At 41.0% G+C, this 144,179-nt stretch overlaps 3 protein-coding genes across 9 annotated transcripts in view; 1 reads left to right on the top strand and 2 right to left on the bottom strand.

Moving 5' to 3' along the window:
• The window catches only part of rassf9 (Ras association domain family member 9), a 12,373-nt gene extending 12,098 nt beyond the window's left edge, over nucleotides 1-275 (bottom strand). The window contains exon 1 of the mRNA XM_039807536.1: nucleotides 115-275. Within this exon, the coding sequence (XP_039663470.1) occupies nucleotides 115-161 (47 nt within the window). The 5' untranslated portion in view covers nucleotides 162-275. The remainder of the gene's footprint in view (nucleotides 1-114) is intronic.
• Nucleotides 276-2,610: 2,335 nt separating this feature from the next.
• nts (neurotensin) lies at nucleotides 2,611-9,872 on the top strand. Its single transcript, XM_039807535.1, has 4 exons — nucleotides 2,611-2,972; nucleotides 4,043-4,110; nucleotides 7,345-7,545; nucleotides 9,398-9,872. Exons 1-4 carry the CDS (start codon nucleotides 2,912-2,914, stop codon nucleotides 9,539-9,541), a joined length of 474 nt encoding a protein of 157 aa, XP_039663469.1. The 5' UTR covers nucleotides 2,611-2,911; the 3' UTR covers nucleotides 9,542-9,872.
• A 15,280-nt stretch (nucleotides 9,873-25,152) lies between these two features.
• Nucleotides 25,153-140,978, bottom strand: mgat4c (mgat4 family member C). Of its 7 annotated transcripts, XM_039807533.1 has the most exons (8): nucleotides 140,486-140,977; nucleotides 122,002-122,092; nucleotides 104,453-104,540; nucleotides 88,261-88,331; nucleotides 77,179-77,262; nucleotides 32,230-32,381; nucleotides 31,442-31,589; nucleotides 25,153-30,702 (listed from the first exon to the last, which is right to left on the bottom strand). In XM_039807533.1, exons 6-8 carry the CDS (start codon nucleotides 32,356-32,358, stop codon nucleotides 29,546-29,548), a joined length of 1,434 nt encoding a protein of 477 aa, XP_039663467.1. In that variant the 5' UTR covers nucleotides 32,359-32,381; nucleotides 77,179-77,262; nucleotides 88,261-88,331; nucleotides 104,453-104,540; nucleotides 122,002-122,092; nucleotides 140,486-140,977; the 3' UTR covers nucleotides 25,153-29,545. The 7 variants fall into 7 exon arrangements, with proteins under 7 accessions (XP_039663467.1, XP_039663462.1, XP_039663468.1 ...); XM_039807528.1 differs by lacking the exon at nucleotides 77,179-77,262 and having other exon boundaries at nucleotides 140,486-140,978; XM_039807534.1 differs by lacking the exon at nucleotides 104,453-104,540.
• Between the last annotated feature and the right edge of the window lie 3,201 nt (nucleotides 140,979-144,179).

The following is a 144,179-nucleotide window of genomic DNA, read 5'->3' as shown; positions in this document are numbered from 1 at the left end:
CACTGCGTTGTGCGTAAATCTCCCTCCTCAACAGTGCTTTCCAATAACCGAACTCGGATAAAAACCCACACTCATCACTTTTCCCGGTAAGAAACCTTACACTCATCAAATTACCTGTTTTTCTGTCGAGCTTTCAGGAAGTTTTTTCCAAACGGAGCCATGACTCAGGAGCGCGAGGAAAATCGACCAGCAATCCGAAATGCGTTACAGTCCCAACATGGCAGGACGTCGGACACTTTGTGGAGTGTTTCAGAAAAGTTGAAGGGTGTTCCGACTGCAACTCTGTCCGCCCCATCCGAGAAGCGGAGGGAGGTGTTTCCCAGACTATATAGGCCTACCGGCATTTATTGGTGTATCTCTGTCGCCTTCCACCTGCAGCAACAACCTGAGAAACGACCACCGAGGAAGAATAAAAAGAGAGAACTAAACATACAAAGTCACACTGTTCTGTGAAAACAATAAACTTTAGGAATTAAAACAAAATACGAAATAGGATGAAGTCAAATTAAACTCATTAGCTTACGTGGAAAGTAAGATAAGATATTATGATACCAGAAAGTGCAGAACTCCCATTATGATTATGGTGCTCATTTTGGGCATAGCCTATTTAAAACTAAACATGTTCATTAAAGTGCCATATGCACATATATTATAAAAACATATAGATTACATAATATACAGGAAAGTAAACACAGATTCTGCACATTGGTTTCATGTATTTGGATACTCTACAAATATTTCTAAAAGTGCAATAGAGAGGCAAAACTAAGTAATGTTAAAGCATGATTAGAGCCTTAGTGAGTACAGGACATGCAGAGCAACATGCAACCTCTTGGGGTTTAGTCTAGCTCTCCCTGCTGGATTCAAATGACAAAGATGAAATTCAGACATTGAAGAATCCAGCCTACTTTAACTACAGTCTGTTTTTCATGCTTTAAATCTCTTTTCTGGAAGCTTTTCCAACTGGGATATTTGCTTTACACTTTATACTAAAAAGAAAACAAGTCTCTGTGGGGACCAATTAGTGTGAATATAGACAAGTGAAACTTTTTGGTTTTAATTCAAAGTGGAATTTATTTGATAGTGTACTACTTCAGTCACCTTTTTATATACTTACAATTAAAGGCATCCATGTTTAGAATGCCATATTCCTTTAGTATTGTGTTTCGTAATGAAATACAAGTAGAGATCATTGTAATTTCTGAAATGCAATGGCCAAATAATCATGTATAGCCCTATAAAGGCCAAAAAGCAGCAGCCTAATTGTACAGTAAAGTGAGTAAATCATTTAATTATGTCCTGAAGAAAAGTTTACTGTTGACAGGAATGCTGCTAATATTTAATTTATAACGTGATTCATTTTTGTTCATATGAAGTCCACACTAAAGCAATAGCACATGAAACAGACAGCAGATAGAGCGGACTATGTGGTAAACTTTAAAGTCTCTGATGGGATATTAGGCCTACTGTATGTTAACATTGCATAATCTTTATCACTTGTTTATTTTAGGATTAACTATCAGATATATCCCTGTTCCAGGTTAGAAACATATCAGAGTAAAAGAATGAAAAAGCAAAAATAAAAACATCTAATAAGATAAGAGGATCTAAAATTGATCCTTGAGGAACTCCTAAACATATTAAAATATTTGTTTGACCAAACCATAACCTTCAGCAAATGATTAAGGCTTAAAGACAGCGTTGAATGAATGACCTTTTTACTTTTATTTATTTGTGTTTGGTTAAGGATCTGTTCACATTTTTTGTCTTTACTTTCTTAAGAGAGAAAACCTTATCTGTGGTGCACAGAGTAGATATGTTTATTTAAATATGCATATTCTATAATATCTAGTGGTTTTGACTTAAAAAAAAAAAAAACTAAAATGGAACAACGGCGAGGTTTTTAACTGCTGTTTCCAAATTAAAGAATTACCTTTTATCCTGAGCTGAAGCCAACATGGAAGAGTCCTCAAAACATTCAGAATTTTTGTGACAACTGGGCAAACTCCGTCTGTAGATGAAGATCACACAATATGATAAAGAAGTTTTAGAATCAGTTCTAAATGGACCTTGTAGTGAGATTTCTCAATTGAAGGCGTATTTCAAAAGAAACATTTATGAATAATAAGTTCAGTCTGTTTCAAAGATAATTTTTTAACAAGCATAGATGTTGCATTATTTCTACTGAGAAGATTTAACATTGATACAATTCTACTTTTAAATAGGAATACATTTTCAGATATTAATAACTGGCTATTTATCACAATGATTCATGTCTTATGCAGGCGCTAATTTGGTTTGTAAGTCGAGACAATCACGTGTTGCTTTGAAAAGACACATAATAAGGTATAGTGTGTCTTTGTTGTGCATCCTCCCACGTCATACCTGCATCCCGTCCCTGGGAGACAAGTGCAAAACAAACCTCAGACTGTGTGCATTCAGGAGGTGAAATAACCAAATCTCCCAAAGCTTGACGCAAAAAACCTTTCGCCCGGTGATGCCAAAGTGACGTATGATGAAACGATGACACACGAGGGAAGAGATGATATGATGAGACTGATGGATGGATGGATGGATGAAGGGGGCTGTTTCAGTGGGTGTGAAGGTGGGGGTGGAGATGAGGAGAGAGACTGATTCTCTGACATCACATTGGCTCTTATAAACTGAGGGAATGGAGCCCTCTGCACTTCACAACCAACCAGTAAACTGCAAGGAAGGGGAAGCGTGTTTGGAGCTGGAAGAGAAGAAGAAGAGGAAGCAGCAGCAGCAGCAGCAGCAGCACTAGACATCCCCTCTCCAGCCTCTATAGCCGTCTGTGTCTGACCTTTAACCTTATGGACTAGATTCCTCCTCAGGTGAATTCTTCAGTGCGGGATTCTCTTTTTTTGCTTTTGTTTGTTTTCTCATCAAGATGCAGGCACAGTTGGCGTGTATGCTTCTCCTCTGCTTCACATATGGTGGACTTTGTACAGGTAAGCACCAAGACTCTTTCAACAGGTTTTGCATTTATGCATCATTTTATGATGTCATGATTAATCATTGACTTTATTCAGAGTAACAAAATAGGGATAAAGCCATAACACGCAAGCAAAGTATGGAACAAGTCAAACTTACTGTATGCAACAGGTTCATAATTGTGGTTATGATAGTGCAAATATGGAAAAACTGCATATTTTAAATCATGGAAATATTTCGGTTTAAAAAAAAGAATTTGCACATTAAAGTTTCTTGATAACATTATGGTTTTCTGAGTTTGGGTTTGTAGATGAAATACTGAAATACCCTGACTGCTGATGATGATTGATTCTTAAGGTAGTTACTCCAGTTTTCTGGTCCCACAATTTATGAAAATGACTTCAGGAGGCAAAAAACTTTAAAACCTGACTTAAATTCTTCATTTATTCAAGTTTTTTTAAATATTTTTTCTCAATGATCCAACTGAGAGCCCATTTGACCCTACATTTATACAAAATAAACTACAGCAGAGTAAACCACATTTGTTATTAAAATGGGTTCCAAATTAGAGTAAATTCACGGTCATTAATTCATTCCACATTTAATACAGGCTACACTGAATAGCGTAAAGAGTCTAAATCGAAATTAGACTCCAAATTACTTTTGGTCCAGTGAGCCAATGAGAGTCATTGTCAGTCCGTACGATAAAAAAAATCCTCAAAATCAATAATGGATGTTGCTGTATTGCTGTATTGGGTAATGTGTGTTTTGATTCACTCTCAGGGCACTCTGGGAGTTCCCTAAATGAATAGATTGTCACCTGTTGAACACTTAAAGGTGTCTACCAACAAATAGGAATGTGTGCTGAGTTTTGGCTCGGCTTAATTTGTCTACACATATCGCTTTAGATGTAAATGTTGCAAACGTTTATTAACTACAGATCACAAAGAAGATGAAACAGTCACATTGATAAAGAGCATGCTATACTTCCATATCTCAATGACATTTCTTATGCAGCAATCACTCAGGATTCACTTAACACTTGGTTAGATTCGGATGATGGTTATATTCCTGTTATCTTTCTAAGTGACAGACGTCGACCAGGATCAGCGAGCGCTGGAAGAGGAGCTACTCAGCGGTCTCTTCACTTCTAAGGTACAGGGTCCCTCTCTTTTTGCACCTGTGACATCAGAGACTGAGTGTCCAAAAAAAAGCTACAACCCACCCGTTCAGCTAGTGACCCCTCCCATCACTCCATCTGACCCAACACACAGGCTGCCGCCCAGGTGTTCTTTCATGAAATCTGGATCCACGCTTCAGTCACAGCCTCACCTTTTGGTTGTGTTCATGCTGACACTGGAGATACATATTTGACCATATAGGGCTTTTTTTTGTGTCACTCAGGTTGTTTTTAATTGGGAATTGAATAAGACTATTTTACACAGTTCAGTTAGGCAGAGCACAATAAATATAATCATCACTACAACTGCTGCACTTGCGTACATGTCCTTTGAGATGAAAATAAGAGCTGAGGGATGTTATTCAGTTGTAACTTCGTGATTTTAAACACACTCGTCAGGCCAGGCAAAGCTGAGGATGCAATCAGAATCAGAAAAAGGATTTATTGCCAAGGAAGTAACACTTAAGCCGCCCACACATGATAAGCGATTTTGCTGTCTGCGCGCCGCAAGGTAGGGCGCAGATCAAAGGGCAGAGAGCAAGGCGCAGCGCAGGTATTCGTCATGAAGGGTGGCAAGAAAGCCAATTTCCCGTTGCTAGGTACCGACATGCTGTTATCTAATTGGTAGCGCTTTCGAAAGGTCAGCGGCAACTAGGTCAAAGTTAAAATAATTTGAACTTTGAGCGCAGTTGGGCGCCACCGCCCTCCCCATAAGAAATCAATGGTACGGCCGGCACAAAGCGGTTTTGCCGCCTATCATGTGTAGGCGGCTTAGCGAGGAATTTGCATTGGTTGTTGGCGCGTACAGTACATCAACAAATTAAATATTAATATGAAATAAACAAAAACTGAATACAGAAACAAATATGTAAGAAGAATGTTTAAGAAAAAAAGAGGCTGTATGGATTAGTGCAGGACGTGCAACAGTTCAGAATATATAGAATGTGCAGAGGACAGGTCTATAGTCCTGGATGAAGTTTGTGAGAGTGGAACTAGAGGCACGAGGAGACAAATGGCCGAGCCTAATAGGATTCAGATGGACCTGACAGCATCATAACGACACATCTTCCACCCCTCTCTCTCTCTCTGTCTCTGTGATAAATAACCGCGGTGCTCGTACGGAGACGTGACGGTGACAAATCAGCCATGTGATTCATTGCTACTGATGCTCGGAGGTTGCTCAGGGGTGATGATTGTAATAATAACTTGCAGAATGACTGATAGAGTGCTCACAGGCTGGAAAGTGCAGTGTGGTAGAAAATACTTGTGGATCTTTATCCTAACTATATACTTGATCTTTTTTTTTAAGGTGACAGCTAAATTGATTGAGCTGTTTGTCCACTCTTCTTTTTATCTGATTAGATGCAGGAGGTAGATTTCCTCTCTGGTTCCTTTTTCTCCATTAAAGATGATAGCATCATTTTTATATTTGGCATTGGCCCTTGCCCGCCCTCTGTTAAAGAAACAGCAACAGGCGTTTTTGGCTGTTGACTCTTAATGTTGGCTGAGTAACACAAACAGAACATTGAATTGTCACACAGAGACGAGGCAGATTTTTTTTTAACACTGTGGATTGTAAGAATATTGGACCCCTGCAATAACTCTTAATCCCACCCCTCAAAGTTTTTTTTTTATTTTTATAGATAATAATTTTTCTAAGATTTTTATACCTAAGGAAAAAATCCTTCCAGCGACCTATCAGCACCATTAAAACCACACACCACTCACGTTAATTTAAAACTAAATGAAAACCCTTAAAATCTTGAGTGAATCATTTGTAAATGTCAGTAGCTGCAAATGCTTGGTCCCTCGTGTGTTGTTCTTTTGATGTCTCGGCATGTCTCTGGTCTTTGTTTGCCCCCCCCCCCCTCCCTGGCAAACAAAAGGAACCTGTATTGGACGTGGCTCCACTCTTTAGGACATCAGAGGAGACTGTATTCTTCTGATGCTCATAAACGATGTGAGCAAAGCGAGTCTTTGAGGGGTTGTGGCCATTTACAATAACTTAGAAGCCACAATTTCCCCTCGCCCCCTGAATCTCTCCATCATCCTCAGTGACACCCAGAGGTCTTTGCGGCAATGTGTGGGAGGTCGCCAGCCATCGTGAGGGGGCGTGTGTGTGTGTGTGTGTGTGTGTGTGTGTGTGTGTGGGGGGGTACCTTTTAAAGCACTCAAACTAGATTATAACACAACAGGCTGCAGCTAGATGAGGTTAGATGTCACTGAAATATCACTGTGGATGGAATGTTTAAGGAACAGTGCACATATCACATATATCTTAACTGCTGTCTAAACATGTGTGCATCAGTGCTGCAATGTAAAGTGAAAGCCTTAAATGCACCCTCAGTGCTCCTTAAAAGGGAATGTAAAAACGCTGCAGATAAAATTGTTCTGTGTGGAAAACCTCCAAAGTACCATCGCTGCACTTCAGTGAGACAAATGAAATGCATTGTCATGGGTTAGCAGCTGATCCATTAAATATGTTCATAAAAAAAAATGACAAAAATTCAAAAAATTAAAGCTTCACACACAAAACATTAGATTCAACACACAATACTAAACAAAAATCTACAATATGAACATATAGGGTATAGACCGAATAACAGTAAAAACTTATAAAATGTAGTACCATGACACTACTAACAACAAAATACTTCTGTAGTAGTTCCTTCAGTGGTATAATTTCTATCAAGTCATAACCAAACATGAGCACAGCAATAGGATACACATGTGTACAGGTTATAACAGGGCTGTTGATTGCAATCAATTGTATAGGTGTTGTAGTTATTGTGTCCGCCTTATTTTCTTATGGATCTAATGGTCAAAGCAGCACATTCATGGCCAAAGAAGAAAAGCCTGTATTACGTTTTATCCCGAAAAGTTGAATGTTGAATAGAAACATGGAATATATAGACTATAGAATTAAAACAAAAAAAATTCTTAATGGTCTACATATCAGGGTGTTTAGCAACTGTGTTTTTATCCTCTGTGGTCCATCCCCCTCTGGGCTCAACTCAATATTCACTTCATCTCAGTTCACAACGTTAATTAAATATTCAGTTATATCCATCTTTTCGAGGATCTAATTTGTTTCCAAGCTTTGAATCTGGAAAACCAGCCCTTCCTGTACTCAGTCAACCTGATCTCACAGAATTCAGTTTTGAAACTCAAACACCTCACCCGCCTCCTCCCTTGTTCCCTCTTTGCAGATGAAACAGAACAAGCAGAGTGTCCCCTACTGGCGCGTGTCGCTGGTTAACCTGTGCAGGATGGTGAGCGGCCTGCGGCAGGAGGCCTGGAGCGGCGAGGAGGAGGAGGGCGGGGAGCTGAGGGAGGGGAGCCTCCAGCTGCTGGAGGAGCTTTACAACCTGCAACTCATCTGCCGAGCGCTGCAGAACAGGGAGGAGAGGGTGAGACGCACACACACACACACACACACACACACACACACACACACACACACACACACACACACACACACACACAACACACACACACACACACACACTCACACAGACCAAAAAGAAGCAGTCATCCTTTAATTGAAAGATGTGTATTGTTATGTGTTTATGCTGTTGGAGCTATAGAAATTTAAATGCATGTCAGTCAATCTTTCTTTCCCCTGGCTGCAACCACAACTCGACCAACTTTATTTTATCTTATCCTTGACGTTTGTGTGACCTTTTTTAATTTTTAACTTACTACTTAAAGGTCCCATGGCATGAAAATGTCACTTTATGAGGTATTTTAACATTAATATGAGTTCCCCCAGCCTGCCTATGGTCCCCCAGTGGCTAGAAATGGTGATAGGTGTAAACCGAGCCCTGGGTATCCTGCTCTGCCTTTGAGAAAATGAAAGCTCAGATGGGCCGATCTGGAATCTTCTCCTTATGAGGTCATAAGGAGCAAGGTTACCTCCCCTTTCTCTGCTTTGCCCACCCAGAGAATTTGGCCCACCCATGAGAGAGAGAGAGAGAGACATCATGGCTTTCAAACGAGCAAAGTGGCAGTTGGTCAAGGCCACACACACCCCCCCCCTCCACCTTGCCCCCCCTCTCTCCTCCTCAATAGCTACAGACACAGAAATGGCACATCCTAAGGAAAGCTCATTGTGGGACTGGCTCTAGTGGCTGTAATTCTGCACCAAGGCTGAATTTCGGGAAAGAGACTTCAGATATAGTATTAGGGGACCACTAAGGTCTATATAAAAGAGACTTCAGATACAGTATTAGGGGACCACTAAGGTCTATATAAAAGAGACTTCAGATACAGTATTAGGGGACCACTAAGGTCTATATAAAAGAGACTTCAGATACAGTATTAGGGGACCACTAAGGCCTATATAAAAGAGACTTCAGATACAGTATTAGGGGACCACTAAGGTCTATATAAAAGCAATTTAGCAGCAAAAGGTACTTCAGTATCATAAGTTAAAGTTCTAATTAGTGGTTTCTTTTAGAGGTTTAAGCGGTTCATGCGTTAAATTGGAGACAACACACGTCTTGGATCAAACACACATCCACAATTTTGTGGATTTCCATGCTTTCAGATTGGTTGAATGATTACATGTTGCTGTATAAGACAATTCTTCAAAACTCTTTAGATGTATAATCATCCAGTTAAAATTATATTTCATATTGTCTGTTTTTAGCTGTATTTTTTATCCAAAAGCAGCAACATTTTATGAGCTAGCAACAGATATGAAGGTACAATATTTGAAGTAAGTGAGTTTTCTGTTTCATATGTAGTGGAGAAATTAAATATAAAGTACCTAAATATAGAGTTCCAGTATTATATTGTGCTACTACTTAAATTGAAAAAAAAAAGCAAATGTCTTGGCTGATATGAAATCCTAAAAAACAGGTGTACACACTCACATAAACACAGGAACATGCATTCAGTACAGGCACACTGTAAATCTGGCTCACATTTCACAAACACACGACACACCCCATCCATCTTCTCTCTCACGGTAAACACACCTCGTTATGCGCCTATTTCCTTGTCTCCCTGTCCTCCATCATTTTTCTTTCACTTCTCACACAAATGCCCTTTTCCTTTTTCATTTTCTTTTAAATCTTAACACAGCGACTGCAGATTAGCACCTGTTTTACCATGCATGGAAGCACAGAGGAGAAGCACTCGTTTAATCACAGCGACACCGGCGTAGCCTCCCGTTACCCTGCCACTCAGCAACAAAGCACGCGTTTGCCTGCCATTTCCATCCTCGTCGTGTGACACTCTTTCTCTGCCCCCTAACAGCTACTCCATGACTCTCAAGAATATTTAGAGGAGAACAGTGACACTCCGCTGAAACGAAAATCACCCTACATCCTGAAGAGGCAAGCAGCGCACACCACCAAGTCCCGGAGGCCGTACATCTTGAAGCGAAGTACAATTTACTGAAAGCCATCCCCGAGGCCGAAGTGATGTTTTAGGGGGGGGGGGGACCAGACCAGATACTTTCTGTGAAGATGTGATTGTGTTTTTGTCTCTCTTCTAGTAGCTGCAATGTTTCTTTTTCCATTTCCCATTGTTGTTTTTATCCAGTCCGACCCTTCGATTGTATGTCCAGCATTGAGGCCTGCCTGTATTCTGCTCCTTTCCAAGTATAGGTCCTGAAAATAAAATCCTGAGCATCAAGCAAATTGTGTACCTCCTGAGAAACTATATTTATTTACTCTATTTCTTCACTGCACACTAAGTCTATTTTGTTTCAGGATATGATTAAATGATTCATGATACAAAACCAGTGTGATGTTTTCTTTGATATAACAGCTTAATGAAATTATATATTTAAGACTCAGTTTAATTATTAATAGGTCTTGAGTTAAAACAATTGGGCTGTCACAGACATGGTACAAAAGTGAGAAAGTATTGAGAGATGGATTAACACATGGTTATCTTTTAATGGTATTTGTGGACAATTAAGAGAAATGTAAAATTTCACCAACCTTATTGTTTTTTTTTAAGATTATTTTTGGGGCATTTCTGCCTTTAGCTAGGTGAGAAAGGGGAGAGAGAGGGGGAAGACATGCAGGAAATCGTCCCAGGTCGGACTCCACCCTCTATGTATATGTGCACCTGCTCTACCAACTGAGCCAACCTGGCCACACACCAACCTTATTCTTTAAAAAAAAATTTAGTACCTGCTTAAATTAATATAAATGTAAATATCCATTTGAAATCATTTTGAAAGGCCCTTAGCCTATGCCCTTTTTGTAATGTGATATAATTACAATTGGTGTTGGTCATCATCTTCATTTCTCTATGAAAGAGATTATTGAAGAGACAGATTCATCTGTAAAATAGGGCGAGAAGAGGCCAGTAGATGCTGCCAGCCTGTTAGTGATTTCCAATACCAAAGGCACATCTGGAAATTAATACAAAAATTATTTCTGGAATTTGAAATTCAGCACATGCCACCTTCGATACATTTGGTCAGTGTGTGCTCCGATTAGTATGTGCTGTGTTGAACATGTTTCAAAGGGGCCACGGGGCACTTTGACTTCAGCAGATAAAACAGACACTGACTGTGGCGATTGGGAGTCTTGGCCTTAATAAAAGTCAGTTTCATCTCCAAATCAAAGCGCTTCGGTGTCCTTTTTTGAAATTCGGCTTTTAACCCTGACAGCCAAAGAGCCCGGATGACGCTCTCAGCACACAGAGAAACACCCTTTGAACAGCCTCGTTCTGTTTCTCCAGAGAACGTTAGCTGCAGGAAATACATGAAACTGGGTTTCCAGCAGCTTTTTGCTGTTTAGTTTTACTCTTACAATTCACACAGGCACGTGCCCAGTTTATGCAGTGAGCCACTGAGCCAGTGAGATAGTATGGCTGGATTTGAAAGGAAAAGCATTTCCCTCAGCAGACACTTTACTGTTTAATGAAAACAATACATCCTTTTTGATTGTGTATGTGTGTGTTCATCTTTTCCTGAAGCCTACTCATCCAACAAGCTGATTGGTAGCAGAGGGTTAGCCTCAAATAACTTGTTTTGTTCTACCTTTAAAGGTACAGTTACACTTGCCAGGATGTGTTAAGTGAAAAAAATCAGCAGGCACAAAGACTGGATTTCGGTTATATGGCATGCACTGTTACCACTCGCCTACCAAGGCACTTCCATATTTATCTTTTAATGTATGCACACAGACCCCAAAAAATTAAATTGGGGTCCCTTGAATCAAAGGTTAATGCATTAGGTTTGTCTAACTGTATAACATTCGGGTGTACTTTAAATTAGGCGGTGAAACACCTTAATCATACCACAAGAGAAGCTGCAGTAAAGGGACATTTAGCGCTTTGCTTTGTTTTTTAAAGGATCAAAGTCAGTTGTATTACCGACTAAAGTTACCATTACACATTCATCTCAAAGGGTCAATAGTACACCCAAATCCCAAAAGACATTTTCACAGTGGTGTCAAGTCATGCCAACAGTTTGTGGTACTGAGGTTTTATATGTCTCCAGAAACAATGTCCCAGTTACCGTGAATAATCCACAGACCTCACTTTGAAATGATGTCAGTGGGACTATTTCTTCGGTATAAAGAGGCTACGATGAAAACTAGAAATGTAATTTTTCAATTCACCAGAAAAGAAAATTACATTCACTGCCATTGTGAGGGTGTGGGGTGAAATCTCAGAGACAGATATCTTAAAGCATCAGCAGGTAAAACTTCACCTAACAATGCTACTGGATTTAAGGTGAATCAAGGTTTATTTCGGCTTTCTACTGTATCGTATTAATCAATTCTATATTCCTGGGAATATAAATAAATAAATGACCTTAAGAGATAGAGCGGAGTTGAGTGGAGAATAGAGTGGAGTTGAGTGGAGAAAGTATGTAGTTGCACACATAAATGGTATCTCATTTAGTCCAGTCTTGACAGCCTATCACCAAACTCAAACTACATTGACAGGATAGAATTATTTGCAGCCATCACGGTGGTTTTTATCCACTTCAGCTAGATATTTATCCACTCAGGTTGAAAAAAGTTGAATTGCAAAGCGGCTCTTTAAAGTTTCCCTCAACAATTACTGCTAAGGTGCCTTTCAGACACTTATAACTAAATGCTCCGGCTTCTGTCGGCTCCACTTGAATGTGTCAAATTGTTTGTGTGTAGCAGGAAAAAGGGCAAACTTTGCATAAGTAAAGGTTGAAAAAATACCATAGGCAACCTCCATCATTATTCCTTTCATGTCAGTGACCACCAGTGTATGTGCCCATCACAGGCAGCGGATGGCAGTGTTGTTTAACAAGTCTGATGGCCTGATTTACAGTGTGAATGACTGTGTCACAGAAATACAAGTATCCCTTCAGGCAGAAAGTGTGAGCTCTGGTTTTCTTTGGTCCATTGTCAGCTGTTAACAGTGAGATAGATGTTTAAATAACCTTGTAATGGCAGGGTTCACAAGTAGTCAGAGTCCTGCAACATGGATTTCAAATGCAAGAACAGATCTAAGTAATCTGGAGCTGTACTGTATGATGTCTATATTTGGCCTTTGGTTGAGAATATGTAGGTGATACTGAGTGAGACACACATCAAATTAGAGACAAAGCAGCTCTGTTCATTTGCAGATTTTCAGTTACTTTCATTCATAAGGGGAGACCATTAGAGATGTTTAAATGCGTAAAGTATTTTCTTCCAACAAATTCTGGCTGCACTACACGTCCACCTAACATCATGCAGCTAAAAGGTAATTTCAGTGAGATTACAATGTCTAGAGAAATAGTAATTATAATTTGCTCAAAGATTTTTCACCGTTAACCAGCCAGGGGCACCACAAGTCATTTAGTTCTATTTGGAAAAACTTAAAAGCATTCAAGTCTTTGAATACTTCAAGGTGAACACTAAAACTCTCCCCTTAACACAATGAAACAAAACCAGACAGGGTTCGTGCTATTTCATTCTCCATCCAGGGAGTTCATTTTCATGAAGTAATTTTGCCTTTCCTCACCTTCAAATGAAAAGCAATACTACACCTACAAAATAAAAACGACTGAATCACAGTTGGAACAGCATATGTCCATGGCAGCAGATATTGGAGGTCTCTTGAGTACTTATGAAGGTGTTAGTGTGTGTGGTTTAAAGAGAAAATATCCTGCCATGTGGTGAAATAGTATTTTAATAAGAGTTAGAACATTAGAGAAGGGAACCTTTTCTCCCCAACCCCACTACTTCTCTTTTCTCTAACCCTTAGTCTAACCCTTCATTTGTTAAGTGTACACATTTTAGGCTATATGTACCAGCAGGTGGCAGTGCAGTACAACACTAATCCAGACTTTGGTAACTCTATGTGTTTCTTAATTAAATAACCTTTTGGTTTTGCTCCACCAAATGAATCGGAAACTTCACTCTATATTCTGCCTAAAGAATGTCCATTCACAATACAGAAAATTGGCCCTGACTTTAATTTAAATAGACAATGCAGTATTCCTATTTCACTGTTTTCTACAATTGGTTCATTTGAATCACATTCTGCCTCTTAGTATACTCAGATGTCCTACTAAAAAGTGACAGTTTGGGGGCCTCAGGCTATTTCAGATTAGAAACAATGCCAAGGAGAACTGGAGTAACTTTGCGTTGGATCGGGCCCAGAGCTCCCGGCTGTTTGAACGGAGCTCCAGACAATGAAATGTGATGGTAGCATGGCGGAAATACTGATCATCCTGTAACAGAAAGGTCATAGGCCTGATTGGACCGTAGCGGCTCTTCATGACTCTAAAACAAATCTACCAGGTGAAGGTGTATTAGGCTAGCCTGGTTGACACCAGACCCTTCTCAGTTGTAACTGAGAGTGGGTCTGGGAAAGGTTCATTCACAGCTCATTTCCAAAGGGGCGTCACCAACGGACGCCGCTCAAATGCCTCTGGGTGCAATTGGATAGTCCTTCAACCAATCAGACAAACGATGTGGGTGACGTAGCAGCGACAGCGGCATCAACGGGTTGCTGCGCTTTGGTGGCCGTCATGTTGAATGTAAACAAAAAGCTGCTTGCTGTCGCTGCGCTATCGTCATCGTGTAAAGCCCGCCTCAACGGTTGTGATTGGTGCCTCGATTTGGAAAAATTGGAAATGGGCTTGAATGGGCTCTTGGCCAGACTGACTTGCAGAGCAAATCTCAAATTTGCCAGAAGTTCATCAGGGTTTTCCCAGGCTAGTATTAGGCAGAAATTCTGCAAAACCACCTGATGGGGGAATTTTAGCTTTAGTGATTATGTGCATTGCCATCTATAGCCTAGGCACAATCCTTGAGGCAGATCTAAACAACAAAAACAACAACGGGTAGGGTTGCCTTCACTATCAACATCCAAAAAAAAAAACGGATTGGAACCTGCTTTCCCTGTCAAATTGATTGAGAGATCTAAAAACATGCAGACCAACTCTTTCCACATTTGAGGAATGCAATTTATCATTATCTCAGCATTGGAGCAGATCTGTCAGTTTTTGCAAATTTGCAGGCCGCCTCAGCAGATGTCTATCAATATAACGACTCTTGTGACCCTGAACAAGTTCAGGCTTAGTACGCCTCCCACATCCACAGGACAAATTACACCCTGCGTGAATTAATTCAACTCCATTAAAAACCTTCATCGACATCTGCCGCTGCAGCGATGCTCGGGCCTGCTTGTCTTGGCCTTTTTCCAGCCGGACGCCTCTTCAATTTAACTCCAATTTCGAGTTGGTGGATGTTGGCTGACAGTTTGAAACTTCTCAGTGGGATGCTGATGAGTGTCTTCACTCATGCTTGAGGAAAGTCATTCTCTCATCTGGACAACGTAGCAAATTGCGTAAAAAGCCAGTCCGATCAAGATAATGGTTTGTGAAGGAATGAGATTGGCTCCCTTTGTGAGAAATCTGATTGTGTGGATGGGACAGTGGCATAACAAGTGCGACCTTGTGGCAGGGGCCAGCTGAGAAAGTAATTAGGCCTCACATATGGGCGGCATCACTGAAGCCTTCAGCAATGGCAGTGAAAGGACAAGCCATGTCGGAGCTGTTTATTGTCACAGGTACGGCTGTCAGTTGTAAAAAATAGCCCTCTGGTTACTAAGACTTAGACAGCAGGTCGAGACAAACTACAACAAAAAGAGGAACTTGAGTGTATAGGTGTTTAATTCCAAAATAAGTCAGCATCAGTGTTCGCCATCTGAATTAACAACTGACTTTTTGGTCACTTAAAATTTGTTCTGATATCCAGGTTTCTCACATCTCCAGTTTTGTCATCAAAGAGGTTGAGTTTTGCTATGGTAACTGACTTCCTAGTAAGAGAAACAACCAAGCCAATCAGAGCCTTCGAGGGCGGGCCTTCAATTGGTGACATTATACATGGTGTTAAAATGTAATTACATTTTAACATCTCAACAACATCTAGTACAGCTCTGTGCATCAAACAAGCGAATAGGTAGATTCAACTTTGTCAGATTTGAAGTGGGGATACATTCATGTTTTACCCTAAACCTGTCAAAGAAAACAGCCATGTGAAAATCTGTGCAAGTTTGCTCGTATACACACTGAGAAGAAATCCTCAGAGTTAGATAGGAACATTTAAACAATTCATCTTAGTTACTGTTCTTAATTACTGATCATGATATATTAAACAAACTATATGTAGTAGAATAAATATTAAAGGTCCCATGGCATGAAAATTTCAATTTATGAGGTTTTTTAACACTAATATGCGTTCCCCCAGCCTGCCTATAGTCCCCAATTGGCTAGAAATGGTGATAGGTGTAAACCGAGCCCTGGGTATCCTGCTCTGCCTTTGAGAAAATGAAAGCTCAGATGGGCCGATCTGGAATCTTCTCCTTATGAGGTCATAAGGAGCAAGGTTACCTCCCCTTTCTCTACTTTGCCCGCCCAGAGAATTTGGACAACCCATGGGAGAGAGACATTATGGCTTTCAAACGAGCAAAGTGGCAGTTGGTCAAGGCCACACCCCCACCCTCCACCTTGCCCCTCCCTCTCTCCTCCTCAATAGCTACAGGCACAGAAATGGCACATCCTAAGGAAAGCTCATTGTGGGACTGGCTCTAGTGGCTGTAATTCTGCACCAAGGCTGAATTTCGGCAAAAAGAGACTTCAGACACAGTATTAGGGGACCACTAAGGTCTATAGAAAAGCATCCAAAGAGCACCATGTCATGGGACCTTTAAATCAAAACCCTCCATCATGTAATTAGGATGGGTTTTTCCTGTTTCCTGTCCCTAACCCTAACCCTGATCCTATTACTATTTTTTAATGGTATGTGTACTTTTTAACCTCAAGGGCAAGTAATACAGATAGTATTTTAGTCCTTTTAATGTGGAGATAGATTGGGATAGAATTATTTTGTGTTGCGACGCCGGGCATTTATTTTCATAACTATATATATATATATATTATTATTTTTTTAATTTATTTTGTAATGTCTCCAGGAGAGAGGCCAGGACAGGTGTGGAGGTGACCTTTTATTTAAAGTTTTAGTCTCCCGCTGTCCGTCCTGTCCAGTGGTTCTTTTAACCTGCCTTTAATATCTGGCCTTCTTTTAAACAGATTTTTTATATAACCGAACTTGGCTTTTTAAGGAGGTTTTAAAGTGTTTTAATCACACCAGTTGTCCCCTTGTGCCCGTGTCCCTCACTGGTCCCTCCTTTTAACCCTAACCTAACCTAAACCTAACCCTAACCAACCTATATTTCTCTGTCACAGCAAATCTTTGGTTTTAAGCCTGTTCCTCATATAAAAACATTAGAAACATGGAAAAATAGCCAATGCAAGTCTTTTGACACTGGAAAGCAAAATTTTTTTGCACAAAGCTAAAATAATGAAGATCTTGAAACTTGACCCTCTTCAAAACTGGGCCTTCATCATTTTTCATGATATTGTCCTTAGTTGACAATATTCTAAAAAAAAATTATTAATCAAATAAATACAAACCAGTTGACACACAATAGGCCGGGAGCTTTCAGGTCTCCTGGAGTTCTGGTTGCTTTGGCTGGTTGGTAATCCAGATTTTGGTCATCGGCAGTCGGACAGTAACACATTACCGGTGTCAAGCAGGTACTTCTAGGTATCTTCAATAAATGTGTCTTGAGTTAATTAAACACAGTGTCTCCTTTGTTTCTTTAGTAATTGTCAATATTGAAACTGTGATCAAGCCCTCTGAGGCATCCTGATACAGGAAAACAATGGACCTGGTGGGGGAAACTCATTTTGCATTGTGTAAATCATAAACTCCACCTTGGATCCTATTTTCCTACATCATGACACCTTGCCGTGTGTTATTGCTCATTAAACATGCAAATTGTCTTTGTATATACTTTGATTGCCATTCTCTGTACGCTGGCATGAGTTATGCTAAATGTGCACTAGAGACTGTCCTCCCCCGAAAAAAGGCCACACAAGTCGTTTGTTCATACAGCAATCATGACTTATATTATATTTATGTATATAATGGAGCAGCAGAAAGTAAGGTGACAAAGTATAAGAACGCCAAATTTCCATATAATGAAGTAGGTGGTTGATGGGTCAAACAAACCAGGAGACCGAGGTTTGTGTCCTGTTTGAAAATCTAAGTAAATGGTGAGCTTTTTTTAACTTTACAAACGGAACAGACAGAGCTACGTCATGTTTTGCGTCACGTGCGTAACTGGAAGTGAAGTAACGTGTAATGTTACCCATACCACGATCTTTTTCTAAACTTAAAGTGATGGTTCGGAGTAATTCACCCTAGGGTCCTTTGCACCATGACCTCGAGCCAAACACCCCCCCAGAAGCTTTTTTCACCTGGGTCTAACATTGAGAGCGTTAGCGTAGAGTAGCGTTATCAGCTGAATAGCTTGGGGGGGGGCTAATGGACCAACGTTTGTATCTCAATTACCATCTAATCATGCCCAAGATACCAAACGTCTACAAGTAGTACAAATAGGTTATGCTCTCATAAAAGCGATGGATTGGAAAGTTTGTAAGTACACCAGAAGTTTATGTAAATAAACTTGCCTGCTGGCTTCTGCTCTCTGCGTTGTTGTTGCTGCTGTAAGACGAGTGCTTAGGGCCGTCTACAAATTACAACACCGAAAAGAGATGCAACAAAACTATTTATTAATTAAACTTTTTTTTTTAAAGTAAGTGCTGTAGTATAACTAGCAGGAGACAAGTAATAATTGAGGTAAGTTTGGAGACATTACCTTATTTAATCATTGAATTAATAAATATTTTTGTTGTATCTCTTTTCGGTGTAGTAATTTGTAGACGACCCTAAGCTCTAGCAGCAGCAGCAGCAGCAGCAGCAGCAGCAGCAACAGAGAGCTGAAGAGAGCAGGCAAGTGTTCATAAACTTCTGGTGTACTTACAAACTTTCCAATCCATCGTTTTATGAGAGCATAACCTATTTGTACTACTTGTAGACGTTTGGTATCATTTCGGGCATTATTAGTGGGGTAACTTACAAGATACAAACGTGGGTCCGTTAGCCCCTGCGCTAAGCTATTCAGCTGATAACGCTACTCTACGCTAACTCTCCCAATGTTCGACCCAGGTGAAAAAAGCTTCTGGGGGGGTGTTTGGCGCGAGGTCATGGTGCAAAGGACCCTAGGGTGAATTACTCCGAACCATCACTTTAACAAAGTAGTTTTGGCACCTAAACTAACCAAGTGAGTTTTTGTGCCTAAACCTAACCAAACTGTGACCGTTTAAACGAATATAACCAAATAAATGACCTACTGTATATTGTCGTATGGTTTGGAGGACTTGCAGGTGCAATGACAAACACAGCTTTATTGTTGACTGGAGATGACGTCTGACATGTCACCCCCGTTAAAGACGACAAAATCATTCCAGCACCCACAGGAAACTGCAAACAAGAAGGGAAAAACCAGACTGAATCGATGACTGAAACTGCCCGAATATCAGGCTAGAGATTTGCTCACACAGTAGCAGCACTTGCAATGATACAGTCATTTTGGCATGTGAGATGTTAAGCAAATAAAGCAAGGATTAGACACCATTCCCTCCAGAGAAGATAAACTGTTTGAAACCTTGCATCTGTTATCTACCGACCTGGACAGCCTGTTGGATATTGCAATGTGTACTTGTTTTCCATCTATGTGAGGTTCCTACAGATTTGTTAGTTAGAGTCTCACAGTGGAGGTGTCCAGAAAGAGCTAACTAACAGGCCTTTCAGACCATGAAAGCCCCTCATAGCCCCTCTGCAATGCTCTGTCACTACCAGAGGTATCATATTGATTGTAAACATGGAAGCTAATTAGTCTAAAGTGTGGGGCAAGTCACTTCCAAAATGTAATACATTATAGATTACTAGTTACTGTCATTTGAAAGTAATTAGTTATAATACAATATTACTGTCTCTGAATTGTAACTACTTTTGCGTTACTTTTGTGTTACTTACACCAAAATAGCCGTGGAAGTTTGACTTGGCAGGTAGCTTGTGAATTTCACCACCGGATCAATAAAGTCTCCTCTTTATTGACTTTAATACATCATAATTCATTCATAATATTTTCTATAATCAATTTGAATATGCAAAGTAACTAAATCTATAAAATAAATAGAGAAGCAAAACGTATAATAGGCAAGTAGGATAAAACATTGTATTGAAATACGGTATAGTTACTTTCCAGCGCTGATCAAATGTATGATATTATGTGTCACAAGGCTAAACATTAATTCACGACATGTTTATATCTGTCAGCATCTCGGACACACTGCTGTGTGCGCTGACGTACCGTTACCCGTTGGGACACAGATGTTAGTCCGTACCGTCTCTGGTTCTGGCTCTCAGGAACAGTGACGGGACAGCACCTTGGTTCAACACAGCGTAATAAGTCCTGAAAATAACGTCCAACTCGCAAATGTATCTGTATCTGTATGCAGTCATCTCAACCATCGAATTCCAGCAACAGGAAATTACACTCAGACTTTTTTTACTGTGCCAAAATGTTTCACGGTGTTGGTGTATTCTTAAAAAAAAAAAAAACATGATTAAATGTCAGATTAAAATGCGTTGTAACTCACGTTACTGAGATTATATAATATGTGGTATAATATTACCGAAATGTAATTAGTAATGCCTTATATTACTGCGTTGCAGCAAAAAGGAATACATTACTTTAATTGCGTTACTTTTGTAACTACTACTTACTTTCCCAACCCTGTTAGTCTGTGGTTACTGTGTCACTGACTGTGGATCTCATCTTGTTCATTGGAGAATGTAGAAACAGCCTTGAGGGGCTGGAAGAAGGATCGTGTATGATATGGCCCTACTGCACTGCTGGCACCCCACTGGAGTTGGTCAGATCTCATCTACATCTATTTGAAATTGCTGACAAAACACGAACACACGTGCATACACATGATTGAATGGCTCTGCCTGTACAAACGCGCCACGCATCTCCAACTCCTCCACCTTGTGTGGAGAGAGCGAGGCTGATTCCCACCGACAGATCCCCCACTCTGTGGCACGCCCTGACATTATAAACAGGCCTTGCGAAAGACGAGAGCGAGCATCAGTAATTGTTGCGGGGCAAGCAGTCGGTGCAGCAGGCCTTTTACTGGCTAATTGTGTCTCTTTGCTTGCCTGTGTGATAATTAAAATGACTCTACCTCCCCCTGTTCCAGTCACAGTGGTGGCATCGCAAAGGCAGCAGCAGAGCTGTTACTGCTTGTCCTTCAGCTGAAAGGATCATGTTGGCCAGAGAGCTGAAAGCTTTTGTTCTGAAAGCTGAAAAATCTGGTGTCCAGCTTGGGCATTTTTTCACAATGCACCCTGGGAAATGGGTTATCTAAGCAGCGCATGCAAGAAGCCCTGACATTAATCTTTAATTAAGGCCTTTACAATTTTGGACAACATGCCCGCGAGTATGAGAGTTACTGTAGGGGATAGATATGAACAGTGGGCAGTGGGTAGGGCCAGGCAACACATTATGTCTTGTGGCGAGCTCGTTTTGTCTCATCAAAGTCAATGGTCCGTTGATCTGCAAAGACGTTGCCTCGCTTTTCTTTTCAGCTGTTTGGATCAGCGAGACACGATGTTAGGTAAGCTTAGCATTGAGACGGTCCTATTTTTTTCCTTTTTGGAAAATAGATAACAATCCCTTGAGTTAACAGCAGTGAAACATGCGCAGTGAGGCTGCTTTCTTTTCTGCACGATAATCCAGATTGCTATATATCCCACCGTTCCTGATGAGAGGATGTCTTCTGATAACTGTTAGTGTGAACATATCAAGGTGACTGCTTTTGCTTCACACATTGTTTGTTCCCCTCTTTTTTTCTGGGTAATTGGTTGTGGATCTCTTGTTGAAAGAGCCAAGTGATAAAACTGCTGGTAGAACCAACATGAAACTGAAGCTTTTCTCGTGTTGTGACAGCTGCTGCCTTTGTGATGTTCCACAAACCCCCCCAAGACACAACCTGTTTTATTCTGGCTGAAGATTCACATGAAAAAAGACAAGTCTCCTATGAAAGAAAATGGGACTTTAGTAATTGTTATGATTACTCCTTTCCCTGTTGCCAGTGGGATGAAGGCATTCCAAAACTGAAAGTGGAGGTTTAGGGAAGAAGGGACTAAGGAAAAGTGGCGCCACATCTCCCTGTGGCAAGATTAGTTCGCTGGCAAGAATGAGAGACAGATGGGAGGCTGGTGGTGGTGGTAGCAGGGGGGAGTTGAGGGGGGGTCACACCTTTTTGAGGCAAAGCAATTGGGAGCGATTAAAAAGCTCATTCGCCGTAGGGACTATCCACTCTGAAGAAGGAGCTGGCTCCAACAGCGCCTGCAGCACTGTTCCTTTTATCTCCACTCCTCATGAAGACCCTGTAAATGCCATGGGAGTAGTTAGAGTGAAGCACACAGTGTTCTGCTGGGATGGTTCACTGTTAATGTTCAACATCATGACAGCAAATGAAAGGAATTTCTTAGCGTGTCTGCACCACTGCAATGGATCAATTTTACCATAAGAGTGCGGCTTAACCCGTGTAATTAAACTCGTGGCCAGTTATATCTCGTCCCTTTCTACCATGTGGAGCAGCTAAATCCTCCATTCTGCACATGTGCAGACTCCACTTTACGCTTTGATCACCACCACCACCTGGAAACAAATGATGATTGAATGCTTGACGTGCTTTCATTCTCACCCTCGGCCATTTCCATCCCAGATTTGGCAGATAAGAATGCATCCTTTTTTCCTTTTCCCATCATGAAACTGGTTCAATACCCAGCGGCTCAGGCTGGCTCAGGCTGGCTCAGACTAGCTCAGGCTGGCTCAGGCCTCTTGGTATCCACCGTAACCGAATGCTCATCAGCCCGAGTGCACCTGAACGCTGAGAGGCCCCTCCATCACCGGTAGACACACAATCACAAATTCCATGCCAGATTATTACGATTCATTCATCAACTGCGCTTGCTTCATGTTTTCCTGCCTTCAGCTTCGCTTCAACTTCAATACTTTTAAATCCCTGTACTTAGCCATTGGTCTGTTCTTTACAGCCCTTTTTACGCTTTTCCAACATGTCTTTTATCTCCCCAGCTTCATTTCCCCAGATTAGTCCTCGATCCTCAGCCGGTGCACCTGTGGGCCTGTGCTGGAAATGCTCCATGAACGACACAGCACAAAATGTACTAATCAAAAGCTATTGACATGCTTTGATGCTACACTGGTGTTTGCTTGGAAACATATCGTGTCCGTACCTTGAGAGAAGAAAATGAAATCAAACGGGCCGTGTTGATTGTTCTTTTGCTGCACACACTGCTGCACAAGAAAATGAAATCAAACGGGCCGTGGTCATTGTTCTTTTGCTGCACACATTGCTGCTTCTTCATAGACGGATAGTGAATGTGAGGCGGAATTATAAGCCAACAACAGAGGTGGATTCCTAGAGGCACGAGAGCAGGACAGATCAAAAGGAAATCCACACAATCCATATCAGCCTGGTATCATGCGGGGTTTGGCCCATGTGTAGGTACATACTGGCAGCACCATGGCAACCACAGCAATTTATTGGCTGATGTCTTCCGCTGTGCACAGTGCAGATCTTGTTATGTGGAATATTGTTTTTTTTACTTGCTACCCTGGCTCCTTCATAGCATGCATTAGCTGTGCTTTCTCAGGTGCCCGGCTGTCATGTACGCTTACCTTCCATTTGGTTCTGGATGACTTTGAAGGACAGGAGACGGAAAGAGGTGGGGACGACTGTGACAAACTGCTTAAAGTCTCTGAAATGGTGTTGGAACTGTGAAAGCCTGAAGGTGTTAAATGAGAGTCGACTCCATTATCGAAAGTAGCCTTTATCAAACCTGCCATACAACCTTTAATAGCTGTGACTCTGTTTACAGATCCTGTACTATTTTTCTTCTAAACCTTTGATGAAATGTTTACATATTAATGACATTTTTCTGTATATTGTTTTTATATATATATATATATATATATATATATATATATATATATATATATATATATATATATATATATTTGCATTGTTGTGAATTGTAATGTGCCAAATGCTCTTTATTAAACACCCAACTGGCAATTAGCACAACACTGTGAGTGCCCAATCTGTTCAATTAACAGATTATATGCTCCTCTATGAGTTGAGAGAATTCTCTAAGTCTCCTGGCTTCATCAAACCATTTCAGAACCAATGAAACGTCTTACAGCAAGAATAAAATTAATTTTAGTTGGGGGAAATGTTTTGTGATACAAATTATGCCCATCAACTATGAGCTAGAATAATTAAATAAATTAACATTGGGAGTGATTCTTGTCAGTTTGTTCCCGTGTAATTCTTTGCAAATCAAACAAATAAATATAACTTTTAACCCTCTTTTTGCTCAGTTTGACCCATTTAAGTTTTTTTTTTTGGACAGGTTTCAGGTATATCACTACATGTCTTAGCTCTGCGTGCCATTTCTTTTTGGTTGGAAGTTTATTCTTAACTTTTTATAGGCAGGACATGACAAGAATTACACCATGGTCACATAGCCGGTTCGTAATTTGGTCATAAACAACCGAGTTTCTTGCCCTTGATTCAATTTGTCTGAGGCTTTTGGGGTCGGCCCTTACCGACAGAAGTTACCGTATCCTGTCGTCTCTCCAGATATGCATTTTCATTGGCGTCTTTATGTAAACGACCCTTCTTCTTCACTCTTGGATTTTTGTATTCTTCTGGTTTCGTGCCAATCGATTGATAAGAACGGCATCAACAGGCCCACTCACTCGCTGTGAATCGTCAGGACAATTTGTTGCTCTATTCACACATGGGCTAAATCAGACATTACACAAACTTTATACTAGGGACCTGGCATGACCAACTGATTTGGACATTTGCGTTCTCACATACAGCTCCTCCGAGTAATGTCTAGATAGGTTCACAGTTGTAGTGCGTGTGTGAAAGGGGCTATGGATGGACAGTCAACAGTCACCTCCATTGCCTTTGATGCTTCTGAAGTTTTAATGAATGCATTATTTTCACATTTTCTCAATGGATGCTTATCCTCTATGGACATTGGAAATTCTGCTATCACTGTGAAGGGTGACTTGCCCTGAATTAAGCAATCAATCAAATCAATAATTAATGACACCTAGAAGAAGAGGTGGGATTTTTAACACAAAATGTTCTGGGCACTAGAGGTTAAACAAACACCAAACTGAGCCTCACGTGTCTCTTTACACAGGCAAATAAATATACAGTAACTTGCATTGAACAATTTTTGTCTGTTGTCCTTGTCAGCCATGTTCCCTGGTGTCTGACAATGCGTTTTATATAGAAGAATTTATGGCCCATCTTGACAAATACGCAAGATCATGTTGCTTTAAACAGTACAGTATCCCCCCAAGCACCATCCCCACACCTTCATTAAGAATGCAGAAAAAAAAAAGCAGTAAGCATATGAATATTAAAATGAATAATGTATGGCTTTTGCTTTTGGCTACAGCAAGAGCTAAGCCAGACAGGCTTCTTCTCGCTGCAAGTTTCAAGGAACTGCAAATGTCAGTTATGTTTATACATTTAAAATGTACGCTGTATTTTCTACTTTTATTCATTAACATTTTTAACAGTGAAACAAGACATATTCAGTCAAAGACAGAGGGACAACATTTTTGATTCAGGGTCATGTAAATAGCGTTTTGTTTTCCTCAAGGCATTCAAACCAATACTCAAGCCCTGACGCTGCAGACACATATTCAATATTTTGTGCTCTCTCGCACACTGCTCTCTGTGTCTCAGCAGACAATGCACCACAAAGTTGGCATTCACTCGTTTAATCTGATTTCATTTTAAATACAATATATACAATACAACATTTGAAATGATACGTGTAAAAATATATATGTCATCTTACAATACAGAACCATTTAGAGAACGATGGAAAGTAAAACGGACACAGAAACAACATCTTAACACACTCGCTCCACCTAACAATATACAGCACATGAGAACTCTGAACCTGTTGTAAGGTAGTATCGGTAGGCTTCTACGTACAAACCCAGTACATTTTAATTAGCAGAAGCTGAACAATAATTCATAGATCCTGACGTATAAAAGGAGTTGTTTTATCCACTGAAAAATCATTTTGTTCATGCACTTTGTACATGCTCCACTGGAAGACAGCTCACATTTCAAATAACTCAGGATCCACACATCATAGTGAAGCTTGAAGCTTTGGGGATCAGACCCTCACAGCCAATATAACTAAACAAACAGACAGTTACCTGCCTGCAAGTTTGTCCCAAACGCCTGCCCTTTTTGTCACAGAGATCTGCCGATGTAGTTAGTGTTTAGTTCTAGACAAATGGACAGCGAAGATGGCCATTTATTAGCTGTAAGTACTCAACAAGAGGAAGGATTATCCTTTAGTATTAAGTGAAATATATCCTAAAGCAGTGTTGTAGTCGAGTTACCAACTGTCGAGTCCGCGTCGTCTCGAGTCTCCAGTGTTCGAGTCTGAGTCCAAGTCCGAGTCACCAAAGAAGAGGCCGAGTCGAGTCCAAGTCAAGTCACCATTACCTGAGTTTGACTCCGAGTCGAGTCACGAGTCCAGAGAATAGCGACTCGAGTCAGTCAAGTCCAAAACCAAGACTCAAGTCCGAGTCCAGGACTCGAGTACTCCGTCACTGCCTATTACACATAAAAGTAGTCAGAAACTTCATCCAACTTCTGAATCGTATTTCATGAATGCTTAAGTCCGATTACATAAATCCTTGAGTCCAAGTCATCAGTGTGCCGGTCCAAGTCAAGTCACAAGTCCAGAGCATAGTGACTCGAGTTGGACTTGAGTCCAAGTCCCGGATTTGAGTACTCCATCACTGGCCTAAAGTATAACTGATCCTGTGCACACTGTTCACTCAAGGCCCTAGTATGGATTGACGTTTCCAAACAGGCTGCCAATACCAAAGAATGCTGTGCGCAGCAGTTTGCTGACATCCAGTTGAGGAATTTATGCAGCTTTTGTTGTTATCCCCAAGATGTAAATCTGTCCATAAACCTGCATCGTGCAGCTAGTTTTAGCTGGCTTCTTATTTCAAATAGAGATCAGACAGCAATTTCTCCTCCAAATATATCAGCTTCACAACACATTTGCTCTACTAGGGCATGAGGCGTATCAAAGCCATCCATTACACTTGTAAAACAGCTAACTGCCCTGCGGTGACATCATGTGTTTATAGCTCATAAGCAGGTAATACTAGGCTGAACTGGCACCATGGTGTGCGTCATAAAGAATACCACGCGCGCAAGCACAATGTAAATTGTGTTTCCGAGCATCATCCATTCAAACAAGATCCCCCTCCAAGGAGCTGATCCATGCAGGTCACAGAATTATTCACCAAAATGAATAGCGACTTTTCAAGGGAAATGCTGAAGAAAAACAATAAGCTATATTGTGTTGGTGGGCATTCTAATTTCATTTCAGATGGCACATGGGGGATTTGCTGAGGAAGGATTTCGAGGTGGCGGTACAAGCCAATCTACGAAAGGTCTCGATCTGTGACACTGAACAAGACCTTGAGGGAAAACACTGAACAGCTGGCTATTGCAACAGCGGAACAAAGCTTTGCAAATCGTCGCGGCATGCTTAATGACGATCTGCTTTCCCCTCATGTTCCTAAAGAATGTCAGTGTTATGTAAACATTTACCTCTTTATTGCATTGTTGAGTGATGCCTTTTCAATGTAGAAACTAATCTGTCACTGAACATTGCTCACCGTCGGCTGCTAATTACACGAACGTGGAAAATGACAGGGTTATTTTCGAAGCGCGGCTCTGAATTGCTTCGAGCATCACGGAGATGATCAGTTAACATGTGCAGCATTAATTCTTGCAAATGTTTGCTGTTTAAGAACATGAAGCAAGGTGGGGAATTTGAAAAGGATCTTCAAAGGAAAGCCAAGCAAGTTTCCCCAAAGCAGCAGCAGACTGCATGAAGCGAGAGCAAAGATCACAGAGAGGCAAACTATGTAGGAGCAGAAACATTGGAGTTGTGAGAGCGCAACATTGGGAAAAGAGCGAATTGAGATCCTACAGCTTCGGGGTAGATGTTGTTTTGCTGGTGTAGAGAGTGAGGCAAACACAGACCAATTTACTGGGGGAAAATTGTGCTATGGCGGGAAAAAAAAGAGACCTAAGAGCAGACCTGGCCTATTCTTCACTGTGCAATCTAATCTCAGCTCTTGGAGAAGATGGGTGAAAACAAACATTGTTCTCCTGTCAGCAGCCCTGACGGAACATACAGCGCCAGTAAAAGAGCTCAGCCCACTCCCAAGCTCGCCTCAAACACAATGAGGAAGATGACTGAATTAGGGAAAGAATGTTTGAAGCTGAAAAAGTTAGCTGTGACAGGATGAATATTCAAGGCAACAATGACCTCTGATACTTGTTCTGGTGGGTTTTCAAGCTGAAAAATAATTAAGGGCCAAATGGGGACATTGTCAGAGAGAAATCCCAGGGCTACACTTGCAGGCTTGATATCAGTCATGAAAAATTACAGAAGACACAATAGCTTTAATTGGACAGTATTTTCAAGGAGAACCTGTTTCTAAAAAGTATTTAGTTACTCTTCCTAATAACTATCCTTTCCCCACTTTTATAGACAATTAGTGGTTCATAATACAGTGGTCTAATTGTATTAAATCAGTAGTATGCTGTTCCGTAAGTGATATTTTTCTCATTTCTCCCTTGAAGCACCTTTCTGAAGAGTCTTCCATAACATTCATGAATAATGCATCGCCCACGAATGACTTACAGATATGTTGTCAAGGTGCTGTGTAGGGCTGAGCGATATGGTTGAAATGAATAATATGATATTGATACGGATGTATTATGATTTGAAATGATGAAATTGGTGTTCATTGCAATGAGACATGTTTCACTAATATCCTTTAGACCAGACAAAACGCTTTAAAGCCTATCTCCATTTTGCTTAGAACCATTAAAGTATAAGGCTGGTGTGATTCTATATATTTATCATGTCAACAAATCCCATGAAAAGACAAAACAGCCCAAAATGTCCATCTCTCAGTAGTTTCTGACTTCCCTACCCTGTCTACGGATCTGTTTTCAGCTGCAGATTAATACACATTTGGTGCTCAGTGATTCTCAATTGGGGGTACTAGTACCCCTAGGGGTACTTTGAAGTATTGCAGGGGGTATGTGAGATTTTTTTATGCATAGTTACTAAAATAATTATAGTATAATAATGATGATTTAGTGATGGATTCTAAACATTTGAATTGTAGGCTAGCATTTAAGTGTTTTTCAGCTATTATGTTGTTGTTTAGCCTAAACAGGCGCAGCACGGAACCTCTTTATATTAGCTTTTTCTGCCTAAAATGTTTTGCCCTGTTTAAGGTTAGGGTTAGTCAGTACCACTGATTTAGAGTACAGCAGCATGATGGTGTATGATGGATTGACTAATTAACATCTCACCCAATAAAATGGTATGTTTCACTGATTTTGGACAACAATGGAGGTATATGGCATAACAATATACAGTATATCAGACTTTGGCTACATGGCACTACTTGTTAGTGCGATCAATGTATTGTTGCTGTTGGTCTTTTCACAGGATTTGTACAGAAGAATGTCATAATTGTCAAAAGTTGGTAAAACACAACCCTGAATTATCGCCCAGCCCTATGTTAAGGACATCTATCAAAATCTAAAAGAAAGAAAGAAAGACAGAAAACAAACGTTCATGAATACTCTGAGGTCAGCTGAAGAGTCCATACAAATGACTTGGAAGATGCTCCACTAAGGTTACAACTTGCAGGTATAAAAACTATAGATTGATTTGGCAATCAAAATTATTATAAATAAATACATACAAAATGAAATACATACATTAGTAAATAATAATAATAATAATAATAATAAAAACCTTTGCCTCTATGACATACTAAGAGTCTTTGTTATAGTCCTTATTGGCTGGGGGGTTGTGTAGTCCATAAACTAATACTTCTAATAATGAGCCATTCTTTCTGACTGGCTGTCACCACAATGCGAACACACTCAATGTCGAAGGCAATTTTGTGGTCTACGTCTTGAACCTCAATGTTGCCATTTTTAAACTCCCCTAATGTAATATAAGAGGAACACTGTTTCCCTTTTTTAGTCCCAACTAGTTTCTCTCCAACTTCCAGAGCTCCGTGGTGAAGAATGTCATTCTGACGGTCGTCAGAACCAGTAGCAATCTTAATCTTACTAATTTTGGTAGATTTATTAAAGACTATGACAAAGAAGTCTCCCGTGGAAGGAGGCTTCCCCCAGAAATATTCATCAACAGTGCTGTAAGCCTTGGTGGCGTCATAGTTTTCAAAGACGTTGATGTTTGTGAAGAGGCTGGCAGGAGGGTTGTCAGGGATGTCTATGGAGTCTTCCTCGAAGTCGTCGTCCTTCAGCTTGTTCTCTGCTCCTTTGTAAGAGGAGTAGTAGCCCATGTGCTGGAACAGCGAGGGCTTGAAGCGGATCACGTCCTTCTGGGCCAGCAGACCCCTGAAGTGGATGAGGAGCCAGTCGCAGGGCATTTCCTGGTAGAACATGAGGAGGAAATGAGCCAGACGGGGCAGGTCTCTGGAGTGGTACAGCTTCCCGATGTAGCCCAGCTTGGAGAACTCCAGCATCACCCAGTAGGAACCTTCTCTGGAGGTGATCACCTTCTTCAGCGCCGTCAGGAAGTTCCTGGAGCAGCGCACGTCGTCCTCTAACATCATGTAGAAGTGAGAGAGGTTTGTGCAGAAGTTGAGGAGGAAAGCGTAGTCCACGTTCTGCTTAGAGCGGAAACGGACCCGGTCCTCCGGGTCGTTGTAGTTCCTTTTTAGCCCGTCCAGAGACGGATAGTACTCCTCTGGTGCCTGGATCACCAGGAGGCGTCCGGCTATGATGTGGTGGGCAAACTTCCTGGTGATTTCCTGCACCAGGTTCTCACACCAGACCAGGTCAAAGTCTGCCAGGTGGACCACAACCACAATCTCTTTGAGTTCCTCGTAACTGGACTGATCAAAGATGGATTTGATCGTCTCTAGTAGGTAGTTTCCTCTTTTTCGTTTGACTGACGAAAGTCCAATGGTGAGATACTCTGTGAACAAAAATGAGCATTTCATATTATCATGATGACCAATTTGAAGTATATTGTATCGACATGCAATGATGGGTTGGAGAAGATTCATTATTTCAAACTCAAGACCGTCAATTTAACCATTCAACCGTTAACCAACAACAAGATTTTTGACCAATTAATACTCAGTCAGTTAAACAGTTAAAAACAATATTAATAAAAACTGAAATATTAATTTTTTTGCATTGTAAAAGAAAAATAGCTATGCAGTTCATTTCTAAACAGCCCCCTGCAGACATGGAAAGCATGTCTGAGCGCCCTGGATGGATGAACTGGGACTCAGTTGCCTGCTTGTCTGTTAGCAATTAATTATTGGTTATAAAGGGTCGGCTATCGGTCAGAAAAAAAGAAATCTAAATTTGCATCTTTAATTTAAACATTTGCTGTGGGAACAGTAGTTTGACAAAATAATCTTAACTAAATTGGACCTCTAAATAGAGCTTATTCTAGGTAAAATATCAAAAACTAAATCATGGTACTCTTGAGAGGAGGAGTGTGTAGTGTTTAATTTTGAGGTAAAAAATGTCTCTGTGGAGCAGTTGCATTTTATTGCTGTGCTTTAAATCCGCACGTCACAGATTTTTAAGTTTTAGTTCTTATTCTCAGCTCATGTTCACAACTACTGTATGACTTATTGTATCTCCCCAAGCTCATAAAGACAGTCAATGCAAATTTCTCTTCAAACAAACACTAAACTTACTCTTGCGGTTCAGTGGGGTTCCAGCGAGATAACGATAAGTGACATTAATGCTTCCTGAGAAGTTACTCAGGTCTCTGAAGGTGTGAACGTATCGCTCTGAGCTCGAAGGGTGGACGGATGTTTCCCTTAGCTGTCTCTTATCCCCTTCCTGGAACACAGCATGAAAAACACAAACATTACTTCACATTATGAACAATAGAGAAAGGTGTCATAACTACTGCAGAAAAGGGACAGGAAAGTCATCCTAAAAATTTCAATTTCTAATTCAGTTGAGGGTTAAAACCAGCCATTTGTTTTCTTAAACTTGTCGCTAACATCCTGTACAAACTTGAGACAATATGTGTTTTGATGTGGCGGAGCTAACCCTAGACGTTTGGAGACAAAAGGAATCTTAAATCTTAAAACCCCTTCAAGCAGTTTGCAAAGCCAAGCAAATGGACTTTAGAAGAGCACCAGAGAGCTGAAAATGTGAACTACCTCTTAATAATTTAAATAACAAACACAGATAATGTACTGTGATCACCAAGTTTTGATGGCATCATGAATAAGAAATAAATCCTCTGGATTTCAATTTGAGTCCATGTTATGAAAATTTAAACATGTTTCCTTTAAAACCAAGCAACTATAAAAGGGACAACATGGGCGGAGTGAACACATTGGGTTTCAAAAGCATTTCTGTCCAATTTGTTGCTCAGACATTAGAAAAGAATACACATTTGTAGTACTTTATCTAAAATCTTTATTTGGTAAATGCTTGCTAAAGACATACACAACGCAAATGTACTAACCAGCACGTAGCCATCTTCAATGTAGAGATTCAGGAACAGGAGGAAGGTGATGAGGAAGCCGAGGAAGGGAATAGTGGAGCGTTTCCGCAGACACCTCATCTTGTCCAGGGATTTCCACACCAGCCTCATGCTGTACAAGCTCTCACTGGGATCTGCACAAGAAGAACACGAGAAACGACACGTTAGACCAGATTGCTTTGAATGTCGTCAGCCCGAGACGCTGCATGCTAATAATTTGCCTTTTTATCAAGCATCAACAGATTGTGGGGGAATTAATTCTTGGGACCATACGGCCATGTAGGATGTGATTATCTTCCAGTAGCATCATAATTATTCTTTAACAGACTACTAATGATGTGTGATAGAGTGGTGTTTTTTTTCCTTTTAGGGGAAAGATGTTGCCAAATCTTGGCAAATGACTTGAGAGAAAAACTCAAGTCACCGCAGGACATCAAGGATATGAACATGCCAAACAATGGATTACTGATGCAAATAAAACGTTTCTTCACTAATAACAATGAAAATATACAGCATTTGGAAGCATCCGCATCCCCCACCCTACTGGTATTTGTAGCTTGTGCAGTGATGAATGGTGGTGCTGTAGTCCACAGCCAGCATATCAATATAATCTTTATACTACGATGGTCAAAAAGAGTTGCTTCTGTGTGCTCTTATCAGCTAGCTTACTCCTATTTGATTTGAAAATGTGACTTTTTTTGTCACGGGCCACCATTATCAAGGGAAAAGCCATTTGAAGTTCCATTTTAGTTCACTTTATCTCAGATTAAGTGTTCCGTAGAAGAAAAACAAACACAAAGATGAGAAGAAAAAGAGACAAAATGGAGTATACGATGGATGGTTACTTTCACTAATTTACTCATTTATCAATTATATTATGATTTATCAATCAATCATTTATTTTACAAAATAAAAACATTTGGAGAAAATGCCCCAGATGTGACATTTGATTAATTTAATTTTTCTTCTGACCAACTGTCCATTGCTCAAAAGTATTAAACTTACAGTTACATAGCCAAAAACAATCTTCTCATTTCAGAAGATGGAATCAGTTTGGCATTGCTTGATAAAGGACTTACATTATTGATAATTAATGTCAATATATATTCTGTCAATCAATTGTTTTACCATTTTTGTTTTCACCCCCGCAAGGTAGGTTATGGTTTGTTTTGTTTGTCCGCAGGATTATGGCAAAAATATTGACTCAAGATCTTAGAAGATGTTTTGTTGGAGTTTTCTTTTTTCTTTAAGATTATTTTTTGGGGCATTTTAGGCCTTTGTTTATATAGGGCAGCTGAAGACATGAAAGGAGAGAGAGAGGGGGAATGACATGCAGCAAAGGGCTGAAGGGTGGAGTCGAACCTGCGGCCAATGCATCAAGGAGTAAACCTCTATACATGGGCACCTGCTGTACCAGGTGAGCTACCCAGGCACCTGGAGCTTTCTTTTAGACAACTATTTAATGCCATAATCAATTAAAAGATATTATAAATAACAGGGAAACATGAGGTTGTTGTGAGTGGAGAGTTGTGTAGAAGGACACAGGATGGACACAACAAATTCTATTGGAAGTATTATTACCTTCAAAAGGCTTATGATTTCAAATTTTTTAGAGCCAGATTTATGCTGATAGGATGTTATAAAAATGTTTAGGTACAATTGGTACATTTTCTTTCGCTCCCATTCCCCTGTAGGTAATGTATATGGGAGGACAAAATAATTGCTGGCTGTCAAAGGCCAAGCACAGAAAGTCATACAGAAAATTTGAATTATACCCCCTTAAGTTGTTAATAAATGATCTGTGGGGTGTTCCCTATCCAACACAGATGAAACAAAGCAATCACAAAGTATATCAGATGTCGACAGCTAAACCTACATATATCAGCAGTCTTCAGTAGCAATGAAAGCTATAACATGTACAGATTTCAGCTAGAACAGAATATGTTTTAGGTTCAGTCACCACAGGATGGGCAACTCCTCATAGCAACTGTACAACTGCGACAGACTGAGGGAGAAACAGCCAATAAACGGCGGCAGCAGAAGTAACAACCTACAGATGTAACAATGGCGTTGGTCTTTTCTCTGCCAGCAATTAGGCATCAGCATGCGCTTTTGTTCCATTGCTGCAAAACCCCAGAGATGCCTAATAGAATACAAACTAGCTCTAAGCTCAGTTCAATGACCACACACACATCGATCACTCGCACCAGGAGTCAGCCCCACCTGGGATACGGCTAGTCAATACCTCTTTGTGCACACTTGAAAACTGAATTTAACATTTCCATCCAACGCGGCCTGTCCTGTGCAATGTTCTAAGCAGTGTGAAATAATGTGGCCGGCAATTGCAATATAATTATATTATTCCGCTTACACAGTATAACAACCCGAATGAGCATCACTTCCAACAGAAAATGTTCATATCTGGTTTAGTTGTGAATTAGTTAATAGCTGCAAAAATTCAAAGAAATAGTATCTAAGTCATGTGTCTTTTTGTGATGTAGTTGTCAAATGTTGAATGCATATTTTACATGATGTCTAATTACATTTCAAATGTGTTTAAATGTTTGTTTAAATTCAAACGTTTTAATGTTGGCAGCCCTGAATTTCAACACTTTAATTAAATCAAGAAAGGATTCAGTACGAAGTGGTTGGATTAGACTTAGACTTTTTCAAACGATTCTCCAAAGATTTGTGTATAACAAGCCAAAAAAAGGAGGAAAACAAATCATATGGAGCACAATATTCCAAACATTGAATTGGCTGGCATTCAGTGTTGGAAGTATTGCCAGTCTTACCCTTATGTCTTATTGGCTAACTTCATTTTACCCTCTGCCTAACAAGAACTCATCTTCTGATTTAACAGTTTGACAGATTGAGGAATGAACTCTTCATCTTCGTTTAGATGCCAAAAGCGGATATTCTCCAAATAAACATGAGAACCTGATGTAATGCTACCAGCTAGCATTTGCATTTGTCTATTCAAGTGTTTCACACAAAATAATCACATTTGTAACAATATAAACAATCTATCTTTCTTTGTGAGCTATTGTGTTACCAACAAAGTGTCCGTATGAGGCCCCCAGGAAGTGCGCCGGGCTTTGAAGCAAATTGAACATAGTGGCCAAATAGTGGAATTGCAACTCCTGGACTCTCATGTGATGCCCCCCCCCCCCGGCCCGAAAAGACTTTTCCCATAAACTTACATGGGGAAAAAAAGATGTCTGTAAATCAGTGGATGCATTTTTTCTAGCATCACAAACCCCGCGAAATGACTCGTTTTACTATCAGAACATGATTTATTCAGCCCGATAACATTTGGAAAGTCTAGAAGAACTGCATGAGTAAATCATTTCATCCCAAGTTAAGTTGGAGGAGCGCTAAACTGTAGGAGGTGGCTTTGCTGGTTTTAAGTCTTTGCGCCTGCGTTATAGGGCCCATAGTGCGGAAGCATTGCCGATCAACAGGGGATTTTTTCCTATATGAAGTCTTTATGCGCCAACTCATACATCCATGATCCGTATACAGACAGAATGTCAGGAATGCCCTAAATACCACGTACCGGCTAAAGCAGAATATGTGTCATTGACTACTTTTACATGCACATAATATTCAGTTTTTTACCATTATTCCAAAAAAGACGGTATTCCGACTAACATGTCTAATAAAAGTGAATATTCCATTCATATTCCCATTTACATGTAGCCGTGCAAAATAGGATTTAGTTTTACACCGGTGGTGGACTTGTTCGATGTTTCAACGGTGTTTGGTGTTTTAAGCCCCCAACGTAGTCTTCCAGCACTAGGATCAGGCAATGGTTAGGGTTAGGTGCCTTAAAGTCGATGGTCACAGCGCTGCCTTGAAGTCGACATCGGGGGCTTAAAACACCATTGAGCTTGTTCGACCGTGCGAACATAGTCTCCCTATTTCATTCCTTCAACCACCGTCGACGCTGCGATGTCTGTGCATATCCAAAAACCTGTTCATCAAAGTCTTTTATAATGTTTAAAAGTAGCTGTGTTTCTCCTCCCTTTCTTTTGGGCATGCATCTCTACCGCAGCCTTGTTGGCTGGTTGGTTTGTATACAACAACCACAGCAACGCCGAAGCTGATCGCAAGAGGCTGTAAACTGGTCCTAAACTGCATTAAAACATGCATGCACAACATACATGTCCAAAGAATGCCTCTAAACCACGAATAATACCGGCATATCCCACATGTCTTAATCCGAAAATGCTAAATTCAAAATATTGTCATATTCGGTGGAATATTGGTGTTCATGTAAACTTGCTTATTGTCTCCATTATGTTTGTGCCATGTGTCCAGTAAATTGCAGGGTTTTGCTGGAGAAAGCCGAGTGTAGCATAATAATGAGAAGAATCATTAGAGCCACTTTAGAGGAGAGTACGAGAGTCCTCCTGACACCATGGCTCAGGTAAATCTTGCCTGCCTCATCTTCTTTGGTGAGAACTCAACAGCAGCTCTTTCCTTTTGCACAAACATAAGCTATGCTGAGTCTCCTGACCTACTATAAAACTAAATGGTATTCTGTGCGTGATCCAGCGGGAGAGCTACAATTAAACAACTTCTCTGCTTCGTGTTAGAGGGGAGTTGATCTCTCAGATTGGAGTTTTGGGTGTCTATCCTGATGATACAAGACAAAGTGAAGCGCCTCTCTTGTTTCAATAATTCAGTATGGGCTCAGAGCAGGAAGAGGATGAGATGCTCATCCTGCCAAAGGCACAGCTGGGAAACATGCTCGCTTCTTGTACCCCAGATTTAACTGTGACTGAGATGCACGGCAGAACACCTAAAACACCATCATCCCTATCTCCAGTATACTGTTTATTCTTGGAACATGCTAGGATATGGAATAGGTATATATATGGATATATGGAAGACTCACTGGAGCATCCATTAACAAGAGGGTGGGAGGTATGTACGTGTTGTTGTATGCATTCTTGTGGCATGAATCCAGTGTGGAACTGCAGCAGTGAAATGCACTAAGTGTGTTTTAATGGGTGTGTCATCCTGGCAGTCACACACTCCCTCAGATGTCTCCAGCACCATTTCAGGACACAGCACACTTCCAGCAGGCTAGGGCTGTTAAATATCCATTATGCACTGTGTGTGTGTGTGTGTGTGTGTGAACTGGACCAAATAAACCACAACACTGCCACTCTGCTCGCTTAGACCCAGCAAAGCGCTGTGCACTTAACTCGTATCAGCTGTCTGTCCCAAACTCCTTTTGAAAACGGTGCTCAATAAGAGGTTAAATCCTGTTAGATTGACATGAATGGAGATTGGTGGCAACAAAACTGTGACAAAAGCAAAGTGTGCTAGCCGTAAGGGACCTCACAAATTCAATTAGATTTTCATTCGTGTGGCTAAATTTTCAATTTGATCAAGATTTCTCAAACCTTGCATTTTTTTAATTCAATAATCTCTGCATTTTGTTGTCTGTTTTAATACCATTTTGGATGTAACACATACACATCCAGCTAGGAGCCAGAATTCACTCTGATTGTTGCTACAGTTGCTCCTGAAAGAGATAAAATAGAAAATACGCCCAGAAAGCACCCCCCACCCCCCACCCCACCCCCACACACAAATCCTCTAAGGAAACTATCACCTGGTTGTATCACACCATGACTTGTCCCTTAAGGCTTGGAAATGTTCGCAGCTGGACATCTTCTACCCATCAATCCTTGACTTCACAGCAAGCTAAAGATTTTTGTTGTTTGTTGTTGCTGTGCAGATAGATGAGTACACAATGAAAATGAGAAACAATGGAACTGGAAAATGATGTGAAGACCTCTGTATTGACTAGTATCATGATGAAGATGAAAAAAAATGTATGTTCCCAATGTTTTCTACAAAGTGCCTTGTACAATTAGGAGCATTGAATTCTTGGAAATCATTTAGCTGCATGATCTGGCTGATGGTGTTACAGCCAGATCATGCAGCTAAATGAGTGTCATATTTTAATTGCTGCAACTAATGATTATTTATAAATATAAATGATCTTTTTGTGTAATCATGAAATCTTAAATTGTCAGAAAATAGCGAAGAATATGTATTAAAAGATCCCAGATTCCAAGTGGTGTCTTCAAACCACTTGTTTTGCCTGACCAATAGTCTAAAACCAAAATAAATATATTTAATTTACCATAATGAAAACTCAGCAAAATCCCACGTATGATGAATAAATAATTGATGAATCATGTAATCATTTAAACACTAGATACAGTACAGCATATCTGATAAAGTAGGACCTAGTTTTTATTACAATATTCCTTTTTTTTGTGTTCCAGGCAAAAAGTAAAAGTACCTTGGCAAGCTATCTATGGATTCACCCTCAATGTCCTCCATGCTTCTCTGGCAGCCCATATGAGATGACTGATCCAGGAATTGTCTTCCTTTCCCCTGCTACAACCCTTCCCTCTAATGGTGAAATCTGACAGAGGCAGACTTCAAATGGAAAACAAGGAGCTCCCCAGTGAGGAGAAGGCAATTATGGTCTGGCCCGATGTTCAACCTAATGCCAAGAATTCTATATCACACCAAAAAAAAAAAAAACAAAAACACAACAAACAAAAGACTTTCCATTCCGTCTCCATTCGTAATGGCTTGCTTGTTGCCGTGTGGAAGCAATCCTCCTGCATGCCAACGATACCACTATTTGTTTTCGGGTGCTGTGACAGCGGAGTGAAGAGCAGAGTAAATGGAAAAAAGGTCGGGATTGGGCACAGCAGCACTAACATGCCACGAACATGAGTCAAGTTCCACAGTAATTTCACATCCCATCTTCCCAAGGTTGCTTTAAAGGTTACTTCCAAATAAAATAAAACCACAATGTCAGGATGCCTTTGAGAACACGTGGCTTGGCTGAGGAGTAACACCTGCAAACCTGAATGTGAAAAAATCTGAATAGATTGCTTTTTCAAAAAAACATTTGTGTACGGCATAATGCATTCATTCCTTTGAATGCCGGCAGGGAACTGAGAGAGGCAGAATATTAATGAAGATACGATTTGAAAATAAAATGTTCTCCCCCGGGAGCCTCAGGTACACACAACATCGAGTCCCTCCATGTGTTATTCAGAAATCAAAATAACCTCTTAACAAACACTTTTCTTGCCTGCTTGAATCAACTCTCAACTTTCAATGTAGGCCACGCTGTTTTTTTAAAATGTGAAGCTGCGTTTCCGTAATGGGAAAACCTAGATGGAAAACTCATTGTGAATAGAAAAATATTTCTCCCTCATTTCATCTTGTTATCTGTTTTACATTATTTCCCCTGGGTATCCTGCACCTTGCAGATATACAGCTCTGCACAAATAATCAATTAAGCCTGCAGATTTGCGGGGATTCAGCAGTTGCTTTGTGTCAGGCCTTTAGCCACTTTCAATGGATTTTCTTTCTAGATAAAAAAAGCCTAGAGTAACAAAGGCTTTTGTTGATAACAAAATTGTGGCGCAGGGCGGAATAATGAATCCCTTTATTATGAAATGGCTGTTTCATTAATAATTCAAATTGGTCAAACAGTTTACCAATTACTACATTCTTACAGCCTGCCAGACAAAGGAATCTGTCATCTACAAAGACTTAGCAACCCTTGTCAGACACCCGTGCCCCTTATAGAAACACGGAAATGATCTTCATTATCGCGATGCAGTGGGGAATTGTCAGTGAGGTGTGGTAAATTAAAGCCTGAAAGCTTGTGTTACTTGCAGGTCCACCATGTAATTCCTGTAAACCATGTGCCACAACAGCCAATCATGTTTGAAGTGGATGACCTGTCATCTCCACAAAAGGTAATCTTCCAAAGGGAGTCATCATGTCTTTTGAGGAGACAACACAAACTCTTATTTTCCCTTTGTTTCTTGCTTTGCGTCTGCAAGCTGTCAAGTGGTTTTCTGATCATAAAACTGTCCCAGACACGGTGTGCTTTACCGATCCCATCTGCATCAAACTTTGCAAACAAACGACAGCAGCAGCAGCAGCGCCGCTTTCCCCTATCGCCTCCCTGTGCTGGGCCTGTCACTGCTGTAAGCAGTCTGAGCTCACTCATTCCAATGGGAGGAACTGGAGGAGGAGAAGGTGGAGGAGGAGGAGGTGGAGCTTTTGTGGAGGTGGCAGTAGAAGGGAGTGTGTGTGTATGTGCTGAATGTGATGCATACCCCACGGACACACTGTCCAACTGCGCCACCCCCCACCACCACCAACCGCCACCGTGGCCCTCTGGGGAGAAGCAAGCAGTCCAGTGACAATGGCACTTCCAGCTGTTCTCCCATAAGGTATCAGTGTGAAAGACAAGCCTTGGAGCATAACAAACCCCAAATGGTCTCTGATACAAGAATATTTCTAAGCACTGCCAAACAGCCCTTTTCTATTCCGGACGGGCCCGGTGTCCTTGCCCTTCTAAGCTCATACAGTGTGAGGACAGTGCCTTGTTCTTGTTCCAGGATGTGTTGGAGACATCAACAAAGCTTTTCCAATTCATCAGCATCAAGGCTTGTTGTTTTTCTTCCAGTGGCACAGGTGGCGCAAGATGGAGTACATTCTCATGAAATACTGAGTATGTGCCACCCGTTGATGCTACCTTCAATGCAATCAAGCATCAAAACGCAAATGGCTGTGGCCCTTTCACTGCTGCAGTACAATCGCCCAGATCATCCAGCCTGGTCCAGAATGTTATTAAAAAAAAAACTTCATCAGATTGTTCCATATTTCCCGCCCTATTTGATTTCTACTTACTTGGCTGGAGAGGAAAAGGTCTTGTATCATTTATCGTTGTAAATGGACTCATGCCATGTCCTGACAGCCAATCCTTAACGCCATCAGTGATATGAAAGGAAGACTGCATTTATTATGAAAGACAAACTGAGTGCAATCAAAGAGCTTAAAGCGTTGATGATGTGGCAACATACACAGTACTTTCTTCATCACGGAGACCTGCTGAGAGGCTCTCCGACTCTCTGCAGTGATGGGAAGAGTCACTGACTCGATGTGAAGGAGATTGAAGATGTTGTTGCTACAGAAGCTTTCAGAGTGTTGTCTGGATGTTTATGTTTAAGGTTGGAGGAAAATATCATAGCCTTTCGCCGTTCTAGCTGCGGTGAGCATAATGAGGGAGGCGTGAGAAATGATTCATATGTGGCCGAGCCTCTCCGCGGCCCTTCTAAGCAGTTAGCACTTTGACCCAGATTAGCACTCTGCCAGGGGTGCACTTGGGAGGGATGGCAATGGAGGACTGCAATGCTGTCCTGCTTATTTCCACAAGAAAACACATTTGACATATGTACGCCCCCTATCCACATGCAGACACATGCACATGCTCTGTCTCCATTTCTTCCCCTTCCCTTGTGTGAGGTTATGAAGATGCGGCCGTGATATAAATTATTACCTACATCTGAGACACAAGATGATTAGTGTTTGCATATTGTGAAGTACTCTCCAGGGCAAAGATATTCAATTAGTTCTTTGTTATATCATCATTTGGCTAATAGACTGCGTGTCTCACCAACTTCAAACTCCCTGACTGCCCTCTGTGCCTGACGTCATGTGTCATATGCTGCTGCTCCCCTGAGGCTGTTTACTACGTTAAAAGCACAGACTCACTTGAATTAGCAGACAACAGCATGTCATCATGTCTAGTCCATTAAAAAAACTGGACAGTGGCTACGGGCATGAGAGAGGATGGGAAAAATGGGAAGTAAAAGGCAGTTGAAGAAAAGCAAAGAAGAAAAACCCCCTCTACCTCTCCTTCTCTCTCGCTGTCTCCATTTGTAAGACAGGTAAAAGGAAGAGGAGACTTGGCTCTGCCTTAAAAGCACTTAAAGAGCCAAGGTCACCTCCTGGTCAAATCTGTGAAATGAGAAAATGGCTAAAGGGGCAAGAGGCCGGTGGCAGATAACATGAGAATGCACTATCTCCTCGCAACACATTTAGTGCAGGGGAAGACGGGGCACTGGCAGGCTTTTCAAAAGGCTCCGTGTTGAAATGAGGACTGGAGACACAATAAGATGGCCCAGTTTCACCCAGTATGACAGCGCATACATTGAAGTGCTCTTAGTGAATGAGCTTTTTGGTCAAGCAGAACGTAGACAGCCAAAGAGCTGAATGTGAGCTCACACAACACACAAGTACTCAGGTAAATTTAAAGGTGCAGCCTCCATTTCAGTCAAGAAGCATTAGCATCATTAGGAAAATGCATCCTGAAACTGAATTGAAATTGGGCTAATCCAATTATTAGTAATATCAATATCTGAAAAACATTGACAACTATCTCCGTTAGGTAGAAATCCAAGTAATGGGTGCCCAGATAGCTCAGTTGGTAGGGCGGGTGCCCATGTATAGAGGTTTACTCCTCAATGCAGTGGGCCTGGGTTTGACTCCGACCTGTGGCCCTTTGCTGCATGTCATTCCCCCCTCTTTCTCCCCTTTCATGTTTTCAGCTGTCCTGCCTTGCTCATCTAATATTGGTCCAATCTCATGTCACAGTAGTTTGAGTCTGATACACTTAGATTCATTAGTTTTTATGGACTTTTTTAAATTCCTCTACTGGGAGAATAATGGATGCTGGAAATATTACTTATTTGGTAGTCGATCTAGCTTAACCCACTGCGTGCTAACTTCCAAACATCAAAGCTAGCGACGAAAGCTAGTGGTGACCTGTTGAAAATAGTTAGTTTTCTCAGTATGTGGTGGTGACCAAAACCAAGCAAAAATTAGATTGAATATTGGAATTACATGTCTGCTGGATGTGTACGTTTGCAGCTTATTGCTAAAAAGCTAGCCACATGAACTCTTTAGAACAAGAGCATGTCTGTTGACTTGTTTAGGAGTTCCTCTAGTGCCCAAAAATGGATGAATGCCACTTTAAATTACAATAAGATCCCTAGTTACGCGAGAATAAGGCTGTAGTGTCCGAGCAGTTTCCTCATTATTCAATCTTTATGGAACAACGGCAGGATTAGTTTGTTGATGATGATCATTATCTCGCAACTCTCTTTGATCTTCTGAAATTCAACTTTAAACTAAAAGAAACTTCGTTGAAGGTTTTAACGTAACTCTTGGACAATATATAAAAATCACCAAACAGATACTTAATACAGAAACAAAATCAGTTTGAATACTTACATCATGCTTGAATGAAAAAGGTAGTCCAGATTAAAAATTATACACATATAAACACACTCAGCGATAATAGTAACATCATTGTATGGATTATCGAGGTAAACATTCGTGAGAAAGCATAAGAAACCAGGCTGCATTACTGACTTTAAACCTTCCAATGCATCACAGTAGTGTTTAAAAGTTAAATCAAGAAATCCGTAGTCTTTAAAGTTTTATACTTCAAAAGCAACCTTCACAACCCTAGAAATCACACATTCTTCTTCCTTCCAAACGCAGGAAAATGAGCAACAAGCAGAAATTGAGATGTACAGCATGATACCTCAGAGGAGAAGCCCATGTTTCCTGCTGGCCTCACAGCCTTGAATAGCAGAGTTCTTCCGGAGGCGGCTCTTTGCTCAGACATTGACTACCTATCCCAGTGCTAGACTGATGGGAAAATATCCTATATCCCTGCATCCTCGGAAGTCTCCCAAGTCTCCAGCATGAATATTTGATGAGAGATGTGTGGTACGGCCAATCACTAAAAGGCGTTTATCTCCAATACCCCTGACAGGGCAGCCCTTGCTGAGCTTCTCCTTTGGTAATCAAAAACAAATGTTTCATGGATCAGATGGCCCCTTCAAAAGAAGTGTTGATACTACTGTAATGTATGTATGGAAGATTAGCTCAGCTACATGCTGAAAATGCATCAGGATTCAAAATCTGATAAAAACATGAGACACATTCTTAAATCTTATCTTTTACATTTATATTTTCCACTACAACCACCAACAAAATGATAAACTGCAGCCTATTTATTTTTTGTACAACTCGCCTGCCTGTGTTTGTTGTGTCTGGCCTCCCATGAGTCTCCAAGAGCACATGGTCTGTATTAATTAGCTATTCTGGGACTTAAGCCCGTACTTATTCAACCTTAACGACCCTGTTTGTGCCACAGCAACATTACAGCGTTCAGCAATTTCCTGCGGTCATTGCACAGACCTTGAGTTTTCCATCATCAGCCTATTATTTTATAACCTTGGTTATGCAAAACACTGTGGCATTTGTGATGACAGAAATGAGCTCCGAGGTCCTCGTAAAAATGCTATTCCAATTTTGCACCCTTTTAATGATACTGCAATTGAGCAATTATTTTACTGTAGTTTAACTATCACAGTTCCTCTTCTATCTCCAACTAATTGGAGAAGTATCAGAACTGTGGATAATCTTGAATCCCTGCTCCCAAACACAGTAACTTTTGAAGGCACCATGAAATTGTTGAGTTACTGTTAACAATCAACACCTTTATCAACCACCTGCAGATGTATTATAGTCATTCTGTGCTATGGGGCAAGAAAGGTTTTTAATTTCACCTTTAAAATCCATCTCAAGCTGCCCACTTATGGAGGATATATTTATTCATAATTCAAATTGAACGTCCAAAGAGAAAAAGAAGCAAGATCAAATTAAAAATATAATTTTTACTACGCTACTAGGAAAAATCATGCCATAATTGAATTTAAAAAAGAAAAAGGAAACTGAAAAAGCAAAGTTGAAATGTAAAATGATCATTTGAAAATGAAAAGTGAAAAACAATTTGAAAAGTGCAATGTAAAAAGTCAAATTTAAAATGCCAAGCTTAAATATAAATGCTTAAACTGAAATCTTTGAAATCTTATTATTTAAAATCGCAATGGAAATAAGAAAAGAGAAACATCAAACATGAAACTCAAAATGTGAAATGGAAAAGCTTAAATGGAAATAGTTAAATTAAAATCTGAAATAGAAAAACATTAATTTATTTTAGCCTTTGCACTTTATCATTTTCAATTTTATCTTTTGAATTTTACATTTGGCAATTGCCCTTTGACATTTTAAGATTCACTTTTTCCATTTTGATCTAACATTTGGCTTTTCCATTTGGATGTGACAGATGTCAAAAGCGTATGTACAGTAAATGAGGAGTCGTGGCGCAAAGGCTGGTGGGAGGGTCTGAAACGAAAGTGGTGCAGAGGCATCTTATGGACAGCAGTTGTTGGTAACTGTTGTTGTATAATCACAATATTACACTTGAGGTGGCCTACACTTCAGTGATGTGCCTTTCGGACCTCGAAATTAAACCCTCTCATGTAATATGGCTTAAACAAACGTCAACGTTGAACGCTGATGCAGTTTTAAATGTTTTATGATTTCAGAAAGGAGGAGGTTAACCAATATTTTATATTAATCTTATTTTTTGTAGTCAAATTTTATATCTATAAATGCAGGCATGAGACGTGAGGCATGAGACGGGAGCCATGAGACAGGAGGTCTCCAGGCTGCAGCATACACTCTTGCAGGAAGATGGGGCTTGACATCAAGCCAGCCTGGTAGCAAAGCTGATATAGCCTCTTGTTTCACATTATATGATAGAAACTGATGATGTAGGTTAAACACAAACGACATTCCATGCAACAACAGTGAAATGTTCATGTTGTTACTGTAATTGGGCCCGTGTACTTTTTCTTTCATTTGATTTCTGATTTTGAAATGATATCCAAATTTGAAAAATGGGTTCAAACGTCAGACTGGAGCTTCTCAAGTCCGACAACATCGGAGCAAATGTGCAATTGGCCATCAATTTTTGTAATACGGCCCATATTCAAACTCTACACAGTTGATTTTTCGCATAAAAAAGTCTCAGAAGTGAATTTAGTGGTGAAATAGCAGACAAAAATTGTAAAAAGTTTCCAGTTGTTGGCTGCTGCTACTACGGCAAACTCCCAATCTCTTCTAGGATCTCTGCACCCCTTTCGTTTCAGACCCTCCCACCAGCCTTTGGGCCACGCCTCCTCATTTACATACACTTTTGACATCTGCCACATCCAAATGGAAAAGCCAAATGTTAAATCAAAATGGAAAAGGTGAATCTTATTTGTAAGTATTTCCATTTAATTTTTTCCATTTCACATTTTGAGTTTCATATTTGATGTTTCTCTTTTCTTACAGTATTTCCATTGCGATTTTCAATCAAAAGATTTCAAAGATTTCAGTTTAAGCATTTATATTTAAGCTTTGCATTTTAAATTTGACTTTTTGCATTGCACTTTACATTTTCAAATGATCATTTTACATTTCAACTTTGCTTTTTCAGTTTACTTTTTCTTTTTTAATTTCAATATTGGCATTATTTTTCCTAGTAGCATAGTAAAATAAAAATATTTTTAATTTGATAGCTTCGTTTTCTCTTTGGACTTTCAATTTGAATTATGAATAAATATATCCTCCATACCCAATAGCCAACAGTAAAGCGGCCTACACATGATCCACGGTAAAACCGTTGTACGCTGCCCATTCCATTGTTTTCCTATGGGGAGTGCGTTGCTGCCCAACTAGGCACAGAGCTAGCCTTGGCACCACCACCACTCTGAATTGCTGCCTTCAACTTTGACCTTGTTGCCAATGACCCCTTTAAGGCGCAACCATGGGCGCAACCAATTCCAGAACGTTCCTGCGCTGCGCTTTGCCACGGATAATATGTAGGCGGCTTAAAGGACAGTGGTTGTACTGGGCCGTAACCAGGTGCCCTATGTGATACAAAAATGACGCTGGTTGGTTGTATTATTAGGTAATTACACAAAGGCTTTTAGTCAGTGTCTATATAGTTTTTTTTTTTTTTGTCTCTTGTGTTTGAAACTGTGGTGGCAGTTTATTGCTGTAATCAGATGGAACTAAATGAGGCACCGAACCAACTGTAACACAATTACACTTTAATTAACGAGTGTTTTACTGTTCAGTGACATTTATGCCCAGCTAAAGACTGAGAATGTGTCCACAAAGATGACATTAGCTAATTTCCCAGGTCTGAGTTCTCTTTTTTGTCCTCCAGAAAATCAATTAGAATCAGGTTGAGGGCAAACCTGTCCTAAAGGAAAGCAAGTAATAGTATTAAATATGTGTAATGACTGTTACATGCTAGCATGTCAACATGTTAAACAGTCCACTTTACAGTTAAATGTAAAAATTATTCTTTTTGTGAAAAAAACACAGTTTTTTCTACGAATGGTCCATTAACCCTGCAGAGGTTAATGAAAGGATCTGTCTGTGTGTTAGAGCTCAGTGATATTGTGCCTCTTGTTTTTGGATGTGTAGCCAAAGGGACTATTTCTTTTGAATAGCGGTTGTCTGCAATTACTCTTGAGGTGGATCTTTTGCTGTCAGTTTGAGATGCTGACAAAGGATGCCCTTTGCCTTTGAAGTACTTCATCTTGCCTCAGGTAAAATAGTCCACAACTTGGCAAAAAGGAATACTTTTTGTTTGGTTCCCAGCCTCGGGCAGGCTTTCAACCAAATGGGCTCCTCTGATGTTGAAATATACACATTACACATACAAAATAGTACGTCAAAAGAAAAAGAAAGAAGAATCCTCCCTATTCGTTTCATGAAAGTGCAACTAGACCACTTTATCAAGAGACTATACTGCACACTTCCTCCACCTTTTGAAATAGCAAATCAGAATCCAGTAAAAGCTTGTCTGTGTGCATTATTAATGCCAGTAGAGTTAAAGAGGTAGCCAAGAGGATGCCTTGCATCCAAATCTTCACCTGGCAGCATGGACAATTACAACACACATCCTATTCATCGTTGTGAGTCTGAACATGTTTGAATGTGTACTATTTACATGTTTTTGTTCATAAATAGGTAAAAAGGTCAGACCTAATACTAATTATTCTTAAGGGCTTAAACACATTAACTACAATATCTTCACTGAAGGTGAGAGTCATGTTTTCAGCAGGTCTCCAAATGTATTCTGCAGACAGCCGTTGTCTCTCACCTCCTGTGTTTATTATTCAGCGTAAGTCGGCACACCAGCCCGGCACCACCTTTGGCTCATTTCCGAACAATTTTCAAGCTTCCTGTAAAATGAATATGCATTGCCTTTGCAGTGAATCCATTTGCAAGACAGAATGATAATGAAGAGAAAGTGCTTTCAAAAAAACCAATTAATCTCATGTAAAATGGCTGCTCAATGCTTTTAATGAGATGCCATTTTAATAAGCGGGTATGTTGTACAACAAAGCCATTTGGTAAACATTATTGTTTATTTGTTTGATGACATGCAGGCAATGGAACGGATTGAATTTTGGGCAAAATAAAAACACTACATGTTGGATGTAAAGAAAATGCACATTTTAACCTGCTATGCTGTACACAGAGGTTATTGCTACACATGCAGAAGTGTGCATTCATGTGTATTTTGTTTTCAAGAGTTTATAATAAAGCCACATTAACATTAAACAGCTTCTTAGAAAATAATGAGCACTGAGCAATCGCAAGTGTATATGATGAATATTACAATAACTCAAGAAAATCAAGTTTGCTGCTCTAAAATTGACACAAATTTAGATGGAAAATATGTATGGGAACCTCATAAACAGAAGCTCAGTGCAGGCACAACCTAATTTCTTTTTTATTGCACCATGAAATACACATTGTAGAGGCTTTTGCTTGGACATGTTGAGAAGAGAAACAGGATGTGGTCGGGCTAGGCCAGGCTGTGTCAAACCTCAGTGAAAAGTGTTGAGGGACGGATCAAATTTGAGGGGTAATCTGTAGCTTGTTAACAATGCATGCTTTTCTGAAGAAAACAAATGAACTTGTTATCGACTCAAAGCCTGCCGACTGGATCTCTGCCTGGTTGAAAGTCTTTACTAATTCATCAAGGTGGAGAGGGCCAGCTACTTTCTACAAACCCTGGGTCCTCTCACTGCTGTTGGACAAGAGGGGCGGACCCGATTAAAGATGAATGGTGACCAGTGAGTTACACTTAAAGATCCTCAAGCTATGCAATGCCCTCGTCAAATATTCACAACCTCTACTGTGTGCGGCGCATTGAGTTAATGTACCTTTTTCAACCCATGTGTATGTGCACCTGTGTTCTCATCTGCCATGCAGAAAGAAAAGGGAGGATGGGTGGCGGGTTTAAGAGGCCATAGGGGTTGTCTTCACATTATCTTGAAGGTTGCCACAGAAAAAGGAAAAAGTGAGGCAGAGACCTCATTCTGCGTTTCTGAGTGGTTGGGTGCCCCATGTTGTGCTGTCTGACCTGTGCTCTGTACAGATCGCTTGGTATTCAGGTAGACACTCGCAGAATGAGAGGTAATAAGAGGGTACTGGGCAAACTGTGCATTGAAATGAAAAGATGGAGACCAAAAGGGCCTCTGAGTATTCACAAGCAATATGGCCATCCAAATCAGGGGGGGGTGTCTTTGGGTTGGTCTAAAGGTTAGCAAAATTGATTTGTGGTCACATGGAATCGCAGACCAGCTGGTAACACTCTCCTGTTTCTGCTGTGCTGTCTTTAACACCCAGCAGGCGCGACAGTGGGAGATTGCGTTTATACTGGGGACAAGTGTCATTGTGTCCAACTGACGTGTGAAGCACTGTCAATTATCATTTATATTTTGCATCTCGATGTATAGCAAGCTATCATAAAGCAAGCTTGAGTTGAAATTTAGAGGGATCTGTTTGGATCAGAGCCACAAATCTGCCAAGATTTTACTTCAAAGTAAGTTTAACTGACTCTAACTAGCTTTATCATGACCTATTTTTAATATTCAGGCTGCATCTCTCCTTGTTCTTATACAAGGTTAATGTTCAATTGTGCGTTGTCCCTGTTTAAAAAGTAGCAGCTCTGCCTTTAATACATATTTGTATAACATTTATGTAACACAGTAAATATGAGCCATGGCTCATATGGGGAATATATATATATATATATATATATATATATATATATATATATATATAAAAATTCATTTCCATTCTGCCACTGATTGTCACAGAAATGGTGAATTACTCTTGGTCCTTTGCCATCATTGTGATATATTTATATTTGGTTTTAAGAGAGTCAAGGCGTTCAAGTCCAGCTAATAAGCCATCAAAGAGAGTCTAAAAATATCCAGTAAGCCTCTTCTCTCTGCTCCATTCATGGCTCAAAAGGAAATATGACAAATGGCAGTCAAATCTCACTGTTACAGCTTTAAGTAGCTTCTACAGTGACACTGTGCATCAACCTACAGTCGTATGACTGTACTCACTTCCACCATCTCCTGACTCTGCGACCACTTCGCTCTCTATGGCCGTCAGAAGAAAACCATTCTGTTGTCTTTAGTGGCCTAACTTCGCTGGACTTGACTGTCCATTAGAAGATTTTTGTACAATATTCAGTGATGCTAAATGTGTGAGGCGTGTCATTGAGCGCCCTTTCACATTTTCTCCCCCTGCCGTGGCACTGCGGCGCTCATTTTCTCACCTTGTTTTATTCTCGGCTTAGATTGGAGATGCATGTGCGATTATTGCCTTGTGTTCAGGAAGAGTGACAATGGACGCTGAGCCACGGCCTGCTCGGTCTCTCGTTTGTGTCTCACTGCCTGTGAAATACACCCCAAATTAAGGATATGATAGGCAGCACAGTTCAGTCTGTGATGGATGTTCATGGAGGGCTCCTGTACATTTTAAATGAGACTTTTAACAACCCAGCAGAAAGATGCAAACAAATTGTGCACACAATATCAAGAGCATAAGGATAAAACAATGTATAACAATGATTATAACAGTGTACTAAACGTTGTCCTTTGCAGTTTTAGCTGACCTACCAGAGCTGAAATGAGGCTTTACCTTAGTTTTCAAAAAGCCATTTTCATTATTATGCCCCACTTATCAAACTGGGACAGAGTATCTCTCTCACACTGTACGGTCACCACTCCTGTGAAATCATAAAGCAGAAAATCACCATCCATCTGACATTTTTCGCTGGGGAAATAGTGGCGATAACTCCTGACTGAGTTGGCATTTAGAAGTTGGACGTTAGTGCCCGGGGACAGGACAGGAACTGCGGGCTGAGAGTCGAGAGGGAGTAGAGAACAAGTTTTTCTCCTGTGGAAAGGATCCGCTTTATCAGTCACAGCTGCAGTGTGGCTGGCCCTGGTGGGCACACAGACGTTTGGTGAAACCCCTACATTTCACTCCACACACTGCACGATGGGGAGGCTCTCAAAATAGAAGACAATAATATGCATGGTGGGCCCTTCAAAGTGGAAATGTAACACACCATATGGGAGCCGGAGTATGCAAAATATTGAAACATTGCTTTGGACACAGTTGTCTGATGCTTCTGATAGCTTTCATTCCTGACTCTGACAGCCGCAAAGCAAGGATTTCTTTGAATACATCAATTGTGGGTATACGCTATGCAGCTTTTTGAAGGGTGGGACTAGATGACAGAAAATGATGCGTCTTCCAGATCCTTCCACAATAGAGCCTAAATTGTTCAGCTTTAAAATAAATGTACCCCCATATTTTTCTGTTAGCTCAGCTCTTTTATGACTAGCTCGTTCAATCAGTTTGACGTTACACATGCTCACTTGGTCATTTCAAGAGTGAAAAATGGCTCGAAATAAATAACAACATAAATAGCCAGCAGCAGGACAACACCAGAGAATCAGTGAGCGCTTCCAACAGCAGACCTGGCGTTTAAACACAAGTGTTGGATGAGAAACCTAACTAGGCTTGCCTGATTGTTTTACCTGTAATCAGCGGCAATTAACTAGAAATACAGTATAATCATTTATCTGTTTAGCACAATCCAATGCATTGTGAATGAGATTCATTAGCCAATTAACTGTACCGTGAACAATGGTTATAAATGTCACAATTAAATTAATTTTTAGCAGAAAGAGTCAAATTAAAAGAATGTTACTACACTTTATCATTGGTCACTTTCTGTAAGTTAATTCTTTGTCCCACTCCAAGGGTAAGGCTGGGATACTTTTAGGCACCGATTGAATTGCCTCTATAGTATCATTAAATACCAAATGTACCTAAGGAGTATGTGTGTGTGTGTTGTATTTTTAAAGGCTTGACTACAGTGTGCGTCACATAGGTGTAAAGGAGCTTGAAAAAAAGATTTGTATCATAATGTGTAATGTTGTAAATTCTTTTTGATAAAATGGATTTTATAAAATTGGTATCGAAAAAAGGATCGTTAAATTATCAGCATCGAATTCACGGTATCTGTACTGGTATTGGTACTAAAGGTTTTTGAATAATACTTAGACTTATCCAAGTGTTTGGAAGATACATCTGAAGGGGTCACAAGATGTTTAGCAGGATAGAAAAACAGAAAACAGTATTTATACAATACAATTCTTTTCTCCAAATATTTACATTTCTATTGAATTACTGAATAATTAGATTTTTTTGGACTCTAAAAATCATTCACATATAACAGGGACAAACAACTTCCCTCTTTGGTTAACCTGGCCACAAACAACTGACCCAGTGTAACCAGTTACGATGGGTCACAATTTGAGACATTGCTTTGTTTAAAGTGGGTTACAAGCCATAAAGGTTGGGAACCACTGGCTTAAAACAACAACCTCTACTCCTAGAAATAAACCCTACTGCAGATATAGTTTTAAAAGTTTGCTGTGAATACTAAATACCAATTTAGACAGGTATTAACTAGAAGGATACCATGTATGCCAGTCCAACCTTTGTGCTATTAATAGTCAATCTGGTTAATGTCATTCCACACTTAGGTAACTGAATTATTTAGTCGTGTTCCCCTTGACATCTGATGTAATTCATTCTCTATTTTGTGCACCCTCCCCCTTCAGACATTAAATTAAATTAACATGAACTTTGGGTAGTCTAAAGAAAATGGACATTGATCCACTTAACCCCGTCCACGCCCCCCCTCTATTACACAGCCCCCTTCCCCCCTCAAACCTCTCCAACCCGTAAATTACCGTGAATCAAACCTTGATGTGATTGAGACTTGTCTCCAAAAGAGAAATTAGCCCACATTCATCAGAGCCTCGGCACACAGGCAATAAAACAAGACGAGTGTTTTCCTTGGTGATATGTAGAAATTATCGTCTTGTCAACAGAAAGGCAGACTGTTCAATTAGATGCTGGGCTCCCTCCTGCAGGCGAGCAGCACAGCAATGCTCCAATCAGGAGGAGAGCTGGCTGGTTAATATGGCTTGTCACGTCTGAGCCCCCTTATCTCAGGGTAATGCTGCTCAACGCCAAAGGGGCCTCACAGCCAACTCATTCCAATTGATTTAGAAAGCACAGAGACCCCGCCCCTTTTACAAAAGGAAATACCAACCTGTTTGAAGTGAAGTGCTCGATGGCAGAGAGTTGGCTTTTATCCAGCCCACATGCTTTAAACTGCCGGCATTGCTTTGAGACACTAACTGCTGACATTTAACAAAGACAACAATGTGACCTGCGGGGCTCCATTCAGAGCATAAAGGTCAAAAGCTGGACTTCGGCTCCCACAAGGCTGGAGAGAACGTTGCGAATGTTAAATGTTGATGCTAGTTATGCAATTAAAGCCTTTCTTCTCCCACTACCACTGTGGTATAGACACAGATGCTATACAGGGAAAGCCAGAGATAAAGAGGCAATCTCTTCTGTAGATGAAAGGTGAAAATGTTAAAAGCTCATAAATCACGAAGCATTCACTCAGATGCCGTGTCACCCAGCCATTCTTGAATTCAATCCACAATTATTATGCTCTTACACAAACCCCAGTGACATTTACACTGTCTTTTATGACATGTTTACAAAGAGGCCATTTCACCGCTGAAAAACAGCTCTTGGTACCTTGAAATGTACCCGTGGCTCTGTCATCCATGAATAAACCATACAGCGCTATCGTGATGAAGGAGTCGGCATCTCCTACTCATCGATACACAGGGTCTGGTGCTCTTTCTGTTGAGCCAGTGTCTCAGCATTGACTGCCGGTTGTAATTCTCTCAAGAGATTGGAGCTGACAATCTTGGACTTGCCAGACACAAAATCCTGTTTATCTGTCAAGACGAGCGGCTGTAGCCCACCATTCTCTCCCAGCTCTGCCTATAAGCTCTCTGGGCAGACAAAGTCTTAGACAACACGAAGACAGAAAGACAGGCCTGATAGCAAAACTGGCCTAGGCATCAACACTCCTGACACCAAGAAGTTCGTCAGTTGTGGCTTGCAGAGGCTCAATCTCAGAAGAATAGATTTGACTTTCGTGTTCTTTTGAAAGAAGTGCTTAAGGTTAACTTTCTTTGTCTATATTAAACTGATACTAAAAAACTTGACACTGCATTATAAGAAAGTTTTGGGCATCTTCTTACTATATTCCATTTGCGAAGTCGGACAACCTCACAGGACCCCAAGCTCGAAATCCAACATGGCTGCTCCGTGCACCAACGGTAGTGAAAATCATAGTAACATACAGTTTATTAGCACTTCTGTCTTATTTGTGATTCATTAAATCCGTCTTAAACACAGTACTGTCCAACTTCCATCCGTGTACATGTTTTTTCGCTGTTTGTATGCACAAAAACAGCATAATGCGTTGTTATGAACTGGTATTGCTAACAATGGCTAACCTGGCTAGAGCAAAGCCCACTGTGTATTAAGACTTGTTAAATGGAACGCAGTCAACTCAGGTGTGATGTCATTCCTAGCTCCGGATTTTGACTTCCGAGGTAAATGGAACGCACTATTACACCTACCATCTTTAAAAAAGAAAGAAAGAAAAAAGATTTCCCTTATCTGACCTCTGGAAGGGTGCGTGCAGTGTTTAGAGGCTCTCAAGAATCAAAGTCTGCAGCATACTACAGAGATCAGTGTTTGTGGTGTAGTGGTTTACACACAGCTTTTTCATGTAAGAGGGACTCAAGACAGAGGGATTACAGAGCATAAAACATGGCTGAAGAGGACAAATGCGTAACTCAGAGAGAGAAAACAGCTGTGGCAGGCTTGTGAGCCAAGGTGTTGGTGGAGAGTGAGAGGGGAGTGCTGATGGGCTGGCTTGGTGGAAAGGAGTGATGTGAGGCTAAGGTTGGGCAGATGGTGGCCGATAATGAGGGTGTAGACGGGTAGGGAGGAGAGGAGTCGTGCTGTTCTCAGGCTAAGAATCAGCAGCAAAGGCTCGGCACTGAGTTCAGGACCAGAGAGACTGCGAGAAAAAAAGTGTGGGAGGTAGTGAGAAGAAAGAAAGAATAGGCCCTGTGATGAAGGTAGAGCCCAGTAGCTCTGTGCAACCTTTAACAAGCACACCCATCATCCCATGACGTCTGCACTCGGATGCACCGAAGAAATATTTCCTCATTCACTCCCTCGAAATTCTCCAGCTCCTTTGGGTACATTCACTCCTGGAATTTTTTTTCCCAATGCCTTGACCTTGCCTTCATTAGTGGGTTGACATTAATGCATAATTAATAAGAAACAAATGACTCAATGCTAATAAAGCGGCTAGAAGTGTGACAAGGAGAGTGCACATTCTTTGTGGTCGTAGGTCTGGCTGGTGGGGGACAACAGATTTTCTTTCCTGCCCACATACACTATTAGATAATTTGGGGGAAAATACAGCTGACTTGTGCTATCTGGACAAGCAGGGATAGGAGTAAGAACAGTAGATAGAAAACAATGAGAAGAAAAATAATACACTAGGGGAAATGGTTCGAGGTGGTTGCTATCTACTCTCAGGTTTAGGTTTCCCTATTAAAAAATAATCAAAATATATTCCTCAGAAGCACAGTTTGTTATGCCACTATCCTCTAATCACTGCATATGTAAAGCCCCTTAGCCACCCAGCCTAGAAATGTAAGCACAAGAAAAAAGGAAGTCAGAAAATCAAATAAAGTAATGAAAGGATGTCCTAATCCGTCTTAGATGTCATAATTTGTGTTGGCAGAGAAATGTGTGCTTTAGCAGTTTCACATTAACATTCTGATAGGATTTCCTATTGGTGCTGACAAGAAAAGAAATATGAGCATTATGAGTTCCTTTTTCCTTTTTTTTTTTTTTTACACAAACATTCTGATCAGGCTTCATATTTCTGAAAAGAGAAATTTGTGCTTTATTAAGTCCCCTCCTCCAACCCCTCTTTCTGCCTCATTTGGTCATGATGACAGTTGACAAGCCCCGCTGACTTTTTCATTAACAGCTCATACCGTCACCAAGGCGTCGGTGGTACACAGGAAATGAGGAGCGCTCATATCAATATTCCGGATGACATCTCAGACACAATGCATCTCAAGTAGACACCGACTCTGCCACGTGGTCCCAAGGGGTAAACTATTGATCAGCATTATCATTATCAATCTACAAGCCAAATCAGTCTACTTAACGTCGTGTTTTTGTTTAAAAAAAACACACACTTCCCATATTTGCATGGTGTGAGCTGCCAAAGACCATCATAAGGTTTGACATTTTTATCATCTGAGGCGTTTCATCATCTCTTGGAGGATCTCGCTGGAGATTTATCGTATCGCAACAGAAAATGTAATTATAAGACTCATCAATGCAGTGCTTGATTCGGTTTTCCTTCAGTTTAGGGTGAGGGAAAGTTAACAGGATTGTTGATCTTCATTTATGACAACACATCTGATATACAGGCATGCTCCTGGGGGCTTCTGAGTCAGTGCCAGTATCAGTTTAAAACCTTTCATTAAGGTAGGTATAACACTTCAGTGGCTACCTTATTTTCTCCTTTATCTTGGAGGCTGGATGGAGGAAATAAAGCCCAAGCAAAAGCCTCAGCTCCATACGGGATAAAATCTATTCTCTATTATTGCACTGCTGTTGCTTGAGGGCCGTCAAGCTAAAGGTAATGGCATTGCTTGTGATAAATTTATGGCTGAGCTGCTCCATGTTCTATGAGGGATATAACGGGCTGGGAATTGTCCAGATTGTTGAAGTCACAACTTAAATGACAAATGACCCTCCAGTGACAAATCAACAACGTCATTTTCAATGTCATTGAAATGACTAAGTGCGCTCTAATGGCAGTCAGCACATTATATATTTACACAATGCTGCGTGAATAGACGGGCTGTGCAGTTAGCTGTCAAAAGGAAGAGAATACCGGGCAGTGGAGAGATTTGAGTGACTCGATGCAAGTTGCCTTGGAAACCTCTCACGATAACAACAGGATTGCACTGGGCAGGCAGTGGAACAGCTGGTACACAGACCTTACGGGTTAGACAGGTCGTGAGGCTTTGCTACAGGCTCCATGTTAACCATCTGAGAGACTTTGGTCTGCATCCTGTTCATTACACCAGCTCTCAACGGATTGGACACCCTGACTTTTTCTTAGTTGGCCTAATCCGTTTTCATCCATTTGTTCTCTCCTTCTCGCCAACCCAGACGGTAAGACTGTTATGTGCCAATTAATCAATACTCATGGCTGAAACAAGCTGGCAGTGTTTCAGTAGAGTTAAGCTAATGGGGCACTAAAACGGGTCCACATTTCCATCTTTTATAGGGCATAAGACCGTCTATTAAAACAGGACATTGCTCCTCTAGGACCTAACTTTTGTCATCACGTACTAAATAATAATTGGTTTACCAAAGGTTAATTGCTCAATAGATACTAGGCCATTGGAATTTAATTGTGCTGTTAAACGCCTCAGTTGTAGCCCATGCTTTTGTAATAGCTCACTTGATTTGGAATGGATGGAAAAACTGTTTGGATCCCGGATGACTACTAAAAGTTGCTAACTGTTACAAAGAGTCTGTTCAGACTTGACGTGTGTATCAGTGGTTGATTCTTTAAATAATAACTAGAGTTTCTTAAATGGAACACTCTCAAAGCACTAACTATCTTTCATAAATTAATTAATCAAGCACTTTCCATGAATTCGTTTTGTACCCCTCCAGCTTTACGTCTAGTCTTACTATTGGTAGCTATATATTCACAAGTCAGCAAGATCAGCTGCACGTGGGAGCTTTCTCTCCCTCAGCAGATAATCGGAACATTAAAATACCAATCTGGGATTTTGTGAGTACATCAGTTATGCATATTAATTATTATGTTTCTCAACAGCATGGATTGTATGGTAGATGGAAAATAACTCTCTGCAATCATTCTTCCCTCAATCCAAAGTCATTTAATACACATTTATTAGAGCTATATTTCTCCAATGTTTGCTAACAACATAAAAATGAATCATGTAGCTGTAAGTTCAATGAAAGAAAAAGGCCTCCTACTTTTGGTGTCCTTGAATCATGCATCAACAGGTCACTATTTCACTTTCAGAGTGAAAAATGTTCTCCTTCCCTTCATTATCCTTCTGTTTGTTTGAGTAGGTGTTTAACATTGAACTGTGCAAACCAAAAGATAAAAAAGCTATGTGAGATTAGTTACATATTTAGGAGTATTTGAAAAATATATTTTCAACTGCTGGAGCAGTGCCATGGGAACGATTTCAAGGCACAACCTGTCAAGAACACAACCTAATGGTGGCTTTATAAATTATGAGGACAGCATCCACTCCTGCTATCAGCTCATTTTAAAGTGAAGGCTGGTGAGGCAGAGCTGTATCAAATGAACCTGGAGCAGACGTCTCATTGCTGGTTATCAAACATCCCCTGGCAGGTCCGCTGGAATAGCAGACTATCAAGTCAACTAAAACATAATTACTTTGTTTATGTACTTCCTCTGCCCTGCCTCCAAGGGCAGATGTGACCCAATTATGACATCTGAGTGACAACTGATTTGTTTTTCTATTCCCTTTCATGCAACCTAAATACGTTGAGTAACTCGACTAATGATAACTGACTAACTAATGATGAGTATATATCTTCATTGATCATTTTATGGTCAATGGGGGGCAGAAGAGCTAAAAAAAACTAGCTAGACATATTGGCTCCTTGTAAAGTTGTTAACATGTTAGCTAAAAGCAAAAATATTGTAATTGTATCATTGCAGTGGAAGCTTTTTTTGGCCATGTGATTAAAATAAATCCAATATGCACACAACTTTTAGCTATGTTTAGGTTTGCTGAAAAAAAACTGTCTGTGTTTAGCTGCTAGCTGATGACTTTCTTCTTCAGTTGCTAATAGCTGCCGGCAGCGGCAGATGGCCGCCAGGGTCTGTCTGAGGTTTGTTGTGGCTGTAAAGCATGGCAAGAGATTTTACAGTTGCTTGATCCAATGTGAATATCTATGTTGATACTGCTCTAAATAACTAGTAATTTAATAAGACAGAGGTAGAATGTAATTAGTCCCTTCACAAACCACAAAAAGTTAACGCACTACAGTATTATTCATAAACTTTTCTCTTCAATGAGCATTCCGAGCCTAAACAGTCATTTCTTGCATATTGAGGCTGTGGAATGATCAGACTGGAGTTATACCTGGCACATCCTCGGAGTGCAGGTTGCCACTAGCACTGATGGTAATTTAATTTAGGTTACTGTGTGCTGCTTTAAGTGACATTTGTCATAATTTTTCTTTGTTCTCTGCGCTGTATTGCTTCTGATGATAAAAGCAATTTCCTCTGTGGTATTAATGCAGTCTGCCATACAAGAGTGATAACAGGAGAAGTTTTCATTTTGCTATATACCTCTTTGTATTACTCGGAAGGTTTTCCCTCAAAGAAACCCCTGCCAAGCACGCAGTGAGGCCAAGGCTTCTGTCTACATACCCTCCAACATGTTGTCGAGGCAAAACAGCCCCCCTCAGGCCATGCACATGATTGGGGCTGGTGAAATTAGATTAACCGTCAGCGTCCCGCTGTGTTTGTTGTGATAGATCCTGCTGCCAAACGTTTGACAAGAATGTCACACGGAAAACCTGCCGCCTCTCCGGCAAAGCTGCCAGCCCTGGCATCTAACCCCTCGACGCGTCCGAGCAGCTACAAGTGCTTTCCATCTCCTCTGACTGCTCAACCTGTCAATCTGCCTATTGAAAGGTTTCCTCCTTTCCCCAGGAAAAGCTCATTTTGCCTTCCCCTTGGCCCAGTCAGTAAGTGTCACTTCAGTTTAGATTTCACTGCCTCCCTGCAGCCTTGCACTAACGCTCCCGTGGAGGGATTTCTGTCTGTAGTTGTGGACCTGCTGTCCAATTAAAACTGTATGGGACAGGGAATTAAATAAAAAAAACACTTGGTGAGTAGCTGCCTGGGCCTACCCCTTTGTCCTACATCAACACACAGCAGTTAAAACTGACTTCACGTTGAGACTTTTTAAAATGTGTACTTAAAGCAAACATGGTGAAAAACATTCAGAAAAAACAATCAGATAAATCAGAAAACAAAATAGCTCAGAGCAAATATGTATCCCTGATCAGTCATGTGGACAGATTTTCATGGTGTGTTGATTGGATTGATTTTTTTTTCTCTCCGTTTTAAATGCTCAACACCCAGAATCCTATTAGGCCTGTGGTCTGCCAACATCACAGAGGGGTTTAGTCTTAATGCAGCCTGATGCTTGATTGCAGGCCTGTCTGTGAGAGTAAGGAAATGCCAGTTCTGCCACAGAGACCTCTGGATTAGGAATTCACAGAAGCTGCTGCCTCTGCAAGACGGCAACCCCCTTTTCTCCGCAAATCAATTCTAATTTTGCTCTCCATGTCGATATCCTGCTTGTTGCTCTCGTTCATTCAGGCTTACTTGCGGTTTCCCATCATCCAGTCTTTTAGCTATGTTACTTTTGCTAACTTGCTAACAACCTCAGTGGTTATTAAGTGGGATGGCATATGACTACGTTAAGCAAGAGTGTCCTCCTGTGTACAAATCTATTCAACAAACATCCCCTCAAATAAAATGGGAATCTTGTTGACTTGTAAATAGGGCTGGGCAATATATCGATATTATATTGATATGGTGATATGAGACTAGATATCGTCTTAGATTTTGGAAATTGTAATATCGTAAATGGCTTAAGTGTTGTCTTTTCCAGGTTTAAAGGCTGCATTACAGTAAAGTAATGTTCTAGCTCTTCTATTATTTTTACCTTTACCCACTTAGTCATTATATCTACATTACTGAAGATGATTTATCTTTAATCTCATTGTGAAGGTATTTTGTTAAAGCACTAATTGTCAACCCTAGAATATCGCTACAATATCGTCATCGAGGTATTAGGACATGAATATCGCCAAATCAGATTTTCTCCATATCGCCAAGCCCTACTTGTACATTCCTCGTCTCATAGACAATTAACAGAAGAATGCCCCTCAAGGCTTTTGAACTGTATACCTTCCGCCCATCTCACATGGGTGTCTCACGGCATTTTCTTGGTGTATTGCATTTTCTTGGCCTTCGCACCAGTTGTCAGGTTACCAATGTCACTGAGTGGGAGCACTATGTTGCAGCCGCGAAATTGCATGAGGCAAGGTATTAAAACAGTCACAGGCCAGCTTTCCCCGGGGCTCCCTGTCAAATTTGGCTTTTGATGTAACAAGTATGTTTCAGGTGGGGGTGAAATGTATGTGGATAACCTTCTCACCAGAATGAGAAATTATATATTCTGACTGTATCAATAAATGACCTGCAGATACTCCAGTCGACCTTGGATGAATAACAACACCATTTTGATTGGTATCTCTGGCAGAAATGAGTGAAGAACAGATTCATAGATTGGGAAATTGAATAGACGAATTGAAATAAGTGTTTGTTTCAGAACGACTTCTGTACACAGCAACTCGAGTCACAAAGACAAGCGTTTGTAGTACAGTAGCACATACCTTGCAAGCTTCTCCATTTGTGTTGCATTACAGTCCATTAACTGGACAGTATACACACAAATATTCAGTCACACATAACAAGATAGATAGATGGATGCAGTAGAATTAAATAGCTAGTTGCATGTGAATACAGATAAACACACTGGGGATGCACTAACCCTATCAGCCTAAACTCAAAAACCCCACTTAGAGTAAGACTGCGTCAAAAATAATCCTGACTTTCAACAACTCTTAATAATGTAACTTTTCCTCTGGCTACCATTTACATCCCCGGATATAGAAATCGGTAATTGGTGTACCATATTTTTAGGATGAAAGGATGTGGGACACTTTAGGGAGTAACATTGGTGCAAAAAGCGCTGGCCAAAGTAGCCTTGAAAAGGGCGGCTGTGCCTGCTATCAAATGGCGGAATGTAGTTATCAACCCCATAATCACTAAATTGTCCTCAACAAAGGCAGCCAATGCATTTTTGTCATTTCCTGTAGGTTATGAGTAGCCGAGTAGAAAATTGCCTGGCACTGGCTCCTAGCTATGTACCTGCTTCAGTATCACCTCTGCCTGGTTATTTTGTTTGCTGAAGCCCATTTCTGGGCCTCTGACTCACCAGGTTTCATCACATTTTCTGGATGGTAGCTTTTATCGCAATAGCACTAATCACTCCTTCTGCCTCATGCTACAGTGATGCAACACTAAAGAGACACGGCATGACAGGTGGGGATTTGAAAATTGATGTGAATTATGATTTGGAAGCAGATAGATAGCAGTGGGACTCAAAATGAACATAGCGTAGCAAGTCATGCTGTATATGGAAAAACTCAACAAATGACATTAGTTTTAATCTAGATTCACTGGTAACACTTTACAATAAGGTACACAAAAAAATAGGTAGTTAATGATTAGTTACTGTTTTTGAAACGGTAGTTACCCTTTTTCAGAAGGGTAACGAATGATTAGTTACCATTTTTGAAAAGGGTAGTTACCCTTTTCAAAAAATCGTAACTGAAAAAGTGTAACTACCCTTTTCAAAAAGGGTAACTAATCTTTCGTTACCCTTCTGAAAAAGGGTAACTAACCTTTTCAAAAACAGTAACTAATCATTAACTACCTATTTTCTTGTGTACCTTATTGTAAAGTGTTACAGATTCACTTATTAATAATATCACATCCTTGACTTTGTGCTTTGTAGAGCAGCTTCAAGGCAAAAAATTATCATTAATGACGCTGCACACGTAACATCGTAACATCTTAAATGATTCTGAAAAATATCACTTTAAACACGCCATAGATATGTCCAAAAGGGTTTAACAAACCTTTCGAACCGACCCATGCAAATACGAGACTGTCTGCACCCAGCAGGCGAGTAAACCAGTAAGCTTTGTCAAAGGACGAGATTTCCTTGACAAGAAAAAAAACAGAACAATGGGCACACACTCTGTCCCAAATGCTTTGTCTCAGGAATACCTAATGCACTGCTTTGCTGGAGAGAGGCCAGATAATACAGCTCAGTCAGGATCAGTGAAGCTGGTCTCCACTGACTTTACCCTCATTGTTGGATGCCTCGCTCCCTGGGAGTCGCTGTACGTTATCAGTGATCATCAAAGGCACTGTCAGGAAAGTGTGGAAGTGGGACTTCCACAGGCTGTCCGAGACGCTAGACACATCCAAATGAGACAGGCTTATTAATTCTTCAAAAGCCACACGGGTTCCTTTTCCGCCAAGACTCATTTTGGTACATTTAAGGATGATAAAAGCTCAGCCAGGGAGCTCTCCCGCCTCTTTCCGCTGTCTTACTTTTTCTTGCTCACACATACATCATACATAATGCAGGCACATGCATCCAGTAGATCCCAAGAAGATATTATTTCTTGCTTTAAAATAGCTGTCATGTCTCAAAGTCTTTTGTAGAAATGGAAATAAAGACCTTTCAAGGACAGAAATTCAAATTTAAAAAGCACATACAAACCTGTGGTTTGCAGCAGCTACCGCTTATAGACGCAATGCATCTTTTCACGGCTGAACTTTCTGCTTTTTTTCTGCCGTAGTGGACAAAGAGTGGAGTCAGACAGCTCTCAGTAATACATGTGTTTATGATATATAACTATATGTCAAAAGGGCCAGTGCTGGAAACAGCAAAACCATTCCCAGAAACAAAAAGTATAAAAGGAAAAAGTTTTCTTCTGACACAACTCACTATTCAGAAAGTACACAGTTGACATGTGAAGGAGACAAAGTCGTTAATTCTGCCAAAAGAAGCAGCCAATTTTTCCCCAACCAATGTTAGAACCATTTCGCTGAAAGAAAATGGAATCTCAGACAATAAGAGCTGTTTTAATGGGAGGGAACAGAGAAGGACAAAGCCTTGAAATTCATTACAACTCCCCCCCCCCCGCATTTTCTCTCTATTGCTGCACATCGGATTATATGTGGAACATCAAAAGCTTTAATTATCTTAATTACTCCTACATTTGCAAGCAAGGAAGCTCCTTGAAACCAAAGGAAAATGTGAGTGTTTCTGTGGCAAAACTAGTCGTTAAAATGCACATAATTTGAACGTTATATGAGAACCTTAATTGGCGAATTCATGGTTATCAAGGGGCCTGCTTCATTACAATTCAAGAGGCTCCTTCATGGTGGCCATACTTTTACGTAATTAATGTAATTCTTTTCCCCCCTCAGTGCAATAACTAATTGCACAGACCAGCTGATCGCCCCCACCCCACCTAAACATCCCGCATTAATGTGGCAAGGTTTTTGTTTACAACGGACAACATGAACATGAGGAAACTCATTTCTCTTCACATGTGACACTGATACAGACAGTGGGTGTACAATACTTTGCCTGTTGTGGATTCAATGAAACACACACCAATACATCCATTTTAATCTGATTATGGGAATTCTAATTGGAACTTCAATTGTGTCCCTTGTGAGTATAGCAGAATATAACCAAACAGGACCAAAACAAGTGAAGGATGCATCTGTTTTACTTCATGCAGGTATTTCTGCTTTCTTCTGCATTTCACAAAATAAGAAACTGAAAGCAGAGTTTATAATAGTTATTTCCCATTTAGGAACTGTGCAATTTCTATGACTGATTAAAGCACTGGAGGTCATCAAAACTGAGAGACAGACTGACTTCCAATCGTGTTATTTGAACACATTGTGTAATCACTGGATTTGAGTGTTTTAGGGAACAGAATGCACTTTGCCCCTGCAGCTGAGTCAGAGTAAGGCAAAATCTACTCAGATTAGGGCAATCTTGGTGAAGTTCGTCGCCAGTCTGATTATTTTAATTGCAGTAAGGCTGTAATCAAAAGGTTTTGGTGTGTCTGTTCTCATAAACAGCAACAAAAGAGATGTTAAATCACTGCATCATATTCTTGGTATGTGTGAACTATAAGTTTCATGTAAAAGTTTGGCTATTTTGCATGGATTTACAATAATACAAATTGAATGTAGCCACTGCTAAAAAGGTCTGTGAAGAGGGGACAGCTTTAGCGAGTGCCGTGCCCTCTTGTCTCAGGAGTGCGTGGATAATGTGGTGGGGTTCGCCCTGAGGTGCAGGGGATTTCACTACAGGGCCACATGGCACTTGTGCAGGTCGACTCTTTCGGGCACAACGCCCAGTTGACTTGTTCAGCAGAGCTAAGCCAGCAGCAACTGCCATGGGGGTTAGAGGTTAGCATAAGCCGCTCTGGGCCACCGCAGCCCACTGACTCTGAACAGCAGGGTCAGCTGTGGGGCTGCAGGACCCCTCTGCTAGGTAAAGCACTCAAACAAAAACATATCAACAACACAAACGTGACAAGGAGATGAGAAAAGAAAATAGGAAAACACTTTCACGAGGATTATGGTTGCTTCAAGCATGGGAAACAGGGTGGGATTTTATCTAAGTCACAGAGCTTAAACATACAAGCAGACTTTCACAATGTGGTTGGGCACTTAATGTGGCCAATGCAATGCTTTGTCTATCTTTCTGAGAACAGTTTTTTTTTTGTCTATTTCACAAATGAATGCTCTGATTGTTAGGATATTTTCTAATCAAAAGCACACTCTCTTAGTTTTCTGGTTTCATCACGAGTAAATATAGATGTGAAAATGTAACACAGTGGAAATAGAACCCATGCAAGATGACCAAAACAGCGTACCAAATGAGCTTTGTTATTATTATTTTTACTATTATCATTATGGGAGGAAAGTGTGAGCTGCCCATTAACATGCTTGTTTGTTATGCCCTGGCTATTAATCAACTGACATCCTGTGACTACTGTAGCAGTGACACTGCCAATATGCATGTCATTTCCATATCTACCCAGTGACCGGAAAAATACATTATGAAATCTAGACCAAACACATGTTTGCCGACATATTAATGAAGCCCCAGTTGCAGAGAGAGACAGCGCCGCTGTAACGATACATCTCTTTAGCCCCGAGCATGCTAACAGCAGTGTCAGTTTCTTGACTGAGTCCCTCAAGGCTGCTGGTACAAAAGACACTTCACTTTGAGGAGCGGAGGGGGGAGGGGGGGCTCCTCCCTCAATGCTGCATCTCCGCACGAAAAGATAATTATCTCCCCCTTACTCAGAGAGATGGGTGTATTTCAATGACCTATATGACGGAATCGTCCCCTCTCTTGCGCAGCCTGAGATGTCACAGTGGTTTTCCGTAATTACTTTTGCTGATCGAGGTGAGAGGAGACATTTGAACCAGATGAAGCGCACAGTGGTCGGGTTTCCCCACTCGCCATATGCAGCTTTTAATGTCACCGTAATCTCTAAAGGTTAGCATTGGCAGCACTGCTGTATATCTCCACAACTAGCTGAATCAGTGGTTTGGAAATAGGTTTGACATTGAGTTCGGGGAAACGCAAGAACACGCACGCTCACGCACACGCGCGCGCACACACACACACACACACACACACACACACACACACACACACACACACACACACACACACACACACACACACACACACACACACAAAGAAAACACCTTAGAAGAGAGATGTTGTGCATCTTCACTCAATTTGATTTGGTTGTTTGTACTTCTACACTAAGACTGGATTGGCGAGGTCAGGCTGTGATTTCTTAACACGGCATCTTTCTCTTTAGAAACTCTTTGAGCTGTAGAGATAAACATGTACCGAGTGTTCTCCTTACACCTTTGTTGTCAGAGGAGGTGTTCACCTTTTAGCGTCTGTAATCTTCCTAAAGATTGTTTTTTTCAACCCTGCATGTCTGTGTTCCCTCTAAACCTGGCTTATTATTTTGCCATTTAGGGTTGCATATCTATTCATTCCTTCATAAATTAATTTGCATGGGCAATATTTATTATTTTTTCCCTGCTGCTTCGTATATTCACACTGTACTTTATTTATGTTGTACTGTATTCATTTTGACACTGTACTTTATGTTCACAATGTCCTACAATAGCATTTGCACAATCCGGTGTTTTAGCAACATAATCTGTTTAACCTAATCTTACTTTTTAACCTAATCTTACTTTATATCTACTTAACGTTTTTATTTCTTGCACTGTAGCTCTGTTACTCTATCTTACTTTATACACTTATTGACACTTTTCTTACTATTATTTTTTACCTTCGATTTGACTGTGAGCAACTGCAACTAAACAATTTCCCAGAGGGGATCAATAAAGTATTCTGATTCTGATTCGTTCAACCTATATTTACACTCGAGAGATCATTAAGGGGCAGCCCTCATTTACAATGACATTGAGTTACAAAGAGAAAAAGAAAACAACACAAAAAAGGAAGCAACACCATCATTAGAACATAGAAAGACACTTTCCAAAAATGGAAAAACAATTGTGTGATGAACAGATCAGGACAACCAGGATGCAAAAGAAATACAACTATGTAAAGCAATTACAAGTAGAAGTCCAAATCAGATTTCCAATATTTCCAAAAGGCACAAGTGAGTCGATTTCAGGAAAGTGTTGATTTTTGTTCCACGAGTCAGGTGTAACTAAAACTGAAAGCCCGAGCTCATGGAACATAAAGTAAAAGCCGCTCAGCAGAGCGACAATTGCACGAAAGAAATACAAGAAAGTTACAGTTGACTTAAAATCAATACTAAAAGACTGTTAGCATCGTGATTCGTTTGACAAACTGACACAAAGAAATCAGCATAAACACTCTTCATGGTAATTACAAGATGACAGTTGCTATTAGTGTGACTGTCTGCAGTGAAACAGACAGGGGCCTAAGTTTTCTTTAGGCACTGGCAGCACTTAGTTAGCCTCAGGGAAAGATTGTGGTCTTGTCACCAAAACTAATTGGGAAAACAATTTTGTGATGTATAAATGTAATTTCTACCTGCCAGTGAACAATCGATGGATTTGATCCACCGTTTCAAAAAGTTGCATGCTATCAAATTTCCAAGCAACAAGGAAGTACAGACCAAAAGTATAGCCTAGCATGAGTAGTGCACGTCACAGCAGTGCTCATTATTGGAATACCCTGGCTGTCTTGTTTTACAACAAAGCTGAAGCATCTTGATATCCCAAATGGGTATTATAAAACAGAAAATGTTAATAAAGATGTGTCACCAACATTGCTTTCATAAGGGTAAACGAAAAAGTGCATAGAGTGCAAAAGACAGGCACCAAAGACTTAGAAGGCTCCCACCAGCTGTTTACTGTAGATTTGAGTAATGGCCTCGAACAAAGAATTAAGCCTGATAATGCAAACCAAATGCAGACACAAACTATAATTGTGCTCGTTTGATTTAAAAATGACACAGTGTTTTGTTCACAGTTGCACAAGTGCACCGTGAACCGAACCCAATCAACCATTAAGGTCCCATAGCATGAAAATTTCACTTTATGAGGTTTTTTAACATTAATATGAGTTCCCCCAGCCTGCCTATGGTCCCCCAGTGGCTAGAAATGGTGATAGGTGTAAACCGAGCCCTGGGTATCCTGCTCTGCCTTTGAGAAAATGAAAGCTCAGATGGGCCGATCTGGAATCTTCTCCTTATGAGGTCATAAGGAGCAAGGTTACCTCCCCTTTCTCTGCTTTGCCCGCCCAGAGAATTTGGCCAACCCATGAGAGAGAGACATTATGGCTTTCAAATGAGAAAAATGGCAGTTGGTCAAGGCCACACCCCCAACCTCCACCTTGCCCCCCCTCTCCTCCTCAGTAGCTACAGACACAGAAATGCAGGTGGGTAGAGTAGCCAAAAATTGTAATCAAGTAAAAGTACTGTTACTTCAGAATAATATGACTCAAGTAAAAGTAAAAAGTAGTCATCCAAATAATTACTTGAGTAAGAGTAAAAAAGTACTTGGTGAAAAAACTACTCAAGTACTGAGTAACTGTTGAGTAACTTCTGGTTTATTTTTAACACAAACATTCAATCAGACAGACAAAAATACAAAATAATTATAGCCTATAGTTCATCCAATCAATAAAATACATTTAAATTTATTAATTAATTACAAAATAGCTTAAATTAAAATAATCCAGGTACATTCAAATACTTAAAATCAATTAAATAATAATACATAAAAATAAATAAGCACAAGTAACACAATTTTTTTACCAGGCTCTGCAGGCAGAACTAGAACAAGGTAATGTAGCTGCTGTTTGGCACTTTGACTAAGGTAACCATGCTTTCATTATGAGGCCAGAGGCCTGTACTACGAAACAAGATTTGGTTTTCTGTATCACGACGGTGGATCACTTGTTACCGGGTTCAATCGCCGTGGTAACTCATGCTGGACGCCTAACCTGGTCGGGAGCAGGTTATGTTGGAGATCAGAGATCAAGCGGTGTAAAAGCACCGCCTACTGACCAATCAGACTTCAGATACAGTATTAGGGGACCACTAAGGCCTACATAAAAGCATCCAAAGAGCACCATGTCATGGGACCTTTAATGCTGGTGGAGCAACTCGGTAGCCGAGTGGTTACAGTTTATGTCATATAACCAGGGCGTTGAATTGACACCCGCCAACCTGTTACTAGCCAATTTGGCTTTTGATGAATAAAGCGAATAACACTGTGTCTGTTTGAATCGGCAGGCTGTAGAAACGATTTAGCAGTGTTTCCAGATTGGTTTTCCGCCAAGAAATTTGGGCGGATTTGTGTGTGTTTGGCTTGAAATCTTTATCTGGCAACACTGCATGTAGTACTAATCCTACATTTCCCATTACCGCTATGTTGTGACGTTTCATGTTGCATATGTGCCTAGCGTGTGTGGAATCGATTACGAGCTACGCTGAACCAGAGAAGACTTTAATGTATATCTGCCATCAACTCAAGTAAAAACAATTTAAAGAACCATGGATGCTTAAATGTATTCAGTGGCACTCATAATCTGGTTTATTTTCCTTTGGAAAAATTTGGCTAGTGGAAAATCTGATTGGCTGGTAAATTTAAAAATCTACTAGCCATGTTGGCTGGTGATCGAAAAAGTTAATTTAAAGTCCTGCATATAACTGCAATGTCCAGGGTTCGGCCTTAGGACCTTTGTTGCATGTCATACCATTCCCTACCCCATTTCGACACTGGAGAAAAATGCTAAAACATAATCTAAAAAAAACTAAACATGCTAGTATCTAAAGTGGAAAGAAAGCACTTACAGACCTCTGAAGCCTGCAATTTAGATATGGCCTTGGACTCACTTAACAGTTGTACACTAATGCTGCAGAGGTGTACAGTCAAGAAAGCCTACATCTCTCTCTCCCTTTGTGCCATTGTCTTTATTCCTCCCAATCTCCTCTCCGAGAGGACCGTGTCTGCCTTCAATCGTCTCTAAATCCCAAACCTCCCAGAGCAAACGTGTCTGTTCATCACACTTTCTCCATTCTCTTCTTCTTCTTTTTTGTTTCTGTAATTCTGGCGACATTTTCAGTGCTAGATCCTTGCCTTGAGACATTGTGCATGTGCCCACACCTCTCCGCCCCCAAAAACACACACGCATACATACACGCATACACACAAAAAGCAGATACACACTCTCCTCGCCTGGAGCCAGGCCCCTCTGTGCTCGTCTACCTCAGAGATGCTGGAGCTTGGCATAGAGAGGAGGCTCTGGTGGATTCTGTGCTCCGCCTGCCAATGCTGCTCTTTTGATCTTCCGCCAGATGATGACAGATCTACATTAAGCTCATAGTCTTCCCTCTTTCGCTCTGCTTCTCCTCTCCTCTTCCCTGACACTGGGGCACAAATGTTACTGTAAGTCCACGAGCATTGGTGGGAATCGACATCCCGTGGGGTCGGCGCCGTGAGTCTCCTCTCACACTAAAATGAGAGAAATATAGAACGCTGAGTGGGTTTCCAGCTTGCAGACAAATACCATGTGGGTGTAAGCCAAAGATAGTGCCATATCAACAATCCAGGGGGAAGCTTTACACATCTCTAATATGTACTTCCAAGTTTTAAAGAAAAAAATCCACCCTTTTATATGGAGATATTTTACATGTTTATGTTATTTAGTGATGTGGAGTTGTAACTGTTTTTTTTTTAAAGTTTGTTACCCACTTGCCCTAAACTTTTAATTCTACTTGTGTTTTAATTATGATTATCTAGTCTATATCGACGACGTTTCATTCCCGGGACTGTTCAGGTGCTGCTGGAATTTTGTTTTGCCGGATGTCTGTTACCTTCCGCTTTCTTTGCGTTGTAATTCTAAACTCCGGTGGATTTCTGAGGACTATGGTTAACTGCTCCTCAGATCTCTGCAGGGTAAATCCAGACAGCTAGCTAGACTATCTGTCCAATCTGAGTTTTCTGTTGCACGACTAAAACAACTTTTGAACGTACACATGTTCCACCAAAACAAGTTCCTTCCCGAGGCTATTTTGCAGCGGCACCGGGGCTCCGTCCGGCGCTTAGCGCCACCCATGACGATTGTGATTGGTTTAAAGAAATGCCAATAAACCAGAGCACGTTTTTCTCCCATCCCGGAATGCTGTGTGGACTAGCCAGAACCTCCTCCGCAGCCCTGTGGAGGAAGGTCTGGTATTGTGAGACTATGAATATCCTAAAATAACCTTACATAACCTTATCATAAGAAAATGGCATATCTTCTAGTTGAAAAAATGAGGTAAGGAAGTAGAAATGTGGCAGCATGTCTCAGATTTTCAGACTGCAAACTTCAATGGTTGCAAAAGTCTGTTTCTACATAGTCTATGATGGATTTGTCTCTGTGTGAGTGTTTAATGTGGGTGATTAGTCTAGACAGAAGCCCTCGGTCTCTGGTCCTGAATGACTGAGCCAAAAAACTGAGATTAAAGGTAAATTAGTCAGACTGCAGACAATATTTCATAAAACTCTTCTTCTTAAGATTTGGAGGCAATTTTGGATTGTGGTGTTTAAGTCCATAGACAAAGCTGCCAAACCACCAAGCATAGTGTATTTTAGAGGGATCTAGGCATCCCCCTGGTACAGTTAAAAATGTATTCGAAAATTAAAAGCTTCACAAACGTTATAGAGTGTGTTCTTGTTCTGTGACTGAATTTTGTAAAAAATAAAATGTAAGAATGCTCCGGCAATTTGACATAAAAAGCTAAGAGATCTGTCAAGGTAACGTAATATCGGATGATAGAAAAACACCGATATCATTTAGAATTCCTCACACAATAAAGGCCTACTACTCTAGAGTATGAAAAAGAGATAATCTCTTCAGCAGTTTTCTACATTCTGTATCTATTCTGGGTCCCATCCAGCAAAGTGAGTATCTGCTGCTTATAACCTCAACAGAAACAACCAGTTTTCTGTTTTGCTGACTACTTTATCAAGTTGCCCGCAAACAGTGTTACAAAAGTAACGCAATTACAGTAATGTATTCCTTTTTGCTGTAACGCAGTAATATAAAGCATTACTAATACAATTTCAGAAATATTATACCCATTACAATCTCAGTAACGTGAGTTACAGCGCATTTTAACCCGATATTCAGTGGTGTTTTTTTGTTTTTTTACTTCACCAACACCGCGAAACACTTCGGCACAGAAAAAAAAGCTGTGAGTAATTTCCTGTTGCTGTATTCGATGGTTGAGATGACTGCAGAGACAGAAATATTTGCGAGATGGACATTATTTTCAGGAGTTATTACGCTGTGTTGAAGCGAGCTGTCCCGTCACTGTTCCCGTGGTCCGAGCCAGAACCAGAGACACTACGGACTAACATCTTTGTCCCAACGGGTAACGGTACGTCAGCGCACACAGCAGTGTGTCCGAGCTGCTATAAAGATATAAACATCTTGGGAAGTAATGTTTAGGCTTGCTGCACGTAATACCATTCATTGATCAGCGGTGGAAAGTATACCGTACTTCAATACAATTGTAAGGTAGGCCTACTTTCAATATTTTCATTTTCTCCTACTTTATACTTTTACTCCACAATTCAGAGTCAAGTAGGCCTATTGTATGTTTTACTTAACTATTTATTTTAATGCTTTAGTTGCTTTGCAGATTCACATTAACAATACAAAATATTATGAAAAAAAATATTTTTTATTAAAGTGGATAAATATGAGCCTTCGTTGATCCCGTGGTGAAATTCACAAGCTACCTACCAAGTCATACTTCCGCTGTTATTTTGCTTAAAGTAACTCGAAAGTAACGCAAAAGTAGTATAAAGCATTAGAATTCAAAGACAGTAATATTGTAATGTAACTAATTACTCTCAAATGACAGCAACTAGTAATGTATAATGTATTACATTTTGGAAGTAACTTGCCCAACACTAATCACAAAGTAGACATGCAGAAATTGTATTCAACTACCACCATGTTTGTATTATGAGCCATTTATCCGACTGATAAGTGCCAGTGAAAAATAGTGCACTATGGCAGAAAGTGAGAGCAATTAAATAGGATGCATGGCTAACAGCTGCTGATGAACAAGGAGTGACGGGCGGTGATGGAGCCTCAACATTAGAAAAACACAACCAGCTGTTATTTCTAAAGGGGATCATCTGCTTATTACTGCGATATCCAGCAGGAATAGCTCGCCATCGCATTACTTAGCATGGCAGGCGGCTTTAAGCAAAGTGGCGCGTTGTGACGACTGCTGAAAACACCGTCTTTTTCAGTTTTAGCCACTGCTGTTTTCAGTCTTTTTTCTTTTTCTTTTTTTAGACGCTGTGAGGAGAAAAAAAAAATTTGGTTGGAGCTCGCCATTTTGTTTTGTGTTTGTCATTTTCAGAGCTGTCCTTCAGTGGGCCAATGCTTTTGTGTGGGATGTAAATTGGCAATAAGCCTGTCACATTGCCATTCAAACTGGTCACTGTAAAGCTCCTGTGAGAAAGTCATGGCCTGTCTCAGTGGAGAAACAGAGAATTATGTTTCACTCTTAAAGATCATGTACTGTGTCGTTAGCGCACACAGACACATCCGCCTCGTGCTTTCAGCTGTATCTGTGCTTCAATCCGTCTCAGTGCAGCACAGTTGTAGATATTTAATGAAGCTTTCTTTTCCAACAATGCGTCTAGTCTCCCCAGACGCCGGAGCGAACGAGGAAAGAGCGTATCAGGATACATGAGAGACAGTGAAAATGAGACAGAACAAATGTGAGAGTAAACACGAGAGTCAGAGCGCATGTGGTCATAAGAGGGGGGAGAGAACGATGGCAGCTACACGCTCGCTGTGTGGAGCCGGCATATATTATCACTGCATCTATCGTGAAATATTGTACAAATGTCAGCTCCAATGAAAACACACTTTTCCTTAAAGCCTTCTATGATGGCGGTGCTTTACAATTCAACAGTCTATTTCAGAAAATGTCAAAGTGTTATATGGAAATGACTAATTTGACATCCCATCACCTGCTTCATTCTCTGGCTTTGGATTCACTGAGTATTAAGAAGTGAATTATTACTTAATGGGTCTGTTTTAGCAAATGTGGGTCAGCTTTACTAAAACATTTCATACAAATTTTAAAGATGTGACTGTCAGCTGATTTTCAGTCTATTCTCTTAGCTACAGGACGTATTCACACCCCCAACACTCTCTCACTCTCTTTCTCTCTCTCTCAGTTTTTAGCTGCCTTTTTTTTGTGACGAGCATGTGTTAACTTCCTGTCCTCATACAGTGGCCTGCACTGTATGCAATGTTCTTTCAAAACCCGGCTCCTGCAGGCTTCCCTGATTTGAAATCCAAGCACACAGCCTTGCTCTGAGCCACGCTGTCCCGTAGAAGAAACAGCTGTTTGCATGAATCTTTAATCTACGCCCACATTGGCACGCCACTGGAGCAGATGAGAATGTTGAGGATCACCTCGATCCCTGATTCAAACTTTCAATTCCCCCGCCGTTTCAAAATGTCAAACGTCTCATTCACTGGAGTGGACCACTTAAAAATTTTATAGCTTAGAAAAATGAAAACAGCTACAGCAGTTTACCCAAGTTGCAGAGTGTCTTCATCAGTGTGGAATTCATGAGGGCAACTAATGAAAGTACAGAAACTGCTTTTCAAAACCCTTGTCTATTATACATAGGGATCGAAAATAAGTTTAAAAATAATATCACATATTACTACCGATATTGTCCTGATGTCATGTGCAGTATCACCAACACTTTCATCTGCTCACAAATAAAACTACTTTAAGATAATTGTAATATTTGAGCCAATATTGGCACTTTGTTATCGGTAAAAATGAATCAAACCGACTAAGACCATCCATACAGTATGTATGGTTACTGCTAACAGGATCAATGCACAAGCTTGACTCAAAGCCATGTATGCAACATCACATACAAAATAGTCTATATCCACAACCTTCCACTTCCCGGGACTGGCCCGTTGCCGCCGGAAATTCCACCGTATGTCATTCTTTTTGGCCGGATGTCCGATTTCTTTGGTTAACTGCTCCTCAGATCTCTGCAGGGTACATCCAGACAGCTAGCTAGACTATCTGTCCAATCTGAGCTTTCTGTTGCACGACGAAAACAACTTTTGAACGTACACATGTTGCACCAAAACAAGTTCCTTCCCGGTGCTATTTTGCAGCACCACCGGGGCTCCGTGCGGAGCATAGCAACCCCCAAGACGATTGTGATTGGTTTAATGAAATGCCAATAAATCAGAGCACGTTTCTCTCCCATCCCGGAATGCTGTGTGGACAAAGCGAGACTACATACAAAATAACAAAACTGGTTTTCAATGTAGCGAACTGTGGTCCAGTGTTATTCTTTACATCAAATAAAACTATTTGCTTAAACTTGTGTAAAACCAATAACATGATATGATCATATCATCACAATGCAATTCATATTATATTATAATAATCTAGTTGCCTCCAGAGGTATTGACAAAAATTTTACTTTTACCAACAAATGTGATATTGGTGAGTTCATAATTACAATAACAGAGGCCCATATACGGCTGCAGTGATAGCCGATATGTCAGAGCTATAACCTCTCATACTGAGTTAATGAATTGACTTCACCTGCGAGCTAAACCAATAATCAGAGAGGCTGGCTGAGCAAGTGGAATGCATATTGAAAAAGAGTCCGACGCATGCAACCCACACACATTCTGCTGCTGTTTTGTCGGTGTGTTTTGTAGTCTTAATTTAGAAGGAAATTTTGAGACCCCTCTGGGTTTGGCGTCTCACCTACAGAGTGTATTTTCTTTCCTTTTCACCTTGTTCCAGCACTTTTATGTTATTTGTCCGCAAAAAAGCAGTTTGGTGCAATAAGCCAAAAAGTAAACACTATAAGCTGGATGTGCTGCCCTGCACAGAAGAGCAATGCGCCTGTCAATATGGCTGCGGGTTTACAATTGTTGTGCTTGGCGGCTGCTGTCTGTATCACACAAGTGTGAAAAGCAATAACACCACCAAAGTGCAACTGTTGGCGGTCAATATTTTCTCTCCCTGATAAACCCTCTGGGCAGGAGCGTTCCTTCGTCTAGCCAACACAAACACAGCTTTGCAGTTTCAAATCTGTCACAGTGTGTGAATATGGAGCCAGAAAGAAAAAAAAGAAAGAAAACATAAACCCTTGTCTTGCCACTCTGCATTCTCAGTTTCACAGAGGTATCTTCCAAATATGAAGTTTAAGGATTGCCAGAGATAAAGTCACGCTCCGCGTCAGTGTCAACAGGGTTAAAAACAACTCCCCGCTAAAAGCAAATTAGTCTTCATGGCTGTCGCGCTGTGACTTTGATTCAATTCAATTTACCTTTTCTAATGTCACTTCTCTGCAGGTGAACGTGTTAATAGAAAAAGCAATCTGAGGCATCTACTGTGGACTAGACAGAAAAGTATAACTTAGCACAAAACACACTTTTCTGTTGCAAAAAGGAGGGACAAAAAGATTACCTTGTAAAAGTCAGATGTGTTTGTGGGAGAAAGTCTGCAGGTTGGCCTGAACGGGACACATGAACACGTCTGCCTCAGATGTATCTGGGAAAGAGACCAGATATGCCAAAGTTATTCCACAGCTGTGAGGCTTTTCAGTGCAACATGTTGTGATCACACATCATTTACAGCATCTAACCGTATGCGTGCATCAATGTATCGAGCTGAGGGATCCGCACAGCTCATATTGATGCAAACACAGAGAGAGCGTGGGAAACTGAGATTTACAAAGTTTGCACGCATACTGTGCTAAGTTACAGCACCCACATCGCACTCATACACACCTACAGAAACACACATTCACACAAACAGTCAACAAGCCTCCAATTCCCAAAGCAGCTGTGGACTCGGCAGGCACTGCTACCCGGTGGCTTACTTTTGAAGATGAATCTCCAGAGCCCCCTAAGGAAGACAGCTCTTTGCCGGGGATGTCCAGGAACGTTAACTGTCGCCGTCTCTCTCCACGCTCAGACACTGACGGCTGTGATGAGAAGGCGCGGCGCTCCCACACTGAGGCAGGGTAATTGGCTAGAGATGATGGGCCATAAACGTACATCACGGGCGGCGAAGCGCCAAGCAGACAGCTAACTAAGGCTCTCTTTCTACTGCGTGGCTCTTGTTTGTTATACACACACACACACGTGCAGCCACACACACTTCCCTTCCCTGGATATTCACGCTCTTTGAACACATGGGCTGGCCCATCATTATTACAACAGAGAGAGAGAGAAAAAAAACTGCCACTCCCTTCATTCTATCTGTCACCATAAAACCAAGACAAGGCACGCTGTATTTTCTGCGCGGCCCTTTTCACCATTTCCTTAGGCATTATGACCATAACCCAGAGGATGCTCTCTCCTGCCATTATCATCCACTGATATATAATAGGCACTACCCATTTAAAATGCATCATCACCATAACAGATAGGATGCCCTCTCTCTCACCATTACTACCACCACACAGTGGCGGATAATAGGCTATCCGTTCCTGCAGTGCTATCGCCACGGTGCAGACTTTCCTTCCATTACCATAACACTTCTGTCATAATAAGCAGGGAGAGCCTTCCAGTCATGACCACGGCTCTCCGAGAGGAGGTCAGTCATGTCAGACTGTTTTCTCACACGCTGGTAATTGGGAGAAATAAGGCTGAGCGAGGAAATAGCACTGGAGCTTCCCTTTCTTCCCAGTGGTTTGCTGCGCGAGGCAGCATTTCGCTGTGATCCAGTAGCCTAGTGCTGCTGAGCCATTTGACGTGTTTAAAAAAAAACAAGGAGATATATGAGATATGGGAAACAGTGGCAGTTAATAAGGGCTCGCACAACTGCAGCTGTTTGCACCGTCTCATGATGCTGTATCATAATGGATTTTTTCCCTCCGATACAGTATGCCCTATTCTGCATGCTCTAATACCGTGACATGGGATGAGGATTTCATCAATAAAATCCACTTCATTCATCCAATCCTCTCTTTCTTTTACTGGGTTTTCCAGATTTAGTTTGACAGGTCTTGCATGACCGCTTTTCTCTTTTTTTCTTCTTCTTCTTCTCTCAGAGACAAGCGCCAACCTAAAGACCCCGTCACTCTCTCAGCAGACTGGAACTTCAAGGGGGAGAGTAAAACCATTGGCAGGGAGTGGGAGGGACAAGGGGGGGGCGGCGGGAGGGGGGCAATGCTCTCATTATTCAGGAAGACACTCGAGGCCACAGGAAATAGCACACTTCATTTTTTCTTGTCAAACTCTGGCTGGCTTAATGGCGTGTTCACAGCAAGTGGTGAGACAAAGGGATGGCGTGGCCGGGCCGAGACGTGGAAGGAAGCAGCGGCCACCCTGCATTCTCCTCAAAGGAAGACCACCCGAGTTGCTGAAGCTGCAAACAGCGGCAAATAAATATGTCTCATCTTTCCGAGAGCAAGTAGACTAAGGCTAGCTTTCAAAGAGGAAAATGAAATATGATCTAAATTATACTCTAACTGTAGAGAGGCACAGGTGTCCCTATTGTTCCTCCCATTCCACATCCTCCTAAACCTTCCCTCATTATTGCCTTCATTACCAGTGCCATCGATATGGCAGGCGGCTGCCAGAAAACCTGGATGTATCCACAACTCATCATCCAAACACCAATTAATCATCCGCCCAGCAATTACACACCTTCCCACTATACCTTCCATTGATTTTGAACACGGTGATGCTTTTTCTCTATTTCATTTGCACAGCACAAGCTCCTGTGACTGAGGCTGTGGCGAGCTGCGGGCCATGCAAAGCAATCTCCTCCTGCTCCATATATCCGCTGGACTGGAACGGTGTTTTGATCAGAGAGATGATGGGGCAGGTGTTTTGGTACAGCTTCATGTCAGTGAGAAGCCTCATCCCATTGCATTCCAATCTCCAGGCATGGCAGCGGGCTGTGGTGTCAGGCAGCCTCTTTTGTTCGACTCCTAATTGGGGTAATTTATTGTCCTAACAGACAGAGCAGCTGTGGCTTTACAGCGTAGCACCAATTAAATCCAGATGCTGGAATGGAAAGACGGGGCTGAACGTGACTTGGGGACCAATCGCTAATATTAACTCAGATCTCGGCGAGATGAATATGACAAGCTGTGATGAGAGATTCTTCTCGACGCATCGCCGCGCCGCCGATATTGAAAACATGCAATTTTGATGAGGATTCATAAAAAACAGTCAGCACCAGATCTCAGCCTGACGTTACGCATCATTTCTAATAATGGATGCAATTATCTGCCAGGTTAAACATCGAAACAGAAATCTGCGGGGGACGCCTGACAGCCTGGCGCTAGGACTGCGACTGCAATGCAATCTGCAATTAAGCTACTGGACTACTGTAATCTTGTTCTAGTTTTACTCTCGTTAAAGTAGTTTTTCCTTCACAAAATGGCTCTGACAGAGGATCAGGTGAACACGAGCGGAAGACCTGGGGAATATGGGGAGCAACTGAAAGAAATCAGGTCGCTGTGAAGATTTCTCCAGGGCCGGGCTAACCCCGCCATACTGTGCCTGGCCTGCGCGTGCCTCTTCAGCCCGGGCTCTTTAGACGAAGAGCCCCGGGGACAGACACAAATGTGAGTAACAAAAGAGAATGGAGGCGGCGCAAGGTCGCCACCTCGGGAGCTGCAGCAAACTCAAACTCCAACCGTGGTTGCACAGCGACTCCTTTGGCTTCAAATTCAAAAAGGGAAAGGAGAGGGAGCAATGAGGCAACCCTGGCGAGGTTCTCCTTCTCTTCTTCATTTGTCTTCTCTGTGAAGTTTCAATGAAGTGTTTGTCCGCTCTGCCACTGTTTACTCTAATTGGGGAGTGTTTGTTCATCTAATGTGCACAGCCCGGGACAAGTTAAACATCATAATGACTTATATAGCACAAAATGCTGCTCTCAATCTACAGACTATTTCATTTTAATTCAGTAAGTGCTGTTAATGTGTAGCAACTGAAAAGGTAGCAAGGCATACTAAAGACTACAGTTGACCCAGTTGCTGCTGCTTCAACACAGAAATGAGCAGAAGGGATAACATCTGTATTATAATCGGTAATATCTGGACAAGTCTCAAAAGCTGACAGTCAAAGTAACCTTTTAGGTATTTACTTGCATGAGAGCAAAGAACAAAACCACATCTGCTCATTATTATTGTTAACTGCAATAAGTTATTCTGTTGTTAATCTTTTTTTATACTAACAAAGCTGCACCAAAACAAATTTGGAACACCTCACGCCTCAGTCTGGAAAATGGATGAGTTTGATAATCAAGCATAAATCTCTTTGAGTAGAATATTTTTTAGTTTTTCTTAAAGGTCCGGTGTGTAACGTGTTTAGTTGTTCATTATCAAAATCTGTGTTGCCCGTTCACAAACTTGTCCTTTTTCATGAATATTTACCTCCACTATCAATTCCAAGTGTTCCTTTTGGCTTGAAATTTTACATTTGCATTTGCATGAACTGGGGTAGACGCTCCATATTCATGGGCCGTCTTGAAATACGTTAGCGTTAGCTTTAGCGTTTTCGCTGTCACATGATAAACTCACAGGTGCTGCTAATGCTGCTAATGGGTATCGTCGCTTCCCGGCCCCGGGCAAGTTTAAAAGAAGGAAACATGGAGGACCACACTTATTCAAAATATTTTTTTTATTTTTTACAATTCACAAGGCCAACACTACAAGACAGATTACACTACAACTATTCAAGACAGTGCAACTGAGTATAATATACTAAAGATACATAACCTTCTGCTAGTCCCCTGACAGAATCTTTATACAATATTTAAAGTGGAGGTTAAGAAAGGTCGGGTGATGGGAGTTTGACGTGACAGGGGTAGGATCGCGTTCATGCTTGGCACCAGTGAAGCACGCAGCACCTTGCTTGAATGAACCCTCCTCTCGAGATGAAAGATGGAAGGAGTTCATGGACTTGTACATCTCTGTAGCACCTTCCGCTATTAAAATTCACTCCCGGCACGGAGCCCTTCTGAATCTCATTACTTTCCTCATTGTACAACTGACTTCAAACTCCAAAGACAATATAAAATACCTGTTTGCTGTAGCCTTGACAACAGTGGCTCTGCTCCGTCGGCGTAACCTCTCTTTCCCCCTTCTCACTCTCTCCGAAAGAGACAAACTCGGTTTGAGAGCAAAGAGCCGTAAGCAGTCCGACTGGATGCAGGAAACCTCTGTGCTTTATGAGGATAAAGAGCTCTGACCCAATTAGCTGTCTTTGTTAAATAAAACTCCACTGGCCCTCATTTAAACTGCTAGATACCCCCGTCCCCTCCTCCCCTGCTTGTGTTTTTACAGTACAAAGTGATTACAGATTTAATTAGCTGAGGACCTTGCTTCAGGGAGACTCCTAAATCCATATTGATATTTCTGCAGAGTTCGGAGATAGAGGCCTCGGCTCTGGGATGATGACTTACGAGGTAGGCTGCAGAAAAATTTAATGAAAAGATGATTTGCAACTTTTACCCGCTCCTGTTTACTTTTTCCCCTGAGGCTAATCATTGGGCTGAGAATTATGCAGAGAGCAAGGAGTGGATCAATGCTGCCTTACTGCGAGAGCTTTGGATGTAAACAGGCCTGCTGTCAACATAGCAGCTTTTCTGGTTTTGACAAGATGTTCTAATACTGGAAGCTGCTGATATGTATTATCTGTACGCACACCTTAATACCATTTTTTTTAACTGGAATAAATAATAAAAAATAAAAAAATAGAGTTTATGTGAAATTATCCTACCATTTCTCCATACAGACAACAGTGCTGACAGAATTTGAACGGGTTAGGCACATACGGTTAGGGTTTGGCAACGAAAACACTTTACGGAAAGATTGTGGTTTACGGTTAACGAAACGGCCAACGTTAATTGCAAGTTTGTAAAAGAGGCAAACTCCGGTGTCTTTTGTGAAACTCAGATATGCAACACACCCATGCACGGAAGGCAATCGTCCAATATAGACCTAATTCCTAGGGAATTCCTTGGGCTGATATTATTCATTGTGAAATAAAAAACATGCTTTTCTTTAAACTTCTTGCAGGCATTCCTTTCCTTTAAAAATGTTTTGTGATGTATCTTGAGTCTCTGGACCTGTTTTGGTTTTGTTTTTTTTGTTTCCATGGATACTTGCCCAAACTAAGATGACAGGATGTTACGTAAAGATATTGATTAGCATGGAGGTTGAAAGCAGAAATTGTTCCAAAAGCTGGCAGGTTTTGGTTTAAAAGGACTTATTTTTTTAGAGCCACCATTCTACGTTCAAATATCAACAAGGAGAAATCCTCAGAAGAGGCAGAGATTGCAGCTGTAATACACCAGATTACAACACTGCGACATGGTTGTTAGTCACATTCTCCACTTCCTCTCTTGTTGATGCTATTGCTATTATGAACTCCGGCTGGGTACATTAGGTCCAGCTGAGGGATGCTGATGTTGAGCACACTGGGAAATGCAGGAAGTTACATACCGCACCCAAGATTCCAATAATTTCATATTTAGAATAAGTGTTATAAGAGGAGGAGAAGGATCTTAAAGCGTAACTCTCGCCAAAATGCAACCTAGGGTAGGGTTTTCAAGAAAGAGGACACTCGGCCCGGCCTTGAGACAAATCCAGACGGGCTTCTCAGAGGTTAATGAACATGCTTTATGGTGCAAAAATAACTTCTGTAATAAAATAAAATCTGTAACAACCTGTAACAAAATAATAGCTCTCTTTTAAAATACATAAATAATATGAAATAATAAAAATTATTACTAAATATGACCTCTTCTGTGTTAGAAAATCCAGCTTCAACAAAATATCTCTTAAGACCATTTCAATGTTATAAGATAAATAATAAAGACACTGAAACATATGTGCCAGCTTTACATTCGGTGCACTCCACCTCCCACTTGTCCGGTCCCGACCGGGACGCTACGTGGGACATTTTTTTTGCTGTTCAACTGTGAAGCTGCTCTAGCTGCACTAGTCAGAAGTGAGAGAGTGACGGCGAGCGAGTAGAGTCATAGTGAGAGAAACAAAGTGTCTCCCCTGTGTTTTTGGACCACGTGGGAAATCTTTAGCAGGAAAGGCTTCGGCATTTCATGTGCAATGCTGCTCTGGGCCCAGTCTGCTCTGGGCCCTGTCTGCTCTGGGCCCCGTCTGCTCTGGGCCCCGTCTGCTCTGGGCCCCGTCTGCTCTGGGCCCTGTCTGCTCTGGGCCCCGTCTGCTCTGGGCCCCGTCTGCTCTGGGCCCCGTCTGCTCTGGTCCCTGTCTGCTCTGGGCCCCGTCTGCTCTGGGCCCCGTCTGCTCTGGGCCCCGTCTGCTCTGGGCCCTGTCTGCTCTGGTCTCTGTCTGCTCTGGGCCCCGTCTGCTCTGGGCCCTGTCTGCTCTGGTCTCTGTCTGCTTTGGGCCCTGTCTGCTCTGGTCTCTGTCTGCTCTGGTCTCTGTCTGCTCTGGGCCCCTTCTGCTCTGGTCTCTGTCTGCTCTGGGCCCCGTCTGCTCTGGGCCCCGTCTGCTCTGGGCCCTGTCTGCTCTGGTCCCTGTCTGCTCTGGGCCCCGTCTGCTCTGGGCCCTGTCTGCTCTGGGCCCTGTCTGCTCTGGTCTCTGTCTGCTCTGGGCCCCGTCTGCTCTGGGCCCCGTCTGCTCTGGGCCCGTCTGCTCTGGGCCCTGTCTGCTCTGGGCCCTGTCTGCTCTGGGCCCTGTGTTATGCGCGTCGCAGAGCCGCCAACATGGCAGCCTCTCGGGAATTACGTTACACAACAAAGTACCATAGTATTGTGTGCAAAGCGCCAGTCAATTTAAGTACACGCTTAATGGTCCCATGAAAAACAGCGAAAATCAGACATTTTCATGAATTTATAAAACCCCCCCGGATGCCCCGGACAGTAGGTAAAAAGTGGACATGTCTGGGCAAAAGAGGACGTTTGGTCACGCTAACCTAGGGTTCTCGTCGGTCAAAAAGAGTCTATCTCCGAATGCAACGTAACAGGGAGGAGAGTAAAGATGGAAAGCCCCTAAACTTAGTTCCATATAAATGCACGGATAATTTGTTGTTTTGTCGTTAGTGAAAAGCAATATTGACCTTGTAGTTGAAAAAGGAGCCTCATATAAGGATGACATTTCCTCCTATGGAGTCCGTTCATTCGCATTCAGAGATCGGCACTTTTTGACTGACAAGATGGCGGATAGCGTAAACAACAACAGCTAAAGTGAGTTGTTCAAAATCTTTTTTTGGTAAACTCTGTATACACAAACAATGTTCTCAATGCTGGAGTTCATGTGTAGAGCCCCTGGGGATACTTTGAGCAAAGTTTCATATTGTGTCGCGCCTTCTTATTGTTTTAAAAATAGCGATTTTGATGCTTTCATAGTAGTGCCCCTAGCACTCCCATTCAAAAGGCCATTTGACCGAAGATGAGAATACGGTAAATCTTAAAAGTGGCGTTTCCGTCCTAATTATGCTTTTAAACGAAAGTTCGACTCGGGTACATTCACAAAAAGACCCTAGGTTGCATTTTGGCGAGAGTTCCGCTTTAAAGAGCATACACCGTAAAGAGTCACTTTTGGCATGAAAGCCTTCAACAGAATCGTAATAAATGCTCTAATGAAAGCTTTTCAGCCAACATGTTCTCGTGGATATGCTGTAGTTGTCTTTTTTTTTAACATCCTCAACATATTATGTATGAAAACAAAGTAATAGGGGTGTGAATCTTCACCGGTCTCACGGTTCAATTTGATTACGATGATCCTGTCAACGATTCAAATCGATTGGATATCATGATGTACCACGATGCCTCACCACCTCATTATTATTGCTACACATGGTTACATGATAACAAATTAAAGCAGTCAGGTGCATCGATGCAAAATCATCTACATCCGTATCGCGCTGCATCGATGCAATCATTTATTTGAACACCCCTATAAAGCAGTGTGCCATGGGTTTCTTTACATCAAGACTGTACCGAGCGTACAGTACGGTGCTGAACAGCAGGGGAGCTGTGAGGTAACGTGCTGGAGCCAGGGAGTACATGCAAATGAGTGTGGAGAGTATGTAGGTGTCAGGGGGACTCGTCAAACTCCCTGCACGTACTGTGAATATTTCACTACAGACACACAGCAACTTCCCGGCCCAGCCCAGGAGACAGACCAAGAAACAGAGACAAATAGATTATGCGGATAGATAGATATGTAGATGGATAGATAAGTTAATAGATAGATATGTAGATGATAGATATGTGATAGATAGGTAGAGGGATAGATATGTAAATGGATGGTAGAGGGATAGATAGGTAGATGATAGATAGATAGGTAGATGGATAGAAATGTAAATGGATAGATAGGAGGGATAATAGGTAGATGATAGATAGACAGGTGGATGGTTAGATATGTAAATGGATAGGTAGAGGGATAGATAGGTGATAGACAGATAGGTAGATGGATAGAAATGTAAATGGCTGGATAGGTAGAAGGATAGATAAGTAGATGGATGTAGATGCCAGATATGTAAATGGATAGATAGGTAGATGGATGGATCGCCCCCACTCTAGCCCCCCCCCTTCACCCCACATGGATACCTGTCTCAGGCTTCAACTCACAGCCCTAAATTTCAGGAGGCAGGGCTGACAGGAGCTCCCCACAGCTGACAGCGCACCTTCCAGTACCAATAAGGGGCTGTCTGAGAGCTCACCACATCACACCAGCAGGTTACCCCCAGATCAGACCGACCGACCGACACACACATGATGAAAGAGATCACCAAAGTGAGCATGGACGTCTGTTCCCAATTTTAGTACCATCCAGTAGTTGCTGAGAAACTTCACCCAAAACCACAAATTCAACCTTCTGGTGGCGCGAGACGACAAGTCAGTAGGATTCATTATCTGGGAAACATAAAATGTACACAATTTTTCAGCCTGGTCTCACTGAATTCCGTAAAATGGCCACGGACTGGTAACAGCTCATTCCGTGGTGGTGGTACGGAATGTGTGAAAATTCCGTGTGGCCACCACGGAAAACAATACCAATGTAAAGTCAATGAGAAGATGACGTAGCATGGTAGTGAGTAGTATGTAAGGCTGGAATTCCGCACAAGGAGGTTGGGTGGTAAAACACAGGACTTGCACCCAAGAGAGCGGAGTTCGTGTCCCGTGTGTGGCGTGCGTTTGTCAGTTGTGTTTTTTTTTTTCTTTTTAAGCATGTCCCGCGTATGGCACGGAACCATAAGCCCACCCACGACCTTTTCCTGAACCCAACCGTCCCGTTCTTGTCGCGTGTCATTGAACCATAAGCCCACCCACGACCTTTTCCTGAACCCAACCGTCCCGTTCTTGTCGCGTGTCATTGAACCATAAGCCCACCCACGACCTTTTCCTGAACCCAACCGTCCCGTTCTTGTCGCGTGTCATTGAACTGTAAGCCCACCCACGACCTTTTCCTGAACCCAACCGCTCCGTTCTTGTCGCGTGTCATTGAACCATAAGCCCACCCACGACCTTTTCCTGAACCCAACCGTCCCGTTCTTGTCGCGTGTCATTGAACTGTAAGCCCACCCACGACCTTTTCCTGAACCCAACCGCTCCGTTCTTCTCGCGTGTCACGTAAGCCCGTGTTTGTTTTATTCCGTGGCAGTTTAACGGGGTTTCTTTTTCGGCGATCCGTGTTCATTTCACGGAATTCTTCCGTGGGCCCATCACGGAATTTGGCGATCCGTTGGCGATCCGTGTTCATTTAACGGAATTATTCCGTGGCAGTTTCCCGGATTTTGTTCCAATTCCGTGAAACTGCCACGGATTTTGAGTTAAGGGCCCGTGTTCATTTCACGGAATTCTGTGAGATCAGGTTGCAATTTTTCCATTCAGACAAATGCACACAATGTATTCTCATCCAAGCCACAACCTGCCTCCGCTCAGTGAAAGCCCCAACTAAAATCCCGCTTCAGTAATGGGATAACTCCACATCTCCGGGGAGAGGCAATCTCATAGCACATCCTGTACCTTTTGTATCATTACAAGCAGCACACGGAGCACCAGAAAACAACTATAGATTCATCTTCTTACTTCTTCAAACAGAATGCCTTCATTACTTAATACAAAACATTTTTGAAGCAAAATCGACCCAACGCTGAGTTGAGAAAACGCTTCTCTCTTTTGGGAATGTGACCCTTAAGGATCGCCACAGTACAGCAGTTCATTTCTAGCTTCAGACAGAGCTCTAAGAATTCAATTTTCCCCTTGGAGAACTTTATTTATTTGTTTGTTATGTTTCAGATATACAATGGACTTGCCTTTATTTTTCAGGAGGTTCTTTATTTTCTCTTCGCCTTTAACGCTACTGTTCATCCGGGGATATAAAAATGCAACACCATGCGGTCGACTGTCCCAAGTGTTTGTTGCAATAAATAGATGGTTTCATTTTGGCAGCTGCATGTTAAGTGCTATGTTATGATTTAAAGATTGCCATGTTGTGCCGATCAATATGTCTGCATCAGATGAGCTGAGGTTTACAGGGGCAGCGGAGGGAGGAGGAGGAGCACTAAAGCAGTAAATCTGACCAGAAGCACTTACTTCCACTGCGTATCCTATGGGCCATTATTGGTGGGTGTGCTCACACATCAAAGTGACAGGGGTCTTCCAGGCTAAAAAGGAATAAGAAACAAAGGGCCATTAAATCACAGGGATAGACCCTGCATCGAGCAACACACATGTGAACACGCAAAACACACACACAAATGCTTAAACACTGCTGTATGAGGACTGTGAACAGAGAAAGACCGAGAGAAGAGGAGAGGGACAGAAAGGGAGCGCAACATTGATTTTCCCCTTCTGAAGTGCCAGTTCATCATTCTGTGAGACACACTCTATCGATCCGCCGCCTTTAGTTTGTTTGTAATTTTGGGGGCTCAAAACTCTTCACAAAGATAGATCCTCTTATATGCCACTTGCCTCCGAGATGAAGAATGGGAGGATCAATGGATGTGTGGAGATGACCTCATTTTGCTAGGCGCTCCTCACTCACTTGGTTTTTGTGGCCCTGTTAAAAAAAAAAAGGAGCTTTGGGGTAGGTGGATGTGGGGGGAATCCAGGCAACGGAGTGTTTATTATAATAATATAAGCCCCAGTCTTGCCATAAGTTGACCTTTCAGCTTTGATCTCACATTAGTACTCTGAAACATTATTTTATGAATGAATGTCCAGTGGAACAGTGTCCCATCGCTCCTTAATAATCTCACCGTTGGATCTTTTTTCCCCCCCTTTCTTCTTCTCTTCCATGCCATCTGGTATGAAGTGAATACAGACTGTGTGCCGTTTACTAACATCACATTACATAACTTTTGGACATTTAAGTTCATCCTTCAAGCAATTACCTCCTGCTGCCATTTGGAGCTGAAGGCAATGTGCTAAGTTGCCAAGTGCAGTTTTAACTCAAAACCTCTAATGCCCCTCAAAAAGCTCTTTACTGGATCATTTCTTGTTACTTTCCATGGCTGAAAAAAAACAGTACAAATTGGACTTTTTCAAGCCAGTAATCTTCTGTGTGGTGCAACAAAATCCCAACAAGCATGCCATCATTAGTGGAGCTTTTGTAAAGGATGCAACTAAGTCTTCAGAAAAGAAAAGCTTCCTCTGCGTAAAAAACTGAACCTTTACTCAACAGAAAATTCTGTATTTACATTTTTTATATATATTCATATTTATATATTTTTATAAATTCTTTACAACCTGATGCTATTTTTGTGCTTATGACAACATTGTACCCACTACGTTGCACACTCAAAATTCCTCATTTTATAGAAAACTCTCGTTTTTTGCAATTGTATTGTCTTCTACAGTTTGTTCATGTTCCTTGACCTGTTGGTTATTTTTAATCACTGCATTCCCAGATCTCAGTAAGCATGCTGGGAATAAAATTTGATTAAATTAAGATTGTTAAAAAAAATTCCGTTAAAAGCAAAGACTTTAAAAAAGATGTTGATTGGAGGGTGGGTCGTGCATGCTTTAAAGGAATACATACTTCCTTTAGGAAAGGTTTACGCCTACAAATGTCTTGTACTTCAGTCAAATCAATAATAAAGAACCTTATAAGCTGAATAACAAGTTATAATTTCACTCAGTTGGTCAGATTTTTTGAAGCAGCCAAAATGCAAAAAGTAAAAAAACTCTCTACCCCTTACCAAACTCGAACCAAACACTACAGTAGCTGATTTCATTGTGATCTGTGAACATTTAAAGGTGCTCTAAGCGATGTTGGGTGACGTTACTTCTTGTTGACGTTCAAAGTATTTTCAAACAAAACGAGGATAGCTCGCCCCTCCCTCCTCCTCATCCCGTCCCCTCCCCCTCCCTTCCGTGCTTCAGCGAACTAACCCACCAACGCCCACCCTCAAATCCTTCTTGTCGGTTATTGGCTGGAACGCTGGAAGACTGTTTGTTATGTTTCGTGGTGCAGGTTGGCACACTTTGTTTTTGTTGCCGTGTGTGGAGCCTGAGCTGTCTACAGAGACCACGTTTTTTTACAGTGTGTTCAGGGGACAGGCAGCTCGCGGATAGTGAGGAAATGTTTGCTGTATGTGACAAAAAATGTTGTAGCCTAAAAAACGCGTGACATCGCTTAGAGCTCCTTTAACTGGAGATAGGTGACTAATCAATCACGGTGTGTAGTGACTGGTTGCAACATAGCCGGTAAGCCTGCAGATTCTAGGGAGAGGCGCTAAAGAAATCAAATCCATCTGGCAGATTCTATTGTGAAATATTTCAGATACAGTATTAGGGGACCACTAAGGCCTATATAAAAGCATCCAAAGAGCACCACGTCATGGGACCTTTAAATGTCAAAAGATGGGCAAAAGATGTGGCATATAGGTTAAGAATGAGTCAACACATCCCAACAAATTATAAGCTGCAATGTCGAAGCTGTTGTCTCTCTCAGAAGCTTCCGAAGTGGAAAAACTCCCTCGCGAATGGACTCATCAGAAAATGAAAACAATATACCCATAGAAGGATTATCAGTCAAACACAGAGGATAAGTGTAAATAAGAAAAAATTGTCAATAAGAGTTTTATTTAGTTTCAGTTTAGTTGTGGATTGTAGGGTGGATCGTACATGTTTAAAAAGGAGTAAATACTTCTCTCCGGGAGCGAACAGAATTGGGTTCCCCTGCCAACATTGTGTTGGGGCTGTAGGAGCATATATTCATCGCAGCCCCTTTCCCACTGTGACCTTGATAGCTTCCAGGAAAATTCTCATCCTGAGAGACAACCACCCACATACAGCCTTACCTTAACATCTCATCTGCACTTTATCATACCCTCCCCCCCTTATATTCAGAGCTATCACCTCAGAACAGCTTCAGAGAATATGAAGGTCATCATACCATAGCATACAAAACAGCGACTCCGTGAAAACATCCTTTAGTCAAGGTTCAGCGAACAAAACAACAAACAGACACCCACTCACAAGAAAAAGACAAAATGTCTGCAGAGTTCCATGGAAAACTATTATTTTCACATTGTAATGTTCTCTATTGTTCACCGTCAAAATCAAGTTATATATTTGTGGCTGGATTTTTGTAATGCATTTCTAATCACCATGCCACACATTTCCTGCTCATACCCACTTTCATCAGTCTGAAATTACTCATGAGAAAAAGAAAATACATCAAATATAAATTGCCATTTTATTTTTTTTATGATGATGATGACGATTGCAACCTTGACGAATAGTTTATAGAATAAGAAAAACTCAAATACATTTGACATTAGCCTGGGACACTAATTCTATTTTTCCTATTTTATACCACAATGTCACCCACTCAGCAAACAACTGTAGCAGTCAGCATAATGTTCTAAATACATGTTGCACTAGCATGTTGTTAGCTAAATATTGGCAATTCTATTTTTGCCAGCCCTCTAATCTTTTCCATGTTAGCACAATGATAAACATCTAACTACAAAAATGCAAAATATAATTATTTTATTGTTATTATTTATTATACTAGTGCAGTGCCTGTTGAAAATGTGCCTGTTTGGTCCTTACAGAAGGACCCCAAACCACTTAATATGCAACTCCACTGTATAGCCTACTACTGACTTACAGTGTAGGCTACTTCTACATTAGAGGAAGACATTGTACTACTATATTTACCTGACAGAGAACGCTGCAGCTTACTTTGTGGTCATTTGATTAATTGCAGTGTTTTTTGCCAATGCCAAAACTGAAATAGTAATGGCCCTTAGGTCGCCTCAGCTTTTCTTTGTCCTGACTTTGAGGCCGTCTTATAGACCTAAATGTAATACTTTTATTATCTTAGTTAATATTATGCTTAAATGGATGATATTCTTAAACAGATTTGTGTTCAATCAAATGATCACAAACTAACTGATGCAAGCAATATTCCACTGTGGGAATATTTTAATGGGATGGGGGGAATGTGCGTCACTGTGTCGTTTGGGGTCCCCAGCTCATTTTTGGCCAGAAGGCACCTACAGTAGCTGGCACATCTTGCCCTGGTTACACACTGGAGTAAAAAAAGAAGACGAAAAACACAGAGAGGACACAGGAGAGTGTTGCTTCTTTGCGGACCAACTCCCTGAGGTGCTGTAGTTCCTGAGACTATTTGGCCAAAAGGGCCAACACTCAAAAAATGAACAATTCTATATCTGTAAGGTTGAGTATGTTGGACCTTCATTGTATTGTACAGTTCACCCTGCTATTCAAACACACCAGTGGATTGCAGATGCACTGCTGCAGTGGCTTGACGGTTAACAGTGAAGTAGGGGATTTGCAGGGGTATTTTGGTGACTTAATTAACCCGACCCAGGGTGAGTCTGATGAAAACTGATGTGTCTGCCCGGTTCAACTGAGATTTTCTCGCATTGCACAGCGCTCTGAAGGAATAATCTCAGAGATTAGGCTATGTTATGTTCTGCCAGCTCACAGCAATTTAATACAATAGCAGGTATCCTGCACATCAGCGTGTGCAGAGGTGGGTAGAGTAGCAAAAAACTGTACTCAAGTAAAAGTACTGTTACTTAAGGAATAATATGACTCAAGTAAAAGTAAAAAGTAGTCATCCAAATAATTACTTGAGTAAGAGTAAAAAAGTACTTGGTGAAAAAACTACTAAAGTACTGAGTAACTGTTGAGTAACGTCAAACAAACATTCAATCAGACGGACAAAAATACAAAATAATCATCTTTAGGCAAATTATAGCCTAGTTCATCCAATCAATAAAATAAATTTAAATTAATGAATTACAAAATAGCTTAAATTCAAATAATCCAGGTAAATTCAAATACTTAAAAAATAAAATCAATAAAATAATAATACATACAAAATAAATAAGCACTAGTAACACAAATTTCCAAACCTTTATACTTTTTTTTTTTACCAGGCTCTACATGCAGAACTAGAACAAGGTAATGTAGCTGCTGTTTGGCACTTTTACTAAAGGTAAACATGAAGGTGGATCACTTGTTATCGGGTTCAATCGCCGTGGTAACTCATGCTGGACGCCTAACCTGGTCGGGAGCAGGTTATGTTGGAGATCAGAGATCAACCGGTGTAAAAGCCCCGCCTACTGACCAATCAATACTCGGTTGATAACAGCGTCACCGTTCTTAGAAGATCAGGCGGAGCTCGGTGCAGAGAGAGAGAGAGAGAGAGAGAGAGAGAGAGAGAGAGAGAGAGAGAGAGAAAAAAAAAAAAAAAAAAAAAAAAAAAAAAAAAAAAAAAAAAAGAGAGGGTGCGAAAGAGAGAGAGAGAGAGAGAGAGAGAGAGAGAGAAGGGTGCTCATACAAAAAACATTTAGAGACCGACAACCCCGTTAACATTCCCTGATGGGTATATGTATGAAATATATAGATTTTAATGGGAGGGAATTACATATCGGCTTCTTGAGCCGTGTGTCGCCAATGCGCACAGCGGTTTGAATTATGTTTTTTATATTTTTTATTTGCTCTCACGATCGCTTCCACTGCCAGGGTTGCAACTGAAGTAATAGGCTAAAGCAACGGCAGTTTATGGAAAGCACAAGTGTAATGATGGTCAGATGTTGTGCCTGACTGATGGGGAAGTGATACTGATAAGAGTTGTGATGTAGGCTAGCCTGCGCATCTACAGCGTCGCCTATTGATTTATTTTTTTGCCAGCTGTCCTCCTGTTTTAGGAAGCAGCGACTGTATTGCGTTTTGTCTGTAAAACCGTGTCTGTGTTCTTCATATTTATGTAGAATTATAGTTTGCTCTTCTTATGTAAAATATGTGGCTATTGGTCATGTTGTGCAAACATTGGCTCTTTTATGTAAACACGCGTCGCTAGATTGGGAAACCCTGGTTGATTGAACTAGTTGTTAACCATGTTATATATGTCAGTGGTCGTGACACAGCTTGCGGGGCCGCGGTTGTTAGGTTAGGTGAAGCCGGGTAACTGAAAGAAATCCAGGACATGTTGATCTGGCCTCTGGGCTGTTCCTCCTCATCTGTGTCTGCATCGCCGATGGTTGATTCTGACATTGTCATTTTTGTTTTGCTGCGCCTGTAAAGCTAACCCGTCCCGCCCAGAGTGATAGATAAAGACATATGGCTCTGGTCCCGCCGATGAGATTGAGTATGGTCACGTGACGAGACTGCACAACTACGTTTGATTGGTGAAACACAGCCACGTGGTAGAGCCTTTAGCGGAAGTCTCTCTCTCTGTCAAAATAAAACATTAAAATAAGTGACGCGGCGGGGGATAAAAACAATGACGCGTAGAATACCAAAGAGGTAAAAAGAAAAGTAACGAGTTCATTGTAGCCTAATGTAGCGGAGTAAGAGTACAGTTTCTTCTTCACAAATCTACTCAAGTAAAAGTAAAAAGTATAGTGATTTAAAACTACTCCTGGAAGTATATTTTTTTCAAAAACTTACTCGAGTAAATGTAACGGAGTAAATGTAACTCGTTACTACCCACCTCTGAGCGTGTGATGTGCAGGTTACCTTCCCCCCCAAACACGGACACACATATATACAGATATGTATCGCTTTATAAAGATAGATAGCCTGCCTATAAGTGGCATCACGCTCTTTCTGCAATTGTTGTGAATTGCATGTGGGATTCTGAAACGTCCTTAAATTCGGGAATTGTCGTTTGTTTATTCAAAGTCAAAGACAGTCCAAAGTAGGCTAGTGCTACTTTGCACATTTTTGTGGGTCTGAGGTGTATGTCACATTTTAGCTGCCAAAGCTCCGCTGCGCTACTCTCTGTCTCTGGTCCTCAGTGTGAGAGGGGGAGTGACCCGCGGCTAGAGCGGCAAAAGCCAATGTGTGCTTCTTTTACCTATATATTTAACGATAGAGCTAGACTCCAAGATTGATGTGAACTGAATGATCCTCAAGAGTCCAAAAGAGAACATTAGCAAGGAGTTTTTTTGTATCAAGCGCTCAAAACTGAACTTTCCTGAACTAATACAATCGGTAAAAGGCTGAAGCCTACAAATATCTTATTAATAAAGAACCTCATCAACTGAATAACAATGTATTGTTTTATTCACTTGGATTTTTTCAAAGCAGCCAAAATGCAAAAAGCAAAATCAGTATCAGAATCTGCAATTTTAAACCCTTCATAATGGTTGACCACTATATATTTACAAACTCCAACCAAACACTACAGTAGCTGATTTTTTTGTGATCTGTGAACATTTAACTGGAGATAGGGGACTAATCAGTCATGGTGTGTAGTGATTGGTTGCAACATAAGCCTGCAGAGTCAACATATCCCAACAAATTATAAGCTGCAATGTCAAAGCTGTTGTCTCTCTCTACAGAGGTTTCCAAAGTGACAAAACTTCCTCGCGAATGGACTTATCAGAAAATTAAAAGAAACATACCCATAGAAGGATTATCTGTCAAACACAGAGGATAAGTGTCAATTGTACAGCGGCCCGAGATGCCATGTGGATACTGAGGCGAATGGTTCTGACATATTCACTGTAATGAGCCTCCATTCTCACAGTTCACAGCATTGAAATGACTGACAGCCTCGACACTCTGGGCAGAGGTCATCCATGTGAAGTGAGTGCCGCATCCTCCAGATGCTTTTGCCATATTTGCTGCCTACAGGCAGTCTATCTGGGGTAATTCTTCATTTCCTTACTGCCCAGGTTTTTAAAATGCCATTTATGTCTAATGGTCGTGCTCATTAGCTGCATCTGAAAAACACACTCCGGTCATTACCAGCTACATTTGCAGTCAGGCTTCATGCCGAATTCTCTTGTTAAGAGTCATCCGTCACAGCCCTGTTCCTTGGCAGTTGGTACCACAAATGACGCAAAAGCTCAAATCTTCAAATTATGTGCAACTATCTTTATCTGCTTACAGTGCTAGTGAATGTGTTTTGACTAGGTTGCTTTATCAGTGTAACGAGAAACCCAATCTGAAACAACATCCATCATGTTGAGTCTGCGAAGGCCACTTGGGGGACTACACAGGCAGGAGCGTGCTAAGAATTGCACTTTACCTTGGTGCAATCCTCTTGTGTATGGGCAAAGTGGGAGAAGGGAGAGTTGTGCATGACTGGGACTACGATGGAGACAAAAGCGCTCAATTCTCTTTCATTATTTACTTGTACCACTATCAGATATGGACATATGTTACAAGAAAACCTTGGTACAGTATGCTGGGGGTAAATGTCCACAGAAACCCCTTCAGAGTCAAGAAGAAGAGTTCATTCAAGAAGCAAGAAAAGCACTTTTGTCACCATCAGGTCCACCGAAGCACAGCTTGCTATTTCTACCCTAATACTCCAAAATAAATAACTGCTTTGGAATCACAGCGCCACAGAATTCTTTTTAGATTCTGCATGTTTCTTTAAAAGGAGCATGCGTGGGTGTGCAACAGCCTGTCCAAGTAAGAAATAGAGAGAGAGAGGGAGAGTGGGTGGGGGCGCATGCTGGCTATCCTTTGTCAACTGCTCAGTGCCATTTAATGGCCTGTAAACCCCTTTGCTGGAGAAAGAACAGGCAATTAGCATACTGAGTGGATTACAAGATTGCTCTGACTCCTGGATTAATGTGTGCACTTAATCTTCTCTTTGCTAAGCGATTCTTGGATATACAGCCATTCAAGGGGAACAAATGTCCTTCCAAAACACATCATGGAAAAGGAATTTCTAACATGTTGGCATCAAAATTGAAGTATAGTTACTTTATATATTGTTAGGCTGAATTGTCCATGGTCAAACATGAGTTACATTATAAACATTAGTCAGTCCTGAGGATCATTTTGTCAAACTTACAAGCCCAAGACATAACAAGCATTTCTATATACCAACATTGGCGTTGGTGGGGACGTGATGTTCAAGGTACCAAGTAGACAATTAAATTAGGATCCAGGAAGTCTAGTTGGAGTAACAGATTAATACAGGTACCAGAACACTGCACAACGGTTTCCATCCCAGTGGCAAGCATTTGATCTTTCCTGGTGACGATCAACAGTAGAAATAATCCCTTCAGATTGCAAAGTAATCTGAATGTGAGGCCAATGCAGCGCCTTTCCAGATGATGTTGCGTTGCAGCAAAAATTTAGCCTGGTTCAACTTTTTTGGCCCGACGTTGACACTCCCCCTGCATCTCCGGTCTGGCTCCATTCAAATGAATAAGAGGGCTGCATTTTTCCACGCAGGGATAAAGTCAGTTTGAACGCGGCCTTAGTGGCCCAAGATTACGAGAGAATCGCAGGATCACATATCGCACAAGTAATGTGTTTGTGTCTGAACTACCAGCTTACCAAACCAATCGGCGTCCTGTGAGGAGTAGGGGTGGGGGAAAAAAATCGATACAGCATAGTATCGCGATATTTTTTCGTGGCAATACTGTATCGATACACAGACACCAAGTATCGATCTTTTATGATATATGTGTTGGTCAGTCTGTTTGCTTGACGATCCCATTTTGCAGCAATAAAATTAAAGTGAGATGAACAGACAGAGAAATGTATCTCTTTAGATAAAACCGATGTTGACAAAATTTTCCTTTGGGAACATCATTTGAAACTGGGAAAAATTTGAAGTTGGAAAAAAGGTAATAAATTGCAATATATCGCAGAATATTGCAACATGTTTAAAATCGCAATAATATTGTATCGTGACATAAGTATCGTGATGATATCGTATCGTGAGGCCTCTGGTGATTCCCACCCCTAGTGAGGAGGTACTTGCAGCTACAGGTGTGGTTGAAGTGTGTGTCGACTGTCGAGACTGTACATTTTAAACAACAATTGCGGAATTGATAGACAGATGGTTCATCCAATCACCGGCCAGGTATAATTATATTTTTGAAAGTGCCTTCCTTTTTTGTCTTTTTTCCAATGATGGCTCCTCAGATGGTTCTGTGTAACAAACCATCTGGCTCGCCAGGTTAGGGCCACCTAAAAAAAACACTTTAGCCAACATCCTACAAAATGATACCTTTTTAATCAAATAAAACATGAATCAGCAGGGAAAAGAAGCAGGATTGCTTTCATAGCAAATGTGCCATCTACATACATTATTTTGTGTCCTTGAACATAAAAGTCAAACATTTGCCCTGACGCACAACTGTGCCACACACCACACCATCTTCTTGATTGCTATCCTCTGCCTATCTGTACTCTATATGATACATTTGGGGCTGCACTCCATATCTCCACAAAGTCGGGCTTCATCTGCTATCTCTACCATCGTTCCTGAATCCCTATACCTATTCGCTGGCTTTGATATGATCTTTAATCCACGGCTCCCCACCTAACCCCCAAATCTTTCACCCAGAGTGTCAGCCCAGAAATGACAAGAGCTGATAACTTTGCACTACTATTGCTCAGCGCCAAGGGAAGGTGTCTTAAAACAGCAACCTCAGCTTCATATACATTCAGGAACACATACAAACACCAATTTGTGCACACTGTGGCAGATAGTATAGTGTCAAAACCAGGTATTCATTCATTCACATCAGATATTCACTGGAATAAACTTTCAATCAGTGACGCTCACTTCTAATATCTTGCAGGTGGTACCCATATGCTATTGAAGCATCACGTTGTAAACATTATTTTAAAAAAGAGCTTAGGACAGCTTGAAAATGGGCTCAGGAGCAATAACCGAATGCATCGCTCCCTTCCTCTAAATATCAACACAGATTACCATCTTTTCAGAAATTCTCTGCCTACGTCCTCGCAGATAAAAGGCTTTCAGGATGAACTCCTTCAAAAAAACTAAAGTGCTGATTCACTGCATAGTGTCAAAAGGGAACAGATGGTTGAGGCATACCTTTGCGGTCCATTGAGATGAGTGCTTACTGTTCCAAAAGCTAGACCGGCATGCCTAAGCCACAGTGGGCTTTAGCTGTATATCAAACTTCACTCCTGAGTCATTTTCGGTGGCGAAAAAGCTGCAGAAACTGAGTGAGTATAGGGATGAGAAAGAGAAAGAAAGACTGGATCCCTGGACACATTAAGAATGCGTTTTCTCCTTAGAAATCAATAATGTCTCATTGCCTTGAAGATCGCCAGGAATGCCATCGCCTTCAATATATTCATTCATTCTTCTCAATGAACACACTGCAGTGATCCACATCCCTCCTCCCTCCTGGTCCATCTCCTGGGAGGTTCTTTTAACTTGTTAAGATCTCTTTTCTGCTCCTTTAACAATGGCATTTGTCTGAAAATAAGTGTATAGAGCGAGCCCTGCCGTCGGAGACCCTGGAGTTTGTCTGTGCTGAATTGCATCACAAGCAATGAGCTTCGACATGTTTATTTTTCTCCTCATCAGGCCATGATTTGATATGCCGCACTGCATGATTTTTTTTTTCTCCACGCACGTCCTGAGTTGCACCCAGTTGAGAAAAGGGAATCATTACAAGCCACCCACCGCCCTCTGACGTCCCCAGAACATGCTTGTGTTTACCTCCAAGGTGCGCTGTGACTCACCAGGGTTCAAAGAAGCGCATATTGCACAGCATTGACTTAATACGTCTATTCACTTCTCTTAATTATCAAAATTAACCATAGACCTTGAGAGTAATAGAGGCTCTCAGACAGCTGCCACCAGTCCCTGGTCTCTCTCCAAAGAGTGAATTGAGGACATGAAACCCCCAGCTGTGAGGTAAGCAGTCAAAAGAATTACAGATTGCAACTGCAATAACCTTAGGGAATAAATGGTTGTTGCCAGATGTAGTTTTCAAGAACTGGCTGGGAAAATATTTCCATCTTGACGTGCCCGTTTAATTAAGCTGTCTGTTTAGTTCTTGCACTTGGAAAGTAAAGTTCTGTTAATAGAATTTTTGCTCTGACAATTTTTTCTGATGACCAACACATTTGCGCTCCAGAACTTGTCGGAAATCTTAAATAGACCTTCCCCCCCCCCCGCCTAGTACATGTGAAGGTGTATGAGAGGATGCATGGTGCACTGTCAGTGAGTCTCAAGAAGCACGTAAGAGTGTGTGTGTGTGTGTGCGCACACTTGAATCACTTCTGCTGAGTGTAACAATAAAACATAGCTCAATGCGAAGCCCTCACTCAGCAACTTTAATGCTGGCTCCGCGAACAAAAAGGTCAAAGCTTACAGTAATTTTTTTGTTCTCTCCACATCAATATATGATGCTTCACTGGGGGGCAATGAGAACCCGTCCAGAGTTATATAAAAGGGGATCTGTTTGTACGAGGCGAGCTAACACACTCTCCGTGCACACCAGACACCTTTCGACCCGTGAAACAGCGAGGCCTTAACGGCTCAATTCTGTATTTCCTCACAAAACCACTGAAGTCAGCTCTGGTTTATTACAGCTAATGTACCATCTGCTTCCCAGGGTGACTCCTCATTAAATATGAAGGAGATAAATAATGTCTGCAACACTGACCCTAAGCGTGATCAGTGCTGGCAGAGGGGGGGGGGAGGGGACCGAGACAGGCCTGACAGTCCATCTTTATACAGTCTATATCTACAACGTTCCACTTCCTGGATTGCTCCGGTGCTGCCGGAAATTCTGCCGGATCACGTACTTTTCTCTGGTGGATTTCTGAGGACTATGGTTGACTGCTCCTCAGATCTCTGCAGGGTAAATCCAGACAGCTAGCTAGACTATCTGTCCAATCTGAGTTTTCTGTTGCACGACTAAAACAACTTTTGAACGTACACGTTCCACCAAAACAAGTTCCTTCCCGAGGCTATTTTGCAGAGGCACCGTGGCTCTGTCGGGCGGTTAGCGCCGCCCAAGAAGATTGTGATTGATTTAAAGAAATGCCAATAAACCAGAGCACATTTTTTCTCCCATCCCGGAATGCTATTTGGACTAGCCAGACCCTCCTCCGCAGCGCTGTGGAGGAAGGACTGGCAAAGCGAGACTATTCTTTATAGACACAGTTAGTGCAACATGGTGAAAAATGCAAGTAGAAGTTTTTTAACAGATTGCAGCTCCGGACAGTCTTGGCAGATATTTTGCATCTAAGGACATTGCAGGGAACTGTAGTTCAATCAATAATGAAGGAAGTTTCCAATGATCCAGTTTTACTTTCAAAAGTTTATGTTATGAATTCAAAAGGTCTACAATGATGAGATCTTATACAATCAAGTTGAGCCAGAAATCACAAGTTTGTCCTCCTTAAAAGAGACACATATCAACACATCTAGATAAATGGATGCTTGATTTTAAGTGCAACGAGGAGGTGGAGACTTGGCTGGCAGACTTCATTTATATAGTGTTTCATCATAAAATGGTCCATATAGTCCCTGAGAATTGCTCACTAGTTCTGCACCTGAGGTAACGCACTCGCCACCTTTATAAACTTTATAAAAAGCCAGTAATGCAAAGCAATGTCTTTTGTTTTTCCATTTCCCCAGACAATTAATTCTCCATTACTGTCACTGTGTATTACAAGGACATATGTGCGTGGGAGTGTAGATGTGTGAGTAGGAAAGCAAAAATAAATAGCTACACCCTTGATGCTGCTTAATTTTAGCAAGCCACTCATAATGGAATGGTTTATATAAGCACCAATTTACCATTCATCATGTTTATTTTAAGATAAGAAGTGACAAATGCTTTTTTGTCATCATTTCATTTTTTCAAATATTGTAAGTTAATCACAATTTCTTAACACTGGGTTGACTCATTGAGAAGAAGTGGGATAAATAATGTATCAAGAAGTGCCAGAAAAAAACACATGTTCTTCTGAGAGACAATAAATAAACATGTTTTAAGTCCAGTCTCTCAGCACAACCACTGTGGAACTAATAATGACTGTTGAAGTGCTTTCGAGCAACGCAGTTAAACCACTGTTCCAGTGTAGCAGCGACTGATCCTAAAGCCTAAAAAAGAAATTATTTCTTAGCCAACCTTCCTAGTTAAATACAGGCTAAAAAAAGGGAGTCAAATTGCCTACTATAATGAAAACGGTCATGCCTCAGCATAAAATGGATTGGGAGTCCCTATTGCACTAAAAAGACTTGTCAGTCTATGACAGTACACTGTGCTGAGTTTCTAACCAAATTCACTGCAGTTTGTGCTCCACAGTGCAGTATGCAATCTAATTAATCAGTAATGAAGTCCACTTCACGTTTTGTACCAGAGATTTAGCCTCATAAGAAGCATCAAGGCAAAACTAGCTCATGTACAATAGAACTCCATTTAATTTATTTCTACTAAAAGGGAAATTTCACTGGAAATTTCATGTTAATGCCAACTTGAAGTATGTCTAGAAAGAGTTTCTGTATCCCTTTCAGCCCTCATGGTCAAGCTCTCATGTTTTCTCACAGAAAGCACACGTCACAACACACCAAAGACAATTCTGCTGAGCAGCTGTCTAAATGTTTCTTCTCTGCACTTTTCTCAGAGGCGTTTCCTCTCTGCGATGTGAGCTGAAAAGAGCTCCCTGGAGTTTTTTATTTTTATTTTTTCTCTTCCCTCCACCACTGGACACTTTGGAGTGCTCTTTGCATATGGACACATGCTGCGCAGTCTCCATATGAAAACACCACGGGCTACATTTGGGGAGGCACACTGTACAGGCAGGAGGCTTTATTGAGAGCTCAAACAGCAAAGGCTGCTGAAGTCAGCTTCTGGCACGATGAGACAAGGCTGACAACTCGTTATACATGGGGATTTCTCTTCATATCTGCCTTTGTCTTTGTGCTTCTATTTCTCAGACTTACAGTGTGCCGCATTTTCTAACTGCTTGCCTTTATAATTATCTGGAGGAAAGTAAAGAATTCCAAGAATATTTTTATGATTAAATAGACTTTTTTTAAAAGGCTGGTGCCTTAAGAAAAAAGACCAATTGTTTTTTGATGATGTGGCTCCTTGGTGTTCTGCTGATTTATGATGTAAGAAGTCATGTGTTACCATTACCATCCTTGTGACTTTCAAACGCACTATGCAACCGTGACGACCCTTTGGCCTACCAACGGCTCCAGAGCTGGCTGACCCTAATTACAGCGTTGGCTTTGCTGCCAGACCATCTCATTGGAAACCAGCCACAGCTTTTGGCGACCTCTGCATACAAGCTGTTCCCAATGGAAAGCAATTTAATGCTTGGCTGCTCAAAGAACAAAATATATGCAGCACAAGAAATCTCTTAGATAAATTACAGCGGGCGAGCGGGCTCTGTCAGAGCCTTATCTGAGGCCTGATGAGCCACCTGTCACCTTAGAGGTGACATGAAACCACAACGTGGCCGGAAGCAGTCAAATTCTGTGTTCCCCATGGTGGGAAACTGCCGGGAGAAGAGCAGTGCATCTGCAGTCCATTGGTGTGTTTGAATAGCAGGGTGAACTGTGCAATACAGTGAAGGGCCAACATACTCAACCTTACAGATTTACAATTGTTCATTTTTTGAGTGTTGGCCCTTTTGACCAAATAGTCTCAGGAACTACAGCACCTCAGGGAGTTGGTCCGCAAAGAAGCAACACTCTCCTGTGTCCTCTCTGTGTTTTTCGTCTTCTTTTTTTACTCCAGTGTGTAACCAGGGCAAGATGTGCCAGCTACTGTAGGTGCCTTCTGGCCAAAAATGAGCTGGGGACCCCAAACGACACATTGACGCACATTCCCCCCATCCCATTAAAATATTCCCACAGTGGAATATTGCTTGCATCAGTTAGTTTGTGATCATTTGATTGAACACAAATCTGTTTAAGAATATCATCCATTTAAGCATAATATTAACTAAGACAATAAAAGTATTACATTTAGGTCTATAAGACGGCCTCAAAGTCAGAACAAAGAAAAGCGGAGGCGACCTAAGGGCCATTACTATTTCAGTTTTGGCATTGGCAAAAAACACTGCAATTAATCAAATGACCACAAAGTAACTGCCTTTGGGGCCCCTAAGGGTCCGGGGCCTGAAGGCAGGCGCTCACTGTGCCCAGTCGGTAAGCCAACCTTGTATGTACTAGGATTGAAAGAATTAGCTAATATAAAAATAAAGTTAAGATAAATTTTTCTCTCTCTCTCTCTCTCAAAGAAGAAGAAGAAGAAGAAATTCCCATTCTCAGGTCTTTCTATTGACAGTGCTAGCTGAATTACCACTGTGTGCAGTGTTAAGGTTTGTGTTTGACCAGTTTGGTTTAGCATTGCTAACAATGACTGTTATTATATTGGTGTTTTGTGTTATTTATATTATATATATAATGTGTATATAATATATATGTGTGTGTGTGTGTGTGTGTGTGTGTGTGTGTGTGTGTGTGTGTGTGTGTGTGTGTGTGTGTGTGTGTGTGTGTGTGTGTGTCTGTGTTGCATTCTTTCATTCTCACCTTAACTCAATAATGTATCTGGCTGCATTCCATTAAGATCTGTAGGAACTTGGGCTTCAAATGTCCAGGTCTCAATGCAGAGTGTCAACTACAAGACACAAAAGAGGACACCGGGTCACACAACAACATGACAAAAGGTGAGGAGATCTGAAAAATGAATACTTTTTTGGAATTACTTCAGTCAATCCAAATGTGCGTGCGTGCTACCTGATTTGTTAATTAAACTGATAACAGGGTTGTGTCCATATGGGATTGGTCATGGTTGACAGCTCTGGTAAATGTAACGACCAGCTGGACTTCACTTCTCAACCCCATGCCCACGTCAGTCACTGGGGACTGGGACAAGCGCAATTTGTAAACTGGTTTAAAAAAAAACTGCTACTTTTAACTTTAAGATGGTCATCCTTGGGAACAGTAGGGAATCTACACTGCATGCTATGTTCAGGCTCCCCTTGAAGTAACAGGGAGGGGGGGCAGGAACAACAGCAAAAGTAACCAAAAGTCAAACCAGTTTCCTGCAATTTAAATGCACTTCAAGTTTCTGAGTTCCTAAAAAGAGTCAGTGTAAAAATCCTTGCAAAAAAAAAAAAAAGGATATATATATATATATATATATATATATATATATATATGTCTATATTCCTTCTTGCAGCCTATTAAGTTATGCTTCCTGTGTGTTGAAATTGACAAAGTTAATGCATGTGTGCTAGTGGTATCAGAAAAATGTCCTTAGAAGTGCACTATGCAAGGGTGGTTGAGGAGCAAATCAGCCTGGGTTGGGAGGTGCTTGGCTTGAGCTAAGACCATGACGCCCTTTAGATTGAATGATGTCCTGGGAAGTCAAACCCATTAAGCACAGTAACTGTACTGGAGAGAGCCCTGCACTGAGAATCCATCTCCTTAGATTAGCCGACAGCAAACATGCCACCAACCGAAACCAGCCTCAGAGAAGTGACGCCTGTGATGCCTTGAAGCAGCCTCGACAATGTAATCCCATTTGCCCTCCAAAGACCGTAATTGTGCCTCCTTTGACCCCTTTTTTAAACTCAAAAACATAAAGAACAAACACACCATCCCACCAACCAGGTGTGGAGAGGAAATTGGAAAATAAGAGAGTGAATCAATAATTACACAGCAAAAGCTTTTCTTCCTTTCACGCTCTGAACCAAACTGACACATTCTTTTCATATCTGATTTGCAGTTGCAGTATGAAAAAGAAACTTTTTTTTTTAGTAATGACTAAAATCAGTCAAATTGCAGTCACATCTGTCAGCTATATAATTATATTTTCAAATGATTATGACATGAATAATGTGGAGAAACAGGTTTCCTTTTTTGTTTGGATATCTGTGACATGGCTGCTGCATAGCGAACAGCAGGACAAAACCTTCGGAACTATGTGTCATCATACTGATGTGAAGCCTAAGAAAATGTATATCGAAGAAATCCTAGCTATCGTAATGAGTTACAGTAAATAGTCTTAACAAAATTTTATATGAGAAATACCTCAAATGTTTAGGCCACTAGAAAATGGTTCCGCTTAGATAAGAGTATAGTCATGGATAAAGTAAATATGACATTTATTTGGGTCTAACAATGTTGAAGTAAGATACTTTATAAACCTATTCATCTATCCAACCATATGTTGCATCCTGCTTTGCTACTGACCGTAATCATTGCTTGTTTAAACCTTCGACAAATAACCAATACTATCATTTTTCTGGAGAGCAGTCATTATTTATTAAACACAACCGCAACAGGTCCGATTTTATGTCCCAATAAACCCTAAAATTGTTGCATTTTCTGCTACGAGAAGACATCGTTCACCACTGTAAACAGGTCCTTTTGTGATTAACACAGTTCAGACAGTCATAAAAAGTGATAGAAAGGGAATAGGAAAATGTGGGAGAAAAAACACCAGACTACAGCTACTGTTGCTAACTTATGCTTGCTGAGCAACCCTGTCTCCTAAAAAATGATGTTCCGATACAACAAAGCTGCATTTTTAATAACATTTCAATAACAAGTGGTTAACCTTGTCAATTGAGACAAAACTACTTGGTTGGGTGAACGTCCTGTGTTTGTTTGACCCATCCACCCACCCTGACCTCCTCCTTAAGCAGACTGAGCGGACTTTGATTAGAAACATATTTGTAATAAATCAAAGACAAACGTAACCCAGGACTAAATATCTTTCCCTCGAAATGTAATTGAGAATGCAGTTTTGTTGTATGCAAATTTAATTTTTAGGATCAATATCCCCATGGGTAGCGGTTCTTTTTGGGTTTTGTGGTGACAAGAATTGGAATAAGTATTGCTTATGGAAAACTTGAAAGTGTAAGCTCACCATTCAAGTCCAAATTCTGACTGAAACACAGCAAAAGGCCTCCTCCCCTGCCCCAAAGTAACCACCCAGACAACAGCTCCAGTATTTTTACTTTAATGGCAGCACTGTGTCTGTAAATGATACCAAGCAATACCCTGCACCTCTGTTTGTTGTTGAGCAGTCGTGGCCCGGGTTTGTCTCTAAGTGCTGAGTATATTTACTCTCTATCCAGTGCTATGCTTTGTTGCGCTCTGTGAAACAAGGTAGAATTCAATTACATGGTGGCCGAGGCTCTGACAAGAGCTCACTCTTGTTTCAATCACCCCACAGGTGGATATGGGGATGAGGAGAAGTGGCGCTTCAGTCACCACACTGTGGACCAGCAGAGGGCAATGAGGTGTGAGGGAGGTGGTGGCCAGTGGCGCGGAATAGCAGTGCCAGAGCAGAAGTCCTGCTCATCAAACAAGAGCATCAGCCTATAGGTCAGTTAAAGAGCCCCTGTTATGCGTTTTTGGATTTTTCCTGTCTTTTAGTGTGTTATATAGTTTTTTTGTTTATGTAATAGATGGATAAAGTAAAAAAAACTTTCACTCTAAATGGAGCTTTCTCTCCCACAGACAGCACTTTTTCTCAACTGCCTTAAACGCCTCGCACACATTCCTGTTTGAAATTCCTCAATTAGTGCCAGTGCCAGTCCAGTCATATGTGCCACCAATAGGTGCTGCCTGAGCAAGCACAGCCTGCCCAGTGGCTTGTTTGAATTGGGTTAGTGAGCCAGCTGACCAATCAGAGCACTGGACTTTTCAGGAAGGCGGAGAGTTTCAGGTGGAGGAGCTGCAGTAATGGGCAGTATGAGGAACATAATGTCTTTGAAAATCAAAGCATGTAAACCCATAAGACTACAAGAGTACAAGAGACGCTGAAAAGGAGTATGATAAGGGCTCTTTAAGAGACCTTTATTTTGAAAGTCTTGAGTCATAAAAGACACAGGCCAGATAAGGAAGTTCATAACTGAAAATGTTTCTGGTGGAATCTGTTTTGGTGTCTGTTCACACTAAATACGATGCTTAAAGGACAATTCCGGTGCAAAATTAACCTAGGGGTTAATAACATATATGTGTTATATACATATAACACATATATGTATGTATATGTGGTGTATACCGAGTTGACAGTTCTCTGGGATCTGTTTTCATGCAAATCAAATGTGTCTGTAGCTTGAAACAAGCTACCGCAAACCGGTGATTAGCTGCTAACGCTACCTTTCGGGGCAGAGGGTAAATCACTATTTCTACACCGCTAACAAGGCTCAAAGTAGCACCACACTTCCACGGTAGCATAACAAGGGTCCCTACATGTAAACCGAAGCATTGAGAACCTTGTAAGCGTACAGACAGTTTATAAAGATAGATTATAAAGACAGTAGCGTTCATGTTTACATGCGGGCGCCATCTTGGAAAACAGTCATGACCAGTTGAACCAACACAAAACAAAACAACTTCTGTTTCAAGCCTCCCTTCCTGGGTTTAATGCTGTTGTTATTTCCTTTGTTTTCTTTTTCAACAATTCCACAGTCGGTGAGCTTTGAGGAACTTTGAGGAACTTTGAGGAACTTTGAGGAACTTTGAGGAACTTTGAGGAACTGTGAGTCACGAGCTGGGTACTGTACTGCAGCCATCACACTGATGGCCTTCTCCATGGACCCTGCCCGGTACCGATGAACAGACTCCAATAAAACAAACACCATCAATCATCATGATTGTCACGCTTTTCTTGAGTTTATAATTTCCCTGTGTAAATGACTGTAGGTCCACGGCTGCAGAGACAATTTAAGGCACTAATCAACCATGTTATGAGTCCACACTGATAGTTAATGGGCGACGATGGCAGCAGAAGGGTATCATGGGACCGGCGTAAACCTTGTTTGTGAAGCCCAATGTATTTCACCTTATTCCTCTCAATAACGTGATGTGTTTGTCTGTATTCCTCGGGGCCGGACTGTCTTCAGTGATTGAATGCTGCCTTGTCCTGGCGGAGGCCAGATCATTTAACTGCTATTCTCTTTAGGTCCCTATGGGAGCTGTTTTTGTGTGTGTGTCCTGTCTGCCTCATTGTGTATACAGCCCGTAAATTATATTTACGGGTAAAGCCCACAAAGGGATGTTGTGATGATAACACAAACATACCACAAGCTGCAGAGCGACAGTAAGAAATATGGCAGGGAATTAAGTCAAGATTGCAGTGTTAAGAGGTTCATGACTACACTTTCGTCGCGGCTGATGAGAAATTGTGCAGGATAAAAGGAAAGAAAGTGAACTGTAAACCAGAACGTTAGCCTAAAATTACCAAACCTACTTACGCTTACAATTACTACACTATTACTATAAGAAAAAATAAATATTTGATTTAAGTGCCATACAACAGAAGGTTTATTTATTGTACAGCAAATATACATTTAAGGCTGGGTCTGTATGTAAATCAAATTTACTTAGACAGATACTCACGCTACGATCTAAGCGCACGGCGCAGGTGCGTGTAGGGCGTGTCCAAATCCACTTTTGTTAGTTTGTGTCTTAGTGTCTTCATTCATTCATTGGTGTGTTTTGGGTGTAACATGCAATAAACCAATCAGAGATCATCTCCCATTCCCTTTAAAAGCCAGGCAAGTTTGGACCTTGGAGCATTGTTATTATGATGGCGGATTTGGACCGTAATATTTTGATATGTAATCTTTTGCATGTTTGAGTGCTACTTGTGCTGCGTGTGTGTGCAACAAGAATAGTGTGCGCGCACTGTGCATAAGCCTTGGCGCATTTTACCAATTCGCTGTTAAAATAACAATGAAATGCTGCGCTATTGACTTTAGACCAGGTTTTTGTTGGTCAATGGCGCGATCACTTCCCGCTGCCTCAAGATAGCAATACGCCAAGAATGCACCTGAACACACCTCCCTGTAAGAGCAGCACGCCCATGGGCTCAAAGATGGGCGCAGGTGCATTTGCTATTTAAACGACGTGGGCGCTGCACGGTCATACAATAGCAAAGACACTTGGGTCGGGCTTTGCGCCACGCTGTGCCCTAAGACTTTTTCGTCTGAAAACATTTAACAAACAATTTAAGTCCAACGAATAGCCTAATACAAGTTTAGCATGTGTAGTCATATTTGTGGTGCACAAGGTTATGAACTGTTAAAGGGGGCCATTTATAGCGGTATATGGATGTTTTATGGTGTTGTTTAAATTGTGCTGTTGGTGGAGATCATTTGCTCAATCAGTGATAAGTAAAAACAGGCGTGCATGATTAGCTCCTCTAAGCAGTGAGGGACTGGGCACTGCCAAGATGTGAAGAAAGGGGTAACACTGTTCTGCAGTAAAAAACACACTGTTACAGTTGGTGTGCATGGGCGGTTATCAGCTCATGAATGCTTTTGTTTGTTATTCTGCATGCATGCATTCTCTCTCTCTCTCTCTCTCTCTCTCTCTCTCTCGTAATTGTAGCCTATATGTAGCTGTGTGTATGTGTATGTGTGTGTGTCTCTCTCTCCGTCCGTCGGTCTCTCTCTCTCTGCGTCTGCCTGAATGCATGTCTCGCTGTGAGAAGTCAAGATACCATAAACCTGGCTGTTTTATTTTGAAATGTGTTTATTTTGGTAAAACATCCCAGCTGCACTGTGGTCTTCCTGTTTGGGATTACCTGCCTGGCTTGAAACATACGCTCGCGTATCGCGCAAGAAATACAGGGGACGCCAAAACTATCGCTGCAACACGCGGGTCGACGCAGACGCTACGCGCTGGGTGTGTCTGGACAGATTGCGCTACGCCGATATAAGCGCGTTTTACAGTAACCGCAGCAGAGCTGGCGTGTGCATATGTGACGTCATGAAATCGCCGTGACAATTTATACCTGCACTAGTGGTCGCAACACTAGTTGCAGTCTTCTCCTGAACAGAGGTGGCGCTAATGAGCAAAGGCTACCGACGCTGCTCTTTCTACGGACTAGAAGAAGAAGAAAAAGATAAATAACGGCAGAACTGGCAGCAGCATTGACGTCAATGCTTCAATTTGATTCAATGACCTACTTGGTCGGATCAAGACTTTCATTCACCATAAAATAACTCATCTTAACCCAGTAAGTTTACCAGAGAGACTTGCAGTCACTGTGAGAGTCCTGGCATCCGGTTGTCGGCGAACTCATTCAGGCCTCCTGTTTCCGCTTTGTCGCGCGCCGCTGAAAATAAAAAAAGAGCCGTGCGCGACCTCAGCTTGCGCGCAAGGGGGTAAGCTTCGCTTCAGAACTCGAACCTCCTATGGCGCCATTTTGTTGCTACCTTGCCATCACCTCCCGCTAGCATTCCACTGACTAGCATTCATTTTGGCGCCACTTGACAGCGAATAACTTTACATCTGAAGCGTTTAAAGAATCTATTTGTCCATTGTTTAGTTCTAAAGAAACATGACAATATATAAAAGGCTCCATTACCTTGTACCTCACGTTATGGCTCCATAGCAGACGTTTTTCTAAAAATTGGCTAACGATTGTGTCACATAGTATAGGAATTACCGTATAGTACAGGATAAGCTTGCAGGCAATTTCGACTTACATGAGCTGTTTAGGATTAATTACTAATGTTAACTAGCATTTCAGTTAGCAATAATTAGCCTGTGCCCATGTTATCTCCTTACATATACCTACACTCTCCGTCTCTGCTAGATTGGGAATGATTGAGATTTCTCTTGGCACAGCTACCAGAAGACTTCAAACTTTCAGACAGGTTGCTCACGTCACATTTACGTCGTCTCTCTCAGTTGGAGGCTGCGCAGTAACGCTCAGCCATCACTGGAAAAGTGGTTCTAATATCCTTCACTGGTCTACGTCCAGAGCAACGGGACCTGTTGGTCCATTATATACTGTCTATGCTTGCGCGCCATAAAATCGGACGCGCCGGCCGGATATTACATCATTTTGACGTCACGATGTCGCGCGCCACCTTGGATGCGTCTACTGTAAAAAAAAAATATACGCGACGCTTACACGTGCGGTGTGTTCCAGCTGTTACTGTGTTCCAGCTGTTACACTACACACGTAAACCAAATATACCGAGTGACTTCAGCTGACAATTAGACATACAAAAACATCATACGTCATGGATAGACACGGATAATAATAATATATAAATATCAAAAACGAAGTTAGTAAGCATATATAGACAACTAGTGTTGAAACAGTTTGTCAGTTTACATAGTATTTCAGCAACAAAAAAATAATTCTACAAATTATGAAAATTGATTAATGGTCATCAGAAGTATATATTTTTTTAAGAAAAATGTCAAACCCTTGCTGGTTCCGTCTTATCAAATGTTAGGGATTAACCATTTTCCTGAGTTTTATGCTGCTGACTTTTGGGCTAAAAATGAGCAATCTGAAGCTTTGGTCTGGGCACTTGTGAGGAGTATTTTTCACTATAATTATAAGTGTGTTGAAAAAGACTAGATTTTCATTCATTATCATTACCTTTGATGTTATTCCAGGCTACACAAAACGATCAAGGTTGAAGAGAGAGCATGGCATAAATGAAACACACGTTACAATACTATATTTATTGTTAACTTATGGTACTGACTTAACTGACAGTTACAATAGTGTTCTGTAGCCTTTGCAGAGTTTTGCAGCCAAATACACACATTTCTCTGAAAAGAGAATTTTGAGGTTCATCCAGCCTGAGCAGATACAGTGCAACTGGATTTCTACTCATTAATCTGACTCACGTATGTTTCTTTCCCTTTGGACTAGTTTCAACCAATATTTGTGAACATGAGCAACTCACCCTAAGCCCAGTAACCAAGACTGTAATATGTGATGTCATCAAAAGGCATAGCCCACAGCTCTATCATTGACTACAGTTTGGAGACCGAGCATTCGTTTGAGATTTTAACCCCAAATGAGGTGTTTTTTTTTCTAGTTTCTTTCGCGTTCTAAAAAATATATCTTGGGTGTTATCACTTTTTAATGGACCCCCTGCAGCCAATCAGAATCGAGTATTCACCCAGACCATATAACAGGAGACATTCAGAATGCAGGGAGTACAATCCAAGAGCAATGGCTCGCGGGCTAAGCGTCAATTTGCACTGTGTTACCATAGAAAACCCATCCAAAATGTGGCATGTTGAACTGGGGTCGGACTGAAATAACCAGCGGTTTACTCAGTATTGCTGCAAACGCTTTGTGATGATACAGCTGCCATTTGGGTTTTCAGAGTGATTGCCACAGTCAGTCACCCCTTTTAAAATCTGTTTCATTCACATTGGAGCTCTCTCAGGGACTGGCATGAATATTTACGTGAAACCATGCTGGCGTGGGTCTTAGGAAAAACATTTGGGTTCCAACAATTCAATGGCAAATGCATTCTGTTTTAGCACATAAAGCCCCTGAAACACTGTTTCCTGCACATTATAGACACACACCTCTCTATACTGCCTATCCTTCTCCCTTCCAATCTCCTCCCTGTCTCTTCTTTATATTCATCTATCAGTGCTTGGCTCTGGTCACTGCATATCAGGTCTGGGCACAGGCTAATCGTGTGTCCCACAGGCTCAGTAGGACTCCTGCAATCTGAGGGCAGCACATTACCCCAGACAGACTTTAGTGTGGCACAGCAGCCTGAATGCCATGTCCACAGAGAGAGAGAAAGAGAGAGAGAGAGAGAGAGAGAGAGAGAGAGAAGAGAGAGAGAGAGAGAGAAACCACTGGCGTTTGGCCCATCGTCTGCTTTCAGCCGGTTTTTGGCTCTGTAAAATCATTTTGCACCACTAATGATGTCCTTTTGCAAGCCACGATCCATCCAGGATCTGTAGGACAGCCATAAGGATGTGTCGAGGTCATAATACCTGGTTGCTAAAGAATAGGTCTATAATTTCCATGTGGAGCTGGGGTTAAGATTCCAGCAAGAGACCAATAGGTAGAAATTCACACATGACTTTGCACTAAAATCACAAACGTGTAGAAGCAGGACTGCATTAAAGTTTGATGAACTAGGTCATGAAATATGAAAGCGCTGATAAAGTGGATGTTAATAGGTTGCCTATGGGTGGACCAAGCCTATAAGTGGGGTGAACCCTTCTGTAGAAACGACTTATTAAAGACATAAGTGTGTGTGCGCGGTGTGTGTGTGTGTGTGTGTGTGTGTGTGTGTGTGTGTGTGTATGTGTGTGTGTGTGTGCGTGCATGTGTGTGTATGTGTAAAATGCTGAAGCTGCTCATAATGAAACAAAACTGGATTTTTACGCAACAGATGGATTAGTAAAAATGGGTAGTCATTATCCACTTACCTATTAAATACTTTTATATTCAATAAAGTGCTCTAAATTCACATCACACACATTACACTAAACAAGAATGCCAAAAACACAGATGCAAAAATACGCAATTCCAATTGCACATTTACCACTAAAATTTCATCATTAACATTTAATAAAGACAAATTATGGGATTTTCCAAAGTAGGTACTTTTTTTGCCTCTACAATGAAGGAGCAATGCATCACATTAAATGTCGGGGCTTACCTTGAACTCACTCGGAATCTTCTATATTTATAATAAAGAATGTATAAAACTACTGCTGATGGACTTTTTCTTAGCGAGACGTATCTTAAAAAGAATGCTGGGAAATCTAGGTATGGTTGAATCTGAGCTGACATGGCTTTGTCTTCATATGGAAATCATCCAACTGATTCTGGTGAAACAATTAGTTTATTGAAAGACAAGTCGATATCAGTCATTTAAGTCATTTATCAAGCAAAAATGTCGAACATTTGCTGGTTCCAACGTGATTTTCTATTTTGTATTATTGTAAATGGAATATCTTTCGAAATATTTTAGACTATGTTTGGGAAAAACAAGCTATTTGAAGACATTGCGTTGGGCTCTGGGAACTTGTGATGCTTTCTGACATTTTGTGGACTGAAAAAAATTTATCAATTTAAAATAATCATTAATTGAAGCCCTGGTTGCTGTTCTCCAGTCATTTTGACATGAAAGCATGAACAGAACTGGATTAGCCCTGAATGTAAAATTAAATGTCATGAAAATTAACCAACGCGTTCTCATGAACGGGTCAGTATGATATCGTACGAAAATGTATGGACACCAAAACGTATGATATCCTACGAAATTAGGAGAACGCCAGCTGGTGACGTGATGCCGAGCGGCAGTTGCTAGTTGTTTAAGACACCAACAGAGCTTTGTGACGCGGGCTACAGACCTCCATTGTATCAGCAATAGTTGGTGGTTCAGTTACCCGAAAATATGTGACTTTGAGCCGGGTATAAAGCAACGTGAGCTGCTGATCGTTTTGGAAGATGTTACGGTTAAATTAAGTCCACAAAATATGAGCGTTTTGCCGCAACAAAATTTAAAATTAGGCACCAAAATGACTAAGATTAAGATTAGTAAAAAGGTCTTGGTTTTCCTGGGGGAAAGGCTTTAGTTTTTCCCGGGAAGCGAACTCTGCTCTCTGGCTTGAAAGCTCTGCATGTTAACGGCCAGCCGCGTTCTTATACAGTGGCCGTCAACGTAGTGAATAAGCAAAAAATAAAAAACGTGGAATGCTTACGAATTACAGTGCTTAACTTTTCGTAGCTTTTTGAAAGAATGTTTCATTGAAACAGGCTGAAATTAACCCATCCAGCCGTCAATAGTTATATCCATATTCTAAGACCTTTTATCTTGTGCAGGGACGCGGGGGGGCTGTAGCCTATCCCAGCATGCCCTGGAGCAGGTACAGTAACATACTGGACAAGTTGGCATTGATCACACGAGTAACACAGACAGACAGACAGACAGACACACAACACATTCATCCCAATTTAGTGTCTCCAGTCCTATACCAAGAGGAAATGCATATGGACAAGAGGAGATCATGCAAGTTTAGCCACTGAGCCGGTCTGCTGCCCATATTTTCTTATTTATTAAGGGGGAAATAGAGTATTTATATTCCTGTTCCCATTATTTTAAGAAATTGATTCTTTTATTACGGCACTAGTCTCGTCCACAGCAATTCTGGATGGGAGAAAAACGTGCTCTGGTTTATTGGCATTTCTTTAAACCAATCACATTCGTCATGGGCGGTACTAAGAGCCAGATGGAGCAACAGTGCCTCTGCAAAATGGCCTCGGGAAGGAACTTGTTTTGGTGAAACGTGTACATTCAAAAGTTGGTTTAGTCATGCAACAGAAAGCTCAGATTGGACAGATAGTCTAGCTAGCTGTCTGGATTTACCCTGCAGAGATCTGAGGAGCAGTTAACCATAGTCTTCATAAATCCACCGGAGTTTAGAATGCCAACACAAAAAAAGCAGTAGGTGACATCTGGCTAAAATGAGGGACATCTGGCAGAATTTCCGGCGGTACCTGAACAGTCTTGGAAATAAAACGTGGTCGATATACCAACATTTCTGGTAACACTTAAACTGATTCAATATTATAAAATATTCTCTCAGGGTTTGAACATGAATCAAAATAGTATTAGAGTCGGTCTGATTTCAAAACAAAGGCATCATTCGGTGTATTATTGGAACTCACTTTGAGTGCAGAGATTGAGAGAGATGAAGAACATGTTTGTGTTGCTCTTTTGAGAATGACAAGAGAAAGGCGGAACTTGAAAAGAGGCTGGGAGTGCTAATGAGCCTTATTTTAAGAACACAGCGCAGTCATGAATATTTAACAGCTTGTCTCCTTGATGAACCACCAAAATAAAAAGTCTTGATGAATTCACAGTAGAAAATGCTCTGTGGAAAGCTGCTAACTTCTGTTGTGATTTGGTGCTATATAAATAAAATGAACCTGACTTGCTGCCAAGATGCTTCTGTTAGGGTTAGGATTAGGGTAACTCATACACTGGTAAAACAGTTTTCATTGGGACACAATGCCTATTAAAAAAATTCATGCCTTTAAACTATGTTAATTTTCTCCATCATTGCAAATGGAACAATGATGGATACACAAATAAACTCTCTTCACACGTCTAAAGAGGACAAGTTTCAAGGTAGTCTGGAAGAGACCCTGCAAGGTGCTAAGTCCCATGGACTCACTTTGTTGCTAGGCAACAGCAAAGGCACTGGTCCTGTTTCAGGAAAACAACTTCACTGTCCAAAATAAATAAAGATAGAAGGAACACACCATGAACCTCTTGAGCGGGGTTAAGTCACTGGGAATAGCACTCGGCAAACATAAAGCAGCGTGGCTGCAAAGGCCAAAGAGTTGTTTATGTTTGGTAATTAGACTCCTTACACTCAGGACGGAAAGGAACAAACAGCATAATACGATTTTCAAAAGGTTTACTGAGCGAGAAAAGGCTAATCTGTCTAAACGCTACCTAATGAAGATGAAATTGTGAATTGGTTAATTCAATTTTGCATAGTTCAACGAATTTCCGTTTTTCTAAAATAATTAAGAGGTCATATTTGTAGGCTCTGTGAACACTTAAAAGATGTAAAATGGATGTAAATCCTGTATGCGGTCCTTTGTTTTCATGAAGAAAATGTGAGCAAACACCCTCAGAACAGATAAAAAAAAAGAAAAAAGGCTACTAGGCTACTAACAACAGTAACTAGGACTCCTTATCAAAGAAGGCTGGCTTTATCTCATTAGAGCAGGCAAGAAACGGTGGGAAAGCTCTAGTTCCAAAGGGAAATGAAACAGTTTTGCCTGTATTTGCTTTGTTATTTAGCTAGAACAGCTCAAATTAATTACTCCCATCTATTCATTATTCTAGCTGTAAACACATTAGTCAGATGAAATGCCTCTGAGCACACCTGGCTTTTCTTATCTTTCGCACTGTAGATGACAGGGTGGTTCGGCTTCCCAACGTGCTGCAAGCAGAGTATTAAAGAAACCCAGTGCCATTTATGGGATATGGTACCTGCCGCCTCTCCTACCAATAGCTGCCTCCCAGGATGCCTTAATGTATGAGATTTGTCAGTGTCAATTTCCTAGCTAATCTCTCTGGTCCACCTCGCTGCTGTCACCGCTGCCCATTCATTCCGCTGCTCTGTCTCTACCTGCTCACACTATTCTGCGTAGGATACAAAGGCAGCAGGAAGCTGATGGATTGGAAATGCATCCGTGGTAGCTGATGCCGCAGTGTGACCCCTCATGTGCAACCAGCAGAGTTGATACATATACCAGGGAAGCTGTGCTGACTTCATCCAAACAATTGCTCAAGGTCTTCAGTTTTCTCATTACAAACCATTTTGACAAGTCAGATCATAACAAAATAATTCATAACTGACTCCTATTGATTCACCAATAGCATCTCCAAAATACTATGAACATACTGAACATTTTCTTTTTCTGAAAAACACCTGATTGTTTACATATGATGCACTTGTACACTTGGTTCAAAAGTACCTGAACTAAAGCTAGTACCGACTGACGTAGTATTCATTCTCGCAACAGTAGCGAGTTAGCCTAGAAATCTAGACGCACCCTAGCGGCAGCAAATGTAATTTGCAGCCAGTGTCGTCTAGCAAGCTTGGCTTGCGAGCTGGAAAAACCAAACTCTAGTCGGGCCAATCACATCGTGTATAGAGTCGGTGGGCGGGCTTAACATAATGACGGCAGAGTTGCAACAGTTCTGCGTGAATTCCCTGCTACTTGAAAACAAAGAAGATGGCTGCTGCTGCTGGCGAACAGCGGTCTTTCAAATCGGCTTTGGCCGCGACTCTGGAAGACTTGGAGTTAAGCTTTTCATTGAGAAAAGAACAAAGAACAGCACTGAAGTTATTCTTAAAAAAGGAAGATCTGTTCGGAGTTTTGCTCTGGTTGGTTGTAGCGCTATCTTATTGCCTGCAGAGGAGTTTGAAAGACAACCGTTTATCCCGCCCCTCGGATTGAGCCCTGCCAATGGTGTGTTCCCAGTACACATGGCCCGATACCATTTTTTGCTTCCCGATACCGATTCCAATACCCGAACTTGCGTATCGGCTGACAACAAGTACCGATCCGATACCGGTGTGTCATATATTTTATTATGTTTTAACAACTGTATACTACTATCCCTGTATGGATGTGATTTCTATCTTTGTTGTCGCTCTGGCTCAGGTTAAAATCTTTGTGAAACATGAACAAACAAAACGATTGCCACAGAACTTTCTTTTATTATCCAGTTTGACAAGTTATAACGTCGGTTATAACGGAAAAAGAATATAACTACTTTATTGTAGATTTTCTTTAGGGCTTTATTACGTGGTATGAAAAAGTATGAAAGACCTTAAAATCTGCGTAAGGAGGTTGGTTGGGGTGGTGGATGGGTCAAACGACACAGGACTTTCACCCAGGAGACCGGGGTTCCTGTCCCGTTCTTGTCCCGCGTGTCAGTTAAACGTACGTCCCGACCCAGAGCGTCAAAAAGTGACGCCAATAGTCCCGACCTAGCGCGTCTAAATATGACGCCAAAGGGCTAGACGCGTGTCCCGAGAGCGTCAAATAGTGACGCCAATAGTCCCGACCAAGCGCATCTAAATTTGACGCTAAAGGGGACTTTTTGCATCAATAGCAAACGCCAAAGGCACCTGACCAAGCACCGCTATTTACTGTAACGTGGTGGGACTGAGAATGTGTTGGACATGGGACATCCTGCACAAACCCGCCATTTTTAAATAGTCAAGTATTCACTGGGCCCTGATTAAAAAAATAAAAAAAAAGGTAGCCCGCAAAATCACACTGTACACTATGCCATACAATTGATGAAGTGATGTTCCTCAGATTAGTTGCAGATGAAAGGATTCAGCGAGTGGGAACTATCCGCAATGGAAAACGAAAACAGAAAAGTACTGGTACCAAAAGCCTACACGGTCATCATACGACATTTTCAACTGAAAAATATCCAGTCTTTTTGAAAGGAGAAGAGAGGTCTTTTTACAGATTTTCACACATATTTTATGTCTCTACAAATCCAAAAGTTGTTTCATGCTGAATACACTTCCTGTTCACGTCTGAGTACAGATCAGACAATGCTTCAGTGTTAATATTAGAAAGACAAAGAGACAAAGAGAAATGTGGCTGCTGAGTATGCGTTCCATCTCAAACAGTACTTGTTTTAGTTAGCGTTTGCATAGTTTTATTCTTTAACACTTCTAAATCCTGCTTTGTTCAAGGGTGGGAAGCCGGTGAGGGGTCATGTAATTGCACAAATGACTTACTGGCCATTTTTTATTCATTTTTATATGAACATGTTCAAGTGTTGTTTTCATTTTTCAAAAAAACACTTATCACAAAACATTACCACTGGCCAAAAAGAAGGGATGATTATCAATATAACGAAGTACTGTATTTCAGCTGAAAAAAAAATAGCTATATTTTTAGTGTTTGGTTGCATCCTTCTTTGAAAAGAAGTTGCTCATTTATGGTTTCAAACGTTAATGTTTTTCTTTAAAAAAAGTGTTTTTGACCTTGTAAAGATTGTATACCAAGTTGATGATGACCCGAACATTCATACTTGTGATACTAATGTGCGATCTAATATGCTGAGGCATAATAAATGCATAAATAGAAGGCATATACACAAGTGATCCTGCAACAAGGAAATGCAGAGGGCTTTTTTTTCCCACCAAACTGCAGCGCCCTAATCGGAGCTGTGAGCCGTTAACCAGGTTCAGCCACAGTGACGCTCAACACTTTCAGACTCCAACACAAAGGAGGGATAAACTGCTAATCAATAGAGAAAGAAAAGCTTTTTGTTACAAATTTATTGCCCTGGCTTCTGAATAGCTAACGTGTTATTTTAACAGTGTCAAAAACCAACATTACTCAAGAAAAGGGGAAGTATTTATTTCGGCACCAGACTAGAATTTGGCAGGCAGAGAGGTGTAATTTGCCTTAAGTTCTGCAGTGAGCAAAATGCAAATTTAGGCTACATTAAGAAAGCCCATGTTCACTGCTCATTACTGTTGGACGCTGGCACACTGCAAAGCCTGCTGGCCTATAACATTACAACATCACTTAATTAAAATAATTCTGCTGAAACCTAAATGAAGACCTTGACTTGCATTAGCTTCAGGCTTCGGAGGATGGCATTCAAACTTTACCAATCAGAAATGAAAAGCTGGAACATCTTCAGAGCTGCAGGTGGTGGAGTATGATTCTAGTTATTTCCACATTGGAACTGTTTTTTTCTTCTAGGTTTTTTTTTTGCATTTCTAATGTTGTTCACACACTTTCTTGGCTGGTTTGACTGATTTTTTGCTGCTCCAGCTTGACACAAATTGTGTTACACTTTTGGGAACTCCCACATTTTAATATAATATAAAAACCGATGAGTTATTCAGTGGATTCCAAATGTGTTGACACATTTTCAGCAAAATAAGCTCCCACTTTATTGGCGTGTTCAGGACATTTTCTCTGTAAATATACAGAATACTGAAGCTGGATGGTCAGTCCCTGATTTAAAATAAGAATATCTGATATAGGCACGTCACATCTGTGTGTGGGCATTATTGTGTTGGAAGAACATTTAAGAACATGTCTTTTAGCTTTGACTTTTGGGGTTCGCTTGTTCTCTGTGGGTGAACTGAAAATGATCAGAATTGTGCTAAATAATTGGTTGTAAATAATAATCAATCCCATTATTTTACAAGGCAGAGAGATTTAACTGAGTACTAAATAAAGTACTATTCTTACCAATGAATGCTGTTAAATTTGTCATTATGTCAGGTTTTATGATGACAAATAATGTGTGTTGTGGAATCAGGATTATTTGGGGAATTATTGGACTCTTCTTAAACCCTCCGCACCGAAACAATGCATGTGCAGGGGTACATTACGTGAAGATGATGAATTATAACTCTAAAAAAAAAAAAGGAACCAATAGTTTGACAGCTTGGGAAATACACTTATTTGCTTCCTGTTGAGTGTAAGATGAGAATATTGATACCATTTTTCTCATCTAACTCTCGGCATGACAGCCCAAGTGTTTCTTTTTTTCTTTTTTCTTTTTTTAATTCCTTTAACATTAGGGTTTGTGTTGCCACAAACAAATCAGCTCCAGTTTGGCTGCCAACAGCAAAAATCTGCATTTGTACTGGATCAGTGACAAGACAGTGCCGAGAAAGAGATAAAGTACGTGTGTGTGTGTGTGTGTGTGTGTGTGTGTGTGTGTGTGTGTGTGTGTGTGTGTGTGTGTGTGTGTGTGTGTGTGTGTGTGTGTGTGTGTGTTGCATTCTTTCATTCTCACCTTAACTCATTAATAATGTATCTGGCTGCATTCCATTAAGATCTGTAGGAACTTGGGCTTCAAATGTCCAGGTCTCAATGCAGAGTGTCAACTACAAAACACAAAAGAGGACACCGGGTCACACAACAACATGACAAAAGGTGAGGAGATCTGAAAAATGAATACTTTTTTGGGAATTACTTCAGTCAATCCAAATGGAGCTCAGCGTAAGTTCTTTCAGGAAGACTTCAAATTTCCTTTTTTCATCACTCCTATATGATCAGCTGTTCCATGGCATTCACTTGTCAGTAGTCAATCCATTTCAGCTGTTTCATTGTTAGTTAAACCAATCGGAATCAGCCATGTATCACTAGCCAATCGTAGCATGACATCCTGTTTTAAAAGTGCTCTCTCCTCTGCGGTTGTCAGTTGTCGTTTCAGGAATAGAGTGCGTCCCGCCTCCTCCCCTTCAACCACCGGTCGCCTCACCCAAGCACTCCGGGTGTCGTCTGCTACTTGGCGCTCTCGATTGGTTCCTTCACCACCACCAGTGTCTGGACTCCATCGGGGGATATGTTTGGGTTTCACTACACCTTTCATAACATATGGATTAGATGGAGTCTAATCTCCAGAGACCTTGCACATTTTCATATTTGCAAGGAAGTCTCTCCTGATTGAAATATCTTTATGTGTTTTTAAATAACCGTTCAGTAAAGCAGGGTGATATGAACAAATCTCCATGTGGGTCCAGACTTGCAGCCACTTTTGGACCTTAGCCTGGTGAAATCCAGACTTTTGGCAATAATGATGAAATGATCATACTGTGGTACTGTTAGACAAAATTACAAGCAAACTGTAGGCCTAATTAAAAACGAACAAAATGAGCTATAATGACATGCTATCATGTCATAATATGATGAATACCAATACTATTATACTAGAAATTATGTTGGAATGTTTGACTGTTGCTTTCCATTTAAAGATTAGTAATTAAATTAAATTCATCAATCGCCCAGCAGATTAAAACCTGCAGGAATAAATGCATATTCCTCTCTGTTTTCTGGTTCATTCCTTTTCGCTTCATGTTGGAATGTCAGAGACATTTTACAATAAAATCCGGCACCATCTAAACTTGATTGTTGAAACGATGCACTGAAATGAGACTTTGTTGGCCATTTTACTTATCTACCTATCCGTATGGGATATTAAAGCCCAGTGCTGGGCATAATATCTGACCTGCCAATCTGATTCCTTCAGATGAGAACCAATTATTTTTTAAAGTAACTTAAATTAATCAGCTACTCATCCCTTTACAAATGTTTTTCTGAAATGTGTCCAAACATCCCCCAAATCCTTTAAGAAAAGAGACTTCCCTGCAGATGTGCTTTACGCTGTCATTTTAAGATCTTACTCTGTATGCCAGATTGATTTATTTCCACTAAGCATACGGCCATCAGTTGGCTGCATATGACATCACGGCTCGTTCAAGGCTGTCTTGGGAGAAGTTATCATGCTCAGTGATGTCGACGAGTTAAACCCATAGAACAGATGCACGCCTGATGTTGAATTCAAAGCACAATGAAATATTTCCCTTCAAAGCACAGCGGGCTCTCTGGAGACAAACTGCTAAAGGTACAGAGCAGCGTTTGGCAGAATTCTGGCAATCTTCTATAATTCAGAGGAATCAATTAAACAGGGATTTTAATTACATACTGTCCAAGCTGTGCTGACGATCATTATGTGTGACTGAAAAACATTTAAAAGTAGAATATAACTGTGTATTAGTTGTCCAGTGGAAAAAGAAACTCATTTTAGTTGAAGGATTATAAAAAAACAAACTCCAGTCTTAGTATCTTTATAAACTGCACTGAATAAACACAAATATAACCTGCTTCAACTGGCTCCAGGAGAGTTTATTTCATTTTCACAACGTCAAGCTTTCGCCCAACAACAATATGCAAAACAGCTAAAGTAATAGATTTTTCTTTGCCTTCCAAAGCCAAAATGAAAGCCTTAAAGTGTTGGACTGGGACAGGCCAAGTGTGCTCCTGAGTGCATATTAAAAATGATACATTTCCAATTGCATATGTTATACTATTATGTTTTTTCCACATTTACTCTTCATTTTTGAGATGTTCATAAAAACCACTGCAGCTTTGTGCTGTACATTATCATATACTAATGCCACTAAACTGCTGTGGGAATTATTTTAATGGGCGAAACAACAGTTTTTCAGTAAAGTCCTGAGCCATGTCCAAACTAATGTAACAATAAGACTTGTCTCCAGTAATAAACCAAACGCAGGCCTAATGGCTGACCCTGTAGACTTGATTATGCAGGTTGTGTAACACATTATAGCAGGGCTGACAGTAAAAGCCTTCATAGCGACAAAACCTCAGCATAATGACTCTCGGTGACTGTGAACAACATGTAAACTAAATATGTGAAAAGCCACAAACAGCAGACAAAACACTCATTTCAGCTGCAAGCCATTTATAAATTAACATTTAGCTCAGAAAAGGTCACTTTTGCCTTTTCAAGCTGTGGTGTTTTTCACTTTCCATAACAAAATATCTGTGAAGGGGTTTAGGAAACATTACGTTTAAAACCTTTTTTAGAGAACGTGTCATGTGTTTCTCTTCTCACAATAGCCTACCTATGCATGACAATTTCATACATAGCTAAACCATACATACACCTGCCTACCATTAGCATAATAAAGAGACAAACATTAACGCAGCATGCTTCACACTCATGCCTAATTCCCATTCCCTCTAAAATATGAGAAAACATTATCAGTGTTGCCATAAACACAAGTACAAATCCCTGCTGTTATGGCAGTCCTACTGTGAGACTTTTGATGTTTCGCAATCATTTCTATTCCACAGCCGGCATTTGCATTTGTTTGATTTCCAGCAGCAGTATGCAATGCCTCCTTGTGCAACAATACAGACACAAATAAATTAAGATCCATTCTTCCTGGCTGATATTATTTATCTCCCTACTCAAGCTGTCTGAACTTTCGAAAACACAGCTTTAAGTTATTCACTGCTATTCCCATACCCGTCGCCCACTACCTTGACAGTGTCTAACAGTCTTCTGTACGTCTGTGCATGTTTTTTGTTGTTGTAAAATAGCAGTCTTATACAACAGATAATAAAAAAAAATTGTTTAGCCTACTTTGGTGTGTAGATGCCGCATGAGTCATTGTAATGTAATGCATGCCTATGGCTGTAACCACAACTGCTAATCCTTCTGCAGAAAATCAATTTTTCACATTGGCTTCAGCTGCCCCTAGGAAGACAAATCACAAAACTAGTCAAACCGGCGATCAGAATCAAACAGACTGGAGTCAGACGGAGCAGAGTGTAATGCCTCGTGTACAATCAGTAACAAGTCGCTGCCAGAATGAGAACATGCCATTTCATTCTCATCAGCCTCTTAGAAAGAACAACATTACATAATTAGGATGATTAAGATGAGCGGAGACTAAAGGCCAACAGTGTTAACATAGCTGGAGATAATAAAAGGATTAGGGGTGATTCACTTACAGAAGGTAATGGCATTTAAAACAGAAAACAGGAATTCATTAGTAAATGTGATTGACAGCTGAATATCGCGGAGTTAAACAGCACAGAAGAGAAACTGCTTGTGATGGATACCTTTATTTAACAAAAGGGCTGCTTGTCCAGGAGAAAAGACCAGAAAAAGTCACTTAAAGTGTCACATAGTCAGGTGCGAAAAAGGGTAAAAAAAAAAAAAAAAGAGAGAGAGAGAGAGCAGATCTGCAGTGAGCAGATGAGCACTGACCCGATCCGACCCACTTCCCCCTGATTTATGGTTTATGGTCCCTCAGCAGACACAGCTTTGTTCTGGGGGGCCATAAATCTCCCGCACCTCAGAGCCGATCAGCTGACCCTCCAATCCTGGCAGCCGCCCCATTCGCACAGTCCCGTCTGCCGGCTGCAGCCGAGCTCTCAACACAAAAGCAGAAATCACCCGAGCCACAAGCGCAGGCAGTTAATCACCGCGAGCAGACAATAGTATGAAATAGAGCCAAGCGGGCCGGGCAGGCTATTCATGCAATCGCTAAAGCACTCAAACGGGACAGCCGAGGTTTACCTGTTTGGTAACCTCTGCTCTGAGCGCAGGGAGTGCTTTTCCTAAAAAAGTGAAATGAAGTTCTCCCTGTTTGAAAAAAAAAGCCAGTGGGAGCACAAGTAAGGAAGACAGAAGAGTTGTAAGGATGGGAAGACACCTCAGTAAAATAACACTCAGCAAACATGAATATAGTTTGTATATATGCATCCATGTTGAAAGAGCTAAATGCCAGACTAATTATGAGAAACATCAGTTGGTGTGATGAACAGAAAACACAACTGCTGAGACTCTAGGAACTTGGCTCAAAGAAAACGTTGCAAACTGCAGCCCGGCTCAGCAGGTGAACTGCTGCAGCGTGGAAAGCACTGTGTGTCTGAAATGAGTTATTTTGTCTGGATCAGACATGGTGGCATGTCTCACTGTCAGTGGCAAAATAAGAAGGAAAGAAAGATGGAAGAGCAGAAGCAGAAGACGCCACGGCAAAAGCGGCCAAGTGGGGATTTTAATTTGAAAGGGAGGAGAGAAACAGCACGAGAGATAAACGCAGCCCCACCAAGACATCAGCCTGGAAATAAACACGTATGGAGAAGCATGTGGAGAGCACAAGTCAGGAGAAGACTGGAGAAGGAAAGCGTTTGCTTCTCACAGAAGCACCGTCATGAAAAAAAAACAAAAAAAAACGCACACTCACCTGTCTAAAGCATGTAAACGCATCCTTGCACTGAGTCCTTTTTACGGTGCGAGTATCGCGAGGGAGCTCTCCTGGTGCTCTGTGCACGCCACCAGTCTAAATCATCTCCTTGACTCATGCGGGAGCAGATAATTGGCTCTCAGAAAAGTGGGATAAACACTCATTGTAAAGGCAGTGAGTAGCCTGGCGATGAGCATGTATTTTTTTCTTTTTTGTATTCCCACTCCCTCGCATGGATGATGTCTTTTTCTCTCCCTCTCTCTTTCTCTTTCCCCCCTCCTCTTCACTCTCTCGTTCGTTCGCCGACTCTCTCAAGAACACCCCCCACCCCCACCCAACCCTACCCGCCACCCCCCCACCCCCTTATCCCCCAAAGCACAACTCTCCTTGCCAAGGTGCCACTAACAGTGTCTGCAAAACTGCTTTCTCATTGGTTCTTTCCACCCTGCTCTCTTCCACTTTTTTTCAGTTTTCCTGTCTTAAAGGAACAATGTATTCCCACTCCCTCGACCCTAAACACCCCCCACCCCCCCACCCTCCCCAGTTCGCAAAGTGTATCCCGATGAGAAGTGTTGGGTAAAACTAATTACAGTTTAGGGTCGGAGCAGCGGGACAGACTTCAATAATTCATGAGCTTAATTTAAGGGTGATGGCAGATGTGTACCTGAAGAAATGGAACTCGCAGAAGCTGCAGAATTAATCTGCGACACCCTGCTGATGTTGAGTACGTGTGTGTATCTAGGAGTAGAGGTCGAAAATAACAGGATATGAAGTAATGTTTGACATTTATTGATCATCTCTCAGCGACTACGAAAATGTGACAACATCAACAGGTCTCCGGTACAGCTCGAGCTGCGTGGCCTGGAACTGGCACAAACAGCAAAGTCATATTTGTGCAAAATAGACGTGTAAGCTACTTAAATAGAGCAGAGATCCGGCCAAACGCTCTTGTGTCAAGGTAATGCATCACCATGAAAATATTTAAATAATAGTAATGCTTGTGTTTTGGCTTGAGAATAAGCACAATGGAAGCTTGAAATTTCTGAGTTATTAGATCTTTAAAACAAGCTTCCTATCTTTAGATACTAAAAGTGCCAAGTTTTACTGATGCTGCTGCTGCTCTTGTCCTGTCTTTTATCATCACAGATTATTTTATTATGTTTAGACATATATATATATATATATTTATTTGTTTTAGGTTTTAGTTCCCCTCCGAGAAGAAAGCCAGACAGTTTTCCGTAAGTGGCATCAGGAAAGAACTCCTCTGCTGCAATGTAAATCTGGTTTGCTGTCCTGAATCTGTGACAATTTAGAGCCAACTCCTAAATGTTAAGACCCAAATCTCTGATGTCATGAAGCTTTATAACCAGAGGCAGCTTAGCTAAATCATTTGTAATCTCACCGAATACTAGTGATGCAGAGTCCAGTTCTTGGTTGACAGACAGCAGTGACTTGATTCCCTTCTGTAGAAGGCTTGTCACAGTAGGTTGGATAACTCCTGGCATATCGTGCTCGAGCCAATACCAGTGCCATTTTCTCCACATCAAGCCCACTGTCAAAAACACAGTGCATTGAGTGAGCCTCAGCGCAGGCAGGCAACACTATTTATAATAAATGAGACAAAAAAATACCTAATTATATACCTATATACCTAATTCAAACTGCTGCAAGTGGGAAGGGATCAAAGAATGCAACCGGCTATATTTGCAATCAGTTTTTAATGTTTAAAACGTATAGGCATGTAAAACAGTAAAGTTTGAAGTGAGTCTAAGCAACTTTTGAATGAAGGAATGGAACATTCTTCCTCATCTAAATGAAATATTGAATTTTTAAAAAGTAAAGTAAAACTGCTAGTTTAAACTAAAACTGATATTTAATAAATGAGTGAGTAAAAGGGAGTCTTCCTGATTGAACTTTTGCTCAGCTACTTTTTAGAGTTTCAAGCAAAATTAACCTGAAAACACTTTCCCTTAAATTTGCAGCTAAGGCTAGCGCTAGTTACCTAGCCTTGGTTGGCAAGGTGCTATCGAACGCTGAACGAGACATTTTTAGCTGACCAAGATGTTCCAAATAACTTTGATGAAGTGAAAACACACAGTGAGAGGGTCAAACTTTAAGACGAAAACATAGACAGCAACCAAAACAAGGTTCACGGCTATTTTAATGTACACAGGGCCATGGTTAGCATTGCTAAGCCTCTGTCCTGATTGACAGGGTGGCGTGTAGCCACGCCCTAAAGCATCCCCTGCTTTATCATCTATTTTAAAAATAAATGGGACCATAATTTACTAAATGAACATCATGCTGTATTGAAGAAGACTTAAGACCTTTAACTCATTACGAGAAATGTTTAATGAGGTAATAAGTCGAGTGAGAAGTAGGGTAATTCTTTTCATAGACTTCTATAGAAACAAACTTCGTTCTTTCTTGCTACCAGTGGAGTCGCCCCATGCTGGAAATTATATAGAATGCAGGTTTAAGGCACTTCTGCATTGGCTTCACTTTTCAGACCCAGAAGCTTCGTCCATTATTTTTACAGTCTATGTGTTTAATAGCAATAGTTACTATTTAGACAATTTTTTATGTATGTGCAAACCTTTTCAAAGTGTCAACTTTTGACGGTGTTTTCTGTGACTGAGCTCCAGACATCCAGTGAATCAGCTCCTCTAGCAGTACTGACCCGTATATACTGTCTGAGCACCTGTGTTGCCTGAAATCCCAGTGATAAATTAGTGACGACAATGAACATCTTCAGTCGCAGGTGCATCAACTGTGCTATTTGAGTTTCCTTTCCCAAGGCGCCTTGTACAAATGCTGACTTTTTGGAGTTTGCACTTTTGTCAATCTGAGTTTCCAGTGAGCAGAATTTAACAGCTTACTGAGCTGTTAACCGTGGGACCGTAGGGGAGTAAATATCAGCGAAGACAGCCTCATATTCAGCTGTTCATTGGTAATCCTGGTGCCTCCATCAGGGGGAACAATTGGAAGCAATTATTCATGAAGGTTTCATTGTTTACTGGAGTCTGTTAGAGTTTGATGTACTGCTTTGTACAGCGCTCTGTCGTTCTACATTTACCACCTGCACAAACTGGTGGGATTTGTATACAAATCACATGATCAGATTATTAAAAGAATGAGCCAGCCCACATAAAGGAAACCGTTCCTCGACAATCACGACTAAAGTTAAAGAGAAACCTCCAATATAACTTTAATATCATGACTTTTCTTTATTTCCCAAGCAGAAACTTCAGAAAGTAAAGTAACTCCTTAATGTAAAATTAATGAATAAATCAAGCAGCCTTGGTCGCCTTCAGGTCCACATCTGCAGCGTCAACCTTAGCACACCTCCTCTTGCTGATCAAAGCTGCTTCGTGCCTTCATCAACAGCTGGTGTGCATGTTAAAAAAAAATGGCAATATGGCATGATTACGTAACCTATTTCAATCCGCCCTCCAGTCCATGCCATTCTCCAAACAAACACAGCTTGCCTTTGGTCTTTATTTCACTGTCATTGCATAAGGGAATTCACTGTCTTCCTTTGATTCTTTGGCACTTTGGTGCTGCTGTCTAGCAATCCATTAGCTCCCATTATCATCTCTACAGTGCTAATTACAGACAACAAGAAGACTCTCACAACTCTAATGTACGGTAGGTAATGGCTCGGTCCTCCTCCTGTATGGAATTTGAAAAAGTATGATAAAAAGGTACAAGTATGACGACTCTTTGAGTGAGCAAATGATTTATGGCTTGGCCTATGAAATGTCAGAAAATGGTAACGCTTGATGATTGACATAAATGATTGATTGCTTATTAAATAACGGTTGATTAATTTCCTGTGGATTATGTGACCACCATAATCATGTACAGTAGGTCCACGTGTCATTTGATGACGACCATCATTCAACCCCTGATTTTAAATATATACAAAATATATATTTGACTGGCTTTTTGTGGAATTGTTACAAATACCAAAAGAACCTCAATTCGCTGGATCAGTAACGTGCCGATACTGATGTCATTATGCAGATCTGGTATCAGCCGGACGTAAACAACCCACATTTAAAACGGTTTCTCCATCAATATCATTGTAAAACTCTGTATTTAAACTATTAGCATGAGTCACAGCAGACCGCTTTCAGCCCCACAAAAATCCCTGTCCTTCACATTACTTCACTTAAAAATTATCCCAATGCATTCCACATAGTTTGGTATACAGATTTTTAAACGTGGGCCCTGATACGCTGAGTTAAGATATCATTATCGATATCAGGAGAGAAACCGTTCTAATTTAGTGGTACATATCAAGCAATGCAAACTGATTTAGTTGTATGTGCCAGAAGGACTTTGAGGTATTCTCCTCTGAAATTTCCGTCTCCACACCAATCATTTTCGTTTGTTCTCCTCAAAGCTCTGAAAAATAGAAAACTAAATGAAAACTGTCACTCTCGAGTCTTTTGTATGGGGGGAAAAGCAGAGATCTCAAAGCCTCAGCACAAAAAAACAAACTGTCTACATGGGTAGATTCCACTTTGGCTGGTTGAAAAATACTTTTTTTGTACTTTGGCTAAAACCTTAAGAACAGAAGTATATCTGAACTCCATAATCTGTGTGAGTACAGCCCTTCTTGGCTACTAATGGGCAAAAAGTCACATTATGCTAAATGAGCAGCGGAGGGTGAGACGCTGAGGGAAAATGGCCATAGAAATGGAAGATGAAGCAGGCAAAGCGCACTTCAGTGAGTGTAAGATTATTCCACTTCAAAACACAAGCAGACTTAATGTTGTCACTTGTATAAGCAACTTTTTCCCTGTTATGGACAGCAGTTTTGTTGAACTGAGTGTTCTCATTTGAACCCTTTTATAGCTCAGTGCTCTAACAGTTTACTCTCATTCTGTCTCTGAATGTTACTTGGTTGAGTTTTACGAATATATCTCGTTGATCAGGCTACTGGAATGTCATCTATATGACCTCACCTGTACCGTATTTTAACGGTGGTAACATATTTATTAAAGCTCTCTAGTTTTGAAATATTTCCACTTTATGTTATTAAATCAGATGAAAGACTGGACTACATTTATTTGACTGTAATTATTTACTTGTTCAGCTTGTAAAATATGACGCATTATGTTGTTATATTCTGACAAAATCTAAAAGTGTAATTTTAAATAGTAAATTTGGATGATAACACTTCCATTTTTGTTTTACATAGTAAATTTTTTGAGTGCAAGGCTTAACATTTGTAGAAGAAAAACAATTTCATTCTTCGTGGCATTCATATAATACTGCAGGTTCACACTTCGACTACAGATTTAATAATTGACAGACATGGAGAGGTGATACAAGCAGCCAGGGGAGAACCACTCTAAATAATACATTGGCATAACAATCAGCCCAAATCATGATGACAAACTTCTTGACTTCACTGAGGCAGCCCGTTGAGTAGTTGTTTTTGGCTTTTGTCCAGCTACAATATGAATGAACTACTCAGTGTTGAATGAATCACCGTACGAATGGCCTACAATCTGCTGTCTGACAGCTGAACTAAAGCTTCACAACACATTAGGTTCACACATATGTGAGGCACTGGAAGAGAGTGGTAAAGCTTATCTTTTTCAGCTATTGGTACAAAGAATTCCCCCTGAAAATGCTGTGAATGTGTTTTTGAACCCCTCTCAAAGGAAGTCAAAATGAGGAGCCATATCAAACACTGGAGGTAAAAGGCAATTGTTAAAGGGTAACTACCGTTTTTTTCAACCTGGAAACAACAATCTTTGACATTGGTCCAGTATTAAGCAAGATCACTGCAGTCGGCAGCAGCAAAACATGATACAATGTAAGTTAATAGGGCAATTGTCCAGCTTGTATTTACCTTCACAGACGTGCTGGTTTTGCCACTGACAGGCTCAGATTAATATTCTAAGTGTCTGACAACATTATGGAAAGGATCCCTTCACATATAGACATTTAAAACCTCTTTGTGACCTTTCTGTTTAACCAGAAACAGCTCTGATGTCGCTAGTGCTAAACCCACCAGACTCCATTTAAAAAAGTAATACTTTTAGTGTGTCTAGAGACAATATATTTTCACATGTGAATCGGTAAACTATGTGATTATTTCAACCAAAACTAGAGTTGTGATAGTTGGAAAAGTGGAAAGACGACCCAAAACGGCTTTTCGTATTTTTATTTAGTTTCTGTCGACTTTGAATGAACTGTATTTTACGATACTAAAATGACTGTTTATTTACATGGAGTCTGGTGGGTTTAGCGAATGCAATTTCGCAGATGTTTAAAAAAGGATCTTACTCTTTAACAGAAAGGTTGACCTCCTTAGAAATCCTTTCCATAAAGTTGTCAGAGACTTAGAATAATAATCTGAGCTTGTCAGACTGATGGGAACAAAAAGACTGTTGTTCCCATCAGTCACTTAGACACAAAAACATAGGAAAATATGGTTGAAAAAAACAGTGGTTACCCTTTAAAACATAGATGAATCATGAGAGGAAGTGCAGCAGATTGAAATACCTCCAACAGCTACAGCTCCATCTATTGTCATACTGGGCCTGCTTTTATTCTAATGGCCAAAATGGCTCTAATGTCAACACATCCTCATACCTCCGCGACTATATAGGTCAATTTCTGAAGACTGCCAAAACGACACGTACTGTATGACTGTTCCAGAGGTTCACATGAACAGTTGACATAAGCTGTGGTCGAAACCGTTCCCTCATTCCCTCACTCACTATTCCCTATATAGTGTTTTTTAAATAGTGAACTATAGAGGGAACGACCAAACGAGATTTCGGACACTCACTTAAAGTGTCCGAAATCGCCCGTTGTTTGTGTGACGGAGGCGGGCGCGCCCAGCATCATGTAAACAAAGCGAAACTAAAATACTTCTAATACATCCCTGAAACAAACCGAGCACACAGGAGGAGAGTAAAAGGCCGTATATATGTTGCCTGTTACATTTCCACTGTTTAGAAACGAAAGCCTGCTCCATTTTTCCTTTTCAGTTTTCGCGGGTGCAGCTGCTTCTTCTTCTCCTCCGGGAAAACACTTTTTGCATTGTGGTATACTGTACGGAAGTAAACATCATATGTGCACTCAAATTAGCTGTGCCTTGTGGGTATTTTAAGATGGACTATATGGTGAATGAATTTAATTATTTTTTTTTTTTTTAACTGTGGAGAATTCAAACACCAAAATGACAAACACATTATATAGTGTACTATTTCCGTGATAGGGAACTGTTTCGAACATAGACTGTTCTAGGAGCTAGGGGGTACGCTCCCCTAAACAAGACATGAGCTCCTCTAGAAGCAACGCAATGTGAGTTTGGACTGGTTTAAAAAAAAATATTTCTAATGCTGATGACATAAGAAAAAAGCACAAAACAGCAAATTTAAATCATGTTATGTGTAATTTTGAATTGTGTGAGCAGCTCTGCCGTGGTGAGTGCATGTGCAGGCTGTTATTCATGTATGATGGCTAATAGGCTGCTTTTCCACATTGTTTTGTTCGCCTATGCGTAATTGCCATGCCAGCACATGCAGTTCAGCGGACTCTCTCATCTTTTCTGTCGAGCATTAAAGCTGAGTATCCCTTCTGTCCATCAACATGCATGGATGGACTTTACTGCCCTTCCCGTTCACACACATTTGTGAGGCAGGTTTGTCCTCCATGTCAGACACATATATATTATATATTTCTGACTAAGGGATGTAGGAGAAAAGTTTGAATAGTGTTGTTTTTCTACAAAATTACAAATTAGTTGTGTAAAAACAAGCCACAATTTCTCAGTAAGTTGTGAGTTTTTTCTTTGTTATAGCCTAATAAAGTCTCTGTGTCTCCCCCACAACCTCCAAAATTTCTGTTTTATCACTGTGTAGTAGAGCCACTATTAGTAGTTAATTATTAGATACAGTCAAAGTAGTGTGGTGGATGTACATTGCTAGGATAAGGGTCTATGTGCTATACTATACTTTATATATACTATAGGTCTGGCAATGAGAGACTACATTCAAAGCAACAAATGAAAATGGTTAAACTCTCACAAGTATTAAAGAATCAAACTTATGCTGAAAAGAACACTAAGTAAGCAACTTTACATTCACCTGACCATTACTAACTTTACTTCATACGGTGTAGAATGCTGAAATGAAAATGACAGTTTCATACATAACAAACAACAAAGAAAAAAGTATCCACTTAGAGTATGTGAGTAAGATTCTTGCTGTCCTTTTGCACACAATGAATACATCTGCGGGGGCTGACAGAGTTGTTGGCTGCTATTAGAGGTTGACTACAGCGTTATGTTACTTACAGTAATGCACCTTCAATTGTAAATGGCTTAATTAAGTGAAAATGGAGGTAAAATTGGAAGAAAGTGGACTTTTGGTAAAATCCGCAAGACATTATGTTCCCTACAGACTGACTCAACGAATGATGAGTTTCTGTTGGATGCTCAGGATCTAGCTCTTCATAAAAAAAAATTAAAAAAGTTCAGGTTGTAAAAGTAACTACACAAACTTCAACAACAGATGCTGACATATAAGGTGAACTTGATTAAAACACGCTGGGTGGCTGACTTCAACTGATTCTGTCTTCCTGAAGTGGAAGCATACATTATGTTGAGCATATGGGAGTGAATATTATACCCAAAGCCTGAGAACCCCTTTCTCTCCCCTCTCTTTATAAACATGATATTCAAGCTTTGCACGATGCTCACTGAACCAGCTAAGCACTTGACGGCAACATCAATGCATCGCCGAGTGTATGAATAAACAGTCTGGATTCATGCCTAAAGTGTTTCAACTCCTTCCTCGTCCTCAAACTTGGCATTGGTGCTAAGCATACTGTAAGTACGGTCCATTCTTTCACTCATTCCGCCGGGCAGAAAGTCAGTCACACACTTGACAGTCATCCACTCAGCGATGGCATTAAGATTTCTCCTCACAGGGGCTGAACACGAAGCGACTTTCATTCTACGACGCTTACGCCTCACTTCCTCTGTGTCACAGCGATGCTCAGTGGCTGCCCGATAAGTTTCCAGCTGCCCAGGCAATCATGACCTGCACTACCTCAGATAATCAACATGGTAAGACACTGGGGACGAGAGTACGGTCAAGAGGCAGACCGACAATTATTTGTGGCATTTGTCTAACCTTTCACGGGAAAAAAAGTGAGATCAAGTGAGCGGCTGCTGGGACTACCTGAGTGGATGCTGTTGCAATCGTCAGTGCCTCAAAGCAGCGAAACAAGTTCAGTGCATCTCGCACTGTGAGAAATGTCATTTCTCACTGCGGTAATTCAACTTGAGTCTTCATTTCAGATTTTTTTGTATAAACAACTGGAAACAACCTGCTGATAGGGAGATATTGTTTCAGCATTTACAAATGCAGTTCCAATGATTATATTATGTTGTACACACACACACGTGAAACTGATTCTCTTTAGCTCTTTTGGGAAAAAAAGGAGTGAGAGTGAAGATATAAAACTCTACTGACAAAGTTTGGAAGATAAATATGATTTTAGAAGAAATGACATAGCATAAACGTCTTCCTAGGATGTTCGTAAAATGTCTGCATTAACTGTAACAAGGCAACAGAAACACAGCCTGCTCACAATTCCATCCAAAAAGTAAGAGAAATTAGAGTTCTTTAGCTTTATGTTCTGCCTGATCACACAGGGTCAATGGAAACCTTCCTTTTGAGAAAAAATGACTTTATTTAAATTACTTGTACAGCATAAATGAATGCAAAAGCATGACTCATTTTATTTGAGAAGTCTAGTCATTTCTTTAGCTGGGAGAGATTCAATACACAGGCCCTTTTTCAGCACCAGCCAGGCTTCTGCTTCACACCACTATTCACAGCTGGAATCTGTCCAGTATTACCACAGCTACACAGCACAGCATAACCTCTAATGTCCAAAGAGTGGACATAAGGAGCAGTTGTGATTCTACTCAATGTGTCAGTGTCCACTGGACTCACGTCTGCACTGTCTTTACACACCTGGTCGGCTTTTTGTTTTTTTTGGCTCACATCTCTGAAGCGTGGAATTCATATGTGAATGTGTGTAATATTTGCCTGTAATATTTAATCATAGCTTCCATGTGTTAAAGATCATGGTTTGCTTAATAGAATAGAATAGAATATACTTTATTGTCCCCTAGGGGAAATTTGTCATGGACTCAAAAGTGCATAGTGCATAGTAGTAGCTGCCATTACAGACAATAGATACACGTAAAAATACTAATAACAGCTAAAAAAACATACACATAGGCTATATACATACATAAAAAAAAAATGCAGAACACCGGGTTAATGCACAATTCTCAGGCCTATTACAAATCGTACAATCTATTTAAAATTTAGATTTAAAATTTTGATGGAGACTGGTACAAAGGAGTATTTAAAATGGTTCAATTTAGTTTTAGGGATTCTATACCTTCTGCCAGAAGGCAGGAGCTCGTATTCCATTAATGTACAAACAGCCAATTCTTTTGTTTTGGTAAGAGACAACAAGGCCAACACATCCCCATACCTAAACGACAGAATGGGTTGACTGCCAATGACTTCCAAAACAGACATATATATGAGCATGCCGTGATACAATGGCAGCTTTAAAACACTTGACCGTAACACGTGACGGTTGCAATTTTAAACTGTTTTAAAATGTGTAGTTGCCATTTTGAAACATATGTAGTTAAGTTTAGGCAACAAAAATACTTAGATTTAGGAAAAGATCACGGATTGGCTTAAAACGAGTCACGTAAAACTACAACTTAAGTCCGTAAAGGTTGGTTTATTTTAATTTTGTAATTTTGTTTTACATGGGACACAAACCCTGAACTCCAACCTACCTCCTCATGCCGAATTTGGCACTCTTATACTTTGTCACCTCACTTACTCGTTTGCTCCCGCGATACTTACTACGACCACTAGAGACTAACAACAAACGTAAATATAGGTTGCTATAAGATGCTTGCAATATCGACTTATATGGTCGTTTTCTGGTTGAGGATGGTCTGACAAGGCAGTAACTTCTCAACAACATACAAATATGCGATGGTCATATGCAGTATAGCTAATATCTTCTTTCTTCGCAACATAAAAATGAATCAGCAGGTAAACAGATGGTCCAGTGGCAAAAATTCTTGCCCACCACTGCTGAGAACTGAGGTCGAATTACCAGAAATGGGACCTCCATCTAGTGTTCAGATGAACACCGTACAGATCGGAAGCCAGTAAGGGATCATGTCTTTACCAGGGCTCAGAGAGACCTCAGCCCCCCTAAAAGCCATATTAGTGCGTGTTTGGCATCGATATTTGGCTTAGAATTATTGCTGTTAGTAAATTGATTAGTTACATTCTTTGCAACCCCAACAATCTAATCTTTTTTTTGTTATGTTCTTATTCCAAGAACATATCCATATAGATTTAATTAAAAAAATCCATATCCAGTATTTTTTGGATTGGGCACTTTAATGGACTCCCATACTGCTATACAGAACTATATAACCCCAGAAGGCTGGTGCCTATTTTTGTTATGGATCGCAATATTTCACATTGCGTAATCGAGAATTTTCTACCCCACAAACCTCTTTAAGTCAAGAACTAAAGATCAGGGGCAGGCTGGAGCAGTGTATTCTGCAGACAGGAAGCATAACTGTGTTTCTTAATGACACTGATGACTAGCACTGGGTACCGAATTCAATACTTTTTAGGCACCGACCGAATTGCCTCTAAAGCATCGAGTATCGAAAATATTCAGTACCCAATTTCAATACCTAAGGAGTAAATCTCATCATCATCAGTGAGCCAATAAGCTCTAAGATCTAAAAATGCTTGTGATTGTGAGGGTCTAACGTTACATGTTGCAGAGACACGCAGGAAAAACTCTACGTTACACAGAGACGGGGCTCAGGTAGTAGGAGCTGAAAAATAAATAAAAAGATTTGTTCTGTGATGTGTAATGTTGTAATTTATTTTTGTTTCATAAAATTGGTATCGGAAAAAGTCTCGTTTAGGAACCGGTATCAAAGTCACGGTATTGGTATCTGTACCCAATCGAACCATTTTAAACCAGCCCTACTGATGAGGTGTCCCATCTGTTTTTCTATTGTGGGGATCCACTGTGTGTCGAATTCAAGGCCTCACCGCTGTTATACAAAATACATTTTCAAACTAAAACATAATCAGGACGAGTCAGTTTTTGACAGTACGGAGATAGTTTTGCTGGCTTGCGTACTTCTTAAATCTGTCAGTGAAAATGAATTCATTCCAATTAACAGTGGTTTCACAGAGTGCTCTGGTAACAAGCTGAGGCTCAGGGGGGAACTCGACCCTCTGTGACCCCTAATGAGCCAGCAGCCTCCTGCCAGAGGAAGCCCGAGCCGCTGCGCTTGTAATGAGCTGCTGTTTTGCTACAGGCCTTTCAGATGAGCCATGGAGCTGTCATTCGCACCGCAGGACATGAGCCGCTTCGCCAGATGATGCAATTCTTTGGCGACTCTAAGTACAATGCGTGCCTTTTGCTGATGTGTTACTGTTAACAGTTTCCATTCAGCGTTCATAAAGGTAAAATCATTTCAGCTATTCTTTTCATGTTTCCATAATGTGGAAATGGCGGTATCAAAGAAGCTGCACCGGGTCAAAAAAAACATCTTAAACACTGCAATGTGATTCTGTTTCTGACTAGTTGCTGTTCAGATGTGTTGCTCTTTTCTAACAGCTGCAATTGTGATATTTTAGACTAAACTGGAGGCAGCCAGTCACTGAGGATGGCCTCGACAAGGCAAGTTATTTTATGTTTGTGAGATACATGCTGTTGTGGCTTACCGTAGAGTTGCAACTGATGAACATTTAGTTCCTTTCTTAATTGAAGGTTTTTTCAATTAAACATTTACTTTTTTAGTCAGTCAGTAAGGAATGATAGCCCAAGGTGCCAAATTGCTTGTTTGGTCCAACCAATGGTCCAAATTAGTTCATCAAATATAAAATATATATACTGTGTATATATATATATATAAAAACTAAAACCAAGAACTACATGTGATAAGTGATTACGCACTTACATTGCTGTGGAAGGTATTTTTCAAAATAGAGCATACATTTTTTTGTGTGGAGCAGCTTGTCTGCTACAAACAGAATTGGTGGTTGACCCTGTGATATGCACCTCCATCAACACCTAAAGTTAATTATGTAATTACTAAGAATTTGAATATATACATAACATATATATATATATATATATATATATATATATATATATATATATATATATATATATATGCTATAACATTGACACTGTGACCTCCATGTAGGCTATTTATTTGGCTTTGATCCATTAGGCAAAGATTTAATTTAGATAAGCAATGCTTCCTGCTGTTTATGTTTCTTCAGTGGAGCTATACTGTGCTTAAAGACATAGTTAAAGATCTGGACTCTTCCCTCTGATTTTGCCGAGTTGTTGTGTTTGGATAGAAATTGGATGCATGCTCTCGGAGTGTGACTTATTGCGTGTCTGATGTTATCGGACACACATGCTGTGACGCCATATGTGCGGTGAGGGAGGCTGTAAAGTTCTGACCTGGGTTCCATCTCGGTGACACGCTGCAGAGCTTTGATAAGAACCAGAACAAGCGTGCCGGTACACACGTGGCCTACTCGATGTCAAACATGCCAACATCACAGAATCATCACTCACCATCCAGACAATGCGGGGGGTCCATACGCAGGTGTCAGCGAAGGGGGGTGGTATCTGAAGAAGTGGGCTGCTTTCTCTTCCTTTCTCTCTCTATCTTGTCTCCTGTTAGACTCGCTGAATTTGGATCGGTACGGGCACCCCGACGCGCTTCGCGATCTCGGAACGCCAGAGTCCGGGCAGGAAAGCAGGCGGACAGGCACCGCTGGAGATTTCTGCAGTGGCTGATGCACCTCCGCGCGATTAGTTTCCTTCCCTCTCGCGTTTAGATGTTCTTTGTCTTCAGCTCTCACAGAAGACAAACTTTGAGAATTTCACGCACCTCCAGCTGTCGAGATTGCGGCCACATCCCTTCTATGGTCCCGTGGCTGTTGATGTTGATGTTGCGCTCCGGTCTGCTCTTTCTTTTGCTCTTCCCCGGCGGCAGGCGGACAGGAGGGCGGTGCGACTGGAGTCGTGCGCTCCAGCGGTGCATGCGTGGCACGCACGGTCACATCCCTGAATTCACCTGTCACAAGACAAAGTGCATCCTATTTAAAATACAACCGAAGATACAGGGGTGTAAAAACCCACAAACCCAGGGGCGTTGATAAGATTTTAGGGGAACCCATTTCTGCTCCAAAAGGGGTGCACATTTGTCCAAGGCCCCCCTCTGGGAGGAGATTAAAAGAAAAAAAAAAGCAATTAGTTTAGAAGCCCTGTATATGTGTTAGGATTCTCTGGGTTTGGAGGAAGTCACTGACACATTCTATAAAGTTAGAAGATAACTGCCCAAACTTTCATGTCTAAAAATCAATCCAGATCTAATAGAGGTCTGGGGGACTTAATCGAGGTTTCAACCCACGGAGCCTGTCAAAGGCTTTTTGTTGCCTTTACTGTCGAAAGGGAGATAACGGGGAGAGCGAAATTGAACCAACCTTCATGGCAGTGACCTCGAAACCTCTCCAAGACCCTGGACCCCCAGATTAGGAAGCCCCATCCTCTGCCATTTTTCTTTTGGTTCGTATTTCTGTTCTGAGAAAGTTATATTCTATCTCAATGAGACTACAGGTTTCTGGTAAATAAAACACAAAATGCAATCAAATATAATAAAAGTGATACAAAACCAGTGTTGGAAGGTGATTAAGTTTTCTGTTTATGCCACTTTGTACTCTTTATACTATCTCAGAGGCAAATATTGTACATTTTGCTTCATTTATTTGCTTCCATGGTTAGTCAGCCTACTTTGCAGATACAGATTTTAGATACAAAACTTCATATGAATCTTAAAAAACATGATGCACTGTTATAGATTAGATGCTCCAAAATATGATGTAGAAAAAAATGTGTAATGTTGTGTAGACCCATAGAACCATAGACTGTACTGCATTAATGGACAACGCATCTGGTTCGGCGAAGTGCTGCAAATGTGGAAGTGCCTTAAACCTGCATTCTATCTCAATTCCAGAAGGGGGCGACACATGCGGTTGCAGAAGGAGTTCGGTTTCTGTAGAAGTCTGTGAGACAGTGACCCACTTCTCACTTGATTTATGACCTCAGTAAACATCTTCATAATGAGTTTATGGTCTCAATCGCTACTTTTAAGTCTTCTGCAACACAGAATGATGTTCATTTTTTGAATTATGGTCTTGTTGATTTTAAAATCGGCGATAAAGCAGGGGGTGTTTTAGGGCGTGGCTATGATGTGATTGCCAGTGAAAGTGTGTAACGTAACGTAGAGTGTAAGGGCTCCTCCCTCACTCCTCCCTCTCTTCTAAAATCGTCACACCCGCAGCCAGGATGGCTGCGCCCGTAACGGCAAACTCGACGACGGATAGCAGATCTCCACAGACCAACGGGTGACATCACACATGCGCTGTCCATTAATATTATACAGTCTATGTGTAGAACCGACTAAAGCCTTCATAAATTGTGCTTTGATATCGAATCAAGACATCAGTAAAGAAAGACGCAGTGTAAAAAAAATTCCAGTGTCTGTTTCTGATCACAAGTAGGGGGGGGGGGAATAAAAGAGAGAGGGAAAAAAAAAGAAAAGAAATTTGTAAAAAAATTATTGGTGGGGGGGGGGTATTTTTGGGGGGGGGTGTTTATATATATATAAAAAAAAAAAAAAAAAAAAAAACAAAAAAAAAAAAAAAAGGGAAAATTTTTTATTTTTTTTTAAAAAAAAAAACTAGTTTCACCACAAAATAACATTAAATAGGGTAATATCAGCCTAACCCAGCACATAATCATGATGTGGGCTTGTACCGGATGGGGAATGGTATTGCCAAGCCCCAAATGGAAATGTTGAGCCTCCTGAATTATACTGGGATGTAAATGTGCATAAAAATGCTTCCATTATAACATGTTACAGTGTGCCATTGTTGAAGTGAACATCTATTATTGGTACTGATGTAACACCAAGCAAGCCAGGCATTGTTGCTCGCTGTTGTCCATTCAATTGAGTTTCATAAATCATATCAGGTCAGTGGTAGAGAAGTTGTGGAAAGTTTAGTTTGATGACAGTACAGGCTTGAATATTTGAGCTTTGAGAGAGTTCATACATTCATAATCCTGCTCATTCCAAGCACACATCTGGTGGAGGATAAAGTGAGGTACATTCATTTAAGAACTGCACTTCTGTACAGTTTGGTACTCTGAGTAGACAGATTTTCTTGGACTATAATTTCACTCCATCAATTGAAGATTGTGCACTTTTAAACACATCTGATGACTGTCGTTGCTACATGATAAGATAAGATGAACTTTAGAGATCCTACAGCAGCAGAGATGAAGCACAAAAAAAGATGCATTTGAGACGTATACTTAACTAGGATAGGCCTACACAAGCATTTATAAAATATATCAACTTGATTGACATTTTATTTGAATCCGTGTTGCTCTGATAATTAACTGTGTTACTGTCTACCATTCATTCTTCACATATCCAGGAGCCATTTATCGCTTACAGCAAGCCATTTTTGTTACTTCTGCCCAAGATGTCAATCAAAAACCACGCCCCACCAGGAGGAGAGCTGCAGAGACGGACCTTCAGTTAGCAGCTGTAGCAACTCCAATTCAGCAAGTGCAAACTTTAGCGCAAGGGGTCTGATCCCAGACAGCGCAACTCTCCGCCGGATCAGCAAACTTTCTGTTGTTGCCGTTAGACCAAGCGCCGCAGCTGGCCACGTATGTTGTATTTTCATCTGCACTACAAGGAGCACTGTGCTGTGCTAATGTTCAATTCTAGCATCTTGTCAGGAAAAAATGAACGGTTAAGAAAACAGCTAGCAATACAATACTTTTATTCAGCCTTTAGTGGTGTCTGCAGGTATCCCTTTCAGGGTGCATACAGCCCCAACAAGCTTTAAAGGTCCCATATTCTGCTAATTTGTCATTTTTCTTATATTTTGGGTTTCTACTAGAATATGTTTACATGCCTTAATGTTTCTAAAACACTTTATTTTTCTCATACTGTCGTCTGTATTAACCCTCTGTCTGAAACACTCTGTTTTAGCGCCTGTCTCTTTGAGCCCCCCTCCCGAAAAGGCTCTGATTGATCAGTGTTTCCAGGTTTTCTACATCTGTGCTCTCAGCGTCTCTGCACATGTCATTGCAGCCGGGGAATGGAACTTTAACTGCACTGTAGCGGCACTTCCTACCTATATATAGTATTGTTGTTAAATCGCAACCGTACCGAAGTCCTGACGGCTCC

This window comes from Perca fluviatilis, chromosome 8, assembly GCF_010015445.1.
Source record: "Perca fluviatilis chromosome 8, GENO_Pfluv_1.0, whole genome shotgun sequence".
Classification (NCBI taxonomy): domain Eukaryota; kingdom Metazoa; phylum Chordata; class Actinopteri; order Perciformes; family Percidae; genus Perca; species Perca fluviatilis.
Note: the sequence above shows the minus strand (reverse complement) of the source record. Positions and strands in the feature narration are given on the sequence as shown.

Coding starts and splice junctions, on each gene's coding strand:
- nts (XM_039807535.1), top strand. CDS start 2,912: ATGCAGGCACAGTTGGCGTGTATGCTTCTCCTCTGCTTCACATATGGT. Junction 2,973..4,042: donor ATATGGTGGACTTTGTACAG/GTAAGCACCAAG, acceptor TATCTTTCTAAG/TGACAGACGTCGACCAGGAT. Junction 7,546..9,397: donor TGCAGAACAGGGAGGAGAGG/GTGAGACGCACA, acceptor GCCCCCTAACAG/CTACTCCATGACTCTCAAGA.
- mgat4c (XM_039807528.1), bottom strand. CDS start 88,285: ATGGCCCATAGGATACGCAGTGGAA. Junction 32,382..88,260: donor CCATAGGATACGCAGTGGAA/GTAAGTGCTTCT, acceptor CTTCTTGTGCAG/ATCCCAGTGAGAGCTTGTAC. Junction 30,703..31,441: donor AACCCCACTGAACCGCAAGA/GTAAGTTTAGTG, acceptor TTTTGTTCACAG/AGTATCTCACCATTGGACTT.